Here is a 144,179-nt window from a genome sequence, read left to right as displayed (position 1 = left end):
AAAGCAGGAAACGACAGCAAAGGATAAGGGCACAGTGGAACATGAGTTTGAGCTTATTGATTTAGAGGCGGAAGATCAGACTTCAATCATGAGACAAACTATCAGGGACAAGGACTACCAAATCAAGGAGCTGGCAATAAATCTAGAAAGGGCAAAGTATGTTATATCATTCCTTGAACAGGAAAACAGTCAACTCAAAGCAAAGGAGTTGATCCTAGAAAAGGAAAAAACCAAGTTAATGCAGCAAATTGGCAAAGGTAAGGAAATCGTGACATCAAGCGATATTGAAGCATCAAAGTTGAGAGGAAAAATGAAAAGACCAAGGACAAGAGGCCTCAAGAAATCTTTTCAAGAGGAACAAGAACAAATTTTGCTTAATGAAGACCTTGACCTAGAAGAAAGTATTGCCCTAGAGTTTCATTCAGATAAATAATATTAGCTTAATAGGGTGAATGAACACTTGGAGAAGCTCCTTGGGAAGGCAAACAGAGACAATCAATTGCTCAGACACATGGCGCATCACTATCAAGCTCAAAACATGATTGCCAATGTCAAGGTAAAACAACTTGAAAATAATCTCAAGGAGGCCAAAAAACATCAAAAGGATGAAGTAAACTTGGAGATGCTTGCTGAAGCATCCATGAAGCTGTAGAAAACCTATTTTTACACCTTCCCTCCAATTTTGAGCAAATTTTGAGCATTTTGAGTTTTTTGACAAATTTTGGTCTAAGTTCAAAAATTCAGCTGCTCTGCCTCCATTGGAGGAAAGGTCTACATTTTTTAAAATCTCTTGACATCCTCTAAAAACCCATTTGCCCAGATTTTGCAGAGGTGGCTTAGTTTTGGATAAAAATGCAAAAAAGTGGCAAAAAACTAGCATTCTGGACCATTTTTTGATAGGCGTTACGCTTCTAAAGTAACCTTGGGAGAATGGATTTTTGAAGGTCTTCCCATGCTCCAAATTCATAAATTCAAAATGTTATGGAGACTAGACTTGAAGGTCTAGTTGACCATTCTCTTGGATTTTCATTTTCACTCCTGGAAGGCACCTAAAAATCAGCTCAAAGTCGCTGTTGCGCTTCTACACTTTCTGTGTTTTTTTTTTGAAAATTTTCACTATGTAAAATTTCTAGTTTTCAGTCTGACTTGGTCAAAGTCAAGATTCTCTATGTAATGGCACTAGTTACGAGGCTAGGTGATGTAGGCATGAATAAATGTACATCATAGGTTGTTTTTTATTTTTGTTAGGCCTCATAAAAGAAGAAAACTCCTAAACAAACTCTTCATGAAGTGTTTGAGTTGCACCTTCTCACTCTCACCTGTTGGTTGAGAGAATCTTGGAGTCAGTTCCTCCACCAAGGAATTCAACTCTTGAAGGTGGGAAAGTGGTCTAGGAGATTCTATAAGTATCATTTCACTTCAGGAGAAGAGGGTTGAACTTTTTGTGAAGGAGACTTGCATTGTAATCATCTTTCAGCTAATACAGATACAGGTTGGTTCGAAACGCGTCGACAAATGAGATTCCATGTGATTTTCGCCGAAATCTTTCTCTAACTTGATATGGATCACGGAAGCCTAAACTCGATTACAGATACAGGTTGCAGCTATTTTCAAGGAACTCTAGCCCAGTGAGTTCATAGTGCTTGTACTTCATTCTTTTTGTTTTCTCATGGTCCAAACATCTTTATCTACATTATATATCTTCTTTCTATGAATGCCTTGTGATAAAATACTCAGAATTCTTGTTTTTCAAGCTCTGTTATCTGGTTTTCATAGTTATGTGTTTTGTCTTCCTAAGGTAATGAAATCATGTTTATTTATGCTCATTAGTTTCTTCCTCACTATATCCTCTATAATACACTGAAAAATACTCAAATTACACCATGGCTTCTGATATCTAGCTCCTTCTTATGTTTGCTCCTGCATTCCCACAGCCTAGACCTACTTGTGGCTCCAAACCCTAAGTTCAGCAAATACTTAAAAAACCAAATTTTCACAAAAAAACAAACAAATACACATATCTAGCCTAAAATTCATTTGTTTTAAAGTCATATCACTGATAAGATACTTAGGGAGATCCCTCTCATGCTCAGTAGGGCTAGCTATTGAGTTGAAGTGGTTTGAGGTTACCCTTGTCGATTTCCTTTCAGCCTAGGAGATTGTAAGGACTAACAGGGGTGACAGATGCAAGTGTGGCTGCAGTTGTCTAAGGTTGGGTGGAGATTCCTTGTCCCAGACTCAATTTCCATGCAACCTTAAAGATAATTATATGTGTGTGTTGCTTAAATATTAATGAACTTATGATGCATTTCTGGTTGAAATGGTTTGGATTGTTTTTGGACTGTAACAATGTTGTTAATGTGATGAGCATGTGGATGTCTCTCTATTCAAAGATAGCTTTTTAGTTATGATAAATAAGATAAATAAACATATATGTCACACCTATGAAATGAACATTGTGGATAAAAAATTTGAACTAGTGTATGCATCTACAATGGAATGAAGTGTTGTGTTAAATGTTCATTACCGTAGTTCATAACATATAATTTGCAGCAAAATGTGTAAAGTTGTATACAATAAATTAACTTGAGTCATGTTTCTGAATCGGAATCCTATCTTGGGGTAAATTCTCATTCATTGATTAATAGCGCATATGTAAGTAATACAAAGATTTCATGAAACAACATAGGCAGTAGAAGGATCCAATGATAAAGATCTGGAATAAAAACTTAGAAAATTAGGCACAGAGACCCTTTTTATTAACATAAAATAAGTACATAATCGCCCGACTAGAGGGGCTTGTACATATACGTGGATGTTCCTTCATCAGGCTATAAGCCCTTGAACCTATGCAAAAGGCGTTGAGTCAACGATGGAAGGGTTATACTCCCTTTAAGTGTAACAATAGCTACAACTCATGCAAGAAAGCTTCATGAACCTTGCATTATAAGCAACCTGGATATCTTATGCTTGCATCAAGGTGTAGCTAGATTGGCCCTGAAAGTATTTTCATATCTCCATGGAGCTGCTTATAAGCTTGCTTTGAACCCTGGAACCTTTGGTGTGTGGTAGGCGAGGTGGATACCTTTCAGGAGTTCACACACAATTGATGGTAGGTAAGTGTTGCAAGAACACTTGTGCCAACATGCGTGGGATTCCCTATCTAAGAACGGGGAATGAAGAAGGGTAAAGAACTCCTTGGAGTTGGATTGGCTCAAGCTCAAGAAGGGTAGAACCATAGGGCACCTTAATAAGCCATCGACATTAGCACCAAGTAATAGTGTTCATCTAGAGGTCTGCAAGACCTCTGAGACAAAGCCATGGTTGAAATAACCAGCTCAGGGAAATTATGGTTGGGTCGAGACTTTCTCTTACGACGGTCGTAAAGATCCATGTTTGATGCATTGCTTATGGAGGCTCAAGATCCCTCAGTTGAGCCATGGCATATATTGAAGGCAAGATCAATGCGGCACAGGAGGGAAAGCCTTAAACTTATAACAAAAATTCGGTAAAACCTTATCCTTGCCCCAATCCAAACCCTAGCTGTTAAAACGCTTCATTAGCGTGGCCTGATTTTTCCTTTAACGCAATTGGATGAGGAAGTGACAACATGGCCCGAAGGTACAAACCCATAATATTACCCCAAAGGATTGTGTGGCGCAACTATGGGATCCATCGGGATGATGATAGTTGGGATGAGCTAGCTGACATGCCAGCCTGGATATCATGTGATTGGTCAGAGGTGGACCCTCTTGACAAGTTGACGACAGGCTGATGCAATGAGTGAAGGTCATTGCATTCGGCAGGGACATACATATATATATATATATATATATATATAAGCATGTAAAGTAATAGCTCTAGTTGTGAGGCCCTTATGATGAGTTGGGAAGTCAAGTAGAGTTCAGAGGAAAATATATATATTTATATGGTTTACCCCATTCCTCTAACAATATGAGAGGTTGGGTGATGTTATACATCTATTTTTACCTATGTTTGTGCTTCTCAATTTGTTTTCTTGATCCCCCAAGTGTTGGTGTAGTGTTGGGTGGTAGGAACACCATTTTGGCTGCCCACTTTTACGCTTGACAAGCAAGATGAAATGGCTTTCTACCCCCTCAATTGTTACAACATTTGTTGTTACAAAATCCATTATTACAGCGTTCGCGGTAATGGTCATCATTTCAGTATTTTCAATAGTAGCAGTTGTTATAGCATCAGCTTTTACAACATTTTCAACAGTAATGGGTGTTGCAGCATCAGCTGCTACCACTTTTTCAGCATATTTAACATTGACATGTTGTTATGGAAATTGTTGTTACAACATTCGTTGTTACAGCATTTGCTTCTTAATCCATTGTTACCTATGTTTGTGCTTCTCAATTTTTTCTTGATCCCCCACGTGCTGGTATAGTGTTGGGTGGAAGAAACACCTCTTTGTATGCCAACTTTCAAGCTTTGACAAGCAAGATGAAATGGTTTGTTGTTACAACATCTGTTGTTATAGCCTCTGTTATGGAATTTGTTGTTATAGCATCTATTGTTACAACATTTTTTGTTACAGTGCCTTCTTCTCAATCTGTTGTTACATGTGTTTTTGTTTCCCAATTTGTTTTCTTGATCCCCCAAACGTTGGTGTAGTGTTGGGTGGCAGAAACACCTCTTTGGTTGCCCACTTCCAAGCTTTGAAACGCAATATGAAATGGATTTCTGCACCCTCTATTATTACAACATCTACTTTTACAAAATTCATTGTTACAACATTCATTGTTACAGCATCCGTTGCAATGGTCATTGTTTCAATAGTTTCAACAATAGCAGTTGTTATAGCATCATCTTTTATAGTAGTTTCAACATTTTAAATAGTAATGGGTGTTACAGCATCAGTTGTTACAGTATTTTCAACAAATTTAACATTGACATGTTGTTATGGCATCTGTTGTCACATCTATTATTATAGCATTTGTTGTTACATCATTTGTTTCTCAATTTGTTAATACCTATGTTTGTGCTTCTCAAGTTGTTTCCTTGATCCCCCAAGTGTTGGTATAGTGTTTGGTGGAAAAAACACCTCTTTAGTTTCCCACTTTCAAGCTTTAACAAGCAAAAAGAAATGACTACTTGTTACAACATTCGTTGTTACAGCATTTATTGTTACAACATCTTAGTTGTACTTATTTCAAATTTTATTATCATAAGTGCACTTTGATATGACGTAATATGGTTATTGATTCATGTCATATGTTGTAATATTAGATATAGAACAGAGAAATTAATTATTGCATGAAATAAATAATAACTTTTCATTCTAAATGTTTTTTTTTTTTTTTGCAGAACAAGGATCTTCCAAAAGATCGGAATGATCCTCATCACATAGATCAAGATCATGTTAGGTCTAATGTTGATATGGAATATATACTCATGATGACACAAACACAGATGACAACGAGGTCGATGTCGATACAGAAGATGATAATGATGATGATGATGATGATAATCATGATCATGATCATGATGGTGATGATGATAATCATGATCATGATCATGATGGTGATGATGATCATGAGGCAATTTTTGGTAGCAACTAGTGACATTCATGATCATATAGACTAAATCATGGATCATTTTTGTATATTTTTATGATGTTTTCATGGTTATTATCATATGTATCATTTTCACGGCCCCTTGTACCATATTATTGAGTTGCATCTTTTTGACTTATATCATTTGGACATGACATATCATATTGAATTGTATCATTTTTTCTTACATAATTCAACATTTTTATTTATATCATTTGTACATGATGTATCATTTTGACTTATGTAGATTGTTGGGCATGCATCATTTTCACATGTTATTTTATTTCTTTTAAAGAAATGGGTATATTTCTATTAATCAAACTAGAATTTTTCCAGTGCCATTACATTCAAAAGCATCAAAATTTCCAGAGTCCTCGAAAATTACTCTAACCAGTATCTTTGGTTATGCAATAATGTTTTTTTCCAAATTTACTACATCATTCTTCTTGTAATTTCTCCAAAATACCCTATTAATACTTACATACGTACATAACACAATCTACCTATTACTAAGAAATTAATTACCTGGTTTCTTCCACATTGTTTTGGCCTAATTCCTCCATAGAGGCCTTGTCCGCTTCCTCCTGCTAGAATGGTTTTGTTGCTCTTTGTTTCCCCTGCTCCTGCCGCAACTCCTGCTGATTGGGAAACACCATAGGGAGAGCCCCTCCCTCACCAATCACCATATCCTATTCACCATTGTCACTGAGGCCAAATATTTCTTTTAACACTAAAACAACTGCAGTCTCCACCTTGACCTCAGAGTTCTCCACTTTGTAATCAAGATTTTCTATCTTGGATATGATTACCTCCACCGCCACTTGAACAATTTCAACATATTTTTCAGAAATTCCAACTGACATGTTACCAGGGTGAAATGAGAGCGGGCCTCAAAAATTATTTTCCCACCTATCCTAGAGATCATCTCCTTGATTTCTTGCTTGAACTCTCAGTTAATCTCATCTAGGGAGCCACCAGCGCCATTGTCTGACGAGGAGGCCATCTCTTCGTCTTGGAAAGAATGTATGGAGAGACATTGTGTGTGAATTATGTACAACCATCCTCTTATATCCATACTTAATTCCAAAATCATGATGGGGGGAGTCCCTTCGAGTTTAATGTTGTTCGCATTCATTGCACACCCTAAAAATAATTGTGAATTCATTGCTTCTTGTTATGGACCATAAACACACACGGTCAAACTGAGACATTCTTCCTTGACCACAAAAATATTGAATCCTTCACTGCTAACCTGCCTTAATTCTTTTTTGATGGCATCCAACTTATCTACATACTTAGCATTAATACTCATGTTTAACCGTATGTTGGATGAATGGCTCATCATTCTACTGGAGAAATCGCTCACGAGATTCTGTACTGTGAAATTAATACCAAATTTATGTAACTTGCCATTTAGATTATCCTCCTTAATTACCCTTAATCATCTCGAGATCCTCGGTTTATGAGAAATCACGTATGTGACATATAGTTGTCATGTTGCTCTCCTCCATCAACTCGCCTTGGACCAAATTGACGCCTTTGTTGGCTTGATCATCCACCAAAGTGTTGTTCTCTCTCTTGATATGATAGAACTCCAAAATTTCAAATGTATCCATGATCAATTGGATTATTGTAGAGTTTATCTTGTATTTGGGTCCTTGCAATGATTCAATTTGATACTTTTTTTAATTTTAATGAGAGAGTCTCCAAAGACACTTAATTGGAGGATTCCTTCAGTTGCAACCAGCTTGAGCCCTTTCCATAACCCTAATTCTTCCGCCTGATTGTTTGAGGAGAATCTCAAACCCCACGCAAACTTTTTTTCAACTTTTCCATCGGGGCAAAGATAACCCCTCCTGCTCCTGCCTCCCCCCATAGATCATTTTCACATGTTATTGATCTACTAGTATATGTGAATTTCACTTGTTTTAGTTATATATGATGATGATCTTATCAGCATTTACTCGTCAATTTTTATATATTGAAAGTGGTTGATGATTTGGATGCATATTTATCGTATAATGGTTTTGATTTACTACTCATGATGGATGTTGTCAAATTCACTTAAATTATAGATATTTGAATCACTTGTTTAATTATAGATGATGATCATGTTACAATAATTATTTTGTTATTTTATTTATACATTGGATGTTATAGATTTTATTTTGATGAAGATTTAATAAGTATAATGATGTTAAATTGTATGGATGTTTGTTGCCCTAAAAAATCATAATTGTTATCCTATAAAATATTTCAAATGCATTCATATGATGTATAATCATATAACTTATTTAAGAGACGTGATATATTTAACTAATTAAAATGAAATAAAACATATTAATTTAACCTTTTTCAAAACAATAATCATTTTTTGGAAGCAAAAAAATAAGCAACAATGGAAGCAAAATTGGAAGCCTCGCTAGAAGCAAAACTAGAAGCCAAATAAGAAGCCAAACTAGATGTATCTCTTGGTGCTAAACCTGAAGCTATTTCCGATGCTTGGAAGCAAAAAAAGAAGAAACAATGGAAGCAAAATTGGAAGCCACACTAGAAGAAAACTTGGAAGCCACACTAGAAGCAAAACGAGAAGCAAAATTGGACGTTAAACTGAAATCCAATTTGGAAGCAAATCCTGGTGATATTTCTGGTGCTAAATGGCACTATTAATTGATCTATTCATGGCGCTATTTACAGCGTTATTCCTAGTACTACTTACGATGTTATTTCTAGCACTACTTCGGGCAAGATTTTGGGCGCTATTTTTGGCACTATTTTTCCGTCATTATTCCAGGCGCTATTTATGATGTTATTTTTGGAGCAATTTACAATGCCAAATCTAGTGCTATGATAAATATACCTTATCACGCCCATTTTTTCATTGGGAAAAGTGTCCAATTCGTGAACTAAAAAACACTAAATTATGTCGTTATTTATGTAGGTTTTAACCCTGTACTGAAAATACCTGCAAGAAAAATCTTAAAAACAGAAAATATATAATGGTGAGAAACACAAAACAAATACACAGAGATTTTCTCCTAGATCCCAAAACTGGGACTACCAGATTTTTTTCAATATATCCCTTTCAATGTTACAACACATATATACATGTCGAAGCATTTATAAACCCCAATCAATTAACCCTGGATTATAACATAACGGTAGTTCCCTTGACCGGATCTACAAGATACCATGCGCAGAAAACCATCATGCCCCAAACCATGTGCAAAACCCATGCACAAAACCATTGGTGGGTTTGCCCACCTAATATAGGATCCAAAAAAAGAAATCCTAGGGTACTACCCCAAACCTTGTGCAGGGGGGCTACCGCCCCCCTCTAACCCCCCTGCTTCACGCGTGGGGCTAGTCGTGGAAAGAACATAATACGCACCCAACAATTTAGGCGCTATTTACATGTTCTATTGTGGTGCCATAAAAATATGAATCAACGGTATGGTAGCAAATTGGTGCTAACTACAACAAAAAAAATTAATACTTAATGCATATTTTTGTTTCAATGCAAGAACCTAAGAAAAACTTTGGGCAATGACTACAAGTTATATTCCCTATCAAGGTTGATTATATTTTTGCACAAAGATAAATCCTTGATGTAATATCAAACACTGATTAAAAGATAGGTCCTAATACTCAATGTACATCCTTAGTTAGAAAGACTCTAATTAACATCCCTATATAAGTAGGTATAGGTTCTTTAGACTCTATAGTCATTAGTGGTAGACTATATCTTATGAATAGTCCTCCCCCTTTTTTTGGCATGCCTATTGATTGTTCATTTGGTTTGTCTTGCACTCTATTTTGGAATAGAAGTTAGTAAAATGTTAGAACATGTAGAATAAATAAGTGGCTAGATAAGCATGTGATGCACTTCTCATTCTTATGATACACATTAATACATCAGTTTATGACTGTTGGTTTCATCTTCGAAGAGATATCCTTGTATTTTGATGGTTATTCACATTCTCTTGAGGCTTTTCGTCTTCCTCTCAAGTGAATAATACAAATTTACACAATCCCTAAAGATTACATTTCCAACATTGCCCCCTTCATCCAAAGGGGTGTATGTGAGTCTAAGAAAAATGTTGAAATCTGGAAGTGGTTAGCAGTCAATGGTTGAATGTGCTCTCTGAATCTGGTGGTTTAAGGAAGACCACAAACCAAATGGGTAGTAGAAGTCGAAGCCTTGTACTAAATGATGATTTAAGGTTGATCACCAACTTTAGAACTTGGTTCAAAGCAATTCCTAGAACAATTCCTAATCTAGCTAGAAGTTGATGTCTTCTACAAAATGGAAGCGCTCTTTGATGATGGCTTAAATATGACCATAAAGTGTTAAAATGGTGGTTTGAATATGACCACAAGTTGTTGTTTAGCACAAGAAGTAATTTTTCCATTGAGCAGTGGTTTAAGGAGGACCACAAAGTAAATGATGCTCATTGAAGCTAACTCTATCTCTAGCTAAAAACTCTAACTCTTGCTCTGGCTTGCTCTAGCTCTAGGATTTGGTTTTGGTTGTGGCTCATACTCTCTTGTTTCTGTTTTCTTGATGAGAATTTGAAACTTGAAGCCTGACTATCAATAAATAATATCACCCTTATTAGATATAAGGTGAGAAGTTGAAAATATCTCCACTACAAGATGTGTCAATACTTGAGAATGAATTGTGTGGTATGAACAATATATCTTCTTCATTGTTGATGACTATTTCCAAAAAGCGATTCATCCAAGGTTAGTATTTTCTCTTGCAAGGTTATTTTTATCTTGAACATGTGTTTGAATGATGATTATGTTTTCCATAATGTTCGCAAGGATGAAGATCAAAACATTGATCCTTCGTGTGGCCAACTCGATGACAATGTTGGAATTTAAGAATTTGATGTGGAAGTGCAATAGCGGCAAAAAAGCTTTTTTTAGGAAACTTGGTGCTCTGAAATTGTATTGGTTTGGAATAGTCTAGAATATGAAAGGTAACTTCCTTTTCGTATCCAAGACCGATTATGTGCTTGTTGTTGGTGACTTCTTCCCAAGGTCTAATGATGAGCTTGGAAATTGAAAGTGGAACTTTTTCATCTTCATTTAAATTTTCTTTTGAAGTGGTATCATTGAAATAATGATGTGTTGGTTGTTGAGAAGACACTTTCTCAAACTCGAAAAAATAATTGTTCTAAATAAATACTAGTTCAAAATGTTGACTCTTTTGTTGTGATTCATCTCGTTGAAGTTGTGATTCAAGTTGGAAAAACTCAATTTTGTCCTTTAAGCCTTGCAAATAGGTAAGAATATCATTAACACTGACCAGTGTATTTAATAACCCTAATAGTTCATCAATTCGAGCCATTTTCTTACAATATAAGGTTAGCAGATGAAAAGAGTTGGTTTCTCCCAAAATGCACCCATGAACTTACAAAAAAACTAACTGTGAAGAAGAGAGAACTATTCCTTGTTAATAAAAAATTCACCTATTTGGATGCTCCATATTTTTAGAGATATATATGCAACAAAAGATAAAGGTAAAGAATAAAGATGCCAAGAAGCAACCAATCTCTGCCATGAAAATGCATAGCGCAGAAAACCCCAAGGGAATGGAAAGTTAGGTTGGTTCAATAAATTGTGCAATCTCAACAGGTGAAAAGTAGAATCTCTAGTGGCCTTCATGGATTCCAAAGTTGCGGTTTTTGATAATATGTAAAATGTATAGGATGTTGTTGAGGAGAGATATTGTGCTTTTGTTTCATGGCTCTCAAATTTGAAACGCTTCCCATCATAGTGTGATCCAACAACCTAGCATTTTTTTAGAAGCACGACTTTTGATAATCCACAAAAAGTACAAGATATCGTTGAGGTGGAGAGCTCGAGCTCCCATATATGGCCTATACGTAACCTCCTATAGCGGTGGCATTATAAAAAAATTGAACCCACAATGCATGTTCGATGATATGAAGTTATTGGAGTAGGAGTCGGTGGTATTCAAGTCCCTCATCAACATCTGCAATGAGCAAGAAGCCAGTCAAGGGCATTGTTCAATATCTGCAAGGATCTATATAATGGCCTTATGGCCCTGAAACTCATTATGTGCAAATCCAAACCATGGTTTTGATTCTCTGAAGGAAGCAACCAGAATGATATTAGAATATTCCACAGTTATACGAAATCCCAAGAGTCTGGCCCACTTCTCTATCTTCTAGAAAGTCTAGTCATGTCTCTCTTCATAATAAAATTCCAAGGGAATCTATATTGGCATTGGTCTCTAAAACCATAGGTGATAAGAAGCCAACAAAATTCCATTCTCTCAGCACTGCATGTAATTTCTTAACTCTCTCTCATTCAGATAATCTATTAATAATGTAAAAAAGCATGGCCAAGAATGTAACAAATCAATCAGCCTCTATGTAAGATGACCGACAACAAGGTAAGTCGACCCAACTAGTGTGCTATGTCGAATGGCAAGGGCACTAGAATCTGAAATGGATGTCCTTGTTTGTTTTTGATTGGTTTTTTTGTCCACTTAGAGTGTTGTGTAAGATTACTTTACTTTTAGATTTATTGACTATTTGTCTGATATGGAAAAGAATATACATTTAGTCAATGTATAGTTTATGTCTTTACAATTCCTCCCTATGACCACACACTCTACAGACCCCACATATATGCACTTCCATAATACCATGCAATCCCAAAATCATTCGCCATCATATATCAATAATCTCAAGGTGCCTAGCACACTACATATGGCCCCTCGGTGAGAAACATGCCCTAGAAAATGAGATGGTGACCCAGAGAGAGTGGCTGGTCTACGAGGATAAAGGAAAATGATCATGTCATAAGGAATTCACTCAACTTGAAATTGCAATCAAATGAGGTGGTGACCTAGAGAGAGTGAGTGGTTTTTGGGGATAGAGGAAAACGATCATGTCATAAGGAATTCACTCAACGTGAAATCGCAATCAAGGGAGGGAAAAAACTTGTGTGGCAAGAATGAATCTCCCAATTGTGTAAATAGTAAAGAGGAGCACCCAACTTGAAGAAGGTTGATCTCAAAGTGGAAGAAGCGCCCAAGTTTAAAGCCACAAACCCATAGCTTTGATACCATTGTTAGAACACACAAGTGATTATATAAGCGTGTGATATATATATATATATGGCCCTTGATTTCAACTTTTAAGAGGTCGCTTGAACTCTTGATGGCTATTCACATTCTCTTGTGACTTTTCATCTTTCTCTCAAGTGAATATAACAAATTTACATAATTCTAAAGATTATGTTTCCAACAACAAATTGTTTTGTTTCTTAGGCTATAGGTGGGGGTATTGATTAATATCAAGCAACAATAGGAGACACTATCAAAGAGAATCATATTGATAGGATATGAATGATAAAAAGATTGAAAAATCTAGAAGGACGAGTCAATCTTTAAACAAAGGTTTTTTTTTGGATATGGTTTTAGAAATTCCCCAAGATTAAGAACTTGATTTACAACGACTATGTCTCAAAGGCCCTGCCAACCCCTCCAGTTTGGTCAAGGAGGTATTATTGAGATAAACAACCACAAATAAATTAGAGGTGCGGACATAGGACACATATTTCACAAAAAATGCTTCATATTCCCTTCAAATCCAAAGTACATTCAATAATATAATGCATATGAGATCCAACAGATTCTAAGATTAGAGAATATAGTTGAGAAAAACTCTCAACATAATCCAACAGCCCTCACACCAATTTCTAAAATAAACATTATTCCTAACTCCCTCCCATAATGTTTATTTTATAAATTACAATATAGAGAACACATATTACAACAACAAAATTGGTCGTTGTCTGGTTGGTCTTCATCAGCACTTCCATCCACTCTAGAATCTTGTGAACATTGCTCTTTCTTCACCACCACATCTTCAAGTTGTCACTTGACCTCCATTTAAAACATAATTGCCTTTGACCATCATTGATGAACTTTGCAAGATCAACAATATTGACATCTCGGCTTGTCGAGGCTTCCGCAATAAGAGTTGTCAAGTAATGAACCATCATATTGACCAACCACCATTTGTTGGATTTCACTTTCGGCTACCCGTCAGTTGCTAGAATGGAGGTTTGGATGTGAATGTGTTCAAAAGTCAATCAAACAAATTTACCTTACTAACACACAACAATTGATGTTCTTGAAACCGGGGCTTCCAGTTTAAAAACCACCAATCCTCTTTACAACCAGAATTAAAAGAAATAGAAAACTACTTAACAAAGATATCTCACAACACCAAAAATAATCATGAAACAATCAATTGTCATCTCTGCATAGACAAATCACCACGTCCCTCCTTGACATAAGTCAAATTTATTCTTCTAGTTCAATCTTTATCTTGGAGTTTTCCTTATTCATGGAACAATTGTTAGAGAGATCAATTCTAACAATATCTCCCTCACATGCTGACCAAATTCAATATGTATAAAATACTAACTCCAAATAATTCTCAAAACCAAGAGCATACCGATATAGCTCAAGAGAAACTCCTCCCCTGAATCAACACATCTTGTGAAAACTTTTCATTTCTACCATTTTCCTGTGTGTAAAGGTATTGAAATCATCACATCAGGTTTCTAAACAATCTCTACCTCGTTGGCAGCCTGCGCAACGCACTTAATTCAGGCGTACAACTATCTATCAGGGAACCACCAGCCTAACTCAAGTTCTAGTCAACAAGCCCTTCATACTCTGATGGCAAGTGGATGTTTGTGGATAGGCATATCAATTGGAAAATCTGTTTTGTCGTATCTATAACAATTGAATGCGTGAATCCCCAACCATTCCTCAAACTTGCAGGTTTTATATGATGGTATTTCCCTTTAAGTGCGCCTGAAAATTGGGTCGAATAAAAACATTTATTGCATTACGTATTTTCCCATTGAACCATACACGGGCTAAAGCAGAAGCAGAAGAAAAATGTATCGGCTTCAACCTTTCAGATCATGGGTAACCACCTCCATCGCTACTGAGCAACCGCAGCGGAAAACATAGATCCACCTGTAAATATAAAGCAACGAAAGCTAGCAGCCCAACTTGATAAGACAATTTCTTCACCATTTTGGTTCTAAAACACCCCATCACGTATGAAATTTGCAATTCCACAATTCACATCAGATCTAGATCTTCCTATGAATGGATTTGTTGTATCCCTTCCAGTGTGCAGTATACAACCTTGAGCCAACAAAGATAACAAAGAGACAAGAGGAATTTTAATCCCAAATTAATTCAAAAGGTACCCACATCAAATTCCCAGTCAATATTTTTGGAATTTTCCCTCATATCTGGTCATGAATGTGATTTCTTCCACCTGAAACTGCTACGATTTCTCACAGGAAAGTGATAAACACACGGATGGGCCCTCGGGCCCTCCCTTGGGGAGTCAAGTTTATATGGACTCTGATACCAACAAAGAAATTAGAGTAGACATAGGACATAGATTTCACACAAAACACTTCATATATTCTTTTCAAATTCAAAGTACATCTACTAATATAATGCATATGAGATCCAACAGATTCTAGGATTAGAAAATGTAGTTGAGAGAAGTGCATATGAGATCCAAAAGAAATTAAGATTAGAATATAGTTGAGAAAATCTCTCCACATAATCCAACAACCTTCAAACCAAGTTCTAAAATAAACATTATTCCTAACTCAACCCTGATTCAATTGGAAAAAAAAATTGGAAAATCCAAAAGGATGATTCAATCATGAAACAAACGTTGTTTTTGGGATATGGTGTTAGAAAATCGACAAGATTGAGAAATTGATTTACAACAACTTCGTCTCGAAGGCCCTGCCAACCACTCCAGTTTGTTCAAGGACGTCTAGTTGAGATAGTCAACCCTGGTTCAATCAAAACAATAGGAACATATTTACCATTGCTGCAAAAATGAACACAAAAGAAAGAACATTTTTATTGAATTCTCCAAAAAAATTGAAGTGAATAACAGTGGAAAAGCTTAAGTGATAGAGGAAAAGCTGAGTTTCAAATGGATATAAACTTTAGAACGTTCAAGTTAGGTCCCATATCAGAATAAAGCAAACCAATATTACAAGAGACGTGATATGTGGACACTAATGAGTTTAAATTGGATTACAAAAAGGAAACAAATGGTCTCAAAGTAGTAAGGGACACACCAACAAATAGGTGGGAAAAACGTTCTTTATTTAACAAAGCTATGTAAAGTTCAAGAAAATACCATAGCGAATCATATGGATCAAACAACCTACCTTCCTCCCAGGACCCTTGAAAGAGACAACAAATGAAGTGAGACCATATTGAAAGAGATAAGTTAAAGAATGTAACGTACACTCATCTACTTTAGTTATTCCCTTCAAGTACCTCATACCCTAAATACATATTTTATTTATTTGTAGGTAACTAGAATACATTCATCTTTAACTCCAAAACTACCAAGCATCGAAAAGGATTAAATCCCTCAAAGTTTCTACGCTCCAAAAAAGATTACCACTTGAAGGGGCTTGTCAACCCATGATAGATCCAGAGTTAAATATGAATCCACATTGATCCTATAACAACATATAAAATATATAACAATTGGTATTTTCCTATTGGCATGGTGCTTGTCCTCTCTATAGGCTAGTTAAGGTTATTAAGGTGATTATGCTCTCAAATGACAACTAGTTAGCAAGAGAGTTAGAGAGGGAACTAATCTTCCAAGATTAATTTATATTGGGCAACGCACCACATAAATGTCTTAACCAATAAGCAAATATATTTTATATAAAATTGATATTGAAATATTTTTTACTATGTGGTTCACAGATCCCAGAGATCGGTGACCCCTTCGTCCACATAATATTTGTAGCAGGCAAATCGACACGAAGGGATCACTTCTTGTTGGTTCTGTAACAGCGTTGGTGAAAATTCCATGTAATAAAAGTTAATAAAGGGAAAAACAATAACCACAGTTGATGGGACACTTATTCCAAGCTTAATGTTGGACAAGACATGCTAGGGGGTGTTCATTTGGTTGTTTATGGCTAAGGAATTTGGCAAAGGAAATGGCTAAGGCTTTGGAAAGGCAAAATGGAATTTTTGGCACATTTATTTATGAAAATAACGGAAATTAGGAGAAAAGGGAGGTGAAAGGTCACAGGTTGCATGTGAGTAAGAAATTGAAGGAAAATATTGGAAAATGAAGAAAAACAAGGCCTCATTCATAAAAAAGGATTTTGAGGATCAGTTGGTAACCTTTTGTCAATTGAGTTTTGGAGCTCTCTCATTATTCTCTCTCTCTCTTACACACACACTCTTGGACACTTAAGAGTTTTCTTATAGCATTGTGGCATTGGAACAAGAGAGGCAAAGAATGCAAGAGGAAGCAAAGATCAAGCAGGGAAAGGCAGGATCAAGCAGCTACAGCAGAATTCATTGCAGGTATCATTTGCATGTGTATTTTCCTTGCTAGATTTGGCATGCATGGTATTGCATGTGGTTCTTTTTTTGTTGTGGAATGGGTTTTTTTAGGTGTAACAATGTTTTTAGCCTAGCCTTGCCATTTCTGGATAGCCATGGTGTAATGGGGTTCTCATGTTTTGGTTGAGTTGGATTACTGGATGGATTCGAAGCTGAATGGGGTGGATCTCCGAATGATAGAGAACATGGCGTAGTGGTCCCTGAACCGAATTGTGGATCACAAAAAAGCCACTGGCCTAGTGACCCCTAAGCCAAACTGTGGGTTGTGGTAAAGCCAGGATTATGTTGCCTCGGTGGGCCTAGGAATCCTTGTCAGTCAATGACAAAATATACGGTAAAGCCAATAGGTGGTTTTCTCTTCGTTGGGCCTAGTAATCTCGAGTTTGGGATATGTAGTAAAGCCTGGAGAGTGGGTCTTGGTTTAGAGCCTAGTGATCTAGGTTTGGATTGCGGTAAAGCATGAGCGACTAGGAAACAAGAAAATTTCACACGGTGTAGGTGGAGAAATTCGGTGGCATCCATGCTTGTTTGGCCTAGTGATCGGGTGGAGATCACGATAAACCCTGTTATGATGTGTTCATTGTATTGGCCTAGTGATTCGGGATGGATTACGATAAACCCTGATTTCTATTGATGAGGGTGAGGTGGTTTAGCCTCGGTATGCCCTGGTTGGTTCTTTTGGTTTGAGTCTCACATTCATGCGTAGAATATGGCACAGGGGTGAATGGTTGAAGAGAGATTTGGCTCATTCATTCTATGGTCGAGTGGCACGTGGAAGGCCCATCCAGAGTTTGGTTTTTGCATCATTAATGAAAGGTTATTTCTCATTGTATATCTATGAGCATTTTGATGGATTATATGTGGTCTATATGGTTGTACTTTCATAAGTATTTATGTTGTTATTATGTTTGTTATATGTGTGTTTTATGACAGCAGATATGTGTGGCTCTCAACATGTTTTTGTGTGTAAATGAATGGATAATGTATCTATGGCCTAATAGATGATAATGCAGCAAATGACAAGAGGGAACAATGGTTCATAGCAATTCTCAAATAAGTATGAAATCCCTACACTTAATTCTATTGTTTACACCTGTAGGTTACATGTTTATGATATGGTTGACGAAATGTCTAGCATGAATAGTAGGGGTCTGATTAAGGTCTTGTTTAACTTATTGCTTTTGCATCATTGTTTCCCTGTTCTTTGACTTATCTTAATTTATCATTCCATTCTGGGCAGTGCCCTTCGCTCTGGGCCTGAAAAAGTGGCTCAAATCTCGGGGTCGTTGGAATAACACTAGCAAATTGGGTCTCTAGACGAAGGGAGGCAATCCTGTGAGAGCGACTTTGAGTTTCTGGAAGCTCTCATGCCTATAGCATGAGAGTGATTGAGGCTTTAGATGTCGAGAACATTAGTCGAACCTAGGGATAGGATGTCTGAGTGGCTCACATGTCTCCTGAGGGTTATGTTGCTAATGTGGATAGGTTGGTTGATGTGTTCTGTCGATTCCACTTCCTTAAGGTCACATAGGTGGTCGAATCCAATCATAGTAGCCTCTCGTCACATGTTTAACCGGTTGGCATGGTTACTTGGGTAGATGTGAGAGGAGGGTGTTACAAAGTGGAATCAGAGCATGGTTCACCCTTCAAATTGGATGGGTGGTGTGTGTTGGTCATGCATGCATCTCAGTTGCATGTGTGTCTCTTACACTTGCATTCCATGTGCTTGTTGCATTTGCTTGATGTTGTTCATGATGGTAGTAAGGTTATCATGGAGAATTTGATGTGAATTTTGTGGAATGCATCATCATGAGTATATCACTAGTTACATATTGTTACATGTCATTTACATGTTGATTTTATGTCACCTTCTTACATCCTTGTATGTTAGGCTACAATCTTGTAAGTTTGATTACATATATCAATCTTGTAAGTTGATTACAAGAATTGAATGCTTATGCTCGACTACATGTGTTTATGTGTATGTGTAGTTGATTTGGCATTGCTTATGCATGTTGATGGTTGCATGTGGCAATGTGTACAATGGAGTAATGGTTGTTGTCATGCATGAGGTCATAGCATGCATTGTTTATATGGCCTTGCATTGATGACTATACCCTAGCTAGAATGATGTTCATGCATTGATGCACTTACTTGTTATATGTGTATATGTTGTTATGATTATGTTATACATGTATCACATTGATTTGATGATCTTGCAAACAAGGTATCCTCCCCAAATTATGCTAAGGTACGTTGATTTATTGTGATTTGGTTTATCTAACATATTATGCATTACAGCGAAGAGACCAAATGGCTAGCAAGGTGGTAGACTACATAGAATCTCCCTATGAATCATATGGGCAACATGGTGTGGGGCACTCTTCTGATTTGGTAGACACATTGAAAAAATTGAAAGAATAGATAAGGGGTTGTAAGGCAGATAACGACCGGATCATACAGGCACAAGAGAAACAAGTAGAGGTTAATGCTATACTCTTTTAGAGTTTGTCATCCTTGCAGCGACAAGGGTCGCTTCGAATCAGCCATGGACATGAGGATAGAACTAATGGGGCATATGGTAGTAGGTCTCCGGGTAGACATAGGTCGGATAGATCTAACACAATGAGAGATGGCAGCTTATTGGATACTCCGAATAGGAGAGGTGATGTGTATAGGTACCATTCTAATCATGGCTCTGATAGACATCATGATTGTCATCGCTATCATCCTTACAGGAGGAATGATAGGGGATACTTGCCATATGATTTTAAGTAAAGCCGCCTACTTTTGATGGAGACGTGAAGAAGTCGGAAGATGCAGAGGCTTGGATACTTGGGATGAACAAATTATTTGAGTTGTATGAGCACACTGATAACATGAAGGCCAGAGTAGTGATCTTCATCTTGAAAGGTAAAGCAGACATGTGGTGGGAAGATGTTAAGCGGGTCAGAGACATCAAGACAGATGATTTGAGTTGGCAGGAGTTCAAGAAGAAGTACTTGTCAGAAAGGTACTACGAAAGTAAGGCTAAAGAATTCAATGAGCTAAAGATGGATCAATGACAGATGAAGAGTACACGACCAAGTTTCTCGAGCTATTAAGGTATGTATTGTATCTTATTGATGAGAAGGCTAAAGTTCATCGATTTTTCAGTGGTTTTCCATTGGAATTTAGAGATCGGATTGAGTATGATGAGCCTCGGTTACTTGAGGAAGTTATTGGGAAATTGAAGCATTGTTATGAACAGTCAAAGCGTAAGAATGAATCTCAACAAGGATGAAAAGTGAAAGAAAAAATTAAAGGCAAATGGCAGCCTGAAAGGACAAGGCCTCAGCATGCAAATGATAAAGAGAATGTGGTATTGGTCGGTTGGAGTGTTGGACATGTGGCAAAGAACATCTTAAGAGAGATTGTCCACAGAATCAGGGTGGTAGGCCTCAAATATATAGTGCACGGGAGGCACAGACTGTTGTGGATTTTGGGCAAAGCATTCTTCGTATCTATGCAACAGTGGAAAAAAGATAGGCAGAACACCAGGCATTTATCATTGAGGTGGACAATAAGCTTTTTGATCAAGTTATTTCTATTTTGATTGACCCTCGATTTAATTATAGCTATGTTGGTCCTGACTTGATGGATAAGTGTGGTTTGAGTAAGGAATTGCATGCAGAGTCTTGGTTAGTGCAGTTGGCTACAAGTACGAAGAAGCAAGATCATCATTGGGTAAGAGCTTGTGCATTTGATTTGAGTGGTATGCCTACTGCAACACATTTGAATGTATTATCGTTGGGATTATGCAGTATGTTGTTGGGCTTAGATTGGTTGTATCTTCATAGAACTAAGGTAGATTGTTATGAAAAATACATTGAGTGCGTTGATGACAATGGAAAACCAAGAGTCTTGCAGGGTAAGAAGAAAGCCACATCAATTAGGATTGTAACAACGATGCAAGGAAAGTGTAGCCGCAGGAAAGGATGTATGTTATTTGCAGTAGACATTTATAGTGACAAGGATAAAAAGGTTGAGAATGCAGATGTGTTGAGCAAGTACCCAGTTTTCCAACAGTTTCAGGATGTATTTCTTGAGGACATTACAGAGTTTCCACCTCACAGGGAGGTAGACTTTTCTATTGAGTTAGTGCCAGGGGCAGCTCCAACATCAAAAGAACCTTATAGGATGAGCACACCTGAGTTGGTTGAGTTGAAGTTGCAGTTGAAGGAAATGTTGGACAAGGGATACATTAGGCCAAGTGTATCACCTTGGGGCACACTGATCTTATTTGTGAAAAAGAAAGATGGAACTCTCAGATTATGCATTGACTACAGGCAGTTGAACGAAGTGACCATCAAAAACAGGTACCCTTTACCGAGGATTGATGACTTGTTCAATCCGCTGAACGGAGCAACAGTGTTCTCGAAGATCGACATGAGATCTAGATACCATCAAGTACGCATCAAAGAGGATGACATTTACAAGACAACTTTCCAGACCATATATGGGCATTATGAGTTTGTTGTAGTTCCATTTGGCTTAACTAATGCTCCAGCTACATTTATGTGCTTGATGAATAGTGTGTTGTGTCCATATTTGGATAAACTTGTTATTGTATTCATTGATGATATACTGGTATATTCTAAAAGTGAGGAAGAGCATGTCGAGCATTTAGCAGCAGTGTTGAGATTGTTGAAGGAGCATCAGTGGTATTCTAAACTCAGCAAGTGTAGTTTCTTTCAGACTAAGGTACACTACTTGGGAGATGTTGTCTCCAAAGAGGGCATTGCAGTAGATCCAGAGAAGATAAGGGCCATCATGGAGTGGGTAGCTCCTAAGAGTGTGGATGAGGTGAGATCCTTCATGGAGTTGGCAGGCATTATCGGAGGTTCATCATGAACTTCTCGCAAATTGCTTATTATATTACATCATTGCAAAGGAAATGTAAGAAGTTTGAATGGACAAAGGAGTGTGAGGCTCGCTTTGAGCAGCTTAAGCAGTTGTTGACACATGCTCTAGTGCTACAGATTGCAGATCCGGACAAAGAGTTTGTAGTATGTACAGATGCTTGCAAGAGAGGACCTGGTGGATTCATTATGCAAGATGGACAGGTGGTATGCTATGAGTCGCGGAAACTAAACGAGCACAAGCAAAACTACCCAACACATGATCTTGAGTTAGCAGCAATCATACATGCATTGAAGATGTGGAGACACTATCTTCTTGGCAAGAGGTTTGTATTTATGAGTGATCATATTGGTTTGAGATATTTGTTTGACCAGCTGAATCTGAACACCAGGCAAGCTAGATGGTTGGCCACGATCAATGAGTTTGATTTCGAGATCAGGTACATCAAAGGTAAAGATAACAGGGTGGCAGATGCTCTCAGAAGACAGGTACAAGTAAATCAGTTAGTAGTTATGAGCTCCTATGGGACAAGTCTACAGGATAGGATCTTGCAGGCAAGTCAGCAGGATGTCAGGTATATGGATATTGTGCATAGGTTGCAGCAGGGTGTTGGTACAGGTGGTAGTACAAGTACAGGTGCAGGTACAAACAATGTTTTTAAAACCGGAACCGGTGACCGGACGGGTCCACCTAATGAACCGGTTTACCGATCGGAACCGGTCTAACCAGGACTAGTTTGGTCTAAACAAACCGGTTTTAAAAAAATACATTAAATAATTAATTTTTAATGAAACAAAACTATTTTTAAGATGTAAAACCATGATTCCAAGCCAATAGAGACAAAATATGCAAAGTTTGCTCATTTATATACCATGTAAAGGTGAATATATCAAAATGGCACCGAGTACAATACATATCATCGACAAAATAGCAAAATACATAAGAAATGAGGCTCTAAATGACCTATAAAGTCCAAAAACAATGCTGCAAGCTATGAGGCCATTGGCCCACTACAAGTCTACAGTGTACACATGATCAATCATCAAGTCCATCACCACTACTAGACACAGGATCATCATCAGGAGCTACATAGACATCATCTGGTTCAGAGTCTGAGGATGCCTCAGCCTGATCTGCAACCTCAGTATCGATGCCACCAATGACAATAGAAGTGGACCTAATGGAAGCACGAGTTTGTCGACCTGCACGACTAGTGCCTTCCATTGGTTCCTTGCCTTTCCTTGATGCTGCTACTGATCTTGGTTCTGATGCCGCCACATCATCTGCCTCATCCCCCGCTAAAGCCATGTCGATATCAAAATCAGCGTCAAACACAGGATCTTCAGTCTCCTCCACCCATTCTGATGTTGGATCAATATCGTCCAACACAATGGGATCTAGATCAGGTGATTTGCTCATCATTTGGTTCCTCCTCAGTCGAAGGTTGTATTGCACAAAAACAAGATCATTTAACCGTTTTTGTTCCAAACGGTTTCTCTTCTTCGTGTGTATGTGCTCAAAAACAGACCAATTGCTCTCACAACCTGAAGCGCTGCAAGTTTGACTGAGGACTCTAATTGCAAACCTTTGCAATTGAGGACACTGGCCACCAAATGACTCCCACCAATGTGCTGCAAAGAAAAAGACATTAATTAGTAACTTAGTTTATAATTTGAATTGTAAAGATTCAAGAACTTAAATAATTTTAACTTGAAATGAAAAACAAAATGGAAATTGGAATTGCTTACCTGGTTGGTCCACATCTCTTGCCATCTTTGCCAAGTTTTTGCCAAAAGTACCACTTGCCATATTGAAAATAGTAAGCTGTCTATGTATTTCCAACTGGTCTACATGGCTAGGGACCATGTGCTCCAAGCAATCAATCAATCCAGCTCTGACCTCCCCATCATGCTGATCTCCTAGCCGATTTTTATAGTGATACCTTGGGTTCAAAAAATACCCGGCTGCATGTATAGGACGATGGAGTTGATTGTTCCATCTGTTATCAATGATCTCCCATATACGGCCATATTTAGCTAACCTATCCTTGTAAGTTGCCCGTATCTGCTCCTTTGCCTGATCCATAGCTTCATAAATGTAGCCCATGGCCAATCTTTCCCCATCCACCAACCTTAGCACCTTAACAAGGGGCTCGGTAATTTTCACAAGCTCTACAGACCTTTTCCAAAAATAAGTGTTTAACACTTTCTTTTTGGTGTCTTTTCCATCTGGTCTACGAGCCCACCGAGATTCAGACCATTCATCAGAGGAAAACATTTTCTGCAAGTTTTTATGTTGACCATTGAGACATTGCAACATGAGGAAGTGAGTTGCAAATCTCGTAATTGCAGGCCTAACAAGCTCTTTGCCTCCAGTGTGTTTCCTCATTAGGTTCAATACCCATGAGTGGTTGTAAATGTATTTTGTAATGCACTTGGCATGCTCTACAGTGTTTTTTACCCACTCCACTTTGTCTATATCCTCAAGCATGAGGTATATGCAATGTGCAGCACATGGAGTCCAAAATATGGTATTATATTTGGCCTCAACCATCTTTCCAACAAGAACATAGTTTGAGGCATTATCAGTGATGACCTGCACAACATGTTGCTCCCCAACTTGCTGAATAACGTTATCCAAAAGCTCAAATAGAAGGATTGCATCCTTTACCTTATCAGATGCATCAACTGATTTCAAAAACATGGTTCCTTGAGGGCAAGAAACAAGGAAATTAATGATAGTGTGGTTCTTTCCATCGGACCATCCATCTAACATAATGGAACAACCTGTTTTGAGCCATGAATCTTTAAAATCAACCAAATACTCATCAATGGAAGATAGCTCTTTTTGCAAAAGAGCTCCCCTCAAGTCATGCATACTAGGGTCTTTGAAGCCCTTTCCTGCAGCTATAACAGAGTCCCACATAGCTTGGTAATAAGGTGAGCGAGCAGCATTAAATGGGATATCTGAATCATACCACCATCTAGCAATGTATTGGTGAGAAGTTTCTTTGCATTGTCTTTTCCAATGTTGATCCAAAGTGGGTTGAGAACTTGGCTGGGAGGAAGTGGGATTAGAAGAGGCAATGTTGGCAGAAGATGAGAAATAACTTTGGATGTTTGTTCTCTTTGTTCCTTTTGATGGTTGGCCAATAGAAGGATGAACATAGTGAAAGGGGTCATTGGTGGAAGGGATAGAAGTGGAGTCTTGAATCTCATAATCATCATACCCACTCTCTTTCATGGCTTCAACTAATTCCCTCTTCCTTGCAATGTCATCTTGGATGGCCTTCTCCCTAGCCTTATCCTTATAAAATTTTTCAAGCTTGGAAATGTATTCTACCCTAATAGGACCTAACAGTGCATTTGGTGCATCACATGGCTTTACTTGGCCTCTTATCCCAGCCAAGTGTTGTTTCAACCTAAGAATACCCCCACCTCCAATAGATTTATGGCATAATTTGCATATCATTTTTCCATCAATTACATCACAATGAGCCCATGCACTGTCCTTTCCTTTTGGAGCCATGTTTGCTTGAAATAATAACAATTTGCAAAGAAATCTGCCATTTAAAAAAAAAAATTGCAGCTAAGCAAAATGGAAAACCAAAGATAAATGTAGGAAAATGCACATGCAAGGCTCAAGCTACAAAATTTGATAGCATAGAGCTAGAGAGTTTATAGCATACATGATAGATCATAGAAGTGAGAAGTTTATAACACATAAAAAAAAATTCATGGACAGCAGACTCAAATGAGGAATTATCAAGTGCAAATCCTTACCTGGAAATGCAAACTAGCTCCCTTAGCCTCCTCTTGAAGATCGCAACTCCACTGACAGCTACACACTATCTCCAAAATAGCTCCAACTCCAACTCCAAGATGACTACTTCAGCAAAAACTCCACACTCTCCAAGCTCACAAACAAACTCACAAACACTCCAAATCAGTTGTGTGAGACAAATGAGAGTGAGAGGGGTCTCTTATAGCTTGGAGAGGGTGTTTTTGGAGGGAAAATACCTTTACCTCCCCCCCAAAACCCCTAAATCACAAACCACCAACGCCTTTTTGCATGAATCGGTGGGCATGCCATAAACCGGCCAGTTTGATACAAACCAGCCGGTTCCGTCCTAAACCGGCCGGTTTTCACCGGTTAGGGCCCCAAAAATGGCGAAAGGCAAGGTCTGACCAGGTTTTTTGGCCGGTTTGGACCGGCCAGCTTGCTGACCGGCCGGTTTGACCGTTACCGATTTTTCAAAACGGTTTTTAAAACATTGGGTACAAGTAGTGGTACAGGTACATGTGGCAGTACAGGTACATGCACAGGTGCAAGTGTACAAGGTATGGATTATTGTCTTACAGCGGATGGATTGGTCAGATTCAAAGACATGATATATGTGTCAGATAGCAGCGAGCTAAGGAAGTTGATCTTGAGAGAGTTTTATGTGAAACCTTATTTAGGTCACCCGGGTTATCAAAAGACACTGACAGCGGTAAAGAGATATTATTATTGGTTGAATCTGAAGAGGGATGTAGTAGAGTTTGTGGCGAGATGTTTTGATTGTCAGTGAGTGAAGGCAGAGTGCAAATATTCAGGTGGACTGCTACAATTGATCGTGATTCCAAAGTGGAAATGGGAAGTCGTTTCCATGGACTTCATCACAGGGTTGCCAAAGACAGTGAAACAACATGATTCCATCATGGTTGTTGTGGACAAGTTAACAAAGGTTACACATTTCATTCCAGTGAAGTCTACATTCCCAGCTAGTGATGTGGCACAGGGATTCATCAGAGATGTGGTCAGATTGCATGGTGTCCCAAAGAAGATTATGTCATACAGGGATGTGAAGTTCACTTCCAAGTTTTGAAAGGAGTTATTTGCAGGTTTGGGCACAAAGTTGGATTTCAACACGGATTATCATCCGCAAACAGAGTGAAAAACATAAAGGGTCAACAACATATTGAAGGACATGTTGATGATGTATGTGATGCATCAGCAGCGGAAGTGGGAAGAGTATCTCCCCTTGGCAGAGTTCACATACAACAAAAATTATTAGGAGTCATTGAGGATGGGTCCTTTTGAGGCATTGTATGGGCGGAGTTGCAATACTCCCATCAGTTGGAGTGACCCAGATAATAGGGTGTTGATTGAACCAAAGATGTTGGCAGACATGGAACAGGAAATGCAAGTTATAAAGAAAAATCTAAGGGAATCACAGAATAAGAAGAAAATCTATGTAGATCATAACAGGTTGTTCAAGGAGTTCCAAGTTGGGGAACAGGTGTACTTGCGCATCAAAAGAAAAAGAGTTCCTTTCGGATTGGATCGTGTCAAACTGGCACCACTGTTTTGTGGACCCTTCAGTATCATTGAGAGGATTGGGCCATTAGCCTATCGACTTGCACTGCGTCTTACAGTGAAAGACCATGATGTTTTCCATGTATCATTGCTTCAGAATTATGTTAAGGATGTTTATCATGTGATTGACTGGTTTGTATTACAAGTGGAACCAGATGGACAATTCCAATCGGAGCTTCAGTGTATATTGTAGAAAAAGGTACTCATGCTCCGAAATTGAGCAATCGAGCAAGTTAAAGTGCAGTGGAAGCACTTTCGGCCCGATGAAGCTACATGGGAGATGGTGGATCAGATGCAGCCTATGTATCCTTCCTTATTTCTCGGTTGAGGCAAAGCAGTTTTGGTATGATGTTTTGGTATATGTCTTGATATATGTTTTGGTATATGTTGGTGATTTTGGTATGTGTACATATGTATATGGATGTAAATACCGCCATGAGCTAAGTTATAAAGCTCCAATAAGCGGTATGGGTGTCACGTCATTATGGTGTCATATTATTATGTTGTTATGTTGGTTTTCTTTTCAGCAGAGTGATCATTGTAAACACTGCATCGAGCTATGTTATAAAGCTCCATGAGCAGTATGTTTGTTTTTCAGCCATTTTGCTGAGATCTTGGTGTGGTCTAACACCAAGGATGGTGTTCCCCAAGGGGGAGGGTTCTCTAATAGCCCTAGTGAAAATTCCATGTAATAAAAGTTAATAAAGACAAAAACAATAACATGGTTGATAGGACACTTATTCCAAGCTGAATTTTGGGCAAGACATCCTAGGGGGTGTTCATTTGGTTGTTTATGGCTAAGGAAATTGGCAAAGGCAATGGCTAAGGCTTTGGAAAAGCAAAATGGCATTTTCGGCACATTTATTTATTAAAATAATAGAAATTAGGACAAAAGGGAGATGAAAAGTCACAGGTTGCATGTGAAGAGGAAATTGAAGGAAAATAATGGAAAATGAAGAAAATAGAGGCCTCATTCATAAAAAAGATTTCTAAAGATCAATTGGTAACCTTTTGGCAATTGAGTTTTGGAGCTCTCTCATTATTCTCTCTCTCTCTCTCTCACTCTTGGACACTTAGAGTTTTCTTGGAGCATTGTGGCATTGGAGCAAGAAAGGCAAAGAGGGCAAGGGGAAGCAAAGATCAAGCAAGGAAAGGCATGATCAAGCAGCTACGTAGGATTAATTGTAGTTATCATTTGCATGTGTATTTTCCTTGCTAAATTTGGCATGCGTGGTATTTCTTGTGGTTCTTTTGTTGTTGTGGCAGTGTTTTCAACCTAGCCTTGCCATTTCAGATAGCCATGGTGTGATGGGGTACTCATGTTTTGGTTGAGTTGGATTGCGGATGGATTCGAACTTGAGTGGGGTGGATCTCCGAATGATAGAGCATATGACTGAGTGGTCCTTGAACTCGACTATGGATCATGGTAAATCCACTGGCCTAGTGACCCCTGAGCCAGACTGTGGGTTGCAGTAAAGCCAAGATTGTGTTGCCTCGGTGGGCTTAGGAATCCTTGTCGGTGAATGGTAGGATATACAGTAAAGCAAAGAGGTGGTTTTCTCTCTGTTGGGCCTAGTAATCTCGAGTTTGGGATATGCGATAAAGCCTGGAGAGTGGGTCTCAGTTTAAAGCCTAATGATCCACGTTTGGATTGCAGTAAAGACTGAGAGACTAGGAGACATGAAAATTCCTCACAGTGTAGGTGGAGAAATCCGGTGACATCCATGCTTGTTTGGCCTAGTGATCGGGTGGAGATCACGGTAAACCCTGTTATGATGTGTTCACTGTGTTGGCCTAGTGATCTGGGATGGATTATGGTAAAACCTGATTTATATTGATGAGAGTGAAGTGGTTTAGCCTCGGTATGCCCTAGTTGGTTCTTTTGGTTTGAGTCTCACATTCATGCTTAGAATATGGCACGGGGGTGAATGGCTGAAGAGAGATTTGGCTCAACCATTCTATGGTTGGGTGGAACATGGAAGTCCCATCCCAGGTTTGGTTTTTGCATCATTAATGAAAGGTTATTTCTCCTTGTATTTCTATGAGCATTTTGATGGATTATATGTGGTCTATATGGTTGTACTTTCATGAGTATTTATGTTGTTATTATGTTGGTTATATGTGTGTTTTATGATAGCAAATATGTATGGCTCTCAGCATGTTTTTGCTTGTAAATGAATGGATAATGTATATATGGCCTAATAGGTGATAATGCAGCGAATGACAAAAGGGAACAATGGTTCATAGTGATTCTCAACTAAGTATGAGATCCCTACACTTAATTCGGTTGTTTACACCTGTAGGTTACATGTTGATGATATGTTTGACGAAATGCCTGGCATGGCTAGTAGGGGTCTGATTAAGGTCTTATTTAACTTATTGTTTTTGCATCATTGTTTCCTTGTTCTTTGACTGATCTCAAGCTATCATTCCATTATGGGTAGTGACTTGGGCTCTGGGCCTGAAAAAAGTGGCTCAAATCTCGAGGTCGTTGGCATAACACTAGCAAATTGGGTCTCTAGACATTGGCAAGCAAGCCTATGAGAGTGACTTTGGGTTTCTAGACGCTCTCATGCCTATAGCATGAGAGCGACTGAGACTTAAAATGTCCAGAACATCAATGGGACCTACGGATAAGGTGTCTAAGTGGCTGACATGTCTCCTGAGGGTTCTGTTGCTAATGTGGATAGGTTGGTTGATGTGTTCCGTCAATTCCACTTCGTTAAGGTCACATAGGAGGTTGAATCCAATCATAGTACTCTCTCGTTGCTTGTTTATCCAGTTGGCATGGTTACTTAGGTAAATGTGGGAGGAGGGTGTTACTGGCTCAATTATGGGCCATGACCCCGAAAGTGTCGAGAGCATTGAACCCATGACCTCTCAATAGTAAAGATATTTTAACAATAAAAACTTAACCAATTGAACTAACCCAAGGACTAATATTGAAATATTTTATAAGACTGACATAAAAATATTTTATTTCTAATCAATATTGAAATATTTTTATTATAATTAATATCTCATTTATTAAAAATGTTACATAAAAACTACATATTTACCACAAAAAAGAACTATCCACCCATATTATAATATTTTTATTATAATTAATATTTCATTTATTAAAAATGTTACATTAAAACTACATATTTACCACAAAAAGAACTATCCATCCATATTTGTTTAGGCTAAATTCCTTGAGACAAAAATAAGTAAAAAGAAAAGTGAAGGGAAGAAGCTTACTTAATAAGCCGGAGGGGTTCATGGTCCAAAAAACCCAATGAGGAAATTATTCTAGGGTAAAGTAAACCAAGAATGTATATACACATTGTAATTATACATAATCTCTTTGCTTGGTCTCAAGTTCACAAGTCTCTAAGTAAGCAACATACCCTCCTGCTCTACCCGAGTCCATAAACATATCTAACTCGGGTCTTTTTTTAATAGGAAAAATTTAACCAGAACATATTGTTTTCATGCACATTTTCCAAATATAATTCAAGGCCAATGATCCGTCCTCCCCACAAAACATGCCCTGCTCATAGTTTCTAACAGCCTAGGTATTTTCGGGGTCTCTAAATCGATCTGTGACCCCAAAATATGTACTTTCTTCTAATCAAATAAAGCACAGCAAATTCGCTCTGCCGGATTCTGATAAGGGTGGCTTGAAATGGTGCATTTTGGTTAACTTATAGTCAATAACACAACTTTTGTAGGCCCCTTTCTTGATTAATATCTCACAGCGGAGGTGGTTGTTTTTAGCAAACAAAAGTAATCATTGCTTGCAATTTCTTTTCAGTACCGCTAATGCAACATCTAATATAAGACAGGTCCTAACAAAAATCTCCCGATGCTAATGGCTATACAGCTTCAGCCATTTTTAATGATCATAGAATAAATGTAACCTCTAATAATATCATTACTAAATTAGAGACAAAAGGCATTAGAATTATCCATTTTATTTTATTATGATATGCTAAAATAATTATATAGTGTGAATACCTAATGATTAAAAACATGTGCTTCTTCGTAAGAGTTCACGGGTTCAAAACCAGACAGGGAACAATGTAAACTTTGAAACGGGAACTAAAACTGTTACCCGTTTCGTAGAGATAGCAAAAAATGACCCGATTTTCAAAAGTGGTGATGCAGAATACACGTTTTTTTTAGAACATGGTTTTTGGAACTTTAATTTTTTTCATGTTCAAGGATGAAATCAAGTTTTAGAATGGTAGTGATTTTCATGCTGATTTTAAAAAATGAGTATTCTGCATCACACTCTTTTTTTAAAAGACCTATTTTTTTACTTTTAATTTTATAGTGTGTGAAATGTGAAAAATTATTTTCTAAATTTGATAGTTTTTGAAGTCGTCATTTTATTCATATTTTCTTGTTCTCTATCTTAATTTTTTTTTTTTAGGGGGGTTTTTATTGTTTTGCGTTTTTAAATTAGAAAGTCGATAGTTTGAATTTTAGATAATCTACATATTTATACATCCTTAATTAATTTTTCAATCCACATGAAATAATTGTTTCTAAAAAACAACATTTTTTAACAATGGACATAAAAATAACCATTTTTAACATAAATATAACAAAAAAACTAAACGTTTTGATAATTTTTTGCTAGAATTAACATGTCAAAATCACAATTTTTATATAAAAATATTAACTAAAAATGGTCAAATAATAGTTTTTTTTATGAATTTCATGTCAAAAAAATAATAATAACAACTTTTTTTTTCAAAAAATAATAATTAACTTAAAAATCAATGCGAAAATCACAAATTACAAATATTGAACACATAACAACTTTGATTCATTGATTATTCTTTTCATGAAATGTCAGAGTCAAAACATTGCAAAGCTTGATTTCCAGGTATAAATTAAATTTAATCAACAATGTCACGTAATCCAAACTCTTGGTCCTCTAGAGTTTCATCATTGTCATCTTCCATAATATTTTCTAAAAGATATATATAGACACACAGAAAATGTATTTTTTCATTGTTTAAATTACATTTTTTAATGTATAAATGGATTTTAATTTTTTGAAAATTTCATGTCTCTATAATTTAATTGGGTACTTAAGTTGTGCACAATACAATTCTTCAATTGCTTTATATATTGTATACATAGTTTTTTAATCATATAAAATATATACATAGTTGAAATTTAAATGTTTAGTTAATACATACATTGGAATATTTTATTTATGGACTACATTGCTGAGCACATGGTTGACTATGGATGAAATTAGACATCTCCTAAGGGTTGTAGAATTAGCCACATCTCCCTTACACTGGGTTGTAAAATAAACTTATCAACTCAATGAACAATATAAACATTATATAAAGTAATCGAAAAAAAATATTTTTTATAATTAAAACATTTTAAGCAGTATCACTATTTTATGCTCAAATAAATTTCATTTTATACATTCAAAATTACAACATAAAAATTACAACTGCTTTCTCTTTTATATATATATATAGATTGTAATCCCAAATATTTTATTGGCATTTTGCAATGTAAAAGAAGTTTTCATGTTAAGAAATTGCGTCCTTCCGGGCTCTTGCTAGACGTCTAATTAAGATGCGTTTATACTGATATAAAATAGAAAAAAACTCAGGAAAAAGTTCGTATTTCTTAGCTCTTGCAAAATCTCTGATTAAAATGGATTAATAGTGATATATAATTAAACAAAACGTCATGAAAAGTTATAAAAAATACTTTGATGATGATCCTGGAAACGGATCATATCACTTTTACCAACTGGTTTTTAATAAAAAAATTGTTATCATCCATTAGAAAAAATTAATACTGCCAAACAATATAAGAGTTGATTATTCAACAACAAAAGCTAACATTTTACATGTGGAATAAATAAAAAATATTATGCACAGCTATTTCAAAATGGTATTACAATAATGCAATGTGGTGAAATAAATTTAAGAACTATTTCAAAAGTATTTGTTTGATAAAATACATTAGAATCATCAAAATATAGGCGCGGTTTTGTTGATACGTGTTTGTTTGGGTGTCAACTACATGAAAGGCGAGATCTCAATGGCGACAAGCTTTTCAGAAAGCTCTCCATTAATTAAGGTGCAAGTTACTTAAATCTAAATCTGGAGACTTAGATTCCATTAACGTCCCAATCGAATAGAGGCAGCTTTCCAAAACCGAGCAGAGGGGGCAGTTTTGGATAATCATTTCTGGTAAATGCATTCATTGACAACAAACATGTTGCAGAATGTGCGCATGCCTGTATGCGCAATCTATGAAATGCCCCTCCAACATAGTCAAATTGTTACTAAAACCATTCGGTGAGTCTGTTCCATCCCTTTTTTAATTCAAATTAAGAGGACATTTTACCAATCAACACATCAAAGAACGTGTCGGGTGATGATGCTGGGTGACGACTTAGAGCAACAAATCCATGCGTCCGCTGTCACAGTGTGAGTGAAATTGCAGGTGAGTGGAAAACGAAACATTTCTAACATATCTACTTTACTTGTGGCTTATAATGCTTTGGAGAATTATATAATGCTGAGGCTTAGGCTATTAAGATATATTGAGATTGTGAGTGAGAGAAGCGATATTGAGATAATGGAGGTAGCTTTCTGGATTTCTGGTTTGGCAGCTTGCGCTGTAGTTGTTGTTACAATAGTGGTGGAAGTTATCAGATTTGTATGGCGGAAGCCTCTACACATACAGAAACATTTCGAATCACAAGGAGTAGGAGGCCGACGGTATAGGGTATTTCGTGGAAATATCAAAGAGATGATGAAAATGGCGCATCAAGCGAGTTTTCAAAATATGGGCTTCTCTCATGATATTCTCTCTCGAGTTCTGCCATTCTACCACGAATGGAGTAAGTGCTATGGTGAAGTATCGCTTCTCCTTATATTTTCAAATTTCTGGTATTTTCAATGTTTAAAATTATAGTTCATTGGGTTTCTACATATTGTTTTGTCTATATAGGTAGCACTTTTCTCGTCTGGTTTGGCCCTACCGCAAGACTAACTATTGCAGACCCTGAGCTAATCAAGGAGATATTCTCATTCAAGCACGGTGATTATGAAAAAGCAGAGCCTCATCCTATTTTAAAGAACTTGGAAGGCGATGGACTTCCAAATTTGAAAGGGGAGAAATGGATGCAGCACAGAAGAATCATAAATCCTGCTTTTTCCACACAGAACTTGAAAGTAATATATTCAAATGATTTTTTTCTTAAATATGATCTGAAGCTATCCAGTTTGCTTAAACTTCTAAAATGAATATAATACCCTATGTTTCATATACTTATCTCTCTGCATAACAGGCATTGATCCCTGTCGTTGCCGGGAGTGCCACAAATATGCTAAACAAATGGAAAAGTTACACTGAAGCAGGCGTGAATGAGATAGACATTTGTGAGCAGTTTGAGAATGTTAGTGCAGATATCATAGCACGAGCAGCTTTTGGCACCAGCTACGAGGAAGGAAAATGCATCTTTCAAATGCAGTCTGAACAATTCATCTTTGCTGCAGAAGATTTACAAAATTTTTCTGCTTCGTATTTTTGGAGGTCAGATATTCCTTGACGGTTCATGAATTTGTCATATTCTGTCGCTGCAACACCACCCCCGGGCCGCCCCGCCCCGCCCGACCGGCGGCGGGTCGATTCCGGGAATCGACCCGCCGCAGAAATCAAAGACCCCTTCAGTAAAAATCGCTTGTGGCTGTGCTCATTTGCTACGGCCGAGGAAGCAGCCAAAGAATATAACGAAGCCGAGAGATATTTGAGAGGACCAAGAACGAAAACTAACTTTCTTGCTCGCCCCGTCGACCTTGTCCACGAAATAGGCCAGAGCTGCACCACCCAAAACAGCAGCGCCGCACTCGACTCCCGGACTCCCTCCTTCACTGCCACCACCGCCGGCCTTCCTGCACCTCCACTTTCCCCACCTGCTTGATTGTCTATTCATCGCAACAAGAAGTTGTTTCTCGGATGCGCTGTCACTAAACAAGAGAAACCCTGGACTCACCTTTTCATTAATCGCGAGGCGGAAATGGAGGATCAGAGTATGAGAAGGATTGCTCCTCCTCCTCGCGAGATTCAACTTCCCAATCCGATCCGTTGCGCTCACCTTTGCTCCAACCCTAGTCTTTCCCTCGATTTTGTTGAGTACGCTACCGATCTTCTTCAGCATGGGCCAATGAAGACAAATTTGTTCGGAGAGATTCTGGAGCCTCAGATGAGCAGACACAAAGGTCATGAGTCGGTGGAGGAGGGCGTACTGAAAAATGATCCCTCTTCCTCAGGGTTGGTGGACACAAAGATCTCTCCTCCTGAAATGGATAACGGGATGCCACCAATATTCGATCTGAATATTCCGGCAGCAGCACAGGAACATGATGAAGATGAGAACCGCCTCTCTCTCACTCTCTCTCTCAGATACGGTAATTAATTTCTTGTTGGAACGAAGGATTAGCAACGAGCATCCACTGGTATATTTTGTAAGAAGGCGATCCACTTTCGTTCATTGTATTAGGCCACCTTGCTGTTACAGATTTTTTTGAATTCAATCTTTTGCTAAGTGAAAATTGGCATGTGCAACTCTTTTGTATTGGAAGTAGCTATTAGTTTTCAATTTCAAGTCCAATTGTGGATGGACGCCCATGGTTTGTTGGGTTTAACTGCGCTGTCTGTTATGTAATTTTGTTTCAGTCCAACAATATTGAACTATCTTTACGTAATGGACAAATTATATTTCGTATATCCATGCTCTTTACATTACCTCTTTTGGAGTCTACAGTTTGAGGTGCTCCTAATCCAGTAATTTCATGTTAGCTACTTCGGCAATTTCTCTGGATTTAGTTTTGGTATGCACAAAATTATCATTCTGAAATTGAATCCTCATAACCTTGAAAATGCATGAAGTCACCTAGGTTTTTTATTCGGGCAAGAAATTAATGACCTATACAGTTAGTTCACAACACCTTAACAGAAATATCGAGTCACTTATTTTGTGCACTATCCGCTTATGTGGATGTCGTTGATTATGGGGCCTCAGATGATGAAGACAAAGGCTTTGAGTGGTTGAATGGGGCGTACTGAAATATATACTTACTGAAAATAGTGATTGCCATTATTCTTCGTCCCGCAGATCTGTCCTCCTCATGGAAGGGAATTCGATTTGAATGTCTATGCCGCTGCACAAAGATAACAGGATACTCATATTCCTACTATCGATTACATTCATGTTTTTCGATGCTTTAACATCAACATATTGTTTCATGGGCGCATTTTAGTATACAATCCCATGTACAATGGTCAGTGTTTTTGACTACTATAGGTATGTATTGTTATCATTTTATGTGTTGATTTCAAGACCATAAGCGTTACTAGTTTAGATAATTAGGACGAAAATATTTTAGATAATTGGGACAATTTTTTTAATGAAATGGAAAAATTATAAGAATAAAAATATAATTAGCAATTGTTTTTAAAAGTGCAAAGATATAATGAATCAATAGAAGATTTTAAAATATCAACTCGAAAAATTAAATCACTGAATGAGGTTGAAAAATAAGGACCTTAAAAAATCACAACAGAGCTGGTCTGTGAGCTTCTTGGAGAGGGTCCCATAAACCACGGGACCCTGCTAGACTTCCCTAACTTGCAATTAGTTGATTGAAATGGGTCTCAACCTTTTGAGGGGATCCGAACAATCTTGTTGCTTGTGCTATGTGTAGGATTCATGGAAGACCATTGTAAAACAAAATTGCATCCTACTTCAACCTCTAGTGCTCAGAGGTGAGAGGCTAGACCACCGACTAGATGGTCATGGAATTAAAAGAGGGTTCCCTTTTGGGATCTCTGTGAAGTTGAAAATAATTAATATTATATTGTATTAATGGATAAATGGTTACATGGTTGTAATGTAACTCTTTAATTTAGGATTAGTTCCTAGGTTGTAGGAGTTTGTTCTCACCTCTCTTTGGAGATGTATTTATTGTGTCATCGTTGGTTAATGTAACATGAGAGTGTAAGCTCCAGTTTGTAAAGACTGCAGCTTGCTCACCTTTGAGCTACTAGTTAATTCAATTGATGTTTTGCTTTCCAATTTTCTAACATCTAAGACACATATGTGAGGAAGAGTTTCATCTTGAGCATCTCCGAGGTGTCTTTTAGGAGGGATGTGTCTAAGGGTAAGGAGCCTCTCCTGCTCCTTACTCTTCTTCTCCTTGCTATGATTCTTCTCCGCTTAACTATCAACTTAACTTACCTTCTCCATCAAATTTCTTATTTGTCAAATCCATATTTAAACATAAAGGCATTGAATCACAATTAACTAAAGCTAACATAAATCCTTAATAGTTGTGATTAGTAGATTATTTTCCTCTCTTCCTTGTGAGGGGGAGGGGTGGGCGGAGGGGCCGGGAGGGCCGGGGTGGGCAGAGGGGCCGGGGAGGGGCCAGGGGAGGGGGAGGGGCCAGGGGAGGGGTGGGCTGAGGGGCGGGGGAGGGGGAGGAGCCGGGTAGGTGTGCGGGGTGGGGAGGGGTCCGGGGGGGGGGGGGGGGGGGGCACTAGTTGATGAAAGAGAAGAATATGGAACATCTTCGTCAGAATCCAGTCACTCATCTGAAGATGTGAATTGTGATGGTGTGCAAGAAAATATGAGTGATTTTGAATAATTGTTTAAGACAGATTATATAATTGATGTATGCATCATATCTTCAAATAAAATTAATGTTTTCCATATGTTGTTAAATGAGAAGTTATGAAGCATTTTTATGTTGTTGGATTATGTCTTAAGTATGATAAATTTTATTGTTTAAATATCTACAATGCAATATCAAATTAGAGATATAATGTCTGTTTTATTCAGTATACAAATAAAGACTTTTGATTTCATTGAGTGATATACTTTGTTCATAATGTCATGGTTTTTTAATTTTATAGTTGAAAAAATTTCAATTTCTTTTGTATCTAGCATGGTGTGGTTGAAAACATGTTAAATTTATACTTAGGAAAGAAAAATGATATTCTACCAGAAACATTAATGTGTTTTTTCCTTAAAAATTAACTTTGTTTGAGACATAAAAAATTGGTTTTATTAGCATTTTTTAAAAAGTTTGAAAATTGACCCTAAAAAAAAAAACGTTATTCCAGTAGCATCACTTTCGTTTTGAAGCTATATTTTGCACGAAAATTTCGTAGTAAATTTCGTAGTCACCGCCATTTTTAAAACACGTTCAAAATTGGCACCTAAAAAAAAAACATCGTTCCAGTATACACACTTTTCGTTTTTAGCACTGTTTTTTATGTTTTTTTGAGGTTTTTGGGCCAGAGTTCTCGTTTTGAGTTTATAGTTCCCGTTTCAAAGTTTACATTGTTAGGGGTAGAGTTTGTATATGTTGATAAATTAATATTAAGCCCATTGTGATACAGCGCGAGGAATAGGTATCCCCACTACAAAGGATGTCTCCACCCTTGCCAAGCCACAACTTACTACTATTATTGACTTACAGATTATCAATACTAGCTCCACCCAAATTTAATCACGTGTTTGTCATAGATTATCCATTAAGAATTATCTTTTACAGTGCTTCCAGTGCAAATAATGCAGTTTTTTTTTAATTATTGTGAAACGTGGATTCACCAATTTTTTTTTATATATACAATTTATGATTTATAGTTAAATTAGGTGATTTACCAAATTTTGGGTAACTTCATATGCATGGGAATTTCATGCCCCCATTCCATATACGTTTCCTCCCTACCTTCACATCTCCCTACCTTCACATCCTAGATCATGCACAGATATGACATGGCTGTCTTAAAACCTGTCCTCCAACTCTCCAACACTAAAATATAGTATCCTGGCCACTGTCTAATGATTCTGAACTACCTTCTGAGAATTACTCATACTCTCAGTCTGGTTAGGGATTTTGTCACTTGATCTTAATAGTCAGCCAGACCTCAAAAGATCATCATGGTGTTAAGTTTAATCATAGAGTCTGCATAAAAAATTCAAATATGAAACTAAAATCTTCTAACCAACTCTAGGTATCTCTTTACAACTCGTTTTAGTTTCCCCTCGGCATTTTCCTACAGGTTGAACTTTCACCCATCGCAAAAACAAAATCTTGCCATTCATCTTCTCACAATGTGATCTTCTGGCACCATCAAGCGAGAGTCTACTATTATTTTAAAAGTCTGCTTTGCTTAAAAAGCTTTTATTCTTTGTAATAATGATAAGTTTTTCGTGCTTTCAATTGAAGAAATCAATTTTACTTTTACAACAAAAAACGCCATTTCCCATGCCATGTTTTGCACCTTGGCAAAACTCCTTTCTTGTTTTCAAAGAAAAGAGGCATGCAGTTACAATAATGGCAGAAGTGTCCTCAGACACATAATTTTATTAATCAAAAAAACAATTACATAATTGATTTTGCAAGAGTTTACACCCGAACAACCAAACACTCTTGCAATGAGCTATTTATAAGCTCCATGTCCTAACTACCTCTAATTATGGATCACTTATTAAATAACAAGTGTCCATTTACATTAAATGATATTCAAACCAACTAGCTAACTAATCTCCTAAAATAGAGCCTAAGATACGACACATTTGGAGAGTCATATCTTGTTACAACAATATACTAATTTCTAATTGTCTCCATTAAATAATTAATCATTCTAGAATAATAATTATTAATTTAATTTTTAAATTAATAATTATTTTATTTCAATTTTATAACCTATGATAATAAATTATTTTTGGATCATCTAACATTCCCCCCTATGATCCAAAGATACATTACAACAGATACCAAGTTCATCCCTGAACTTAGTAAATTTTATTCTGCCAAGCGATTTCGTGAAAATGTCGGAGATCTGATCTTCGTAAGGACAATAAACTGGCTTGAGGACATCTTTGGCAATGAGAGATCTGATATGATGATACTTGGTGTCCACATGCTTTGTCTTTGAATGAAAAACTGGGTTCTTAGCAAGTTTGATGGCTGACTGGCTGTCAATGAATAATGATGTAGCTTCTGCCTGAGAAATGCCCAAGTCCTGCAAAATTCGGCGCAACCAAACAATTTCACATGTTGCTTCCCATGCTGAAATGTACTCTGCTTCTGCTGAAGAAGTGGCCACTGTAGCTTGTTTCTTACAACTCCAAGATACTGCTGCTGACCCCATATTCATTAAATAACCTGATGTTGATGCTCGATCATCAATACTCCCAGCAAAGTCGGCATCGGAATATCCACCAAGTACAAAATTTTTAGTCTTTGTGTAAAGAAGACCAAAATCTTTTGTTCCTTGGATATATCGAAGAACTCTTTTGGTTGCATTGCAGTGGCCGTCTCGTGGTTCCTGCATAAAACGTGAAAGAATACTGACTGCATAAGATAGATCAGGACGAGTATTTGTCAAATAAATCAAGCTGCCAATCAACTGTCTGTAAGTTGTACTGTCCACCTTTTCCCCCCCTTCAAATTTTGAAAGTTTCAAGTTTTGCTCCATGGGGGTAAGAACGGGCTTGCAATCCTGCATGCCAAAACGCTGAAGAACCTCTGCTGCATACTTACTCTGAGAAATGAAAATATGATGTGGACGTTGGAAGGCTTCAACTCCAAGATAGTAGCGAAGTAATCGCAAATCTGTCATCTTAAAACCTGCATGTAACTCCTTTTTCACCTGTGCAATATGATCATCATGGTTGCCAGTAATGATCAAATCATCTACATACATAACAAGAATTACCAGATATTTTCCCTGTTGTCGCACATACAAAGTATCATCATATTCACTTCGTTGAAAACCAACTTTCTTAAGGTATTCATCCATCTTTGCATACCAAGCTCGGGGAGCTTGTTTTAATCCATATAAAGCCTTGATCAATTTGCAGACTTTATGTTCTTGTCCTTCAACTTCAAAACCTGGTGGTTGGGTCATATACACTTCCTCCTGTAAATCTCCGTTGAGAAAAGCACTTTTCACATCCATTTGATGAACTTTCCAGCCTTTTTGAGCGGCCGATGCAAGTGTTAATCGGATGGTGTTCCATTTAGCTGTTGGAGCAAAAGTTTCTTCATAATCAATGCCTTCCTGCTGCGCAAAACCCTTTGCGACAAGTCGTGCTTTATACTTTTCAAGTTCACCCTTCTGATTATACTTAATTCTGTAAACCCATTTGCATCCTATGGGTTTAACATTTGCTGGACAATCAACAAGTTTCCAAGTGTTGTTATCAATGACTGCTTGATATTCTTCAACCATAGCCTGTTGCCATTCTTTATGTTTTACTGCTTCTTTGTATGTGGAAGGTTCAGTAAAATCATTTGCTATCAAGGCAAAATTGCCTTCACTTCTATGTGTCCTTCTGGTGCCAGTTTTATTTTGTTCATCAGGCTTTACATCTTTCAAAAGTTGAACTGCCCATTTCGGAAGTTGGTGCTCACTTGTTTGTGCTTCTGTAAAGTCCCCGTCATTATAAAGAGGATTAATATAAACTGATGTACGTCGTTCAGGTGAAGAATGTGGAGACTCACTGTCAGAAGAACTGCTGCTGCTTGGAGATGTGGATGAACTGCTAGAAGACCCAGATGATGTTGTTGATGTAGATGGACTGGACGACTCATCTTCAAAGGAAGGAAAATCAAGTTCATACCAATTTGGTGAAGTTGGTTGACTTTGCATTTTACCATTTCTTTTACTTCCTTTAGTTTCTAACTTGTGAAGAAGATTTTCAATTTCTTCAGCACTCTTACTCTCTGTTTCATAAAAAATGACATCCCTGCTCACAATGAATTTTCCATTGGTCAAAAGACGATACCCTTTCTTCTCATCAGAATAGCCAATCATTATGCATTTTAAACTTCTTGAGTCAAGCTTAGTTCGTTTTTCTTTCGGAACTAAGGCATAACACACTGAACCAAAAACTCTAAGATGTTTAACTCGAGGTTTGAAACCAAACCAAGCTTCATAAGGTGTGATTCCGTCTAAAGAAGCAGTTGGAGATCTGTTTCTTAAGTAGACAGTTGTATGAATTGCTTCTGCCCAATATGTTGGACTTAACCTCTTGAAGGTTAACATGGATCTCGCCATTCCTAACAAAGTGCGATTCATTCTTTCGACTACTCCATTTTGTTGTGGAGTGTAAACATTAGTAAGATGTCGTCTTATGCCATTTTCACTGCAATAAGTTTTGAATTCATTCGAAGTGAATTCTCCCCCATTATCTGTCCGGAGAGTACCTATCTTTTCTCTGACTTCATTTTCAACAAGTTGGCGAAAAATTTTTAACTTATCAAATGCTTCTGACTTGTTCTTCAAGAAGTAAACCCAAGTCATTCTGCTGAAATCATCAATGAATAGTAAGAAATATTTACAACCGCCAAATGAAGTTTGTAGTGGACCACAAACATCACTGTGAACTAGTTGTAGCCGCCTGTTTGCACGCCATGAACTTGTTGGAAAACTTTCTCGATTTTGTTTGCCATAAATGCAAGCTTCACATTTTGCATTTTCCCTTTTGAATGTGGGAAGTCCTTTAACCATTCCTTGTTTCTGCAATTGAGAAAGACTCTCAAAATTCAAATGTCCATATCTTACATGCCATAGTCTTATAGGTGAAATACTTGTAGTCACTGCCCCTGCAAAATCAGAATGCCTTGGAATAACTGTCCCTTTCATCTGTAACAGTTTTCCATCTTCATAACCTGTCATGACTGTTTTCAAGTTCTGTTTCACTGAATTAATCTTCACTAAACCATCTTCCATAATCACCTGATGTCCTGCTTGTCGAATCCTAACTAAAGAGAGCAAATTTTTCTTAAAACTGGGTACATACCATACATTGGAAATCATTTTTTCTCCAATGCCAGGGAGAAAAACTTTTACTGCTCCTTTGCCATAAGGAGTATGTTTTGTATCATCAGCAAGAAAAATGGAATTAAGTTGGCAATCTTGAAAATTCCAAAAAAAATCACGTCGACAAGTCATGTGCTGAGTTGCCCCGGAATCCAAGATCCAGGCATCTTCGTAGTCACTTCTAAGATAGGATGAAATTTGTGATGCTGGTGAGGAAGTAAAAACATATTCGGAGTTATCTTCATCTTGATCATTTGCAAATTGTGCTGAATGCTGCTGAAACTTGGGAATTTTATTAAGTGATGTTCGACAATCTTCAGCATAATGGCCAACTTTGTTACATCTTCGACACACAATTTGACTTAAGTCTCTTCCTCTTCCTGAAGATTGTCCTCTGCCTCTGCTTTGACTTCTATTTTGAGATTGTCCTCTACCTTGATTATTATATCCTTGTTCTTGAAAATTGCCTCTGCCTTGGTTGTTTCCTCTACCTTGAAAATTATTTCTTCCTCCTTTGTTAAAATTGTTTCCTCTGTTTTGGCTTCGACCTCGATTATGTGCTGCTTGATTCTGATTCCATCTGCCTCTTCCTCGAGAACTATCTGCTGATGACTTACTGGTGCTGGCCTCTGTGAGAAAAACATCTTCACCAACTTTCTTCTTCTTCCCAAAAGTTTTATCATGTTGACTCAACATTTCACAAAGCTCATCAAACTTTAGTTTCTCTAATTTCCCAGTTACTTGTAGAGTCTCTAAAAAATGCGTATAGGAAGAAGGAAGCCCAGCAATTACAATTGTGACCATAAAGCTATCATCAATTGCGGGAAAACCAGCATTAATAATTTCTTGCCTGATATTCTTAAGTCTTGAGAGATATTCAAGAACATCACCACCTTCAGTTAACTTTTGTTGCAACAATTTTAATTGTAGATCGACTTTCTTTGATTCAGGCTGAGTATCAAAGAGGTCTTTAAAAGTTTTCAAAGCAGTCCATGCATCTAAAGCATTTTCTATATGGACATACATTTCATCATTCACAGACGATTTAATAAGAGCTAAGGCTTTAGCATTCTTGATTTCCCATTTTGCTAGTGCAGCTACATCTGTGGGTTTATTCGGCTTAACATCTCCATCACATATTCCCTGCCATAATTCATTGTAAATGAGTGTGCTTTCGATGAGACGATGCCATGTTTTATAAGATTTGGTGCCGTCAAGTTTGTCGGAATCAGAAAACAAATTAATCAACTTAGACATTTTAGCGTTGAAGCGTCGCACCAAGAATCAGAACAGAAATGACAAGATAGTCAACACAACACACCACACAAAAAAAAACGATCTATCGGGGCTTGGCCTTGACCCTCGAATAGTCGTCAAAACAAGAGAAAATTGACTGAGCTTTGCACTTGGCTCTAGTCAATATCTCAAATTTTTACAAAGCAACTTTCAAAATTTAACTTTTACAATGGTGCTTTTGCACAATCTGGTAAAAAAAAAAGTTACCCCCCCCCCAAAGTAAAATTACTTTGAGTTACACTTATCGCCTTCAAAAAAAAAACTCCTTATTGCTCAAAAAAAATACAATTCACCTTATTACTCCACAAACAATAAATAAAAAGCCACCAGATCTCTCCAAAATACAAATTTCCTTATTTCTCCACAAAATTTACAAACAAAAGAAAAATCCTTCTCTCCAGCAAAGACTTCTTCCCTTCTTATATTTAACTTTAAACTTCCAAATAAAAAACTTTTTAAGAGGCTGAATTTTTTGTTTCAGGTTGTCCTCCACGCTAGCTTCTTGCTGGTTTAGGTTGTCTTCTGCTGGCTTCACGCTGGCTTTGCTGGCTTCCTTTGCTCGTTTCACGCTGACAAACAAAAGTGTCGGGTTACTTCATAAACATACGTCCAGGTTGTTCCTCCTTGTGTACAATAAGGGATTAGAGGATTGTAATATGCGCTTGATGGGTTTCAAAAGTAGTGTGTATACCGCCAAGCTGCACAATTGATTTTGATGGCAATAACAACAACAGTGTAACATTTGCAATCTCGCTGTATATTTTGTGTATATTCATCCGTCCCTTGATGATTCATCACCATTAGCATCAATGGGCCCTAGACCGGCAATATCTGTGAAGTGGGTATTTTCAACGACATTAATCCAGAGAGCCCACAGGTAGAGTTATTATATTCGCTCATGCAGAGCCGAAATATTTATGTTGTGTATATATCCAAGAAATTGAGTATATTCCATAATAAGTTTCTTCATACAAGAAGATCAGCTGTCACAGCACTCCACTGCAATTCAGATCAATATTCAGCCATTACGCAGCTTGGATGGGAGACATAGGAGAGATTTCGGCAGACGAATCAAAATCTGCTGCGGATGCAGAAATCCCGTGATTGATTGTCAATCCAACAAACGAATGGCTGGCAACAGGCGAATTGGCCAAAAAAAATCGTTTTCATGAATTGTTATGGCTTAGCACACGTCTGTCTTCGTTCCGTAAAGGCCTACACCGTAAGCCTCCTCTGTGACAGGCTTCAGTCAGAGATCGGTCGCATCGACTAGCTCCATTATTTCGTCAGCTGGCTGCACCTGCCCCAATCATTCGCTGAACAATTCAATGGATTTTTCCAAAAACTTGTAGAGCTAGAATCTCCTCTTCACATCACCTGCAGCATTACTGGAGCTCTGATACCACAATAATGGCAAAAGTGTCCTCAGACACATAATTTTATTAATCAAAAAAACAATTACATAATTGATTTTGCAAGAGTTTACACCCGAACAACCAAACACTCTTGCAATGAGCTATTTATAAGCTCCATGTCCTAACTACCTCTAATTATGGATCACTTATTAAATAACAAGTGTCCATTTACATTAAATGCTATTCAAACCAACTAGCTAACTAATCTCCTAAAATAGAGCCTAAGATACGACACATTTGGAGAGTCATATCTTGTTACAACAATATACTAATTTCTAATTGTCTCCATTAAATAATTAATCATTCTAGAATAATAATTATTAATTTAATTTCTTAAATTAATAATTATTTTATTTCAATTTTATAACCTATGATAATAAATTATTTTTGGATCATCTAACACTTTCTAGCCGCAACACCGACTTGGTCTAAGAAATCAGTTGTTTCATCTTGTTCGATGATTTGAGGGGATGGTATAATAGTTAACAGCTTACAAATGTAGATTCCACTGGTTGTATTGACATGCATACCATCTTTTACCAGAGCAATTTTTCTCCATCATCTGCAGAAATTTATCAGCCATGGGATTGGTTAGGGATATCACACGATCTTATGGAGAAACATCTTGAAAGGAATCCTAATTAGAAATGTAAACTAACAAACTCTTTTTCATAATCAATCATAGAATGTTGTTTTCCAGAATTACGAAGGAAAAATGCAAATAGAACTATGCACAGTAGCTTCCAATCTACATACCTTAAGTGATTAGTCACTGATACAAGAAACTTAATTCCTCCTTTCCCTCTACTAGAACTTGATCAGTATCTGCCAAGAAAAAGGTTAGGAACATTAAAGATCTGTGTATACTATGTGCTAGATGAAAATCTACACCTTAATTCATATTTGTGCGCATCTTTGAGCACATGCATGTCTCTGTATGTGTATGTTGAGAAAGAGAAAATCTAACAATTCATTCTTCCAAGACTAGATATTAGAAGACAGACGAGAGGCAGAAGAGGTGTTGAAACTTTTAGGTTTAAAATTAAAAATTATGGCTACCTAAAATGTAAAGGCTGTGTAAGCTTCACTCTCAACTCTGTGGCACAAACTTCAGAATGTTAAACTTACATAATACAGCCTTCAGATATAATATAATTTTATCTTCTAAAACACATTGTTGCAGTTTGAGCCAGTAGTAAGTAGAAGTCAACAAGAACATTGCCGGACAACCTGACAACAACATCAAAGGTTTTAACTTTTAAGGGAAGCTAAGTGTACTGGAACATGAAAGAGACAACACAAGCCAATAAAACCAAGGATCCCTGCTGATTTCTGATGTGAACAGCCTTGATTTATCTTTGATAGCAAAATCCCCAACGTAGTAGCTCACTTTACTGACCAGTAACATTCAGCAAAGATCATATAATCAAGCTTTCTTCTCTAAAAGTAGACTTCAGAAGGCCTGTCAAATTTATAAGTTTTGGTTTATAGATATAGTAAGAAAATGTTCTCTTCACCATTATAGCATTATTTATAAATTTTGACAACAAAAATTCATGAAGATTTTGTAAATAACGGTACAAATGCATATTCAGTGCTGAGGCAGTTGGTGGAAGAAAGCCATTATTATGAACTGCAAGCTCTAATGGACCAGGACAACAGTGATCAGACATCTCAAGAAACAGTTTTAGAAGAATACCCTCAACCTGAACCAATATTAGAGTGTGTATAGTACACATCTGAGTAGGAATCGGTGAGCAGCAAACCTACCTAAGAAGACACTGCCATCATGGAGGATGCGCTGTTGACAGGGCGAAGACATCATGACATGCAGGTGCTGCTCAAATCATATTCAATTGGCTGCCTGCAATAATTACAAGAAAACAATATCATTTGAATGTATGAAGCCAGACATCAGTGATAATAGCAGACAGTTCCAACAACTTTAATGACAGGATATGGAGGTTATACAAGCATCTGGAAGGAATAATGACAAGAGATCATCAAGTCACTTAAATGACAGAAGAGAGATGGTGTAAGGTTGCTCACCAAACTTCAATTGAATAGGAAGGAAGAAACATCTTCCATGGACAGACAGAAGGGAGCAGCATTATATGAGAAGAACGGCCCTTGTGGACTAGCTCAAGATTAAACTAATCTTGCCTGCAATGAGAATTGGGGAAGACAGGTGGTATGGACCTCAATATGGAGCAGGAAAATGAAGTACAGTTTCTCTCCAGACTCCATCCAATCCCAGTGAAAAATTATGCGGAAGGAAGGAACTAAGTCCACCAGGAAGGTCAATCTGCCTTCTGAAGCAACAGATTAACAGAAAAGGCAAGGCAGGGAAGGAACAGTCAAGCAATCAGTACCATCCAAAGGGATCAAGAGACAGATGACCAAAAACACCCCATTTCTTTGAAAGGGTCAAGCCCCACAGCTCTGCATTCATATCTCACCACCTTGTGATTGTAGGCGAAAGAAGTGAAGAACCTATGCATATCAGGGCAGAACAGACAGCTACATCAGCTGAGGGAAACATGGAGGCCTCCTCCAATTTCCCCCCTTCAGATCCAAAGCACAGTGCAGTAGAAGCGTATTCAGAGCATCCATTGCCTCAGAAATTAGAATGGGCCATTTAGGACATAGTGGGGGGAGTCGTCAAAGATAATACTGGTAGGATGAAAGAAGTTGGTGAGAAGGTAGCCGTTCGGGATCAGATTTTACAAAAAAAGATTGACGAGGGCAACCAAAAGTGGGAACTGTTCTTTAGGACGATGAAAGAGATGCAGGCATCAATCCAGAAGCTGAGCTCAGGCAACAAGGAGGGTTTCAAGATCAGCTTATTGCCACTGAACTCAATGTGGCAGAAAGCAAGATCATGACTGACTTTATTCTCACTAGAAATGGGGTCAACTGGTCACTCATAATGAGGAAGTGAGTCATTGACCTGAGAGACATGCCCAGCAGAAGCCCAGAAGACAGTACAACTCAGAAGTAACCGTGTTACACACAGTTTTTTGTTTGTTTGATCATGAACACTTTTAATTTTTCCATTAGTCTAAACAATATACCCTTAATCTTTTTAGCTCTAGTTTACCGGGAGAATGATCAACACCCTGCTAACATGTCCTGGCTTAAGATAGGAATCACATGGCCGTAGTGTGGATATGGACAGACTTTGACGTTTGTTTGGCTAGAAGCTGGTGGAATGTATAATATGGTGGAAAGACCATACTATACTTTTTGAAGATCAAGGATGGACCCCAGGACTAGATTGAAAATCTTCCGAGTTTCGATCTCTACTCCTGACAATGTAATTGTGTTCAAGTATTGAGGGGTTTTTGCAGTGCATCATATTAGATATCATTTTTTGAGATTCAACTGCATTAAGTAAGTCGTTCATCTATGACCATTTCCATGAGGTAGTCGTAATTGACTAATTTCTCATGATTTTTGAATAGTCCACTTAGCACTCATTGCATCGGGTGATGCTCACAAGGGTGAAGAAGTGGGATTGAAATTTGAAACTAGTGAAATGAATCACATAGCGTCAATCATCGCTTCCAGGGTTTGCACCCGGTAACCAAGACTTCCTAGGAGGTCACCCATCCTAGATCGCAGGGAGAACTCCACGGTTAAGCATGCTTGAGCCATAGGCGATCTGTGATGGGTGACCTCCCGGGAAGTCCTCGTTACCGGGTGCAAGCCCCGGAAGGTATGATTGACGCTATGTGATTCATTTCACTAGTTTCAATCCCACTTCTTCACCCCTATGAGCATCACCTGATGCAATGAGTGCTAAGTGGACTATTCAAAAATCATGAGAAATTAGTCAGTTACAACTACCTCTCATGGAAATGGTCATAGATGAATGACTTACTTAACGCAATTGAATCCCAAAAAGTGATATCTAATGTAATTGTGGTTCTACACTGATATAATCCTTATTTGTTTCCTCTTAGCCTTCGATGTGACCTTATCTTCTATTTTTGCTCAAAAGAAGGAAATTTAGTACTCAGCTCTTGGGTGGCCTCTTGAATAGTAAGAGCTTTGCTGCCAGGTAGTGGACCAAGCTCCTCACATTTTCAGGAGAAACTTCATTTATTTGGTTAGTTTTGAGAAAATGCTAGAAATACACACACAGACATATATATTGTTTTGTTTGAATAAGTAAAACATTCAAATGTGTAACCTTGAGGGTTATCTCAATCAGTTGGTACCACTGTTGCCAAGATACTGCCAGTGATCAGGCACACTATCCAGGTCCACAATTCGATTACCATGGCGTTAAGCATAATAAGTCTACACTGCATGTTTTACACTAGGTATCATCCTTAGAATGGCTGGAAGTGCACGGAAGTTTCCTGAAGATTTTTTCCAGGGAAAAAAACAGTAAAACACGTAAATTTTCTTGGGTTCTCACAAAAGTCTTTTTGAAATACACACACAAACATATACATTGTTTTGTTTGAATGAGTAAAACCATTCAAACACGTAACCCTGAGGGTTATCTCAATCAGTTGGTACCACTGTTCCCAAGACATTGCCGGTAATCAGGCACACTGTGCAGGTCCACGATTCGATCACCATCGAGTTAGGCACACCAAGTCTACACTGCATGTTTTACACTAGGTATCATCCTTAGAATGGGTGGAAGTGCACAGAAGTTTCCCGAAGATTTATTTCCAGGGAAAAAAAACCAGTAAAACACATAAATTTTCTTGGATTCTCACCATAGTTGTCTTTTTGAAATATGCATCTTGTATTTACCTTAATTTTTCATTAAAAAAATAGAAAAGGAAAAAACCCTAGAGAGGACAAGAGCTTGTGTTGTGGTCCACTAGTCCTTTTTCCACATTTACTAGTTGTACCCTCTGATTAGCTAGTGGTCACACTTCCTACCACAGGACTTCAAAGAGCCCTTAAAGACTCAAACTGAGCCCAAGGACAAAATCATTTGAACCAAATTCATAGTAACTCGATATCTAGTGAAGAACCTCCAAACAAAGTTATCATAACTGGACCGATCAACCCCAAAAATATGAAAGAAAAAAAAATGGACCCAATCAACCAAAAAACACATAAAATATTCAAATTTTGAGAAAAAAAACACATATATTCACATGCAATCACATGAATCGAAGCCATTATACACATATATGCAAAGTTTCTCATATATATAGCAAAGGTGCATATAACCAAAATTACATCAACAGGACAGCTCTAAATGGCCTCTAGAGTCCAAAAATATCATGCTACAACAAATAACTACATATCATCAAAATCATTGCCCATATTGAGATCCTCATCATCAATACCACCATCTAAGCTTTAAAATAAGAGAAAAAAGCTTAACATGCCAAATCAATGATTTTGCTCAAGTGAAAGGAACATTTTTACTAGGGTCATGACAAAGGACTTCAACAATCAATGCCACGAACATCGAGTTATATAGAAGGATTGGTACTATTGATTAAATGCTAGTTCCATACCCTAATACATGACAAAATCCAATGGAAACAATACAATCATGCCAATGCTAAAATCCTGAAAACTGTTAAGTCCGTTGAATGTTGAATGGGATCTAAAAATCCAATGAGGTTGGAACCACTGTCAAACATCCTAAAACATTTAATGGTAATGTTAACATTATCCTTTATCTTTTATTTTCATCTTGTGACCCCTCTTCCAGTGGGGGTACCTATATCTATTGCAACATTCTTAAACATCATTGTAAGCCCAAGGTCAAAAGTCAAAAGTGTTGCGAAATCAAGGGGGCCAGCACTTAGGGTGATTTCTCTTTACTTTGATAATTGCTTGTGAAGTTTATGTTGGCTTTCTTATTTCCTTATTATTTTATGTTCATCAAACAATTACCAAAACCATAAACAATGAAGATCGCAAATAAACAATGAACACAGAATGTAGGCTCCAAGCCAGGACAAAACCCCTCCAAGGGGTAAACCCAGAAAATTATTTTCTTCTTATAGAATCATATCAAATGAGGAATCCAAGACCCAAACAACAAGATCAAGACCTTCAACAAGACCCAAGTCATCCCTCCTCCCAAGCTCTTCCAGCAAGACAGAGTCAACTTAAGTCAACACCTTTCAAATCAGTTCCAACAACAAAATTTCAGCCTGCAACTTCAGAATTTTGGCCCTGCAGAGAGACTGTAACTTCAGCCCTGCAAATGCTTCAAGAACTTCGCACCTGCGAAGAGAATAGAGCAAATTCTATGGCAGAAAACTCGATTTTTTTTCCTTCTTTCTCTCTCTTGCTTCCAACTCCCTTTCTTCTTGAATTTCGCACTTCTTTTCTAGGAGATTGAACTTGCTTGAGTGATGATTCCAATGAGGTCGAACTGTTTCTATACATGCACATCCAAGAGGTCGAATTACCCTTTTCCAGGCCAACTTGAGGCAGGGCCGACTTGGTCTTGGAGACACATAAATTACATTTTTGACTCATAATTTTTTTTTCCAATTTTCTCTTCAAAGTCACAATGGGACTTGACTCTAGGACAATAAATTGACTTATGACAAATATTATTTTGACTTAATAAACCCTAGAAGCATGAAGAACATGCTTGACCTTGTTGACCAAATAATTTAAGCATGAAACCCATGCTTGAAAATAATATTTCTTTTTCCTCTTTTTTGATCTTTTACATAAAATATACAATAATATAAGTACAATAGCAATTATGAAGACTGAACCTAGTTACATATTCTAACACTCCCTCTTGACTAGGGAGGTATTCATAATCACATAATAGGTACATGGATATACTCTCAAACTGAAATGTTCTCAGAAGAAGAGTCGGATTGGTAAGTCATCTTTTAAGCATCGACATCATGACCAGCATTGTCAAATATCAACATAATGAGATGATTTGACTAACAAGCTCTAACTCTCCACAAGATTAGAACACAATCCTTGGAGGCACACATATACACAGATACCACAACCTCTCAAGGCACATACCCCATACGGATGTTCACAAGGAATGTCCTTCTAAGACTTATTCTTATCTTAGATTCCCAATCCTCAAAGAATATCATCCTCTTTGACCACTCTTATCTTGGATACCTTATTAGATCCTCAAAGAGTGTCGGTCCACGAAACTAGTTCCTAGATTGGATTTTCAATCCTCAAGGAGTACCAGTCTTAGATGCCTAGCCAATCCTTCATTCCCCATTCTCCCTTCATGGCCTTCACTAAATGTAAGGTTGTTAGTCCTGGCCTAGTGCATGACACATGAAGGAGAGAATATAAATGTCCAACACCACTCCTCAATTGAGGAGTTCTTTGCTCCTTATAAAGGAGATTTCTTGCTCCCTCTTAATCAAGGAGATTTCATCACAATTATATGCTTCATTCCTTGTTTCTTTCATCGGTTACCTATTCTTCTGTGTAGATCATAGTAGTAGCTGCAAGGGCTCCTTTCTCTTATCTTCATATGTGAGCTTCGACCTTCCTAGATGTTTGTGGAGCCAATCTCTTTTTCGATCTTTCTTTGAAACAAAGTTCCTACCATCAGCCTTTTACATCACTTTCCATCAATCATTATCTTCATCACCAATAGTATTCTGCCAAACCAATCAATGTAGAGTTAATCATTGCTTCCTTTGTCGATCAGAGAGAGAATATCATCGGATTCAACATGACCAACATGCTATCTTGTGACTTGCTACCTTTTCTGCTATTCATGGTGTGCATATTTTAGTCTTCGATATTTGTTAAGCCACGAATCAATGTTGTCTACTCAATCCATGTAATTGGAATTGAACTTAAGCCAAACAAATGTAGAGATATTATTTCAACTGTTATCCTCTCAATCTGAACTTCTGCAATATGCATACCAATTAGTTACCTAGTAATGATAGCCTTCAAGATGTCATGTTTTGCTACTAGCTCCCTCTGAGATCAACATCCCCTTGTATGGTTTATACAAGAATCCTTCTTCATGCTTTCTGCCTTCCAAGTGTCGATTGATGTATTTGAGGAGAGAATTAATCAACAAGCTTCAAAATATGATAATCAAAGTTGCATTAAGCTCTCTGAGAATCATGTGTTTCATGATCAGTCCAAACATATCGAGATCAAATATCACTTCATCAGAGGCAAAGTCCAGAGAGGTGTTATGAGATTGCAGTACATTTCCACGAAGGGGCAAGTGGCAAATATTCTCACTAAGCCTCTAGTGAAAGGGAAGTTTATGAAGTACAAAGACAAGATGGGGCTAGTGGAGAATCCCTTCCTTGCTAAGAGGGAGTGATGAAGCTTATGGTAGCTTCAGAAGGTCTTCCGCATAGGCTTGGTGTCTTAACATGTAGGAGATGATTTATTGTCTCTTTAGGTGCTTGCTTGATGGAGTAAGTGATTTATGTCTTCTCTCCTAAGTTTCACTAAGGAAAGTACAATAATTAAAGTCAATTGATTATTGTGGACCATTAAGTCAATTTCTAAGGATAAATAATAAAATTATTCAAGTGACTCTGAAATGATCTCAACCGTTGATCTCCTAGATCTTCAAGAAGGGAGATTAGGGTTAGGGATTAAAGCTTGATGAAGATTATAAAATAATCCTAAAGGAGAGGTGATGAAAGACAAGGAAAGAAAGTGATTTTCTCTAGAGCGAGTGGCTCAGTTAGACTGTAGCGCAGTGAAGGAAGAGTGTAGGTGGATTCGAGAGCGTTTCCAAGAGGCCAAATTGTTGAGATTGTGAGGCCAAATTGTTGAAGCAAGAAGGAGGTTGATTTGTTGGAGAGGACGATTAGCCAAGGTATAGAGGTTGTTCGAGGGGAAGACGCAGGGCCAAGTCGCTGGTGAGAGGTGGGCTGAAATTCTCCAAGTTGAATTTCTTCAGAGGCTAATTTCCAGTGGGCAAAAATTCCTAGGGTCAAATTCCTCCAGTGGGAGTTGAGTTAAAAGTTTTAGTCAATGCATATTTCCTTGTAATTTCTCTATAGGTCGAAAACCTGATTTTCTTGATATTAATTAATGAAGGAGAATCTCAGAATTGTTGTGGGTGTTTAGCTATTGTAATGTGCGATTGATCTCTCTCTGTTTTTATTTCCGCTGCATATAAATTTCTAGAAGTTAAAATACTAGTGATTTTATTTTTTAACAATTCAAAATTTATTTAATAAAATAGATTGTTGAGGATAAATAATTGTTGCGAAAAAATAATCTGTTTTGAAAATTGGCAGCGCATGGATGAATTTCCTTAAATAAAATTTCATTTCTGACAATTCTAGAATGACTTTCTAAACTTAGAAAGTCATGTCTAGCATCTCAAGTATGACTTTCCAAAAATAGTAAATCACCTTGCATCAATTGGTAATCAAGTATAGTTGATGGAAAATCACTTAACTTATCATTAATCAATCCTAATAGTTCAGTCTCGACTTAATCATCAGTATTATTAATGTTATTATTATTATCCTTTATGATATTATGATATTATTATTAAAAGAAGTTACAAGTCACCTTACCTTCAGCACCTCAATCACTTCGCACCTCTCTTGTTGATGACCCACATGGCACTTCATAACTATCTCTCTCTCTTGATGACACATTACACTCTCTCTTATGCACTCATTAAAAACATGGCATATTCCTCTTAAACTCATTAAAGGCATGTCATAAAAGATTACTCTTATGCTCTCTTTAATGCATAAGTTATTAAAGCATGCATTCCTCTCTTAATGGCATAAGTTACTAAGGCCTGCGTACCTCTCCTAAATGGCATAAGTTACTAAGGCATATGTTTCTCTCCTTAATGGTATGAGTTACACTCCCCTAAATGGCATATGTTAGTCTTCCTGAAGGCATGCATATTGCTCCTCCTTTATGACAAGAATCCGTTGCCCCTACTATATATGTGTCTCATGTCTTCTCACCTGACTACTACTTGTGTATTGTGAAAGAAGAATTTGAACTTGAGAGAGAGAGTTGGAGAGACTTAAAGAAAATTGTGAGAGAGAGAGAGACTTGGAGAGTAAGAGCAAAACTTGGTGAGCCAAGGTTGATTCAATGCTTTAGTGTTTCAGTGTTGATCCAGTTGAAGAGAAGGTTGATTCAGTGTTTGCATCTGTTGTTGCTACCAATGATCTTCATACTACAACTTGTTCATATTTGGGTGATCTTACTCATTCTCTTGATCTCTCATTGTACTTTATATCTTTGTTGAACAATTGATATCTAAGTGAATAAGAATTTGGTTGGGTTTTCCCCTTGTGAGTTTTGCCCTGGTCATTGGACCTAAATTCTCTATGCCTCATTTTGTTCTTGGTTGTCTTCAATTGTGGATTTGTTTTATGTTCTATCTACAATTGTTTAACTAATATTGCAGCAAAAAGAAGTTTTATGGAATAAGTAATTGTTTCAGCATAGAACATCGGAATTTCAACATGGTATCAGAGCTTTGGTGAAGACAATCCCAAGAAGATAAGAGTTATCACTCCTTTTGCAAGAATTTTACTTCAAAGAGATCTCACTTGCTGTTGAACTTTTTTGCCCAAGAACATAAGAGCTATCACTCCTTTGCAGAAATTTCATTTCAAAGAGATCTTACTTGTTGTTGCAATCTTACTTGTTGCTCCTTTGAAGACTTACTTGCTGCTGAAATCTTACTTGTTGCTCCTTTGAAGATCTATCTTCTTGTTGAAATATTACTTGTTGCTCCTTTGAAGATCTTGATGCTGAAATTTATTTGATTTGGTCAAGATGTCTTCTTCTTACTTCAAGAATGAACAGAAATTGATTGATGCCTTGAATTTTGGTCCATGGAAGACAAGATTAGACATTACTCATGAAGAACGTGATGTACTAGAATATGTGGAGGCGAGGTAACCGAACCACCAGAAAATTCAAATGTTGTTGTCAAGGCCAATTTCAAGAAAGGAGAAGCCAAGGTTAAGAAGATTATCCTTGATTCTCTTGGAGACCATCTCATCGCCTATGTCTCCAAGTTGAAGAAATCTAAGGAAATGTATGACAAGCTTATTGGAATGTATCAAGTAAACAACTTGAGTCAAATCCTTGCTTTGAAGAATCAACTCAAGGACATTAAGATGAACAAAGGAAAGACCATTCAAGCATACTTCATGAGGATATCAAAAATCAAGGATCAACTGTCAATTGTTGGTGAAATTGTATCTAATAAATAGTTGGTGTTGATTACACTTGGAGGTCTTTCTCCAACTTGGGAAACTTTTATTACTACCATCAGCAACAATGATAAGTTTCCCACATTTGATGAGCTCCTAGGAAAGTGCAGTCAAGAAGAGGCCAGAATGATTTCCAGAGGAAGAATTCCCAAGCATGAAGAGGGAGAACCTACTGCCTTTGCTATCTAAGGCAAGAAGCAGAAAGGAAAAAGAGGTCATCACTTTTCAGGAAAGCATGCTCCTAGATCCAATAGTTCCTATAAATGGAACAGGGAATTATCATAAATCCAATGCTACAATTGCCATAAGCATGGCCACTATACTCGTGACTGTTCAGAAAATAAAAGTGCACTAAGATCCAACCACAACAATCATAGCAACAATTTCATATCTGATTATAGAAGAAGAGAAGCTCCTATTGTTCGTAAAGAAATCTACCATTCTTCCAAGAGTTCAAGGAACCCAAGGTATGATAATAATGCAGCTGAAACACAATCACAGTACTTTCTCATTTCTGCTCTTTCTAGTTCCTCTCTTGCAAATTCTTGTGACAGTTGGTTGGTTGATAGTGGTGCTTCAAGACACTTTACTGGTTATAAATAAGTTCTCTCAAATCTGGTTGAGAGGGAGACGGATCTAAAAATCATTCTTGGAGATAACTCTACATATCCTATAAAGGGATCTAGTTCTATTTCTTTTCATCTAGATCAAGGTAAAAATATGTCTCTTCAGGAAGTTTTGTATATACCTGATTTGAAAAAGAATCTTGTATCTATATCTACCTTTTAAGACAAAGGAATGAAAGTTTCTTTCATAAATGGAAAATTTCTCACTTGGCCAATGAGATCTGACATGAGAGATACCTTCACTCTAGGATTGAGATTTCAAGGTCTTTGTAAAGTCAATGGAAGACCAATACATGTGTTAATTCATGACAGCAATCATCAATGTGAAATTTGGCATCGAAAGTTCGCTCATCTGCACTATAAAGCATTGCCTCATGTGAGAAAGATAGTTCCTGAAATGCCTAATATTAGAGTGGATCGTGATAGGGTCTGCCAAGGGTGTGCAAGTGGGAAGCATAAAAAGGAACCATTCTCTTCAAGCAACAGCAAAACTAGTTAGGTACTTCATCTTATACACTCTGATTTATGTGGACCTATGCATGTAACTTCTCTTGGTGGCTACTTATATTATATAATCCTTGTGGATGATTTTTTTCGCAAGACAGATTTTCTTTTTGAAAAACAAAAATCAAGTATTTAACATGTTCAAAGACTTCAAAGCTATGGTAGAAAAACAAACTCGTAAGCAAATCGAAATCTTCAGATCTGACAATGGAGGAGAGTTCACTTCAAATGATTTCATTGACTTCTGCAAAGAAGCTAGAATCAGGAAAGAGACCATTGTACCATATAACCCAAAACAAAATGGTGTGGCTGAAAGAAAGAACAGAACTATCATGGAAGTAGTCAAAGCTATGTTGCATGATCAAAAGCTACCAATGTCTCTATGGGGAAAAGTTGCTAACGTTGTTGTCTATGTCCAAAATAGATCTCCACACTGAGCCTTAAACAACAAGACTCATGAAAAAGTCTTCACTGGTGAAAAGCCTGAGGTTGGGCACTTAAGGATCTTTGGTTGCCCTCTCTACTTTCATGTGCCAAAGGAAAATAGGACCAAGTTGGAAGCTTCAAGTAAGAAAGGTACGTTTGTTGGTTATTGTGAAAATTGTAAAGCTAACAGAATATACATACCTGGTCAAAGAACTATAGAGTTTAGTAGGGATGTAACATTTGATGAAGATGAAGCTATTGGAAAGGCAAGAGACACTCCTCTTCCTCCTGTTAATGTTAATAGACAAGATGATGCCTTTGAAATTCAAGAATATCCTGAGCCTGAGCCTGAGCCTGAGCCTGATCTTGCAGATGAACCCATGGAGCCCATGGACCCCTTGGATCCTCCTCCGTGTGATCCTCCTACTAAAAAGAGACCATTATGGCTTTGTGACACTCTACAAGATGTTGATAGACATGTTGCCCCTAGAGGAACCTTCAGAGGGAGCAAGAAACCATGTCGGTTTTAGGGATATGTTGTAACCATGAGCAACATTATTCAAATTGAACCATGCACTTTTGAAGAAGCAGTTAAAGATCAAGTATGGAAAGATGCAATGTCGAAGAATATGAGTCCATCATACATAATGATGTATGGGAAGTAGTTCCAAGACCCAAAGGTAACTCTGTTGTGACTTCTAAATAGTTGTATAAAATTAAACATGGCGCAAATGGCAGTATAGAAAAATATAAAGCTAGACTTATGGTTAGAGGTTTCTCTCAGAAAGAGGGAATAGACTATGATGAGATTCTCGCACCTATTGCCTGATATACTACCATCTGATCTATTATGGCTCTAACTACTAGCCAGAGATGGACTCTTCACCAAATGGATGTGAAAACTACTTTTCTGCATCGCTTCCTCAAGGAAGGACTATTTGTGGAGCAACCACAAGGCTTTGAAGTACATGACCAGAAAACTTGCGTGTAAATTGAAGAAAGCTCTCTATGGATTGAAGCAAGCCCCAAGAGCTTGGTATGCCCGCATTGATAGCTTCTTGATGAAGCTTGGTTTTACCAGAAACAATGTTGATCCAAATCTCTACTTCAAAACAGTCTAATGTATGCCTTTGATTTTGATATTATATGTTGATGACTTATTCTTGACAGGTCGAGAACCTCTTATCCTCCCGTGTAAGAGGGAGTTAGCTTCTAAGCTTGAAACAAAAGATCTCCATTTGATGCACTTATTTATGGGCCTAGAAGTATGGCAAAGACCTGGTGAGATTTTCCTTTCTCAAGGAAAATATGTTGTCAATCTACTGTAAAGATTTGGTATGACAGAATGTAAGTCCACGAATACATCAATGGAAATGAATTTCAAGAAGTTATGTGGTGAAGTTGCAGGTCCTATTTGACAAATCCTTTGAGTATCGACAACTGATTGGGGCACTTATGTTCTTTGTGAACACTAGACCGAACATATGTTTTGTGGTCAATACTCTGAGCCTATATATGATTAAGCCATCACATACACACTGGATTGTTGCAAGCATGTGTTGAGATAACTGCATGGGACCATCAATCTTGGATTGAGATATACTGTCGAAGATGTTAGACTACATGGATACTCTGATGTTGATTGGGTTGGTAACTATGTTGACAGAAAGAGCACATCTGGATGTTACTTTAGCTTAGTATCTGCTATGATATCTTGGATGAGCAGAAAACAAAAGTTTGTAGCCCTTAGCACAACTGAAGTCGAATACATTGCTACTAGCATGGCTAACTGTGAGGCAATATCGCTAAGGAAGCTCTTTGGAAAGTTGTTTGAGCATGTACTACATACAACAGTGATTTACTATAACAATAAGAGTGGGATTTGACTTGCAGAAAATCTTGTGTTCCATGACAAGCCCAAGCACATTGAGATTAAATATCACTATCTCCGAGATATGGTGCAGAGAGGAGTAGTGAGACTCCATCATATTGTGATTGATGATCATATAGCTAACATACTTACCAAGCCTTTGCCGTAAGGGAAGTTCTTGGTATTTAGAGAGCAACTTGGATTGACAGATTTGACCCTTCCTAGTGGGGGCGGTCATGAATGATCACAAACATTGAGCTATGCTCTTCCCTCTTGTTTAAGCTCACAAGTTGGGAATGGAACCAGGAAAGCTCCTAGGGTGACGGAACTCTTGACTATAGGTTGTGTGTGATCCTTGTCATGTGTTGACAAGTGGTAATCCTCCCTACCATCAAGTCTGGGACTTGCCAAGAGTATACCCCAGTATGCATACTTCCCACAAGCAAGGCTTGTTGGGATTGCCACCCATCTAGCCAATGGGTGTGGTAAAGCTTGGTTGTGCACGATCCTTGTTATGTGTTGACAAATGGTAATCCCCCAAAGTCTATGGATGCAGGTGTTATACCACTGGACTCTTATGGTAAAACTTGGTTATGTGTGATCCTTGTCATGTGTTGACAAGTGGTAATCCCCCCAAGTCTATGTCAAGATGGGAAGATTAGTGGATATAAGGTGATAGATGAATCTCCCCTATGATGATGATTCTTCATTAGATTGAGACATCATTGTTCCAGAGCAGAGATGGACAAAGATGAGCAAAGAAAGCAAAGATCTTTGTTGCAAAAAGAAATCCCTCCCTCGCTGAGAGGGAGTATTGAAATTTGGAAACTTAGGGATGAATTTCCTTAAATAAAATCTCATTTCTAACAATTCTGGAGTGACTTTCTAAAATTAGAAAGTCATGTCTAGCATCTCAAGTATGACTTTCCAAAAATAGTAAATCACCTTGCATCAATTGGTAATCAAGAATAGTTGATAGAAAATCACTTAACTTATCAGTAATCAATCCTAATAGTTCAATCTCAACTTAATCATCAATATTATTAATATTATTAACATTAGATATCATTAATCAATCATTTATGATAATATGATATTATTATTAAAAGAAATTACAAGTCACCTTTCCTTCATCACCTCAATCACTTCGCAACTCTCTCCTTGATGACTCACATGGAACTTCGTAACTCTTTCTCTCTCTTAATGATACATTACACTCTTTATTACGCACTCATGAAAGACATGGCATATGTTGAAAAATGTGTAACTAAGTTCGGTCTTCATAAATATGAAACGTACTTTTGATTCTTGTATATTGTAAAATAAAAGAAAAATCATTATTATTATTTTGGAGCATGGGTTTCATGCTCAAGGTCTTTTATTTTAGAGGTCAAGCACCCATTGAGTGCTTCTAGGGTTTGTCCTAGGTCAAGAAGTCAAAAGAGTCATTGCCATATGTTGAAGACCCCATCGGGCACATAGTAACTTGTATATGTAAAAGTGTCAAAATACCCTTCAAGACCAAGTCAGCCTATTTTGAGGAACTTCATCCACCTTGTAAGCCTATATATAAGAGGGAACTTGACCTCTTAGAGTCACGATTCATTCTTTCATCAAGCAAGCAAAGGAAAAGAAGAAAGAGGCTAGCAAAGAAGGACAAGGGCAAGGATCAAGTGTTTGGGCTATTTCTCTCTCTCTCTTCACACATGCGAAGAAAGGAAGCTAAGGTTTCCGTTGTTGGGTTAGGGATTTGTTGTTGCAGGATCGAACTTGGAAAAGGTGCAAAAAGAAGGTCGAATTAGGTCATCCTCAAGCCCTAGAAGAAGGATAAAGTCAAGCGAAGGTCTGAAGAAGTCTTGGAAGCCCTGAATAAGATCACACGTGTGAAAGCAGCTATTGCTAGGAGGGCCAAAAATTGCAAACCTGCAGTAGAGGCCGAAATTATGTTGCTGGGGGTCGAAGTTGTGTTGCTGGAAGAGATTTGACTGGGTTTGACTTGGACAAAAGGGAGCACATCATGAAGGAGGTTGGACTTGGTCTTGGAAGGATATTGGTATTGATCTAAAGGTCTTGGAATTCGTCAATTGAAGAATCTATAAGAAGAGGAGATTTGTGAGTTTTCCTCTCAAGTGGAGAGGTTTTGGCCCTAGCTTGTAGCCTATATCCTGTGTTCTTGTGTACTGTTGATCTTATTGTTTTCGTAGTTGTTTGATGATAAGAATAACATAATAATACAAGAAGAAGCAAAAAGTAAGAAAAAGTAAAAAAGATATCACAAACAGTTATCAAGCTATAGAGAAATCATTTTATCCATTTCCCTATAGATTTTTCAACATGGTATCAGAGCTAAGGTTGGTTGAGGGCATGATGAAGATCACTACTCCCTTGAAGAAGTTTCTAAAGAAGTGTTCGATGGTAGCAAGTCATCTCAAGAAGGGCATCAAGGCATTGTGGAATCTCCTATTTTTCAAGAATGATATGACCAAGACATCTACAAAGGACGAAGGACTATTCTCAGCTCTTACTAGCACATTTGAAGATGAGAACATTTGGGTAATCGACAGTGGAGCATCAAGACATATGACTGGTGAGCACAAGCAACTAAAGACCTTATCAAGAGGAAAATCTTCTTACTTCGTTGAGCTTTGTGACAAGAAGAGGTATCCTGTAAAAGGAATTGGATCAACATAGCTGGAACTAAAGAATGGAGGAAGCATTCATCTCAACAACATCCAATTTGTTCCAAGTTTGCATAAGAATCTACTTTCTATTTCATGTCTAGAAAATAAGGGAGATAGAGTCACTTATATAGATGGAAAGATTGTAGTATGGGATAAAAATTCTAGCATCAAAAATGCAAAGATGATTGGGATTCGAGTGTTAGACTAGACAAAGCGCAGCCGAAATAAAAATAAACATACACAGCACATACAAAAAACCTCACAAAACCATAACACAGAGATTTAACGTGGTTCACCCAACCAATCTGGGCTACGTCCACCAGAACAGAGGCATCGACAATCTTATTATTCAAAGGAGATTACAACAATTCTAATTCTTCACACATACTCTCAGCTCTCCCTATTTTCTCTACACACTTTACACACACTCACACAATCCTCTACGGGGTTACATTTCTATATAGCTGGAGCATAAAACTGAATCATAAATTCCCTCACAACAAATATAGGATGCATTAACTCCTCAAAAAACACTGGAGCTAATATAGCAACTAATCCTATTGTCATCACATACATGAGATTTTTCCCAAATTTAATAAAACAGAAAATCTCAACAATCTCCACCTTGACAACAATTAGCCTGATGCCCTGTTCATTTATTATTTTTTATCTTTTCTGCAAGCCAAGAGAAGCCAAACACCAACGTAGCTTCTCTAACAAAACTGGTTTCGTGAACATGTCTGCACAGTTTTCCTTCATATGCACCTTTTCAAGAGAAACACCCCTTTCAGTGATAACCTGTCTTACAAAATGGTACTTGATAGGTATATGCTTTGATTTACTATGATAGGTTGGATTTTTAGCCAAATGAATTGCACTTTGACTATCACAAAATAGCTTGATGTTGTCCTGTAACCTGCCAAACTCACCAATCAAACCTTTCAACCAAACCGCTTCTTTGCAAGCATGCGAAGCAGCTATGTATTCTGCTTCAGTAGTGGATAAAGCAACAATATTTTGTAGCTTTGACATCCAGCTAATAGCTCCAGCTGCAAGAGTAAAGACATATCCTGAATTTGACCTTCTCTTATCCAAATCACCTGCAAAATCGGAATCAACATATCCGCAAACAAATTCACTACTTCTGTTATAAGTGATACAATAATCACTTGTGCCTCTCAAATACCGAAGCACCCATTTCACCGCTGACCAGTGTTCTTTTCCTGGATTTGCCATATACCTGCTGACAACCCCAACTGCATGTGAAATATATGATCAAGTACAAACCATCGCATACATTAAACAACCTACTACATTGGCATATGGAATTCGAGACATATATTCCTTTTCTTCATTTGTACTAGGACATAAACTTGAAGAAAGCTTAAAATGGGAAGCTAAAGGGCCTGAAACAGGCTTCACATTGTTCATACCAAACCTCAAGAGTATTTTCTCAATATACTTCTGTTGTGATAGCCACAGCTTACCATTGCTCCTGTCTCTGAAAATCTCCATGCCCAAAATTTGTCTTGCTACTCCTAGATCTTTCATATCAAATGTCCTAGCCATCTGAGCCTTTAACCTGTTGATCTTTGTTATGCTTTTGCTTGCTAAAAGCATATTGTCAACATACAACACTAAGATAATGAACATGCCATTACTTATTTCTTAAATTAAACACAATGATCATATTCACTTCTTATATAACTTTGACTCAACATGAAAGAATCAAACTTCTTGTACCATTGTCGAGGCGACTGCTTCAGACCATACAATGATTTCTTGAGCCTGCAGACAAATTTCTTGTTGCGATCTTGAACAAACCCTTCCGGTTGTCCCATGTAAATTTCCTCATCTAAATCTCCATGTAAAAATGCAGTTTTAACATCTAGTTTTTGTAATTCTAAATCAAGCAAAGCAACTAATGCTAATACAATTCGAATTGAAACAATTTTTACAACTGGTGAAATTATCTCATGAAAATCAATGCCTGCTTTCTGAGAAAAACCTTTCGCGACCAGCCTTGCTTTGTACCTGTCCTTAGAACCATCAACACCCCTTTTCAATTTGTACACCCATTTACATCCCACAGTTTCCTTGTCTTTAGGAAGTTCTACCAGATCCCATGTGTCATTCTTGTGTAATGCCATCATCTCGTCCTTCATAGCTTCTTTCCACTTTTCACTTTTAGAACCTTCTACAGCTTCCTGATAACACAAAGGTTCATCATCGTTAGCGGTTAAAGCAACTGAAGTAACATAATCATCATACTTCTAGGAGGACGTTTAATTCTCGTGGACCTCCTTAAAGATGTTTTTGGTACTTCCACCATTTGCTGATTATTATCTGTAGGAACTTCTTCATGACCAGCATCTGAATCATGTTCATGATCTACATCTGAAACTTGTTCATGACCTACATCTGAAACTTGTTCATGACTTACCTCTAAACCATGTTCATCTTGATCATCATCAATATCTGGACTGGTTTCAAATTGAATGTGTTGAAGTTTAGATACATTATCCTGTTTCACTTTATCATCTACATCTGAACTTTCAAGTGAGGATTCATTAAATTTAACATCTCTGTTAATGATTATCTTGTGAGTAGTAGGATCCCCCAATCTGTATCCCTTAGTCCCATCACCATATCCAACAAAGATATACCTTTTTGATTTAGGATCTAATTTAGAACGTTGATGTTTTGGAACTAGAGAATATGCATCACAACCAAAAACTTTCAGTTTAGAATAATCACAAGGATGACCTTTCCATACCTCTTGAGGAATTTTGCATCCTATTGCCGTTGATGGTGATCGATTTATCAGATAGCAAGCTGTAGCAACCGCTTCTGTCCACAATTCCTTCTGCAAATTGGCGTTACTCAGCATACTTCTTGCTCTCTCTAAAAGAGTCTTGTTCATGCGTTCAGCAACTCCATTTTGCTGAGGAGTATACACAGTGGTTTTATGTCTTTCGATCCCAGCTTCCTTGCAATAATTATCAAATTCATTTGAAGTAAACTCACCACCATTCTCAGTTCTTAAACATTAGATAGTTCTTCCAGTGATGTTTTCAACTAATGCTCTAAACTGTTTGAAAACTGTAAACACATCAGACTTCTTCTTTAACATGTAGACCCACACTTTTCTAGAGAAATCATCAATAAAAGATACAAAATATGACGAACCTCCATATGAGGTTGTAGGAGACGGACCCCAAACATCGGAATGGATATAATCAAGGATTCCCTTACTAGTATGTTTTCCAGTTTGAAACTTCTGCTTGCTTTGTTTCCCAAACAGACAATGTTTGCAGAAATCTAACTTAACTGACTTTAGACTAGGAAGTAACTTGCGATCAAATAAAATCTTTAATCCTCTTTCGCTCATATGGCCCAACCTTTGATGCCATAAACGAATAGAATTACTATCATTTTCAGACACTATATAAACATAATCTGACTCTGTTCTTCTTTCTAACTGAAAAAAATTTCCAACCTTCTTTGCTTTCATTACTAGTAAAATTCCTTTATAAATTTTCATTACTCCACCTTGAATAAAGGTTTTATATCCATTTGTGTCCAGTACTCCTAATGAAATGAGATTTTTCCTTAGTTCAGGTACATGTCTTACATCAGTTAAAATTTTATTTGTCCCATCAAACATTTTAAGCTGAACAGTTCCAATTCCCACAATATTGCATGTGACATCATTTCCCATGTAAACTACTCCATCATTGATTGGTTTATAAGTTTTAAACCATTCCCTATGAATACACATGTGATTTGATGCACCAGAATCTAACAGCCAATGTTGATCATGACTAGACAAATCAACTGATAACACTTCATCACTCATACCTGTCTTGGATGTCGAACCTGTATTTGTCGTGTTTGCTTCTTGATTCGTTGTTGAAGAGTCTTCTTTGGATGCCTGTTGTCTCTTCCAATAGTCCTTCTTCAAATGTCCCAATTTGCCACAAAACCAGCACTTTACCTTACTCTTCTTCCCTTTCGATTTTGAACGCGAGCCGCTGTGCTTACCGGAGCGTCTTTCTCTAGAACGACCTCTAGCCATCATTGCTTCTGATGTAGAGGTTTCAGAATTCGACCTCTTCCTTGTCTCTTCGGACAACAAAGCTCCAACAATATCATCAAATTCAAGGGTTTTTGATATACTTAGACTTATAGAAGTAACAAAATGATCCCATGACTCGGGCAACGAGCACAATAAAGTTATAGCTTTATCTTCTGATTCAAATTTTACTTCTATACTTTCTAATTGCACCATGAGAGTATTAAAGACATTCAAATGATCAGTAATAGCTATACCTTCCTTCATGCGCAGACTGTACAATTGTCGCTTCAGAAGAATCCTATTGGTCAAGGATTTTGTCATGTACAGCTTCTCAAGCTTTGTCCACAAACCAGCAGCAGTTTTCTCTGACATGATGTTAAACAAAACATCATCCGCCAAACACAGTCGAATACCGCTCAGAGCTCTTCCATCCAATTCATTCCATTCATCATCTGTCATGGGGTAAGGCTGTTTGAATCTTCCCAACAGCGTCTTCGCCACGCCTTGTTGCACAAGCAGATCATACATCTTTACTTTCTAGATTTCGAAGTTATTTTTTCCATTGAACTTCTCGATCTCAAAACGAGCACTTTGAGTTTTTGCCATGTTGTATCAATCAAACAATCTCCAATTCCAAATTAAAAACTGCCTCTGTCGTACCGTGTAATCACAATTTAAAAAAAAAAAACAAAAAATTGCAGGTTTACCAGAGGGAAAATCTGTAGGGCGCTCCTTGACAACGGAAAACCCGCGCCTAAAACACAATCCACTACCTGGCGCTCCTTTGACAGCAGATGCTCCGCGCCAGAGCAAAATCCATATAAGTGACGAAAAATTAGCGCTCTTAATCCCGTCGATTCCGCGCCAATCGGGATATTGGAGCTCTGGCGCGAGTATCAGACTCAGATCCGCGCCAATTGGCGCTTCTGTTCAAAAATAAAACGTGCCAATTCGTTCACTGCCAGAAATTGGCGCGACTGTCTCTGCTAAAACCACGCCAATCGCCAAAACTCCACCTTCAGCCGATCTGTCACACACACCAGCTCCACAACCAGAGACTTGTAGGTTATGGGCCCTCCACGCTCCGCTGCGCCGCTCTGATACCACTTGTTAGACTAAACAAAGCGCAGCTGAAATAAAAATAAACATACACAGCACATACAAAAAACCTCACAAAACCATAACACAGAGATTTAACGTGGTTCACCCAACCAATCTAGGCTACGTCCACTAGAACAGAGGCATCGGCAATCTTATTATTCAAAGGAGATTACAACAATTCTAATTCTTCACACATACTCTCAGCTCTCCCTATTTTCTCTACACACTTTACACACACTCTCACAATCCTCTACGGGATTACATTTCTATATAGCTGGAGCATAAAACTGAATCATAAATTCCCTCACAACAAATATAGGATGCATTAACTCCTCCTCAAAAAATACTGGAGCTAATATAGCAACTAATCCTATTGTTGTCACATACATGAGATTTTTCCCAAATTTAATAAAACAGAAAATCTCAACATCGAGAAGGAAGACTCTACAGATTATTGACTCCTCTATCTCAAGCTTTGGTTCACATTGAAGTAAGCCCATGTGAACTTTAGCATAGAAGATTTGGTCATTTTCACTACAAAATATTACCTACTCTAAACACAATAGTGAATGGCATCCCCGAACTCAAGAAGGATCATGAAGGAGTATGCAAGGGATGTGCATTAGGCAAAATGTCAAGAGACCATTTGGAACCAGTGCTTCAAGGTCAAAAGAAATTTTGGATCTCATTCATTCCAATGTTTGTGGTCCTATGTCTACAAAGTCTCTTGGAGGTCATCTATGTGAAAATTCGGCTAACCCGGAATCCTATTACAGCAACTGATGTTAATTCTTCTAAATGTTAATTTAATTGAACAATTTACTTGTTGTGTGCTACAACAAATATCGAATTAAATACACTACAACATTCACAAATAAAATACTGCGGAAGAAATAAAAACACTAGAAGAAATAGATGCACACACACACCCAATATGACACCGTTAGTTTTGGACTAAGTCCCTAGAAAAACCCAATGTGGGAGAATTGGTGCAGCAACTGAGGGTTTTGACATGATGCAATAGTGAAAATCTAAGTACAATCTATGGATGCTTAAACTAGCAATCCAAACAGGGAAATAATTGGCAATAATAACTAGTGAGAAAAAATTCTCACACCATAGGCGATCCAACATTGACCTCAGCTCGAAACTGAGTCGCCCCTTGCTACCTCTGCGTCAGCCTACGCAGTCATTGCGTTCCTCTAGCTCAGGACTGCATCACCTCTCACTGTCTCACCAGCTGTTATCTGGGAAATTGATTCTCCCAGCCTCTGGAACCTCTATCCTGCTTTTCGCACTGAGTCTCGACTTCTCCCCAGCAAAACAGAAATCTCCTCTATAGTGCTCTACGTTGCCTCTCTATGGCAATCGCTGCCTCTCTGCAATGTACTCGTCGAAACTGGAAAAGCTTCCTCCAGCCTCACTATCTTTGCCCCTCTCTCACTACTTCGATCTCACTGAATCACCTCCGGCAACTGAATACTGCTACTTTGGAGATCGATTTCCTAGCAAAATCAAATGCTCAACTGATTTGGTGTGTCTTCTCCAAGCCCCATCGACTTCTTATAATCCTCCATTGAGACTTCAACGACCACGATTAAATCTTAATCGATGGCTAGGATTAACTAGAAATCGATCCATGTACTTTTCTAGAACATTCTCACCATGACTTAATTAATTATGATTAATTAATCATATTTCCTAAGTTTAGATGTAGGAAATATTAAAAGTTGACTAAGATATCAAATTAAGTCGTCTCTAGGTGGAATTTCTAGAAACGATTTCTGGGTATTGGAGAATACATGTATTCTAGCCTCTCCACCAAATCTCGTGGCTAGAACACATCCGATGCTACAAAAACTAACACTCCCTCTTAGCGAGGAATGTGTTCTAGTGTTGCAACCCACTAAAACAACACCATGTCTCTGCATCATCTCCTATCACGCTGTTGATGCCTAACTGTTGCTCCCACCAACCATTGTGCAACTCTGATATGTGCTGCAATTATGCTGCTATTGACTTAACTATTGCCAACACTGCAACTCCCTCTCCATCTGTTGTTGCTGCAACTGCAACATCTGCAACTGAAAAGCATCCAAAATATTGAATCAACTGTGATCAGTATGATACATTTGTCAACCAAGTCTCTAACTGCTGCTAGTATCTGCGTTGTCACTAAGGCATCTGCATTGTTACTGACTCTGCACTATTCCAACTGCACTGCTGCCAACTCTGCATTGTGCTCCCCAGCATCTGACATGCAACTAGACTCTGCATCTGTCACTCTGGCATCTGACTGCATCTACTGCCACTAATCCATCTTGCTACTGAAATACTGTGGGCTCCCGTAGCAAGGTTCTAATTCAAGATGTGCACCTCCTCAAGAATAATGCCCATCTGTAGCACTTTGAGGCTACAATACCAAGTCACCCCACTTTACCTTTGGGGGTATGTCAGCAAACATGGCGAAGTCTTCCTGCAGCCTGGAGGACAGCCTATCAATCTCGGCATGAGTTGTCGCCTAGTCCCGTTTCTCCTCCTTGTCCTTCTTCTTGAGAGGACACTAGGTGTTGTAGTGACCAAGCTCACCACATCTGAAGCCTTGACCTTTGACAGGTCCTTTCGCTGCTCCCCTTGTCCCTGACTGGGACCCTTCGATGTGAGGGCCACATTCTCCTCCTCCTTCACTTGCTTTGACCTAGTGCTGCTATTGAAGAATCTAAGGCAAGATGACATTAATGATTCTTCTAGCTATGATAACTACCTGTTATTATGATTATCTTCTTCTTCTTATTATTATTATTATTATTATAGTGTGTTCTTCAACCATCAAACAGCTACCAAAACAAGAAGATCAACGAGACACAAGTACACACGACGTAGGCTCCAAGCCAGGGCAAAACCTCTCCTCTTGAGAGGAAAACACTTCAATCTCTTCTTATAGATTCTTTATTGACGAATACCAAGACCCTTGACCAACATTGAAGCCCTTCCAAGACCAAGATCAGCTTCTCAAGAAAGTGCTTGCTTCACTGCTTTCCAAACCCAGCAGAATCTCTTTCGGCAACACTAATTTGACCTCCAATCACAACTTTTCGGCTCTAACTACAGATCTGCATCTTCAGCCCCTAGGCAATAGCTTCTACTTCGCAACTGTGGACTAGAACCGCTTCTTCTTTGCCTCCAGCTGCCTCACTTGACCTTATTTGTCTTTTGGATCTAGAAGGGGACTTTGTTGGCCCTTCCTTCAGCTCTTTTCCACCAGATCAAACCTCCACAACGAAACCCTAGCCTGGCAGCAAAAACCCTAGCGAAAAACTGCAGAATTTCAGCCTTCTTCTTCGCACGTGTGGAGAGAGAGAGAGAAACCCAAAACACTTCTCGTTCTTCTGCCTTCTTCGCTTACCCTTTTTTTGCTTCTTCCTTTGCATGAGAGAGAGAGAGGAATGAATGTGTCCAAATGAGGTCGAACTGTCTTCTATATATAGGTCTTCCAAGGGTACAAATTCCAGCTTCTAGGACGACTTGACTGTTTGGCAAGCCGACTTGGTCTTGGAAGGCTCAGTAAAATACAAAAATAATTCTTCTTACAATTTACAAGATGCTCGATGGGGTCTTCATATTATGACAATGTCCCTAATTGACTTCTTAACCTAGGACAATCCTAGAAGCACTTTCAATTAGTGCTTGACCTATAAAAAAAAATTCTTGGACAAGAAAGCCAAGCTCAATAATAATAATAATCATTTTTCTTTCTTTTACAAAATACAAGAATCAACAGTACATTTCATATTTATGAAGACCGAACCTAGTTACGCTTTCTTCAACACTCTCTCTTAACCAGGGAGGTATTCATAAATGGTACATGGCTATTCTTAATATTGAAGAGATCTCATAAGAAGAGTCGGACTAGTAATCCATCTCTATAGCATCATTACAACCAACATTGTCACATAGCAAGGTCTTGACTAACAGCTCTATCTCTCAATAGATTAGAGCACAATGTTGGCGAGACAAATGATTATAGACACCTTCATCATTGTCTCTCAAGGTACATACCCACCCGGGTGTTCACCGAGTATGACCTTCTAGGACTATTCTTATCTTGGGTCCCCAGCCCTTAAGGAATATCGGTCCTCTTGCCTACTCTTATCTTGGATGTCCTACCACATCCTGAAAGAGTATCAGATGCTAGATGATTACTCAATCCTCCATTCTTTCTTCCAAAATGAAGACAAGAATGATGTATCTATCTCTCCCTCTCAACTAGGGAAGATATGTCAACCAATTCAAGCTTGTTTCTAAAATACACAAGCTTTATTAGGAAGAGATTTTGTCAAAATATCACCAGTTTGATCATCGGTGGGGATATACTCCAACTTCACTAGACCATCTTGTACCAACTTTCGAATGTAGTGGTACTTGTTGTTTATGTGCTTCGTCTTTCCATGAAATACCGGGTCCTCAAACAGTCTAATACAATTGGTATTATCACAATGTATTATGGTAGGATCCAATAGTCCTGCAAACAGATCAGATAACATCTTCCTTAACCAGACCACTTCCCTGCTCACTTCACAGGCTGCAATGTACTCGGCCTCAGCACTACTCAAATCCATTGTCCCTTGCTTTTTGCTCATCTAAGAGACCATGGAGGATCCCAAGCTAAAACATCCTCCTGTAGTGCTTCTTCCATCCTTCTCGCTTCCTCCCCAATCGGAATCAATAAATCCTTCAAGATGAACATCTTTTCCTTTTTCATACTTCAGGCAGTAATGGATGGTTCCCTGCAGATATCTCATTATATGCTTGGCAGCTATCCAATGATCATGTCTAGGCTCCATTTGAGTTTAACTGAGAACATGTAATACAAAACATATGTCTGGGCAAGTATTCACCAAATACATGAGGGAGCCAATCAGTTGTTTGTACTTAGTAGGATCCACTGGACTGGATTCAGAATTCCTTAACATTTTCAAGTTTGTGATCATCGGAGTTGTCATGGGTTTGCATTCCATCATATCAAACCTTTTCAATAGCTCGATCACATACTTTCCTTGTCCCAAGAAGATTTCATTCGGTTACTGCCAAACTTCCAGTGCCAGATAATAATGCATAAGTCCTAGATCCTTCAAATCGAATTCGGCTGCCAACATTTTCTTACATTCTTGAATTCTTTCTTCATTACCAGTTAATAGAAGATCATTTACATATAGAAGGATGATGATGCGTTCATCATTCTCTACTTTGATGTATAGATTGGGATCTGTCGTGCTTTTTTTGAAACCCAACCTTTGCAAGTTTGCATCCATTCTAGCATATCATGCCCTAGGGGCTTGCTTGAGGCCATAAGTGCCTTCTTCAATCTGCAAACATGAGTTTCTCTATCCTTTACCTCGAATCTCAATGGTTGCTCTATGTAGACTTCTTCATCTATGGTACCATTCAAGAATGTTGTTTTGACATCCATTCGATGTACCTTCGATCCCATTGATGCTGCCAGAGATATCAGAGATCATATCGTAGTATACCTTGTTGTGAGAGCAAAGGTCTCTTCATAGTCAATGCCTTCTTCCTGAGAGAAGCCTCGAGCCACGAATCTAGCCTTGAATTTATCTATGATTCCATCTGCAGCATGCTTGATCCTATAAAGCCACTAGTTACCACTGATTTGTTTTCTGGCCTTGGGACAATTTCCCAGACTCCATTCTTCATAATAGATTGATATTCCTCATTCATTGCATTCTTCCATTCTTGGTGTTTGGTTGCTTCTTCGAAAGTGGAAGGTTCATTTTCAATGAGCTTCGACATGTATGCTACATATCCTAAGTATCTTTTTGGTTTCTTGCTCTCCCTGAATCTTCCTCTTGCTGTGTGACCTTCTGCTTCTTGAAGTGTAGAAGTTAACCAGTTAGGTCTCTTTCTTCTTTTAGGGAGGGAGATTGGTTCACTAGGACTTTCTTCTTCATGATGAAAGACTTCTTCTTCCTTATTAGCTTCTTCCTCAAACATAAGAAGATCCTCCTCATTAGAATCAGATGAGAGATCTTTAGATTTCTTGAAGGCAATGATCTCATCAAAATTACATCTCTACTTACTTCTATTTAATGTCCTTCCTTTATGTAGATCCTATAAGCCTTGGAAGAGTTGCTATATCCAACAAATATTCCTTTCTTACTTGCAGGATCTAGCTTCTTTCTTTTGTCATTAGGAATGTGAATATATACAGGACACCCAAATATCCGGAGATGATCAATATTTGGTCTCTTCCCAGTGAAGACTTCTTCTGGAGTTATATTGCCAAGTGACGGGTGAGGACTTCTATTCTGAATGTATACTGCAATCTTCGTTGCTTCTCCCCATAGGAATTTCTGTAGATCTTGATCATGGAGCATAGCCTTGACACTTTCTTCTATAGCTCTATTCTTTCGTTTAGCTACTCCATTCTGCTCGGGAGTGTATGGAACTATAAGCTCCCTCTTAATCCCAGCCTCCTTACAAAAGGCAATGAGTTCTTTGGAAGTATACTCGCCTCCATTGTCTGGCCTTAGAATCTTTATCTTTCTTTTTGTAAGATTTTCTACCACTGCCTTGAATTCTTGAAATTTTATGAACAATTCGTCCTTGGATTTAAGTAAATAAACCCAAGTTTTCCTTAAATGATCATCAATGAAAGTAACATAATATAGATGACCTCCAAGTGATTTAGACATGGGACCACATACATCAGAGTGGATGAGATCTAGAATCTCTTGAGCTCTAGATGTACTATTTGCAAATGGTTTCTTTGCATTCTTTCCCAGAGCACAGCCTTTGCAAACTCCTTCATGGTCTTCTTTGAGATTTGGTATCCCAATTACAATGGAGTTTAGGGTTGGCAAGATCTTGTAATGAAGATGGTCCAATCTTCTATGCCAAAGTTCACACGGACTTATCTCAATGTGGACAAGTGCTTGATTTAGAGGAGATGAGAGTCTGTAGAGTCTTCCTTCTCGAACTCCAATGGTTCTAGCTTTTTCAATGCTAGAATCTTTAGCCCAAACCACTACTTTACCATCTATAAAAGCAACTCTATCTCATTTTTCTTCTAATGATGAAACAGAAATAATATTTTTGCACAAACTTGGAACAAATAGAATGTTGTTTAGATGAATGTTGCGTCCTCCTTCCAGCGCAATTGATGTAGATCCAATGCCTTCTACCGGATAGCTCTTATTGTCACCAAGCTCCATAGAATATGATGACTTCCCTTTGGATAAGGTTTTGAGTTGCTTGTGATATCCAGTCATGTGTCTTGAAGCTCCACTATCTATCACCCATATATTTTCATCTTGAAATGTTCCAGTGAGGGTTGAGAACAATCCTTCATTCTTTGAAGATTCGAGATCTTTGGAAGAGAAGAGACTATTCCATACTACCTTGAAACTTTGCTTGATGAGACTTGCTAATGATGAACACTTTTCTCCAAGCTTCTTCATAATAGAGTTGACCTTCTTCATGCCTTGTGCAAACCATAGCTCTGATACCATGTTGAAGAATCTAAGGCAAGATGACATTAATGATTCTTCTAACTATGATAACCGCTTGTGATGTCTTTTTATCTAAGTTACCAGGATTCGGATATGGATACGGATACGGATCCGGATCCGGATCCGCTAGTTATTTGAAAATTTAAGATCCGGATACAGCAAGGATACGTCACATACAATATATATATATATATTTAAAAAACACGTTAGAGCTAAAAAATCAAATACTCCATGAAACCATCAAACATTTTTAGAACATTTAATGATAAAATCATAAATATGAAGATTAAAACATTGAAATGATGCATCATCCCTCATACAAAGTAACAAAAAGGATCATGATTCATAATATCATAAATGATAATAGTAAATGCATTTACATATCCTCAAATGGATCTATATCTTTTGCATATTGCAACTCTACATCATGAATAGATGATGGGGGTCCTGGAATGTAGGAAGTTGCATCAGTAGGCTGGACTGGTGGTGGAACAATATCCTCAAGTAGGTTGAGGTGAGTCATGGCATTCAATGTCAGGTTGAAGTCAGAGATCTCAGGCTCCACATCCCACATCCTGCTCGGACCTTTTTTATACTCTGGTTCAACATGTGATAGAAGACAGAGGTTGGAATGAACATAAACAAAGTCCTCAACCTTTGTCGCTCCCAACTTGTTTCGCTTCACTGAATGGATGAAGCCATATGTACTCCAATTCCTCTCAGCTGATGAGGAACTAGCAACCTGTGATAACAACCTAGTGGCTAGAGTAGAGATATGAATGCTATCCCCACCATGGAAGCCCACCAAGTAATAGGATCAAGATGTCCTTGATCATCCATAGCTACTGGATCTGAAAAGCTACCAGTAGACTATATAAACCCTCCAAATTCTTGGCGGACTTCCATTGTAACTCCCATATCTCTATAAATTTTCTTCAAGGCTGTCTTGTATCCTTGTACCACTTCAGAATCTTTGTTTGGCGCTGTTCTACGAGGTAAAGACAAAATTTTAGAATGATAGTATTTAGGGTGCAATGCATATGCCAGAAGGTGTAATGGCGTGGTCATTTTGCTCCACCTTTCTGTAACTATGTCCTTCACTAAATAATAGAATGTTTCATGAGGGTCATTTTCACTTGCCCTGATAATTTCCCTTATCCTCTCCAACATATTATCAATGTTTTCATAAACTTCCCCCAAGCAAGGTGTATCTTTATCAAATGCCCTGATCAAGGTCAAGATTGGTTCAGTGAACCGTAGAAGATATTGAACCTTGTCCCACCATGCATCATCAAGAATGATGGACTTGATCTTTTGCCCTCTATCAGAAGTGGAAGTCCTCCATGATTTCCAAAGAGGGTCAATGACCATTGCTTGTAGTGCTTGTCTCACCTCCACGAGTCTCTTTATGACAAGAGTGTGGGAGGCAAAATGTAAAGACCATCTACTGAACTTCGAAAATAACCAGATCTAGATACGGTAATAACCAAAACAGAACAGAAATACAGTAAATACGGTAATAACCAAAACAGAACAGAAATACAGTAACTGTAAGGAATTTCGAACACCTACCTGAACGGTTGCCTGCTCCGAAGTAGTTGATGACGTCGCGGTTATTTTGATCCGATTACCGGGAAACCAATTCCTCCCAACCAATCCAGTAAGCTTCTCACCGAAGCTCACTGCCCCCGTGCCTAGAACCTCAGATCAATGTAAAGCTCCCTCTGGTTTAAACTCCTGATTTCCTGGTTCTCCTCCTCTCCACTCTCCAGTTTTCTGTCCCCCCTTCTCAGCCAATCTCGGTGATTTTATAGTCAGGGCTAAGCGGTGGCCGCCCTGTACACCGACTCCACCGCTTACTCTCGCGGTGACAGCTTCCTCCAGCTGTGAGTCATCCTCCCGTACAGAAGTTTCTGCTTTGCTTTATGTTTAGATCTTTTATGCGATGGTTTATATTTATAAGGTTGAAGGTAATATAACATTTGATCATCATATACATATTAATATTTATATGACATACTTTATACTACTTGATTATATTGATATGTACCTTATATATATATATATACTTTGTTTTATTTATATATATATTTTTTTTTCTAATATATAAAGTTTATTTATGTTTGCTTTAATATAACTTTAAAACTTTAGTTTAATTAATTAATTATTGATACCATACTAAATCTTTATTCTATTTTATAATTATCATTTTTATTCCTTTATTATTATATTTTAGTATTATTATTTTTTATACAGGGGCACATAATATGTGCAATTAAAGATGGGTCGTTACACAAAACGAGTTTCAGCAACCTACAAGTTTCAAAAGGCCAAATCTCAAATGAGAAACCATATATAAATTTGTAATTAAAATAAGAATTTCTAATACCAATGGTATTGATTAAAAAAATTACCTTTAGTAGCTCCAACTTTGCAAAACCCCGATAAATGGCTGGGACATTGAATGATTTGTTATGAACATTTGGATTTCTTTTGATGCTACATATATTTCATTAATCCATTCAATCTCACCAATCTTGGCAAGCATAAGGTTCAATGAATGGACTGCACATGGAGTCCAAAAGATGTGATCATATCGACCCTCCACAATCAAACCTGCAGCTTTACAAACCTGTGCATTGTCCGTAATGACTTGGACAACATTATGTGGCCCCACACTTTCTATTGCATCAATAAGAATTGTGAATATGAAAAATGCATCTTTCTCTATTCCACTGCAATCAACAGCCTTCAAAAACATTGCCCCTTGGGGGCATACTGCAACAACATTAATTAATGGGCGGTTTCTTTGGTCTCTCCATCCATCAAAAATGATGGACACCCCTGTTTCTACCCATGTATCCCGGATTGCCTGTAGCTGTCTAATCACGGATTGTCTCTCTGACACCAACAAGGTAGTGCGGACCTTTTCATATCCAGGGCTTTTGTACCCTTTTGACGCTTCATTAACTGCCTTAATCATTTGTTGCCAGTAAGGGGAACGCACCAAATTGAATGCTAGCCCATATGCATAGATGCAACGAGCTACATGTTCATCAGCAATGTCTCTACCTTGATTATTGAAACACGCTTCAAGAGGGCCTAGAGTGGCCATTTTATTAGATGTAGCAGCAGGCCTAGATGGCAATGGAGGCCTAGTTGTAGAACTTTGCACAGGGTGTTTTCCCTTAGCAAGTTTCCTATCAGCAGCTTCTTGCAAAGATGCATAAAATTTCATTTTTCCAGGACTCAAACCTTGGCCAGGTTTGCCATTTGCATCTTTTGGCCTGGTGCATACCTGCACCCCTGTGTTAGTTTGACCGGTGAGATGGGCCTTCACTCTAGTATATGAGCCAACTTTTTATATCTTGGCATTCATTGCACTTCCATTTAAATGAACCACCTCCGGGATTTTTTCCAATAATCTCCACATACTACCATAGAGGAGATTTTGGGTCTGTTTTGATGATTTCCCCTTCACTATGCTCATGTTGTGAATCTTGTGATGGTTCCATTATGATAATGGTATAGACTCTATTGGTTACTTGCAACTGCATATAAAAGTCAAATTATAATATATTATCAATAAACAATTAAAAATAAATTGTAAATACATTAAAAAAAAAAAAAAAAAAAATTTAAATACATTTTAAAATTTTAAATAGCATGATGGCTTAGGACATTGAATGAAGGCTTGAGACATTGAATAGAGTTAAAGTAGTAATTTAAAATTACCACTAGACAATTAAAAAATTTTAATTAGTATTTAAAATTTAAATTTTACTATAATCTATGACTCGTAAACTGTAAAACTAAATACTAAATACAGTAAAAAGTAAATACTAAATAATAAAACTAAATACTAAATGCTAAATACAGTAATACTAAATACTAAATACTGAATACAGTAAAACTAAATACTAAATAGTAAATTTATACACTACACTACACTATATATTAATATAACACTACACTATATAACTGTTAACAAGAAATGAATATTAAAAATTTAATTACCTTGTTAAACCCTTGGCGTTTTTAAATTTTGTGCGGGCATGAATAGTGTTGCCTGACTGCCTGACTGTGTGCGGGCGTGCATAGTGCTGCTGAATGCTGCGTGCTACGTGCAGGGGGGCCAACAAGGTGTGCGTGCTACGTGCAGGGGGGCCAGCAGCCTGAACAGAGGCGTGAACGGTGTTGCGTGTTGCGTGCAGTGGGGCCGGCGATGAGCCCGCAACAAAAAAGCATGTGCAGGAGGGTCTGGCGGTGAGCCCGCAACAAAAAAGCGTGTGCAGGAGGGGCCGGCGGTGAGCCCGGAACGAATAACTGTGTGCAGGAGGGGCCGACTGCTGAATGGCGACAAAAGAAAAGCGGACAAAGCAAAGCAGAGTCCCGACAAAGGAAATGTTATAATATATATGGGGACCACAATATCTAAACCTAAAGCGAAAAACAAAACCTAAAAAATTTTTGCCTTTTCTAACTTTTTCGGCTACCCTATCACCGCTTCCGGAAGCCACCAACAGGATTCGTATCCTGTAAAGGTTGTCCGTTTCCAAAAATCATTTATTTAAAAAATACGTATTTTAACCGTATTTTTGGAGTATCCGTATCTGGATCCGGTTCAGATCCGTGGATTCGACAATACTCCTCCTGCCTGTGCCGGATCAGGTAACTTAGCTTTTTATTATTATGATTATCTTCTTCTTATTATTATTATACTGTGTTCTTAAATCAAACAGCTACCAAAACAAGAAGATCAACGAGACACAAGTACACAAGATGTAGGCTCCAAGCCAGGGCAAAACATCTCCTCTTGAGAGGAAAACTCTTGAATCTATTCTTATAGATTCTTTATTAACGAATACCAGGACCCTTGACCAACACTGAAGCCCTTCCAAGACCAAGATCAGCTTCTCAAGAACGTGATTGCTTCACTGCTTTCCAAACCCAGCAGAATCTCTTCCGGCAACACTACTTCAACCTCCAGCCACAGCTTTTCGGCCCTAACTGCAGATCTGCAACTTCGGCCCCCCAACAACAGCTTCTACTTCGCACGTGTGGACTAGAACTGCTTCTTCTTTGCCTCCAACTGCCTCGCTTGACCTTATTTGTGTTCTGGATCTAGAAGGGGACTTTGTTGGCCCTTCCTTCAGGGTCTTTTCCACCAGATTGAACCTCCACAACGAAACCCTAGTGAAAAACTGCAGAATTTCTGCCGCCTTCTTCACACGTGTGGAGAGAAAGAGAGAGAGAAACCCAAAACACTTATTCTCCTTCTTCTACCTTCTTCGCTTGCCCTTTTCCGCTTCTTCCTTCGCATGAGAGAGAGAGGAATGAATGTGTCCAAATGACGTCGAACTGTCTTCTATATATAGGTCTTCCAGGGATACAAATTCCAGCGTCTAGGCCGACTTGGTCTTGAAAGGCTCAGTAATATACAAAAATAATTCTTTTAAAATTTACAAGATGCCCAATCGGGTCTTCATATTATGACAATGTCCCTAATTGACTTCTTGACCTAGGACAATCTATGAAGCACTTTATAATAATAATAATCATTTTTCTTTCTTTTACAAAATACAAGAATCAAAAGTACATTTCATATTTATGAAGACCAAACCTAGTTACACTTTCTTCAACAGTTGTTGCCACTGATGGAGCTCTTCACTAAGTCTCGCCTCAACTCCTCCTGCTACAAATCGGCCCACATCCTATCCCACTTTGGTAAAGTTTCTCTGCCCAAAATGCTTTGGATGAATACCTACCACTCCTCGGAGATACTATTGAGTGCCAATCATACTAGCTCTGTGGCTTGAGGTGTTGCTCCAACAGCTGACAGCTGATCCCGGATCCCCTGAATCTTGGTGACGTAGGGGCTTATGCTTTCCCCCTTCTGCATCTTGGTGCATCTCATCTTTTCCTCCAAGTGCATCTTCTGCTTGGAAGTGACTTGGTATAGCGTGGAAAGTGTATCCCACATCTCCTTGGTCGTTCCTTGGCTCGCTATGTGTGATACAATGTGATCTCGAAGACCGTCAAGAATCAACCTCTTTGCCCTCGCCATCTCCTCTCGATATTCCTTCAATTGATCTGCATACATGGGGATAGATACTACTGCATCTATGAATGGCTTCAAGCCATATTCATCCAGAAGGAAGGACATCCTTGCCTTCCAAATGACGTAGTTGGAAGCACCGTCCAACCTGTCCTGATCTCGTAGTCCGACTGCAGCCATCTCAATAAAATAAGTCGAAATCCTCTTCTATTCTGCTTAGCTACTGCTAGGCTCTATACACTCTCTGCTGGAGTGAGTAAATCTACTCACAACCACTGTTGATCTGCAAGAGAAAATTGAACTTCTGAAGCTAGAAGTCCCTTGAGGAAAATTTCCCTCAATGTGTGCTCTTTCTTCCTCCTGACACTATTTTGCACTAGCAACTGCTACAAAATACTATGTCTAGCTAGAGATCTACTCTGCAAGGAAAATACTAGTTGCTCCCTCTACCTCTAGTAATCCTAGAACTGGAGAAATCCGATTTCTCTGTCGCTCTCTTAGATGAATCGATTCTTCCTCAAGAAATTGACCCTCCTGGCCAAGAAATTGCGCTGCCTCTAAGGGTTTTGAACTGCTGCTTATGCAGAGCTACGAAATTCCTCTTCCCTTCTGCTACTGAGCTCTCCGGCTTACAATCTGTGCTCTGATACCATGTGAAAATCCGGTTAACCCCAAATCCTATTGCAGCAACTGATGTTAATTCTTCTAATTGTTAATTTAATTGAACAATTTACTTGTTGTGCGCTATGGCAAATATCGAATTAAATACACTGCAACCTTCACAAATAAAATATTGCGGAAGAAATAAAAACGTTGGAAGAAATAGATGCACACACACAATATGAAACCGTTATTTTTAGACTAAGTCCCCGGAAAAACCCAATGTGGGAAAACTGGTGCAACAACTAAGGGTTTTGATATTATGCAGTAGTCTAAGTAAAATCTATGGATGCTTAAACTAGCAATCCAAACAGAGAAATAACTGGTAATAATAACTAGTGAGAAAAATTTCTCACTCCACAGGCAATCCAACACTGACCTCAACTCGAAACTGAGTCGTCACTTGCTACCTCTACGCAGTCTCTGCCTCAGCCTACGCAATCACTATGTCCCTCTAGCTCGGAACTACGTCACCTCTCACTATCTCGTCAGCTACTATCTAGGAAACTGATTCTCCCGACCTCTAGAACCTTTATCCAACTTCTGGCACTGAGTCTCGACTTCTCCCCAGCAAAACGGAAATATCCTCTAGAGGTCTCTGCACTACCTCTCTACAATGTACTCGCCGGAACTGGAAAAGATTCCTTCGGCTTCACTATCTCTACCCCTCTCTCACTGCGTCGATCTCACTGAATCACCTCTGGCAACTGAATGCTACTACTTTGGAGATCGATTTCCCAACAAAATCGAATGTTCAACTAGTTTGGTGTGTCTTCTCCAAGCCCCATCGACTTCTTATAATCTTCCGTTGAGACTTCAACGGCCACGCTTAAATCTTAATCGATGGCTAGGATTAACTAGAAATCAATCCATGTACTTTTCTAGAACATTCTCACCATAACTTAATTAATTTTGATTAATTAATCATATTTCCTAAGTTTAGAGTTAGGAAATATTAAAAACTAACTAATAAATCTAATTAAGTCGTCTCTAGGTGGAATTTCCATAAACGATTTATGGGTATTAGAAGATACATGTATTCTAGCCTCTCCACCAAATCTCGTGGCTAGAACAAATCTGATGCTACAAAAACTAACAATCTATATTATGTGACATTCATTGATGACCATTCAAGAAAAACTTGGGCTTATTGGCTGAAATCCAAGGATGAAGTATTCATCAAATTTCAAGGATTCAAAGCTAAAGTGGAGAACCTTACAGAAAGAAGAATAAAGATTCTAAGGTCCGATAATGGAGGAGAATATACTTCAAAGGAAATCATAGCTTTCTGTAACGAGTCTAGGATTAAGAGGGAGCTGATAGTCCCATAGAATCCTGAACAAAATGGAATTACAGAACGAAAGAATCAATCTATTGAAGAAAGTGTAAGAGCCATGTTACATGCTTAAGATTTACCAAAATTTCTATGGGGAGAAGCAACAAATACTACTATATATATTCAAAATCGAAGTCCTCAAAGATCACTAGATAACATGACTCCTGAAGAAGCATTCACTAGGAAGAAACCAAGAGTGGACCATCTCCGAATATTTTGCTATCCTATCTATATTCACATACCAAAGGACATGAGAAAGAAGTTGGATCCTACAAGCATGAAGGGAACATTTGTTGGCTATAGCATTACTTCTAAGGCATATAGAATCTACATAAAGGAAGGACGTCGAATAGAAGTTAGTCGAGATGTGATATTTGATGAAATCAAGAAGTATTGCATTTAAGAAATCAAAGGATCTCTCGATGGACTCTGATGATGAAGGACTTCCTATATTTGAAGAGGAAGGTGTGAAAATTTCTAAACTGAAAATTCTACTGCAGCAACTTATTTATTTCACCTACTTATTATTCACAATAAGTTATTTACGAAATCCCTTCAGCAAATATTAAAATAAATTCTACTGCAGTTATCACACAATTACCCAGAGAAAAAATACATGCACAAGAACCAATCACATCTACACAGGGTTCTTGGACAATTGTCCCCGAAAAAACCCAATGTGGGAAAACCGATGCAGCAAATGAGGGCTTTATTAATCTTCAACAGCAATTGTTTTTATAAGGAATGATTTTACAGAGAAACTGAAATAAAACATCTGAGACTTTCCCTTTGAGACTTTCTGACACTTTGGAGACCCTGCTCCCACTCCTGCGTCAATCTGCGTGGCTCAGCGTGAATCTGAGTGGCTCTACGTCCCTCTGCGTCAGCCTGCGTGAGGGTTGTGTCTCTCCTCTGGACTATGTCTCTCTCTGCGTTGTCTCCCACTATCCCTGCATCACCTCCTCCTCAGCCACTGCCTGCTACTGATGCCCTCCTCTTCCTCCACCCTGCAACTCTCAATCTGAAATCAATCTCCTCTCTTGAGAATCGATTTTCCTTGAAATATTGAGTATCTATCAGTGTGTCTCCAAATGATCCTCAAGTCTTCTCTTATACTTTTCATGTTGATGAATCAACGACCGAGATTAAGTCTCTAATCAACAGCTAAGATTAAAACAGACTTGATCCTCGTCCCTTAGAAGCTTCTCACCTTTATCTTTATTAATACCCATTAATATTTTTATTTCCCTAAGTTTAGACTTAGGAACCCATTAAAAATATTAATTATTTTAATAACTCCTCAACCAGGTGGAATTTCTCAAAACGATTTTTGTGTCTTGGAGATCTCATGCGCCTTAGCCTCTCCTCCAAATTTCAAGGCTAGAGCACATCTGATGCTACCAAAAATCAACAGAAGATACCCAGGAAGAAGAAGAATCAAATCATGAAGTTGAAGGTCCCGGTGAACCCATGAAACATGTGGTCATCCTCGAAAGTAGAAAGAGACCTAATTGGTTGAAATATACTATTTTAGATGCAGGGAGACATGAAGCAGCCAAAGGCACATTCAGGGAAAGTAAGAAGCCCAAAAGATATTCAAGGTATGCAGCCTACATGATAAAGTTAATAGAAGTTGAACCATCCACCTTTGAAGAGGTTGTCAAACATCAAGAATGGAAAGATGCCATGAATGAAGAATATCAATCCATAATGAAAAATGGAGTTTGGGAGATCGTACCTAGACCCGAAGACAAATATGTGGTAACTTCTAGGTGGCTCTATAAGATTAAACATGCAACAAATGGAAGTACTGATAAGTATAAGGCAAGATTTGTGGCTAGGGGCTTCTCTCAATAGGAAGGCGTCGACTATGAACTGGCATTTGCACCTATAGCAAGGTATACAATTATACGTTCGTTGGTCTCTTTGGCAGCATCGATGGGATGGAACATCCATCAAATAGATGTCAAGACTGCATTCTTGAATGGCACGATTGATGAAGAAGTCTATATAGAGCAACCCTTGGGATTTGAAGTCAAAGATAAAGAGGCTTATGTTTACAGGTTGAAGAGGGCATTACATGGCCTTAAGCAAGCACCAAGGGCATGGTATGCAAGGATGGATGCATACCTACAAAGATTGGGCTTCACAAAGAGTTATGTTGATCTAAATCTCTATATCAAGGTTGTGAAGGATGAGCCTGTAATCATTCTTTTGTATGTGGATGATCTCCTCATGACACGTGTGGAAGGTTGAATCCAAGATTGCAAGAAACAACTAGCAGCGGAATTCAACATGAAGAATCTAGGGTTGATGCACTATTAGTTGGGACTCGAAATTTTGTAGGAACCTGATGAGATTTATCTAGATCAAGGAAAGTATGTGATCAAGACATTCAAGAGGTTTGACATGATGGATTGCAAACCTACGACTACTCCCATGATCACAAACTTGAAGAGGCTAAGAAGTTGAGTCAATCCCTGTGGATACGACCAAGTATAGACAATTGATTAGCTCGCTGATGTACTTGGTGAATACTCGACCAAGCATATGTTTTGCAGTAAATATCCTCAGTCAATTCCAAGTAGATCCCAAGCATGATCATTGGATAGCAACGAAACATATACTGAGATATCTAATCCACTCTTGCCTAAAGTATGACGAGGAATGATGTCCACCTGATTGGATATACATATTCCTACTAGGGAGGCAATGAGCAAGATGGAAGAAGCAATATTGGAGGATGCTTTAGTTTGGGATCCTCCATGGTCTCTTGGATGAGCAGAAAGCAAGAATCAGTTGCTTTGAGTAGTGTTGAGACTGAATATATTGCAACCTGTGAAGTAAGCAGAGAAGTTGTCTGGTTAAGGAAGTTGTTGTCCAATTTGTTTGCAGGACCAATGGACCCTGTTGACCACTCCACGTCAACTATCCCATAGCTATACATCTTTTCACGCATGGATTGCCATCATGTCTGAGCACTCAGATGATCCACAAATTCATATCAGCTATATGTACACTGGAGTTTTGTAAACCCATTCTGCATTTTGTAATGTAAATGATCCTAGTAAGACAAATGTGTGTAACAACCTAGGTAAATTTATTTTTCTAAAGATGATTTCTATCATAGGAGGTTTTTAGTCTCACTAATTCATGTGTGTTTCTAAACACGGATGATCGGCAGAGCTTTTCCCTCCAGCCTCACCCCAAAGCTAGGGTGGGTTTTGTCATCGGGATTTTAAATGAGTCCTAGTGTTATTTATCGAGTCTCTGTAAAAGTGATTTGGGAATAATTCTAACTATTTGATTAGATTATTTTATTACAAGTCACTTAGTCTAATAGATCATATTTTGTGTTGCAGAAATGGGTAATTATTAAGGGTCTATAACGAATGGGTGTTCCCTATTCATGGGTTAGAAATGTAATATTTCATATAAAAAATATTTAGTGCATGGTCCCTCATAGGTAGACACCATGGCTAAATATTAGAGAGTTGGAAAAATTCATCATCCCCTCATGAGTCAATTAATTGAAATTTCTGGCTAAAATAAATTAAATGTTAAAGCCAGAAATTTAATTAATTTAGGTCATAGGAAAAATTAAATTCTCCAACATTTAAAATTCGTGGGCTTTAAAGTTTTAAATTTTTGGAGGTCCCCTGGCCAAGGGTTGAAAATTTCAAAATATTTTGAACCCTTGGGCCATAGTAGTTAAGTCAAAGTCAACTTTTTGCAGCAACTAACTCAAAATAATCATTTTTGAGTTAATTAAAAGTGAAATTCAAATGTCCTCAAAAAGTAACTTTACTTTAACGTTGATGATTAAAAGATCATTTGATCTTCATCAACGATTGAGATTGCTTTGACGGGGATCAAGCCAACTAGCCGTTGGAGAATTTTCCTATAAATGAAAAGCCTCTCTCCATTATTTGCATCCAATTTTTGAATCGTGTACTTGCTCTAAGAAAGCTCTTATAACTTTTTTCTGGGTAATAAAACGCAAAGACTTTGGGGTTTCAGATCATGGTGTTCCTCTTTCAGATTTATGTGGTAATATTGTTCTTAATACTTTGCCGCTTTTATTTGCATTTGCTGGTTAATAGCCTTTGAGGGTTGATCTGTGTACAGGTATCTTGCACAAATTTCTAGGTTTTTTAGAATATCATTTTAATTTGATAGAAGTAGCAGGTATCTCTATTTCTTGATAATTGTATGATCATTTTTTAAATCTCTATTAATCTAACAAGCAGATTTAAGTGTGCAAAAGTTATCATTTAGAATTTGGGCATTTGGGGAAGTCCTTAGCTGAACCAACTGACTCTCAGTTTACAGAATCTAAAAGAGCCCACTATGAAGTCATTCTATAGAATATTTTACTTGCAGAGTTTTTCTTGGGCTTGTGCCTCTTTAAAATTTCAAATTTATTTATAAATATTGCGCAAAAATTTGTTTAAATCTGGCTAATAGAAGGCTTAGATCTGCAGATCTGTTAGATTTGTAGAATATTATTGTAGATTTGTAAATATCAACTTTTTTAATTCATTGTGGTTTTGGGTATTTCATATTTTTGTATATACATGCTTTGGGGTTTTTTCTATCTTTTATTTGTACAGGAATATATCTGAAAATTGCAGGTGATTTTTGTGGATTCCGAAGAAAGATCTAAGCCCCAGAGGGCATCTCCATTTTGTTTGCAGGATGAAGATAAATTTCAAGAAGATCGTGGGCAAATTTTTTTTAGGGCCTTGAGGCCCTATGCTGGCCATCTCTAGCCTCTTTCTCGGCCTCCCCTCTTTCACCAAAATTCTCTCACTAATTTTTCCTAAAAATTTCCCAAAAAAAAATTTAACAAAGTTTTTCACAAAAAAAAATTCTGAGTTGAGGATTTTCAGTGATTCAAACAGCGTATCTTCAGGTGTCTTCAAGCCCCTAAGGGATGACTGGTGCACACTCTCTAACTTTTCCTCATTTCATTTTGAAAGCAAGGTTAACACTGGCATAGATTTGCAATTAGCTGGAGTTTAGCAACATATTTCATTTACATTTTTATTGTTGTATAATTGCATAAATAGAGGTTAGCTTCAGTAACTTTTGCAAACAAATTTCTGAAAGCTGTTTTACTATTGTTCATTAGTTTATTTCTGAGTTTTTAGATCAAATGCATCAATAGGTCATAAAGAATCAGACTCAAAAAATTTCTTAATTTAGCAGCAGATTTAATTTGCAATTTCACTGTTGTATAATTGCAGAAATAAAAGTTAGCTTTAGTAACTTTTGCAAACAAATTTTTGCAAATTGTTTTACTATTGTTCAGTAGTTTATTTTTGAGTTTTTTAGATCAAATACATCAATAGATCGGAAAGAGTTAAACTCGGAAATTTTCTAAATTGTAGTTATCAGTTTATCATTTAAAATTTTATGTTGTTATACATAGAAAATTATGAATATTGCATGGTTACAAAACTGTTGTTTTAGAATATATTGTTGGTTTTAACATTTGATGTAAGATCAGATTACTAAACTGATATTTCATTAATGAGATCTGAGTTTAAAACATTTAGTTTAATTTCTTAAGTTCATTTGTTTTTTACATGCTTATGCAAGTATGACTAATCTAGTTTTACTTATGCATCTAATGATCTTGGTTGAGTATTTCATACAAATAAATGTTTTGAATTTAAAGGTGTTTTATTCCAGCATTTTACATTTCAGTCCATTGTGCATTTCAATAATTATTTGTGTAAATTTTACATTTTGCAGTGCTGGTATAAGTACCTGCTTTCACATTTAGATCACCACCTTTCTAAGCCTTAAGTAACATTTAAGATATATTTCAGAAATAATTTTAGGCTCTCATTTAACTAAAATTAACCAAGTCTTTGCATTTCACATAGTTTTAATTTTGCATTTGCATATGAGATAGTCAAGTCTTTTCAGTGGCAGTTTTTCATCCTTTACTTGAGCCTTATTTTCTTCGCAAGATAGTTGACTCCACAAGGCACTGGTATTACTTTCTTCAAATCATTTTGAATCCTTAAAATCTTGCGTAATCTAAAACAAGTATTGGTTGCTTAGTTGTGTCTCCCAGGTTGGTTGGTTCCGAACTAATCTTTCCTTTTTCCATTTCCATAGTGTCTACCCCCCTTAGTCTGCTATTGGGAGACAACTCAAACGGACTGATTGGGAATCAAAGTGACAGCCCCCAATCTGAGTCGTTGTCACGGTGCCTAGACATTCTGTGCGACAACAGACCCAATAGTGACACTGATCCAGGTGGATAGTGGTGGCCACCCGCCAAGTCCACTTGGACCCCCACCATTGTTTCTTTCAGCTTTTCAGTTTCCTTAATTGTAGCACAGTTTACTATTTTTAGCAATTTTTCGAGTCCTGAACTTTCGGAGCCGTTTTGAAGCCCTAAACGATGTTTTTTGGAAAATCTGGGAGCAACATGGGTCCATAGACCGATGTTACTCTTCCCAAAGTTGTAGTTCTCGGATAGATCTTTCTAACGAGATATTGTGCATGTCAAACGGAGATCATATGCCAAAGTTATGACCCCGGGACTTTGATGTACCAATTTACCCAAACGGGGCCCACAGTTTGGCGTTTCATCTTCTAGGGTTAGATTTTTGGATGTTTAGGGTTTTCCATTGTTTATCAACAATAAATAAGCCTTCGAGCCTCATTGTAACACAGTTTAGAGGCATGTAGCCTCCACATCTCTTCTCATAGATAAGCTACCATCGCCCTAGCTAGTTTATTTCCATTTCTGTTTGTAAGCATATTTCAGTATTTTACAGTAATGAAATGAAGTATTATTTCTATTGCATCTCTATATGTATGGTTATATCTGTAATTTGTTGCGTTCTTGTTTAAATCCAGATCATATACATTGTGATAACACCAACTATATAAGGTTGCTTGAAGGCCCAGTGTTTCATGGAAAGACAAAGCATATCAACAAAAAGTATCACTACATTCGAAGTTGGTGCAAGATGGTGTGTTGCAGCTACGGTATATCTCCACTAATGAATAAGTCACTGACATCTTGACAAAATCTCTTCCTAATAAGAGGCTTGTGTACTTGAGAGACAAGCTTGCACTAATTGATATATCCTCCCTAGTTGAGAGGGAGAGATAGACACACATTCTTGTCTCCACTTTGGGAAGAAAGAATGGAGGATTGGGTAAGCATCTAGCATTCGATACTCTTTGAGGATGAGGTAGGGCATCCTAGATAAGTGTAGTCGTAATCCAAGATAAGAATAGTCCTAGAAAGACATACCCTATGAACACCCGGGTGGGATATGTGCCTTGAGAGAGAATGATGATGGTGTCTATAAATCACTGGTCTTGCCAGCATTGTGCTCTGAACTTGTGGAGAGATAGAGTTGTTAGTCAAGGCCTTGCTATTTGACAGTGTTAGTTGATATGATGCTAAACATATGGGTTACCAATCTGACTCTTCTTATGAGATCTCTTGAGATTGAGAATGTCTATGTACCATTTACGAATACCTCCCTAGTTAAGAGGGAGTGTTGAAAAATGTGTAACTAGGTTTGGTCTTCATAAATATGAAATGTACTTTTGATTCTTGTATATTGTAAAATAAATAAATAATCATTATTATTATTTTGGAGCATGGGTTTGACGCTCAAGTTCTTTTATTTTTTAGGTCAAGCATCGATTGAGTGCTTCTAGGGTTTGTCCTAGGTCAAAAAGTCAAAAATGTCATTGTCATATGTTGAAGACCCCATCAGGCACATCGTAACTTGTAAAAAGAATTATTTTTGTATTTAAAAGTGTCAAAATAGTAAAATACCCTTCAAGACCAAGTCGGCCTGCCAGCTAAGAACTTGGCCTATTTTGAGTAACTTTGTCCACCTTGGAAGCTTGTATATAGGAGGGAACTCAACCTCCTAGAGACACAATTCATTCTCTCATCAAGCAAGCAAAGGAGAAGAAGAAAGAGGCTAGCAAAGAAGGGCAAGGACAAGTATCAAGTGTTTGGGCTATTTTCTCTCTCTCTTCACACGTGTGAAGGAAGGAAGCTAGGGTTTTTGTTGTTGGGTTAGGGTTTTGTTGTTGCAGGATCAAACTTGGAAAAGGTGCAGAAAGAAGGTCGAATTAGGTCATCCTCAAGCCCTACAAGGAGAAAGTCAATCGAAGGTCTAAAGAAGTCTCGGAAGCCCTAAATAAATCACAGGTGTGGAAGCAGTCGCTGCTAGGAGGGCCGAAAATTTCAAACCTGTAAAAGAGGCCAAAATTTTGTTGTTAGGGGTCGAAGTTGCGTTGTTGGAAGAGATTTGACTAGGTTTGACTTGGACAAAAGGGAGCACATCATCAAGGAGGTTGGACTTCATCTTGGAAGGGTATTAGTCTCGGTCTAGAGGTCTTGGAATTCGTCAATTGAAGAATCTATAAGAAGAGGAGATTTGTGGGTTTTCCTCTCAAGTAGAGAGGTTTTGGCCCTGGCTTGCAGCTGATATCCTGTGTTCTTGTGTATTGTTGATCTTATTGTTTTGGTAGTTGTTTGATGATAAGAATAACATAATAATACAAGAAGAAGCTAATAAGTAAGAAAAAGTAAAAAAAATATCACAAACAATTATCAAGCTAAAGAGAAATCATTTTGTCCATTGCCTTATAGATTCCACAATAGCATATTCCTCTTACACTCATTAAAGGCATGTCATAAAAGATTCCTCTTACGCTCTCTTTAATGCATAAGTTACTAGGCATGTGTTTCTCTCTTAATTGCATAAGTTACTAAGGCATGTGTACCTCTCCTTAATGGCATAAGTTACTAAGGCATGTGTTTCTCTCCTTAATGGCACGAGTTACACTCCCCTAAATGGCATATGTTACTCTTCCTCAAGGCATGTGTATTGCTCCTCCTTTATGACAAGAATTCATTGCCCCTCCTATATATGTGTCTCTCATGTCTTCTCACTTGACTACTACTTGTGTATTGTGAAAGAAGAATTCAAACTTGAGAGAAAGAGCTGGAGAGACTTAAAGAATATTGTGAGAGAGAGATTTTGAGAGACAAAGCAAAAGTTGGTGAGCCAAGGTTGATTTAGTGCTTCAGTGTTTCAGTGTTGATTCAGTTGAAGGGAAGGTTGATTCAGTGTTTGCATTTGCTGCTGCTACCAATGATCTTCATACTACAGCTTTTTCATATTTGGGTGATCTTACTCATTCACTTGATCTCTCATTGTACTTTGTATCTCTGTTGAACAATTGATATTTAATAGAAGAAGAATCTGGTTGAGTTTTCCGCTTGTGGGTTTTGCCCTGGTCATTGGAGCTAAATTCTCTATGTCTCATTTTGTTCTTGGTTGTCTTCTATTGTGCATTTGGTTTATGTTCTATCTACAATTGTTTAACTAATATTGCAGCAGAAAGAAGTTTTTTGGAATAAGTAATTGTTTCAGCATAGAACATCAGAATTTCAACGATCTGGGTTGGTATTAGGAGATTTAACACATGCCTCATGTAGTGCTTTTCTCCAACCAGCACTGATGTACTTGATTGATTTACCAAGTAAGATCAAACATCCATTGCCTCTACCCAGAATTCCTATGATAACCCTGCAACACTAAGAATACTTCTCACCTTTTCTATCAGCGTCATGTTCATTCTTTTGACAACCTCATTAGGTGTGTATCACTATTGAGTAATATTATACCTTATTATTCCACACTTCTTACAAAATTCCTCAAACTCATTTCTACAAAACTCTCAACCATTATTTGTCCTTGACAACTTTATTTTCTTCTCTATCTTGTTCAATATAAGATCCTTATGTTGAAATAAGTAACTAGGTTCGGTCTTCATAATGATATGTGTCATCATGATTTTATGTCATTTATGTAAAGAAGAAAATAAAATTATTTTGTAATGCTGGAGTCATGGGTTTCATGCTCAAGGAATTTTATTTTATAGATGGAGCTCCCATCGTAAGCTATTAGGTTTGAACATCAAGTCATAAAGCCCAATGAGTCAATGTCATGTATTGAAAGCTTATGTGGGCATGTTATATATTGTAAAAAAGAAATTTGTTTGAGTCATTAACCTTCCAAGACCTTGTCACAAGTACCTCTTCAAGTCGGCCTTCCAAAAGAGCTAGAGACCATTCTAGAAGAACATGACGGCCTACTCCCTTTCACAAGTCAGCCTATTTCATGAAGCAGATCACCATATATAGAAGGGACTCGGCCTCACTTGGAAGACCATTCAATCAAGCATCAAAGATATTGAAGGAAGTGTGAGAAACACAAAATAATAAGCTCATCACCAAGCGAAGAAAGGAGGATCATAATCGAGTTAGTTCTGATCTGTTTTGGGCCAATATACTTCACACGTGCGAGGAGAATTGGTGTGATATTATTGTTTATGGTTTGGTAGTTGTTTGATGAAGAAGAACACTATAATAATCTAAGTCAAAGAAGAACCTAATCTAAAGAAGTAAAAAGTATTCACAGGCAGTTATCATCAAAGAGAAATCACCTAATTCCTATGCCCTAGATTTCTCAACACCTTAAACTCTTTAAATTTACTAAAAATATCAGGTTTATTTCGAAGGAAATAGATCCATGTGTTCCTCGAGAAACCATCTATGGATGAAACATAGTACACAAATTTACCTAGTGATGGAACAAGTATAGGTCAAAACACATCACCATGTATCAACTCCAAGATTCATTTTGCTCTCGTAGCACTAGACGGGAATCTTCCCTGACTTTGTTTACCATATATACAATGGTCACATAAATCAAAATCTAATGAATAATCAAATATATCATCAACCATAACTTTACCATGTAATACTCAAAGGCGCTTCTCTCCAATATGTCCAAGTCTTTGATGTCATAGAATTGTTAGGGTCCTATCTTATTCATTGCTACCCTCAAGAAGAACATAATTGTTATACCTATCATTAATAGTGCTTCCCAATTGCTTGTACGAAGTTCCAATTTGATCCTTCCACATTCTATGATCCTGGCTATCAATTCATCTACTAGGAAAACATCACCTCCATTGTACTTTTCATATTCACAAAACCACTCCTGCTGAGGAATCGTATGAAATGAAGCACTGTTATAATTGGCAATTAGGGCCAAACTCCATGTGGGTCATCTTATTTGTGGCAACTGATATTTTTTTTTGATTCCTCTCATCAAGAGGTGTAGGATTGATCTAAAGATCATCCGATTCTGATAAGTATTCATGGAGATATGAATTTATTTGTGTTATGGGACAATTCGTCAAGGTCGTCCAGCAACCAAATAACCCCCACTTGTGCTCAATGTTTTAGTATAAAAGGAGGTGGCTTGATAGTCATTTACACACACTTCACTCTTGATTTCTCTCCACTTGTTTTGGGTTTTAGTGGCAAGAGAAATCTAAGAGGATGAAGCCCTAGACGCAAGAGGAAAGAAGATTTTTGGCCGCAGTCAAGAAGGGGTATATACGATGTCCTAAATAGACGTATGATGAGCTAACCGCAGTCCAGACTAGGAGTTGAAGCCGTTGTCTAAGTTGTGCACTAATCCGCAATCAAGGAAGGGCTAACGCTGCCCTAAACGCAGTCTTAAAGGAAGGGTTATAGCCGCAACTTTGGAGGAGCCATAGCTGATGTAAAATGTGCCCTAGCCGCAGGTATTATCACAGAAAAAGAAGACTCTTCCTCTGTCCCAAAAGAAGGCTCTTCAAACACAGCAAGGACACTTCCATACGCTGTCAAAGGAAGCCTCAAAAGAGCCCTAGCCACCGTCTTCTATACATAGCTAGACCCAAACCTAAACACAGTCATCTTAGCTAGTTGTTAGGTCGAGTTCTTGAGGGCTAAACGTTGATGCTCTGTGCATGTTTTAAGGATCAAATGTTGTTGTGCTAGGCCGCAGGCCATAGCACCACAGTTGGGCTTGCATAGGGTGGTAAAGGGTTGTCATATGCCCTAAGGCAGCAACGTAGCAAAGGAGGAGTTCACTTAAAGCATGCCACAGTGTTTCAAGGGTTGTTTGGGGTCTGTTGGAGAAGTCTAAGGCCACAGCTATATGCCCTAACCAGACAGTCTCAAACAGTCAACAGCAAACAAGGTTGGAGCATCAAGGATCAATTTGATGTTGTTGCCTATGTGTGAGGATTGGTAGGACTGTCTCGATGGCCTAAACAGTCCATGATGAAGGTTGTCCCATCTACCATCCAATGCAGCAAATAGAGACCCTAAACAGTGAACTAATGCACTCCATGATAAGATGAGACAACAAGGTGCAGCATGATGTTGGATGCTACTACATAATGATGGGCATTATGATGAAGTGTAGTGTACCATGTTGTGTGCAGCCCTTGGTAACAAAGTGCAGCATAGTGATAATAAATGCTACAATGAGATGCAGCATCATGGGCACAGTGAGGTAGCACTGGTGGGTGCAGCGTGATGATAAAGTACAGCTTGATGACGCAGCACGGGGAGGTGCAGCATAATGATAAGGTGCAGCAGTATGATGTGTGCAGCATGGTAGTGAGGTCCAGCACAGTGAGGAGCAACATGATGATGGAGTCACCTTGGATCAGTGGAAGCAATATGCCTTCTACTCAGCATAGATCAGCTACCTCATATGCTATCTTCTTAGAGAAGATCTCTGCTCTTATTTAGATAAGTCAAAAGGTTGACTTCTGATGTATATGTACTATCTCTCTGTTGAACTATTGAAGAACATATAAGAAGAATTGATCAAAGGTTTCCCCACATTGGGGTTTGTCCCTGGCTAGCACCACATCTTGTGTCCTCTTGTCTTAGCTTCTCTTCTGCGATTTATGTTTATGTTCTATCTGCAATTTACTATTATGCTGATGTGATTGCTAATTTGGAAAAAATATTGAGCTAATTGGAAAAATTGAAATAAATTGCTCTAAGCATAAAACATACCAAAACTCAACAAGCACCCAATTCAATCAACCAAACATCATGATCTAAATGTGTGCTTGTAGACGCCACCTAAACATCACCTCCTTCCATGGAGGTTTTCGAATCTGTGGAAAGAGCACCATCAAATCCCTTACTTTTATCAACTTTCATAGACATGTCATCTTCCTTATAATGCCCAACTTTATTGCATTTCCAACATTACCTTATAGCTTGTCCTAAAGATTTAGATCTACCTATACATTTAGATCTACCCTTAGAAGACTTATAAGGAAAACATCCATGGTCACACCCTCCATGGATTTTCTCCTCATTCTTCTAATGACAAAGATGTAACTATATCCTCAAACTTCAATGTGGATTGAGCAGTACTACCAATTGCTACAACCAAATTATCCTAAGAGTCTAGCAAAGAACATAACAAGGTAAAACACTTATCTTCTTCCTCCATATTGATATAAACATAGACAAGTTGACTTACCAAAGTATTAAAGGAATTTAGATGCTCCAACTCTAAACTCTGCAACTACTTAGATGAATTACTGAAAACTAGGCAACTTAAAACTGAAACCAAATTTACTTTCACCAAGACACAGAGTTTCTTAACAATTTATAAGCAGTGAAAAATAATCGAGAGATAAAAACACAATCACACAAATTGATGTTGAATGGTGTTGCCATTGATGCAAACATCAGTAATTGAACGCTCTAAATATTTGTCTGATTTGTCATCAATTGGAAGCTCTGGTAGTGAAGCCCCTGGAAACCCTAGAAGCTCTGCATCTGTTGAGGATTTTGAAGATGCAAACCAATGAATTTGCCTTTGAAATCATCCTTGTTGGATTCTTTTTGTCAAGCTGATTCCAGTGGTATGTAGCACGCCCCGAGAGCCCTCACGGTTTGTGAGTTATGCCTATTTGAAGATGAAAGACCCAACCTATGGGCATAAACCCCAAAGGGTGATGATGTGATAGCATCTCTTTGGCCAAGACTCATGTTCAAACAATAAGGCTCTTCTCCAAAGATTAAAATAATCTTATTTATGGTAAAAGATTATTTTGGAGGGTTCTCAAAATTATTTTATAAATCAAAAATTTAAAAAGGGGTTTTGGGTTCCAATTTTTGGCTCCAAACCACATTTAAATTGAATTTAGTTTTTGAAAATACCTCCAACGGATCATCTATAGGAGGCCTCCTTCAATCCAAAAGAAATTCTATAAAAGGAGTTACATCTCTCCTCAAAGGTCAACTAACTCAACGCATATTCTTTGAGTTTGTGATCTAGAAATCTTCAGCCCTGTGGAGAAGAAGAAAAATCTAATGATAGGCCTGAAATCTCTGAACAGCAAAGGATTGGAGTAACATTTGTTCATTTTCTGAAATCGTTGGTCTGCTTGCAGGAGAAAGATTGAAGTTTTTTGTGACTATCTTTTCTGCGGATTCGGCCATCTTGAGGCATCAACTCTGTGATAGGTTCTTTCTACGAATTGTTTGAATGAAACAGCGAAGTTCCTAGGCATTCGACCCTCCACCTGAAGGTGAATTTGCTCAAGTTCAAGGGTTTAAACTTGTAAAAATCCAGGTTCAAATTATAGACCTAAAACAATCAGTGGATAAGGTTCGTTTGATTAAGAATCCACAAATATATTTTGAGGCTCTCTCTATGACAATTCGTTGTAGCAAAGATCTGAATAATCTTTTGTGCATCAAAAGAAAACCAGCGTGTGACCTGAAACAAGCAAACACGTCTAGAAAGAGCTCAATAGCCTTAATCTGTGGTCTTAATAGCTTACCTATATGGCAGGCTTGAGCCAGTTCCAAACGCCTTTTAAATTAACAGCATGCATGTGTTTCAAGGAAATTGAAGAAAGCTTGAATTATTGTCACAAATACAAAGGACCGGGAAGAAGATTTGACTAGTAATCAATCCCTGCAGACTTGAATGCATATCCTATAATGGCAATAACTCAGTAAAGGTGGGTTTCAGTTTCTTACGCATAGGACCTCATCTCTGCATAGATCTGGTTCTGGGATTACAGTGGCATATTTGTGATTGGCATATCTACGGCCTCCCATTTGAAAACATCTTTATATATCTTGGAGTGGAGTCTCGCCCTAGAATCTGAAGTCTTCAAGGAATTCATATACATATGCCTGCAGAGGAAGAATTAAGCCAACTCATACTTTGTCTTACAGTCTTGTAGCAGTAGCACCTATTTGAAGATCCATTCTATTGGCGAAAATTCTGGTACCTTTTCAAATCCTTAAACCATTGCAGTTACTCAACACAGGTATGAAAGTAATGTTGTGCCCTAGAATTAATGCATGAAGTATGATTCAGTCTTCTTTGTCCTGGTGATAAACTACTGATGCCATAAGTATACAAGGGTATTCTTTTTACCATCAGTGGTTGTTGTGAAGATTGTGTTGTCTCATCACCTCTTTCCGGTAGTAAGAGTTCAGTTGGGGTTTTGTCTGCAATAAGTTTTCTTTGCAAGTGAATGACTTAGACATATGGCAGTATGACACAGTAACCCTATGTAACAACAATCCTGGTATGACTGTAATGGTGACAATACTAAATGGCAGAACCTTATGACAGTAATTTTATGTTACAATAAGTGACTTTGGCATATGACTGTAACTTGAAGACATGGCAGAGTATCCTATGTTGCAATAACAGTGAAATAATGAGACAATGATAACTCAGTGAGCTTGATGAATAATTGTGACAATGGTAATGTTATAACTTGACAAATAATAATTGTAACAATGACAGTGATGATATTTGTGGCAGTTGAGCTCCAAAGATTTTATGCTACAAGGATTGGATTTTCTCATAGAGACATTGTTGTGATCATGTGATGTAACAATGTTGTGAATGGCAAAGGATAAGCTAGGGTTTGATTACCTAAGATATTGTTGTACAGTGATATGATATATACCTGATGCCATACTGCTAGGGTTTGTAGAAAATCGACAAAGTTATGATTTGTATTGCCACTGTTGCTAGGGTTTCAGTGATCATATGTTAATTTCAGTTAACAATGGTATGTTCTATGCTTAGCACAATTACTTCAATGTTCCTTTAGCAGCCCAATGACAATTTCCAATTTAGATTTCCAATAGCAATCACATTAACCATTAATCACATTGACAGTAAAAGTAGATAGAACATGAAACAAAATGCAGAAGACAAGCCAAGACAAGAGGACACTAGATTTGGTGGATGCCAGGGAAAAACCCCAATGTGGGGAAAACCCTTTGATCAATTCTTCTTATTATTATATCAAAATGTTCAGCACAGAGAGAGAGTACAAAAGTCAAATTGACTTGCCAAATTCAAAGTCAAAACAGCCCTGTCAAAATCTGCAGTCAACTGCAGTCAAATCAGCCCTAACCAGAAAGTCAAAGATGGTCAACGCAGTTGTCAAACTTGCCTCCTTGAGCTCGGTCAACCACAGTCAAACTCGGCCTTCCTTGTTGGTCAAAATCAGCCCAAAACAATCTAGTCAAATTTGGTCAAAGGAGAGAGAAAAACTGTTGTAATTTTCTGCGGTCAAAATTGCAGTCAACCCTGAAGTAAGCATTGGTCAAACTGCCCAGATTCTCTCGATTTCTCTGCCCAGAAATGCAGCCTTGAAAGACACAAACAATCCTCCAAAAATCGCAGTCAAAGTTGGTGAAAGAACCCCTGGTCAATGCTGGTCAAACTTGGTCTGCGTCCTGAAATTTTCGGCCCTGCAACTCAGCCCAGAGATTTGCCCTTCTTGTGCCACATGTGTGAGAGAGAGAGAATGCCCAATGTTGTACAAGCCAATGAGAGAATGAGGGAGAATGTGTGACTGATGATGACGCCAAATGAGGTGAGGGGTCACTTGTATTTATACAAGTCGTTGTGGGTGAAGAGTCATGTCCATTGGCCTTCATGAGCCTACATGAATATGTAGCCGACCTGAACAATTTGCACATGTGTGGACATAAATTTAAAATCACACTTATGCTTGTCCAAATGAAACGATCTTTATATCAATTTTGGTCTTCTTGAAAAGAGGAGATTAATGCAATCATCATCTCCATCAATTGAGTTGTCCCAAGGTGGAATATGGCCCTAGTTGCCAATTTTAACACTTCCTCTCAACTAGGGAGAATTCCACCTACCAATCATCGATCATCATGCCATCCTGTCATCATATACCATCTTTGTATCCCATCTCATCTCTGCTCTACTTAACACTAATATGAATAATGAAGAAGAATTGATCGAAAGTGAGTAACAAAACCTTACCACTCTCCACTGACAAATGTCAGTCTTGATCCCCGATCAAGTTGTTGAACACCATGCATCCTAGACATAGGGAGTACGACAGTACACGATGCTTCCATCAATAGTGCTATGGTCCCTATCCACATTTCATGATTCATTGGCCAGATGAGAGGTACTTCCCATGAATCCCGGACTATATGGGTAGGATGTACACTGAGGCATCAGCAGGAGAAGGTGAACCACTCATCCTGCTCATATGCCATAGGAGAAGGTGAACCACTCATCCTATGCATATGTCAATCGTAGGGGAAGGTGAACCACTCACCCAGTGCACAGCGCACCAATAGGGGAAGGTGAGCTACTCACCCTATGGTCGCTCATAGCTCCAAGAAGTACCCCAAGCCCCTAGGAGCTACCAGAGCTCAATGTCCAACTCACGCAGGACCCTCAAGGAAGGGTCTTTCCACGACTCCAAGTCTTTCTCGGAAGGCTAAGAATTTGACCTTCCCTAAGGGCTTTGTGAGGATGTCTACGACCTACTCATCAATCCTGATGTGTTGGAGCTTTATTGCTCCCCGTTGTACCATATCCTGAATAAAGTGGTACTTGATATCAATGTGCTTAGAGCGGTCGTGGAACACAGGATTCTCTAAAAGACAAATCCCACTTTGGTTGTCGCAAAAGATCACAGTGGTATCCAGCACGTGCTCAAATATCTCACTAAAGAGTTTTCTCAACCAAACAGCTTCACAACAGGCCATACTAGTTGCAATGTATTCGGCCTCAACAGTGCTTAGAGCAACCGATTTTTGCTTCCTTTTCATCCAAGAAATTGAAGCAGACCCTAATGAGAAGCAACACCCAGACGTGCTCTTACGATCCACCACACTACCAGCCCATTTAGCATCATTATATCCATGTAGCCTCAAATTCTCGGCAGTGTATCTCATTCCATAGTTGATAGTGCCACAGAGATATCTCAAGAGATTCTTAGCAGCAATCCAATGTATGTGATGAGGCTCGACCATAAATCAACTCAACGTATTCACAGTGAAGCATATGTCAAGACAAGAGTTTATCAAGAACATCAGGGCCCCCACAAGTTGTCTATATTCGGAAGGGTTTGCCAATTTGAGCCTAGCAGCACTTCCACATAGCTTCTTGAAGTTGAGTTCCATCGGAGTAGACACATACTTGCAATCTACCATCCCACATCTCTCGAGCAGCTTCACAATGTCTCACCTAGCTTTTGCCAGACCTCCAGGCCTAGGAAGTAGAGCATCAGACCTAGGCCCTTCATTTCGAGCTCAGAAGCCAACTCCCTCTTGCATTGATAAATGAGAGGGTCTGCACCTATCAGAAAGAGATCATCCACATAAAGGACCAAAATGAGAGGCATGTCCTTTTTTACCTTGAAGTATAAGTTAGGATCAATATCACTCCTCGTAAATCCCAGCTTCATAAGATAGTTATCAATCCTCTCATACCAAGCCCTAAGGGCTTGCTTCAACCCATAGAGGGCTTTCTTCAACCTGCATACGTGTCCTGCAATCTTGTACTTCAAACCCTTGAGGTTGTTACAAATAGACTTCTTCCTTAAGCGAGCCATGCAAGAAAGCAGTCTTAACATCCATTTGATGTAGGTTCCATCCTTGAGAGGCAGCGAGAGCAATAATCGATATGATAGTAGTATATCTGGCAATCGGTGCAAATATCTCGTCACAGTGCACTCCTTCCTTTTGAGAGAAGCCTCGAGCAACGAACCTGACCTTATATTTTTCAACACTCCCATCAACTCCATGTTTAATTTTGTATAGCCATTTTGAGGTGACCACGGACTTGTCCTTTGGTCTAGGCACCACATTCCAGACATCATTTTTCATGATAGATTCATATTCCTCATTCATCGCATCCTTCCAGTAATCATAGTAGTTAAGTACCCTTGATACATGTTAGGCTTCTTGCTTTCACGGAGTGTCCCTCTTGGAGCAATATGTCTCTCAGCGTCTTCGAGAGTATCTTTGAGCCACAAAGGTATTTCCTTGAGGTAGAGGGATCACGAGGTGGTGGATTAATGGGATCCATCGGGCCTTCAACATCAAGCATAGGTTTTGTTACCGCTCAAACTAGCAGGGGACCTAAGGGGGATCCCTAAAGAGTAAATGCTAGAACAAGGGCAACAAATGGAGACTTAGCCCACTGTCACCTCAGCTAAGGCTCCATTATATTTACAGACTTTCACCGATGGGAGGAGACCTGGTATATTATGGAGTCACCGATGAAGGATAAGTCAATGAAAGGATGTGGAGTGACACAAATAATCCCTTTCCCGGAAGAGTTAGAAAGATGGAGCTTGCTTGCTTTCTAAGCAAGGTACAATGTCTTCTAGGGAAAGGAAGGGAGGATTTGAGGGTTAGGTTTATGGGATATGACTTGTGAAGGAATTTCCCAATCCCTAAAATCCTTATTGAAATTGGTATCCCGAATGGTTCTTGAAGAATTGTATTTTCAAAGCAACGGGGCCACACGGGACCAAGTGGACCCAGTCTAGAGTAGGGGAGAAGAGTATGGCAACCAATGATGTCCCTAACCTAGGCAAGGTATGGAAATGGATCAAAGAAATAATATCCACTTAAAGGTTTGAATTGATCCAATAAGGTACTAACCTTTGGGGATACTAGGGCAAAGTTTAATTCTAAAGCTAGGGCTTGGCTTTTCTCACAACTCCACCATCCAAATGGCCTCAAATTTGGAGGAGATCTTGAGGAAACACCAGCGCAAGAGACCCTACGATATCGAACTTTTTGGATGGGTGGTTTGCCGGGAAAATGACGCCCTAGGTGACCCAACTTGGCTAGACCTGGGAAAAGGTGAAAAGATTTGATTTTAGGTGACCACCCCTTGGTAGATCAGTGCCTTAGTCTTAGGAGAATGGAGTCTATGATGAATATGAGTGAGGATCTTTGATTCCCAGTCAAGGAGGCCTCAAGGCTACTTCGCTAGCCTTCTAGGTCAAAGAGAAGCAATCTTGCAGCTTTTATACTTCGATGTGCAAAAGATGATGGCTTATCAAGATAAATAAAGTATATCCAACCATCCACAATTTGACAATAGAGAAGCTCCAAGACAAGATAAACCAAATCCACACATCAAAATTCATCCATAAAGCTCCAATTCATCCACTAAGAAAATGTGTGAAATTCTCAAGAGAGAGAAGAGATTCAATCCAAAGTGATGATGAGCAAATGAACTCATCTCACTTGTATTTATACACTAATGAGGAGTTTGTATTAGCCTCCTTGGCCTAGATAAGCCCCAAAAATAAAAATAATGTTCTAATAGTTCAACATTTGGTGACAAGCCCACCAAACTAGCTCATAGCTGAAAGAAAAAAGCCTCTCAAGAGGTCAAATAATAATCTATGCATGGCGTAAGGCCCTCTAAGAGGCCTAATGAGGTCCATGGGTGCCATAATGAAGAGTAGGACCTTCAAAAGTGATGGACAAGGGGTGGCCCCCTGTTCTCCAAACAATAAACCTGTGGTGCTCCCAATCAGTGTGGGGGCACAAAAATAACCTCTTCGGTCTCCAAATGAGTCGAAGATGCCTGTAGATCGTTTGCAAGGGCTCTGATAATGGCGTAGGGGATGCCACATCATCCTACAAGTCATGGGTTAGCTGCCAAGTGCATGGTACATCTGTCGGGTCGGCTAGGCAAAGGTGAACCAAGTGCATCTTCCTCGTCCAATAAGAGTATCTCGAACATCTCTAACCATCCTTAGGGATCCATGGAATGTTGTCTACTGCTGTGGAGGCCCATGGCTCTCGACACACGCCCTAAGTTGCACGAAACGGGGAAACGGAAACGAGTTTCCGAAACGGGAAGCGAAACGAAACGCGACCTTCCCAAATTTTGGAAACGGGGAAACGCGAATATATATAATAATATATATATATATATATTAAAAATATTTAAAAATTATTATTATATATATGTGCAATCATAAAGCATGAATGATACATTTACATTATATGATTATAATTTATTACATTTAAACATTAAGATTAAATTTACATCACATTTACTTATGAGTCATGAATGATCACATAATGAAAATAAAAATATAGGAAAATACAAAATCAGCCTTTATTTATATTAGTATATGAGGCTGCAAGTACAATAAAGACTATAAGGCTGCAAGAACTATAGAGACAAGTCACAAAAGACTAATCCTCATCATAACAATCCTCATCAAAAATAGAAGCAGCACAATGCTCAACAGTGGATGGTAGTGCTGAAGAAGATGATGCACCAATTCCACTATCAGATTCGGCCTCAATATTCAGGGCAGCAAGAGAGAGATCCAAATCAGGATTTTCTGCATCCACATCCCATTCTTTAGAAGGACCACTGTTGTATTCTGGACCCCTACGAGATGCAAGGCGAAGGTTGGAGTGCACATAAACAAGATCCTCTGCTTTCTGTGAGCCCAACCTATTGCGCTTCACAGAATGAATAAAACCATAAGTGCTCCAATTCCTTTCTGCTGATGAAGAGCTTGCCACTTGTGAAAGAATACGAATGGCAAGGTTTTGCAAATGTACACCATTTGCTCCATGACAAATCCACCACCTAACTGGATTCATGGTGCTTCTCTCCTCCAAAGTTGATATATCTGCATAATCATCTATTCCTGCAGCAAAACTGGCAAATTCCTCCTTTACCTCCCTATGTAGATGAGAAGGAAACATTCTCATAAGGGCTTTTTTCACCCTAGTAGCCACCTCTCTATCCTTATGGGGTGCCTTCCTCTTCCCATTGCTTTTAGCAATAAGCTCCTCATCATAAAATTTGGGGTTCAAAGCATGTGCTAAAGTGTGATGAGAGAATGAGACAAACTGCTCTTTTATAACTTTAGAATAGGTTTCTAGAACATCTCGGAAACCTAAAAAAAAATTAAAAACAAATTAAAAATATATATATATATATATATATTAAAAAACAACACATAAATTTGGGGAAACGTGGCTCGTACGGCCTGGAAACGCGTTTCCGGCCGTACTGCCACGTTTCCGTTTCGGGGAACGTGGCAGTACGGCCGGAAACGCGTTTCCAGGCCGTATAGTACGCGTTTCCGGGTTTCGTTTCGTTTCCCGGGAGGAAACAACCCCTAGGGCCACGTTTCCTGCAACTTAGCGCCCTACATGTGCCAATGTAGCCCTCTGGAGGATTAGGACCCCGTATAGGGAGACCAAACCTAAGATGAAGACAATTTGCGTTCCTGCATAAGATCCAATGCGTCCCTTAGCCTTCCAGTACAACAAATCATTAGAGAAATTGAGTAAATGAGCTTACCAATCCTGGACCATAGGTGGGGACTTCATAATGGCCTACCCTTCCATATTGGGCTTCGGGATGTGTCAATGTCTCCTAAACTCCAAATGGGGTTAACCTAATATCCTACTAGGTGGTTTCTACTTCTGAAGGGGATAATATATTCAAGATACATCCTTCAAAAGGTGGTGGCATGTGATAGATAGGTGAGTGAGGTAGGGGACGAGAAGGGGCAGCCCTAAGCCACATGCTGAGGTACAAGGGTACTTAATAAAAGGGAAGTCAATACTTGGGTTTATAATGTATAGGAGGGAGCAATCATGGTACATGAAGTGCCCCGGCCTTGATTTTTCCACCCTTCTTTATATGCCTTTTGCCTTTTTATGATTTTCTTTGATTAACAACCCAGGTCTCAAAGGGTAAGAGCATGATGCATAAGATATAGCAGTGAATACCCCCCTTTAATAGTAGGGAAGTTAATTGCCCACCAGGTGTTAGGACAATCATGGGTTCCTATATGATGAGGGAGGTTCATAGAACGCGTAGGAACCAGGGTGATGGCCATGATGATGGCGTAGAGCTCATATATTGTTGTTTCCCACGTGCTAAATGTGTTTGTCCCGATCATCTTTTGCCTTGAGTTAGGTTCAATAGGGGCATCACTCAAGTTGTCACTATCCTATTCCCTCCCATTTCGCCTACCTATCAACAAAATCTGGTTGGTACATTTTCCTGTTGAATGTGGCCAAACATGCTTCTATCTTTCTTTTGAGTTGCATCAACCTCTTGGGCATCATTCCAAGCCTGACCCAAGGTGAGGGCAAGGGGAAGGGACGAGCTAACCCTATGTGGACCTAGTGGATAAATGTGGACCCAAGTGGGAGAAATGATGAATGGGGTAATAATGAGTGGAAAAGGGGTAATATAAGTGGATAAGGGAGTAGGACCACACAACCAAAATCGAGGTTTCCAGTGAAATAACATCCCTAAAGCCAAATGGTCAGTAAAAGAGATCCCACAGGACTGGAATCCAAATTTAACCTCCAAAAGGGGTCTAAGGGACAGAAGCACGGACCCAGCCCATTCTTTCCGCCGAATCCCCTCATTAATCCATGCCCAGAAGTGTCCATGATAAGGAAACTACAATACTCAATTACCAAATGACAAGGCATACCTTTAGGTTCGGGAGGCCCACCTTCAAACATACGATCATGGCCAATGGGCAAGGGACCACATGGATGGCTCAGGTGGTGGAGAAATGGCACAATGAGCTAGCTGGTGGCTGCAAGGGGTTGTTGGTTGTTGGTTGAAGACCATCTTGGAGAAAAAACTTCTCTTAAGGATATCACCCGCAAAATGGTGGGTAACAGGTTCATCTATAGGAGGTTCATCTTGTTTTTCTACAACATCATCATTATTATCCTTCCTTGGAATGGGGACATCTTGAGCCTTCCCAAGGGTAGTATCTTCATCGAAAGTGACATCATGGCTAATTTCCACATCTTTTTGTCCAGGCACATAGATTTTACATGCCTTTGAATTTTCACTATATCCCACAAATATACATTTCTTCCTAAATGCTTCTAACTTATTTCTTTTCTCTTTAGGCACATGAAAATACACGAGACAACCAAATATTCTAAAATGAGAAACATCAGGTTTCTTACAAATGAAAACTTCTTTGGGTGTCTTGAAATCTAGTGCTTGATGTGAGCTCCTATTTTCAACATACACGACAGTGTTGATAGCTTCTCCCCATAAGAACTTCAGTAGACCTTGGTCATGGAGCATAGCATGGGTGGCTTCCATGATTGTTCGATTCTTCCTTTCAGCAAGACCATTTTGCTCAGGAGTGTATGGAACAGTTGTCTCCCTCTTAAGGTCAGCCTCTCTACAAAAGTCATTGAATTCATTTGTTTCATATGCAGTTCCATTGTTGGTCCTCAATATTTTGATCTTCTTCCCTGTTTGATTTTCTACCAAGGATTTGAAAGAATGGAACCATTTGAACACTTCATCCTTCTTTAAGAAATAGATCCATGTTTTGCGAGAGAAGTCATCCACAAAAATTGCATAGTATAAGTATACTCCCAATGAAGTTATGGGCAACATACCAGATAGGTAAGAACAAACCAATTGAAGAATATCGGAAGTTTGACTTTCACTTGAAAGGAATGGTCCCCTTGTAAGTTTCTCAGTTGCACAACCCTGACAAACTCCTTCAAGGTTCATGTTGAACTCAGGAATACCTGTGACCATCTTCTTTACTCCAGGTGATGATCCGGATTTAGACAAGAATGCAACAAATTACAGAGATAACCATAAATACAGAGATGCAAGAGAAATAATATTTCATTTCATTAATGTAGAATACTGAAATATGCTTACGAACAGAATGGAAATAAGACTAGCTCGGGCGATGGTAGCTTATCTCTAAGAAGAGATGTGGCGGCTACATGCCTCTGAACTATGTTACAATGAGGCTCGAAAGCCTATTTATTGTTGAGAAACAATGGAAAACCCTAAACATCCAAAAACTTAACCCTAGGAGATGAAGCGCCAAACTATGGGTCCCGTTTGGGTAAATTGGTACATCAATTTCCCGGGGTCGTAATTTTGGCATACGATCTTTGTTTGATGCGCACAATACCACGTTAGAAAGATCTATCCGAGGAAACATCGTTTAGGGCCTCAAAACGGCTCCGAAAGTTCAGGACCCAAAAAACTGCCAAAAATAGTAAATTGTGCTACAAATAAGGAAACTGAAAAACTGAAAGAAACAATGGTGGGGGTCCAAGTGGAATAGGCGAGTGGCCACCAATATCCACCTGGATCATTCCTCCCCCCTTAGGAAGCAATGGTCCCCATTGCATTGAGTTCCTCCATGAGATGAGGAAACTTCTGCTGAACTTGGTCCCTGGTGAGCCACTTGCCCTGGTGAAGGAGTTGGCCTGCTTTGACAACTCAATATAGTTGGATCCTTTGCTGTTGGGTGTTCTTGATCTGTGTGTCCATGATCCGATCAGTTGTGGCTTGCTCCATGCAATCTGGATTTAACTATGTAGGTGTGAGTTGTTCTGCAATGTTTGATGTGTCCAACAATGGTGGGAAGTATGATCGAAGACAGTGCACATTGAACACTGGGTGCAGACCAAGGAATGGGGGAATGTTGAACTCAAATGTGTTGTCTCCCACCGCCTTGGTAATGGTGTAAGGACCATATCGAAGTGGTCTGAGTTTCCGATAGGCTCCGGTAAGGCGTTCCTTCTGCAAATGCAACCAGACTTTGTCACCCACCTGAAACTTGTGTGGCACCCAATGTTGATCATGTCGCTGCTTGTACTTGGCATTTGATTTCTCCAAAATGTCATGGACCTACTGGTGGATATGTTGGATGTGCTCAATGAAGTTGTTTTCCTTATCGGCTTCCGACTGGACATGAGTTGAATCTGCCTGAGTAGCTACAAATGGTATGGCCACATCAATGGGACATAGTGGCTGGAATCCCAAGCCCACCTGAAAAGGGTTGTGGCCAGTTGAGCTGTGGAGAGCCCGATTATAGCTGTGCTGGACATAGGGGAGGCTCTCATCCCATGTGTGTGGATGCTTTGAGTTGTATATGCGCAGAATGTGTACAATCATCCTGTTGACGACCCTGTCTGGCCATCAATTTGGGGATCGAAAGCCGTTAAATTAGTGAGCTTGGTGTCCAGCATCGACCAGAGACTGGACCAAAATCTATTGAAGAACCTGTTGTCCCGATCTGAGATGATAGACTGTGGGATCCCAAAGTGTACCCACACTCGTTCAAAGAAGAGTTTAGCAGTGACTTTTGCTGTGATATTCTTCTTGCAGGCCGCCATAATGGCCATCTTCAAGAATCTGTCGACGGCCACAAAAACACAGTCGTTGCCATGCTTAGTAGAAGGAAGGCCCGACATGTAATCCATGGAGATGGATTCCCAAGGTTGACTAGGGGTAGGCAGCGGAGTATAGAGGCCTTGCTTCTTGATGGTCGGTTTGGCAATGGCGCAGGCAGTGCAGGATCTGATGTGCTTCCCGACATCTTGTCGAAGATTCGGCCAATAGAAATACTTTTGCAGTACTGCCACTGTTTTCTCGACCCCGAAATGCCAAGTGACCCGATTGTAGTGTGCTTCCCAAATCATCTTGGCTCGCTCACTTGAAGGAACACAAAGGTGTCCCAAGTGGCATAACAGGGCATCTTGGAGGTGAAAATCTGGAACTTGCTGACCCTCCAAGAGCATCTAGTATGTGTGGCCAAATTCTGGGTCGCTTTTGTAGAGAAGTGGCCAATCAAAAGTCTCGTGCCCACAAGAGTTGACCACGGTGGTTAATGCCATGATCAGTGGTCGGCTGAGGCAGTCTGCAACATTATTGGTGCTACCCTTCTGATACTTGATATTCAAATGGCACTGTTGCAGGTATGTGGACCACTTCTAATGGCAATCATTCTGCAACTTCCCTTGCGTCTGTATGAATTGCAAGGGTCGATGGTCTATGTGGATGACCGTTTCCTTCCCCAAAATGTAATGCTTTCATTGTCGGCAAGCCTGCATAATGGAATACATCTCTTTGTCATAAGTGGCATACTTCCGGATTGTGTCTGAAAATGTCTCACTGTGATATGCCACTAGATGCCCGTGTTGAGTAAGGACTGCCCCAATAGCATAGTCAGAGGCATCTGTCTCGATCTCAAATGGTTGTTGCAAGTCTGGTAATGCAAGCACTGGTGCCGAGCAGAGGCGATGTTTCAACTCTGTGAATGCCTTTTGTTGAGATTCAGACCAAAAGAATTTTGCTTTCGCTCCTCCCTTGGTGACTTGACTCAAGGGCCAAGTGATATGAGAGAATCCCAACACGAACCTGCGGTAGAAATTGGCAAGACCTAGAAAGCTACGGAGCTCTGTCAGAGTGGTTGGGGTTGGCCAATCCCGAATGACTTGGATCTTGGCTGGATCCACATGCACCCCTTGTTCATCAATAATGTATCCCAGATATTGAACCTGGGTCATGCCAAAAGTGCATTTCTCCAAATTGGCACACAGCTTGTGTTGTCGCAGTGTTTGGAGAACCAGTCGGATGTGGTGGAGGTGCTCTTCCCAACTCTGGCTGAAGATCAGGATGTCATTCACAAATGAGTTGGTGAATGGCCGCAAGATGTCATCCATTAGCCTCATGAAGGTTGCAGGAGCATTCGTCAACCCAAAAGGCATAACCAACCATTCAAAAAGACCCTCCTTGGCTTTGAAGGCATCGAAGGGTTCGATTGATACCTGGTGATATCCAGACTTCAAGTCGATCTTGCTGAAACATTTTGCCCCCTTGAGTTAGTCCAGAAGGTCATCAATCCGTGGGATTGGATACCTATTCCGGACAGTGATCTTGTTCAGCGCCCGGTAGTCAAGACTCAATACAGAGTCTCCAAGTCCCATCCTTCTTTTGTACCAACACAATCGGGCTCCCACAGAGTGATGAACTCAGCCGAATGTGACCTTTCTGCAGCAGCTCCTGAATCTGCCTCTTGATTTCGTCGTTCTCCAGAACAGATCGCCGATAGATTGGTCCATTGGGCAACAGCGCACCAGGGGTCAGATCGATGGAGTGCTTGACTTGACAGTGCAGAGGCACCCCCGCGGGGGAGGTGAAGATGTCCTCGTACTCCTCCACGACCTTGTCCATCTGTTGTTGTCGTGCGGAGGGGCCCTGTCTAGAGGTCGTGGCCACCGTCTTCTTCTTTCCCTAAGGGCATATCATCAAGAAAACAAATTTCCCGGTTTTGGAAATGAGCTTACTACATTGTTTTGCAGTAACCAAAGAGATGGCGATAGGCAGTGCTACCTCCGGTATCCTGTACAACTTATTTCCCAAAGTAACAATAACAGTGCAAGGCCTTGACTCATACACAACATGTCGCTTCCACAAGTATGGTTGGCCTAATAATACATCACAAACATCAAGGGGAGCAATGTCACATAATACCTCATCCATGAAGGGCTTGATGTTGTATGGAAGGCGGCACTGCTGGCTCACGCGAAGATCTCATCCTTGGTGAAGCCACCCGATAATGTACAGTTGTGGATGTGTTGTGGTCAGTAAGCCTAGCCGCTTCACGACCTCTGCTGAAATGAGGTTCTTTTGGCTCTCGTTGTCAACAATGAACTGTAGAGGGGAACCCTTTACCCACATCTGGGAGTGGAAGAGGCGCTCCTCCTCCTCTGGATCTTCGGGTTCCTCCTTCTGGATCTTCGTGGTGGCAACGGTGGCGTTGGGCTCCACATCGATAATCTGCTTCCCTTTGTCATTCCCCTTGTCAGGTTCTGACTTAGAGTCGGAACATGCATCTGATTCCGAAGCCTTTAGCTCAGCCACCAATGACTGCTTGGCCCGACACTCACTTGTGTTGTGAGTGGAGCTCTTATGGAACTCGCACCACTTTCCCGTGTCCTTCTTCGGCTTCGTGGTGTTGTTCTGTGCTTGCGGCTTTGGCAGGTTGTCCTAGGTCGCCCCGCCTTGGCTTTGTCCTTTGTTCTGTGCTTTGGGGGCACCTTTTCCTTGCTTCGGATTCGCAAATCCAAAGTCTCGCTTCTTCTGTTTAAACTTCTGCTCGATCTTGACAGTGTATCGGTACGTCGTGCCGAGAGAGGAGATGTCAAGGAACTCCATCTCGTCCTGGATGTACCTGTGTAGGCAACCGCGGTACTTGAGTACCAAATGTTTCTCAAAATCCTTGATACCCAACTTCGTGCCAAAGGTATGAAAAACATTCGTAAACTCTGGCACATCTTGGTCCCTTCCCTGCCGCAGCGTGGTCCACTTTATGTATTTATCATCATAGTTTCCGACAGGGTAGTACTACTCCTTGATGGCATCCCAGAATGAATTTCAAGTGGGTGCAGCTAAAAACAGTGAGGTCGTGCTTTCATCCTTCTGCTCGCAGTAAGTTTCCCACCAGTTCTTGATGTGGGGGGCGGCTTTGAGAAGAGCAAAAGTAATCTTTTCCCAGTTGGAAAAATCATGAACAAAAAAATATCCTTCTAGCAGATTTAACCATTTATCTACGACGTCGGCATCTTTTTGGCCCTCAAATATGGTAATGTCAAATTTTACTTGTATCTTAAAAGGAGTAGAGCCTCTAGAATGGCTGTTGGATGTGGATGCGCCACCAACGGTAACCTTTGAAGGATCTGGGCAAAGTTATCCATCATCGCGTTCCTTTATTTCTCGAGGGCCTCCTCGAGCAATATTTTGATAGGATCCCCTGCCCCCCTCGTCTTTCTTTTCTTCTGCCATGGGAGGCTGTCAAGGTTTGCGGGGTTGATCTTGCAAAGATTCAACCAGATCGAGCCCTAACTTCTTATATCCCGACCTCGTTGGGGACATGCAAAGAAAAACAGAGAACGAGCAGACCGCTCTAATACCACTGATCCGGATTTAAACAGGAACGCAACAAATTACATAGATAACCATAAATACAGAGATGCAGGAGAAATAATACTTATTTCATTAATGTAAAATACTGAAATATGCTTACAAATAGAATGGAAATAAGACTAGCTCGAGCGATGGTAGCTTATCTCTGAGAAGAGATGTGGCGGCTACATGCCTCTGAACTGTGTTACAATGAGGCTCGAAGGCCTATTTATTGTTGAGAAACAATGGAAAACCCTAAACATCCAAAAACCTAACTCTAGGAGATGAAGCACCAAACTATGGGCCCCGTTTGGGTAAATTGGTACATCAACTACCCGAGGTCGTAACTTTGGCATACGATCTCCGTTTTATAAGCACAATACCTCGTTAGAAAGATCTATCCGAGGACTAAAACTTTTAAGTGACCAACATTGGTCTATAACATGTTGGTCCCAGTTTTCCCAAAAAACGTCGTTTAGGGCCTCAAAACGGCTCCGAAAGTTCAGGACCCGAAAAACTACCAAAAATAGTAAATTGTGCTACAAATAAGGAAACTGAAAAACTGAAAGAAACAATGGTGGGGGTCCAAGTGGAATAGGCGGGTGGCCACCAATATCCACCTGGATCAGGTGAGGCTTTGTAATGAAGGTGAGCAAATCTTCAGTGCCATAATTCAGATTGAAGAGAGGTATCGCAAGTCAAAGCTCCCAAAGGACTTTCTCTAACTTGATAGAGACCTTCAACCCTAAATCCAAGTGTAAAAGCATCTTTAGGGTTTCTTTGCCAAATACATACCTTTCCATCAACGAATGCTACCTTGAAGCCCTTATCTTCCATCGTAGAAATAGACACCAAGTTCTTATTCAAATCGGGCACATACAACACTTCTGGTAGATGAATGGTTTGACCTTGATTCAAGTGAAGACTAACAGTACCTATTCCTTTCACGGGATAGGTGGCATTATCTCCAAGTATGATTTCCAAATTAGTCTTCCTTTCAACCAAATTTGGGAGGGCCTCCTTGTACCCAGTGAAGTGCCTTGAGGCTCCACTATCAATCAACCAATGATCCAAAGTATCCGGGGGAGAGGCAGTGGATAAAGTGAAAATAAGATAAAATTCTTTTGTTTTCCTACAACATTACTTTCCTCATACCTAGAATTTCTTGTTCTTTTGGGAGATCGACCATTTCCATCTCGAACAGCGAGAGCATTCCTCTTTCCTTTATTGTTTAACCTGTTGTTCCTTTGATTGCCATTGCCTTTATAGTTGTTGTGGTTGTTGTCATCATCCCTTGGAGTATCCTTCTTGTGAGGACCATCTCTAGCATAATGGCCAAACATGTTGCAATTGTAGCACCTTCCTTTTCTTCCTTCTTTTCTTCCTTGCTTGAATCCTTGACCCTATTTTCTTGGAGCAGCATTATTCTTCCTCTTAGCATGAGAGGAGAAAACATTAGATTCATTTCCATTTGAAGGCTTGTCTCTCTCCATCATCCTCGTCTCTTCTTGAGTGCATCTAGCCAATAATTCATCAAAACTAGGAATTCTATAGCGATGAGAGTGAGCTCCCCCCTGTTAGAAACAACTTCTCCAATAGACAGAAGGTCATTCTTGATTTTTGTAATCCTCATGAAGTAGGATTGGATAGATTCCCCTTTATCCATCTTGATGTCCTTCAACTTGTTCTTGAGAAAGAGGATTTGATTTGCATTGTTAACTATGAACATCCCAACTAGATTATCATACATCTCCTTAGATGTTACTAAATCAGAAATATAAACAACCAAATGCTTTTGAAGCGAGTCCATAATAATTATTTTAGCTTTGACCTCACCTTTCTTGTATTTTGTCTTTGCAGCAGCAGGTGCATTTGAAGGAGGCTCCACCACTCTTCCCTTCACATAGTCCATGGCATCATGCTCTTCCAAAGTCAAGTCCAAAGTCATCTTCCATGCATGATAGTTAGATTTGTCCTTGAGCTTATCCTCAGATTTGAAGTAAGATGTAGAAGCCATTGAAGCTAGATCAATAGTCTTGACCAACCGATTTCTCTTAGTGATTGCTTTTCTCTCTCTTGCTTGGGCTTTGTCTTCACTTGTGCTCTGATACCATGTTAATTTTAGTTAACAATGGTATGTTCTATGCTTAGCACAATTACTTCAATGTTCCTTTAGCAGCCCAATGACAATTTCCAATAGCAATCACGTTAACCATTAATCGCATTGACAGTAAAAGGAAATAGAACATGAAGCAAAATGCAAAAGACAAGGCAAGACAAGATGACACCAAATTTAGCAGATGCCAAGGGAAAACCCCAATGTGGGGAAAACCCTTTGATTAATTCTTCTTATTATTATATCAAAATGTTCAACAGAGTGAAAGAGTACAAAAGTCAAATTGACTTGCCAAATTCAAAGTCAAAACAACCCTGTCAGAATCGGCAGTCAAATCAACCCTAACTAGAAAGTCAGAAATGGTCAACGTAGCTGTCAAACTTGCCTCCTTGAGCTCGATCAACCACAGTCAAACTCAACCTTTCTTGTTAGTCAAAATCAGCCAAAAACAATCCAGTCAAAGGAGAGAGAAAAACTGTTGTAATTTTTTGTGATCAAAATTGCAGTCAACCCTGAAGTCAACGCTGGTCAAACAGCCTAGATTCTCTCAATTTCTATGCCTAGAAATATGGTCTAGGAAGACAGAAACAATCCCCCAAAAATCGCAGTCAAAGCTGGTCAAAGAACCCCTAGTCAACGTTGGTCAAACTTGGTCTGCTTCCTGAAATTTTTGGCCCTGCAACTCAGCCCATAAATTTGTCCTTGTGCCACACATGTCAGAGAGAGAATGCCCAATGTTGTACAAACCAATGAGAGAAGGAGAGAGAATGTGTAAGTGATGATGATGCCAAATGCGATGAGAGGTCACTTGTATTTATAGAAGTCATTGTGGGTGAAGAGTCATGTCCATTGGGCTTCATGAACCTACATGATGATGTGACTGACCTGAACAATTTACACGTGTGGGCATAAATTCAAAATAACACTTATGCTTGTCTAAATGAGATGATCTTTATATCAATTTTGGTCCTCTTGAAAAGAGGATTTTAATGCAATCATCATCTCCATCAATTGAGTTGTCCCAAGGTGGAATATGGCCCTAGTTTCCAATTTTAACATCATACAACATTGATATTTCCAGCAGCATTGTAATATTGCTTTGGGATTGACAACAATATTGTACCAATTGAACAATGCAGTCGAATAGGAACAAGGCAACATTATTGTAGCTAGGGTTTGATTCTTTATTCAATACAATGAGACAGTGATCACCATGACAGTAACCCCTGCAGATCTTGATGATCATAATCTTGTAATATAACTATGGTGCATGATATGATAGTGATTATGTTGATCCATTTGACAATGACCTGAAGTGACCTTGATGCAAGTTATATATAGTGAACTTGGCAATAACCTTTGTATCTCCTTGACAGTGATGGTGTATCTCTTTGACAATGATGCCTAGATAGTACAGCATCATGATTAAGAATATGACAGCAATGTCTGGCAGTGAGTTGGATGTGGCAATCACCTTGACAGTGACAGTAAGATAGTTGTGACTGCGTGTGGCAGTAGCTTGAAGTGTTCAATGGCAACAGCTTGAAGTGTGCAGTGGCAGTGAGAGTGACAAGTAATAGTTTCAACAGCAGAAGATGAAGTACAACATTGACATTGACAGCTAGAGTTTGACGTGCAGATTGAACAATAGCAAATTTGATTATTGCAATTTCTTTGTATTGATTTTGAGCACAGGTGGATCCAGTCTAAAAATTGTGAAATGTATTTCGTCGGCTAATCAGGGTGGAAGGGTGGAGCTAGGGCAGGTTGGAGCCTACACAGGGCATTGGAGTGTCCATCCAGTTGCAGCTGATAAACAAGGTGTTGGAGCATCCTTCAAGTTGAAGCTTGTAAACCATTGGAGCGTCCTCCTAGTTGCAATTGGTAAATAAGTCATTGAAGCGTTGTTAAAATTGGAAACTAGGGCCAAATTCCACCTTGGGACAACGCATATGATGGAGATGATTATTGCATTGGATTCCTCTTTTCGAGAAGTCCAAGTTTGAAATAAAGATCATCCCATTCGGACAAGTAGAAGTGTGATTTTGAATTTATTCTCTCACATGTACAAATTGTTCAGGTCAGCCTCAACTTAATGTAGGCTCAAGAAGCCCAATAGATGTGTCTCTTCACCCACAACAAAGTGTTTAAATAGAAGAGACCTCACACCTCATTTGGACATCATTCACTCACACATTCTTCTCTCTCTTCATTAGATTGGTCCGTTCAGCTTGGGCATCTTCTCTCTCTCTCTCTCTCACACGTGCAACTAGGAGACCTGTTTTTCTGGGCTAAAACAAAACCGAAATTTCATATGGTTGACCAACGTGGACCGAGGTTGTTTTGACCGAATTTGACTACATTTTTTGAGGCAGAATTTCGCTCGAGGCAGCATTGATTGGCACAGAAATCAAGGTGTTTCGGAGTGTTTGACCAGCGTTGACCGCTGGGTTTTTTTACTACAGGGCTGACTATGTTTGACCGAGTTTGACCAATGTTTGAGGGACTGTTTTGGGTTGACTTTGACCCTTGATGGAGGCTAAATTAATCTTCCTTTGACCGAGCTTCAAAGGAGGTGACTTGCTATTGATTTGACCAGTGTTGACTTTCTGGTTAGGGTTGAAGTTTGACTGTAGTTGACTGCAAAATTTGAAAGGGCTGATTTGACTTTGTATTGGGCTAGTCTATTTGACTTTTACTCTCTCTCTGCTGAATTATTGAATAATAATAAGAATATTTGATCAAAGGGTTCTCCCCACATTGGGGTTTTCCGTGGCATCTGCCACATCTGGTATCCTCGTCTTTTGCATTTATTTTTATGTTCTATCTGCATTTATTGTCAATGTGATTAATGGTTGATGCGATTGCTACTAGAAATAATTGGAAATTGTTATTGGGCTACTAAGGAACATCGAAGTAAATTGTGCTAAGCATAGAACATACCATTGTTATCTAAAATTAACATGGTATCAGAGCTCAAGTGAAGACACAGCCCAAGCAAGAGTGAGGAAAGCAATCACTAAGAGAAAAGAAACAAGCTAGATGCATCTAGGAAGAAAGGAATATTTGTGGGCTATAGTGAAACTTCGAAGGCGTATAAAATTTATGTGTTTGGTCAAAGAGAAGTGGAAATAAGTCATGATGTCACTTTCGATGAAGATTCTACCCTTGGGAAAGTCTGATATCTTCCTATCCCTAGGAAGGACAATGATGATGATGCAAGAAAGGAAGATGAATCTCTAACAGATGATCTGATGCCCGATGTTGAAGGTCTGATGGATCCCATTGATCCACCTCCTAGTGAGCCCTCTACTTCAAGAAAAAGACCTTTGTGGCTCAAAGATACTCTTGAAGATGCTGAGAGACATGTTGCACCAATGGGGACATTTCGTGAAAGCAAGAAACCGATCAGGTACCAAAGGTACTTAGCTGCTATGTGTACCATAGTTCAATCTAAGCCATGTACATTTGACGAAGCCGTGAAGCACCAAGTTTGGAAGGATGCGATGAACGAGGAATATGAATCGATCATGAAGAATGATGTCTCGGATGTGGTTCCTAAACCCAAGGACAAGTCAGTGGTCACTTCAAAATGGCTTTACAAAATCAAACATGGAGCTGATGGGAGTGCTAAAAATTTCAAGGCCAAGTTTGTTGCTCGAGGCTTCTCTCAAAAGGAAAGAATAGACTATGATGAGATATTTGCACCGGTTGCCCGATATGCCACTATCTGTTCGATCATAGCCCTTGCTGCCTCTCAAGGATGGAGCCTACACCAAATGGATGGCAAAGCTACTTTCTTGCATGGCTCGCTTAAGGAGGAAGTCTATGTAGAGCAACCTAAGGGTTTGGAAGTTCAACACCGTAAGACACATGTATGCAAGTTGAAGAAATCCCTCTATGCATTGAAGCAAGCTCCTAGGGCTTGGTATGAAAGGATTGATAGCTATATTATGAAGTTGGGGTTTACAAGGAGCGATGCTAACCCGAACCTATACTTCAAGGTTGAAAAGGATAGGCCTCTCATTTTGGTCCTTTATGTGGATGATCGCTTTCTGATAGATGATGACCCTCTCATTTATCAATGCAAGAGGGAGTTGGCTTCTGAATTCGAGATGAAGGACCTACGATTGATGCACTCTTTCCTAGGGTTGGAGGTCTGGCAAAAGACAGGTGAGATCTTCCTTTCTCAAGGAAAATACATTGTGAAGCTACTTGAGAGGTGTGGGATTGTGGATTGCAAATCCGTGTCTACTCCGATGGAACTCAACTTCATGAAGCTATGTGGAAGTGTTGTTGGGCCTGGATTAGCGAACCCTTCTGAGTATCGACAACTTGGGGGGCCCTGATGTTCTTGGTAAACTCACGTCCTAACATATGCTTCGCTTTGAACACGTTGAGTCAATTTATGGTCGAGCCTCATCACATTCATTGGATTGCTGCTAAGAATCTCTTGAGATATCTCCAAGGCACAATCCACTATGGACTGAGATACACTGCTAGGAATTTGAAGCTACATGGATATACTGATGCTGATTGGGTTGGCAATATGGTGGATCATAAAAACACGTTTGGGTGTTCCTTCTCTTTGGGGTCTACTTCAATATCTTGGATGAGCCGGAAGCAAAAATTGGTTACTTTAAGCACCGCCGAGGTCGAATACATTGCTGCGAGCATGGCCTGTTGTGAAGTTGTTTGGTTGAGGAAGCTCTTCAGTGAGCTATTCGAGCACATGCTGGATACCATCGTGATCTTTTGTGAAAACCAGAGTGGGATTCGCCTTTCAGAGAATCCCATGTTCCACGACCGCTCCAAGCATATTGATATCAGGTACCACTTTATCCGGGATATGGTACAACGGGGAGCAATAAGGCTCCAACACATCAGGGCGGATGAGCAGGTCGCAGATATTCTCACAAAGCTCTTAGGGAAGGTCAAATTCTTAACATTGAAAGAGAGACTTGGAGTCATGGAAAGACCCTCCTATGAGGGTCTCGCATGAGTTGGACATTGAGCTCTAGGAGCTCCTGGGAGCTTGGGGTACTTCTTGAAGCTATGAGTGACCATAGGGTGAGTGGTTCACCTTCCCCTAGTGGTGCGCTATGTACAAGGTGAGTGGTTGACCTTCCCCTGTGATACCCCATGATGATTGACATGTGTGTAGAGTGAGTGGTTCACCTTGCCCTACGATTGCAAACACATGTATGTAGGGTGAGTGGTTCACCTTCCCCTACAATTGACATATGCATAGGATGAGTGGTTCACCTTCTCCTATGGCATATGAGTAGGACAAGTGGTTCACCTTCTCCTGTCGATGCCCTCGCATGCATCCTACCCATGGAGTCCTACAGATGGATTGACAGGTGGAATTCTCCCTAGTTGAGAGGGAGTGTTAAAATTGGCAACTAGGGCCAAATTCCACCTTGGGACAGCTCATATGATGGAGATGATTATTGCATTGGATTCCTCTTTTCGAGAGGTCCAAGTTTGATATAAAGATCATCTCATTCAGACAAGCAAAAGTGTGATTTTGAATTTATTCTCTCACATGTACAAATTGTTCAAGTCAGCCTCAGCTTAATGTAAGCTCAAGAAGCCCAATAGATGTGTCTCTTCACCCACAACAAAGTGTATAAATAGAAGAGACCTCACACCTCATTTGGACATCATTCACTCACACATTCTTCTCTCTCTTCATCAGATTGGTTCGTTCAGCTTGGGCATCTTCTCTCTCTCACACACACATGCAGCGAGGACTGTTTTTCTGGGCTAAAACAGAACATTTCAGACTGTTGACCAAGGTTTTTTTTATCAAATTTGACTGCATTTTTGGAGGCAGAATTTCGTTCTCTTGAGGCCGCATTTATTGGCACGGAAATCGAGGTATCTGGAAGTGTTTGACCAGCATTGACCACAGGGCTAACTGTTGTTTGACCGAGATTGACCAGTGTTTGAGGGACTATTTTGGGTTGACTTTGACCCTTGATGGAGGCTGAATTAATCTGCCTTTGACCGAGCTTCAAAGAAGGTGACTTGCTGTTGATTTGACCAGCGTTGACTTTCTGGTTAGGGCTGAAGTTTGACTGCAGTTGACTGCAAAATTTGACAGGGCTGATTTGACTTTGTATTGGGCTAGTCTATTTGACTTTTGTACTCTCTCTCTCTACTAAACTATTGAATAATAATAAGAAGATTTGATCAAAGGGTTTTCCCCACATTGGGGTTTTTCCCTGGCATCCGCCACATCTGGTGTCCTCTTGTCTTGGCTTGTCTTCTGCATTTGTTTTTATGTTCTATCTGCATTTACTATCAATGTGATTAATGGTTGATGTGATTGCTACTGGAAATAATTGGAAATTGTTATTGCGCTGCTAATGAACATCGAAGTAAATTGTGCTAAGCATAGAACGTACATTGTTATCTAAAATTAACAAGCGTCCTACAGGTTGAAGCCAATAAATCAGGGAGTTGGAGCCTCCTTTAGTTGGAGATGAAAATATTGATGTACATTTTATTGAAAGACAAATATTCAGAAGCGTTCGGTGGTTTTTGTCCCGGAGGGGTTTCCACCTAAAAAACTTTGTCTACTGTCTTTATTGTTGTGCATTGTTGAATGGTGTTGATGAATGTTTACGTTTATCTACTGCTAATAACAATTAATGCTCTATTAAGTTAAAAATATTCTAATTGATAAGAAATAGTGATTCACCCCCCTCCCAGTATTTCAACAATTGACATGCTTGTTTACCCAGGAAACCCAAAAGGGAAAACTTGCAGTCTTTGTTGTGGTATTTTATCGAGAGCAATTGGATCTATTACAAAGCAATTTGTCTCTGAGAAACATTATGCTTCTTCTCACTAATATCAGCTGATACAATTGATCCCGACTTGCCTTGATCATTGCTTGATCTCCGCCCTCTATCACACAATTGTTCCCCTGTTAAAGCCTTGACTCGTCCTTGTAATCCCTGAACCTTGCTCCTTGATCTTTGCGCATCAGAAGCTCATATTCCTTTGCGCACTAGGTCCCTATTTCCTAGCATACTAGATCCCTATTTCCTTGTGCAAATCAGCCCCTATTTTGTAGCACAAATCCTCCTAAATCCTTGCGCGCTTATGGTCTGTTATTTGTTAGGACACAAGCTCTTAAAACTGCACTCAATTGATGCTCAATTTTGCACTCTCCACAATCAAAGATGATCTCACAAACTTGTGTCAATTATGTGCCTTCGTCCTCCTCTTTATAGACCCAATTTGAGAATGCAAGGAAGGCCCAGTTCAATTTTAGATCGAATTTTGATAGCGATTTAACTGAGTGATACTCTTTCCCTCTCCAATCAACAGTTGGAGTCTTAACTTGTTCTTCCTTCAATCAAGACTAAAGACTAACTCACTCTAACTGAACTTGTAACTGCCACCTCATTCTGTAGTCAAACTGATGAGGACTCAACTTAATTGAAGCTCCAACTCTACGCATGCTATCTCGTAATCATTCCAGTAAACTAGAAACAAGCTCATCCTAACTTAAGGCTAACTCATGAGTTCACACTCATGCTAGAGAAAGACAAATTGAGGTCTTCACTGGCTAAGTCACAAACCAGAAGACCTTTACTCGCTACATTTTCAACACTCCCCCTTAGCGAGGAAGGTACTTCTAGAAGAACCTCCTCCACCTGAATTTGTCTCCAACACCACCACGTTATCCGCTATTGTTGAGTTGCTCCCTCTGAACTAGAAAACTTCCCTGTTTCCTACTACGAAATCTATCTAAAGACCTGTTCCTTCCCACCATGCTCCTAGGATCCTGATCCTGAGCATCTAACAATGTCATATCATACCAGCTGAGGCTCCTGGCAGTACCTGAAAAATCACTCTTCCTTGCCACCTGCTCCGTCAAGCCCAAGGCTAAATAGGAAAAAATTAAGGCGAGCTCATTCCAAAAGTGTAACAAGAGAAACAGTTTGACATTAGTCTCAAGTGGTCAGTATAGAGCATGTTCAAGTCGCAAGTCATAGGAGGCACCAATACACATTCAATAAAGAGCGTGTTCAAGGCACCTATACACAAAATCCTGCAAAGAGGCATTAGATTTGCAAGTGTAAGGGTTTCTTATGAGAGAGAGAGCACAATGAAATGCGCGTGAGAGGAGTAAAATGCAACAAACAACTCTGAGTGTGACATGTCTAAACGAGCTAAAGACCAAAGCGTGACAAATCTGAGCGAGCAAAATACTAGAGCCTTACAAGTCTGAGTGAATAGAACACTAAGGAAACGCTTGGGGTTAGGAATACTTGACTCTAATACCATGTCAAGCCAAGGAGTAACACTTGAATTGATATTAATGCATTAATGTGAACAGAATTATATAACATGGAGGTGTGACCTTTGGGATTCATCTTCCAAGGTCACTTCGATTTCTAACTATTCATTTTCCTTTATTTACATATTTACAATTTATTCACCCAATATTTGGGGATTAGATGTCTAACACTTTATACTTTGGGTTGGTCAAGACCCTAGCAAAGGAAAGGTTCAAAATAGTAGGATAGAATCCTAGATTGTTGAAGAACCATTGGTTGGAACAATGATTAATTCCAAGACTACAACAAATTCAGACTTGCAAAAGGCATGTACAATTAAGGCGCGGAAGGAGAAGATTATTGTTGGTGAGAACAATTTCCTCACAAAAGGGACTGTTAGTGTTTGGGTTTCTCTGAAAGTTCTTACACCATGGTAGGGGTGTGCTTCATGTGATGTTGGGGTGTGTGGTGAACACTTCTTGTATCTTGGCCCCTTGTATCATAAGCTATATTGGATAATTGACAGTTGGAGAGCTTACCATAAATGGATGCTTGTCCTCAAGATACATGTTAGAGGTGGCACGCTTCTTGTGGACGTAATTATCTTATGTCCCAGTTGGCATCTTTTACATGGATGCATGTTGAGGAGGATGGGTGCTTGGCATAGGAGCTTAAGCTATTTTGTGAAGGAGCACTAAACATGACAAGGAAGGGCGCTTGGCCCTAGGAGCATCAGAACCACATGGCACAGAAGTGGAGGTAGAGCACTTAGCTTAAGGGAGTCTTACTTGGAAGACATTGCACTAGAGGTTGCTTGTGGACCCAATTATACACACGTGGAGGAGGAAGAATGAGCTTGGTACCTTGCCTTGGAGAGCATGCAGCGTTGTGATGAGGAGAGCTTGACATGTGGAGGCGTTGCTAGGAGAGTGCTCCACCTGAGAGATGGTGGCAGACGCTACACTTGTGGACATAGCCTAGTACATTAGAGGTCATTGTGGACCTGGTCCACTTCTCTATTGTTGGCCTCCCTCACCTCTCTTATATAAAAGAAGGAGAAAGCCTTTGTCACAATGAACTATTCAAGAAAGTACTAGTAATCTTGATGTACTTGTATTGAAGTCTTTCTGCCTGTGTGATACAAGAGCTGGAAGACTCAAGGTTTGTGCAAAGTAAACCCTAGATATGACTTGGAGCACCATGGCTTGTCTTGAATGCTTGGTGTGAGCTAAACCTAGGGTTTGTGTGATGAAACCCTAGAGCAAGATTTGTAGCACTCAGATGCAAGGGGACTTCGTGTAATGCACACTTGGTAAGTCCCCTTTATAGCTTGTGGAATGCAATGGTGGACTTGTTGATGTTGACGCTAGCTTGTTGTGGAGCCTTTGGTGTGGCTAAATATCTTGGTGGGATGCCTTGCCAGACTTTTGTATCATCAGTTAGGGCTTGTTGCTGATGGTGGATGCCCTTGACAGGGTCTGGAAGCATTGAAAAGTCCTTGCTTGGGCAAGCTACAGGGACTTGTTGTATCAGCTTGAGATGAGCTAAGGTATAGTAATTTATCTTCATTTCTGTAATATATGAAGTGTACTATATCTGTCCTAAATTTATGTGTTCCAGCACTGAAACTCGGATTTTGGTTTCTCATTGTTATGAGTAGTTTCATGGCTGTTTTAATGAACTGACTTGTTGAGACAACCAGACTGAAATGTTGTGTGTTTTAGCATGCCTAGAAGAAACTAGAAATCAGATTTAGTCCTGTTACAAATCTGTTCTTATTGAAGTGATTTTCAGATCTGTGTTGGTTGAGCTTTTGCCCTGAGCACTTGATATTCATCTCTTCCTTCAAGTATATTCTCAGTGTCTATCTTCTTTAGCTTGCCTAGTGAAAAAGTTGGATAAATTGAAGTATTTGCTGTTGTAATAAATATTTCAGATTCAACCATAATGCCAAAAAGTTTTATGAAATGGATCTAGGGAACTTCAAGTAAATGAGATGAAATTTTTTAAGTGTTTTGTTTTGTGCAGATTTTAAAAATTTCCACAGAGCAAACTCTATAATTTGCATTAGGCATAATTCAATCTTCAAGGCAACCTTGTGTCCCATTGTACAACAGGTATTTGATTTTCTTCTTTATTCAGCCTTCATGTATTCTTGTTCATGTTATGTGCTGAGGAATGTTTAATATAAGTATCACCTGGCACTTGTCTAATGAAAATAATATCATGGAAATAGAATGATGGCAATTCCTCTTCACTCCAGCTCTGATGTTGAATTATTGATTTGCCAAATGTTTAAAATTGGCAACATCGATTGCATGGAGACTCCTCTTCTTACTGTACCTGCAAAAGGAATTCTCTAAAATAGTATTTCTTGTCGTTGTCTTTTATCTCCAAATAAAATTCCAGCATCGAATTGTTTGTTTAATTCTCTTTTCCTAGTTTAAAACCCCCAGTTTGGCAAAATGTCAAATAGAGAAAAACCTAAGATGGGTTATTCTTGAAATTTGTCATCCAGGAGAAAAAAGATCTGGTTGTCTTTAAAACTAAAAAACTCAATGTTATTAAATGCAGAACTTGGAACTTAGAAAAAAGAGGAGAAAAGAACAGGAAGCATTCGAGCCAAATACCACTATTAACCATCGACATCATATGACAGGAGGAGAAAAACTAACCTGTTTTTGACAAAGTTGATACAATTGTGAACTGGCAAGGCAAGCACCCATAGAAGGTCACTCCAAGTGGAGGTTCCATGATATTAGTCGGAATACAACAATACTGCTTCTGCATCAAACTCCTCGAAAGCTGCTTTGTTACATCATTCACACTTCAACGAGCACTCCCCTCTGGCATACCTAGCTGTTTTTCTGAACTTCCCTGGAGACAATATATTACTTATTTCACACATACAAACCAGCTGTCCCAGGTTTCCAACTTCCAGCAGTGCAACTTATTTAGCATTGCAATTTGCAACTACTTGTTTAAACTCAGATGCTTGGCTGTGTTGCTCTGTTACTCTGGTAAAAGGCGACCACACATTATCAAGTAATTCAGTAGCTTAAGAGATTCCAAAAGTCCACTTCCCCTGGCTATGCTGTGTTTCAATATACTGTAAGAGACCGTGTCAGGACCACAACCATCAATTGCCATGTTAAGTAAAAGCTTGGACACTTGCTGTTCTTTACCTTCCTTGCATAGACCATATAACAATATATTGTACACTAGCATTTGCACCAGATGTTGCAAAGGAAACGCCGTAAGGCATAAATTGAAGAACACAAATACAACAAAAGAATACTTTGATAAAGAATAAAAATATATTGAACGCTCAAATCAATGCCCCATTAACTGAAACCAGTTAGTAGACATATCTATCAACATTAGGATTATACACAATGCTCAAGAAATTTCCCATATACAAACAGCACCTTCCACAACAACCTTTTGTCACATTCACATTTTAAAAAATGCCTTGGAACGTGATTGGAATCTCCCATATTGTCTTTTTAATTATGCAGATAAATCTTCCATATTGCTATTTTCATCATGAATATTGTTAGTTCATTGTTGTAAAGTGTTAGTGTGTTAAATTCAATACTGTAAGTTTGACAAGCGAAAAAAATTCCTCAATTAGCATAATATGCATTTTTTTCTCACCATGTATTTTTCAGTCATGCATTACAAAACTTCCATCAAAGAGCACAAGTAACAGATTAACATGTATTTTCCCTTCATTATTTTCATCACAGAGCCAAGAAATCTACGCCTTATCTATAAAGTAACAAAAACATTTTGAAATAAGTTTAATATTTCAAGCCAGTGTCTAACCTATAAAGTAACAAAAACTTTTTGAAATAAATTTAATAGTTTAAGCAATTGACTACCTAATTTAATAATTGAAAAATTCTCAAAGATGAATTATACTCCATAATAAGAGAGCCAACATTGGAGCCCATACTTTCACTAAAAGAAAAAGAAACACAACCACTTGTTAAGAAGAAATTCAAGTAATAATAATAAAACAAAAATAATAAACATTAAAGGATAAAATGGTATTTCCAACGCACAGGTATAAATATACATGCTCTATGTCCATTGTTAGAGTAAATGGGTGTGGAGAAAGGGCAAGAAGCATGTTCAATTTGTTTCTAAATGAGTGGTTATCTAAGCTCGTAAACATAATAAAAAAGATATTTATTACAACAACTTCTATATGATTATTCTTTTTGAAACATAGTTAAAACCGTAAATTAACAATTTCAGAAACCTACACATGTTAGAAACAATCAGATAAGCCATGATGATTGAGTTTCCCGTTACTTAAAGTCTTTGTTGATTGAGTCCACTGAATGAGCCAAGTTCATGTTAGCTTTGGTTGAGTTGATGTAAAAATGTGTAGTGGAGTTGATATCAACTAAGGTCTAGTTGTAGAATCACCAAACTGAGTTGAAGTTGGCTTAGCTAGACATACAAGGTTAAACCAGCTGACCAATAAAGTTTGTCATAACTATAAACAGAGATTTATTCAAGCTTAGCAACAATTACTATCATCATCGGCTAATGTTTAAATACTAAATTGCAAAATGCAGTTAATGCCAAATAATGTATACATTTTTTAGGGCATTGGGCAGTAGCAACACCAGAGCTATGTTGTGGGTTTTGTTTTGGGAAAATTCGTATTGTGGAATTTGGGTTTTGCATGAGTATTGTTGTTTCCAGAGAAAACGATGTTGTACATAATGGTGGAGAGATGTTGTGCAATTGTTTCAGGTTCCGTAATTTGATGATATGCACAGAATGGGTAATGCCATGAGGCCCTAAATGTTTTTGGTCAAATGAGGAGAGTGTTTCTAAGCCAAACAACTTCAGCTTTGGCACCATTGTCAAGGCCTGCGTTGGGTAATGCCATGAGGCCCTAAATGTTTTTGGTGAAATGAGGAGAGTGTTTTTAAGCCAAATAACTTCACCTTTGGCACCATTCTGGAACATCTAAAAGCTCTGAACAGCTTACCCGCCTGGTACTTAGTATGTTGTACAGGCCTGGAACTTATATTTGTGTCAACAAATGAGTATGTGGTTGAACCCACAGGTGTCTTCATCGACAAAAAGAAAGCAGCTGCTCACTTGAAGGTTTGAATATTACCATTCCACAATTCAATTATAATTGATTTTTTCCTTCAAAGGTTATCCGACATGCTACTAATTAAAAATACAATGTAGGTAAAAGTTGAGAAATGATATTTGAGGTAACTAAGGAGTTGTCACATGTAATGCCACTCCCTTTCTACATGAGCAAGGAGATTTGGCAATAGCATGTCCGCTTTGGCTCTTTCTCAATTTATAAAATTGACACTGTTGACTAATATCAGCATAACCAACCCTATTCTAAGTTGAAACTTCTTTCAAATTGAGCATTCACCTCATGAAAGGTTACCTTAAAATTGCTCCATAGTTGTGACTATTCGAAATTGACAAGGTGATTAAAAAATAACATGTTTGTTTTAAGTTAATGGTTTCAATCATGAATCCATTGTGAAATTTCTCGCATTTTAGCTTCTAATTGTTCAATAATGAACCCATTGTGCATTGTTCCAATTGTAGAAAATTCTAGCCCTAAGTGATTCTTTCCCTTATGATCTCAATCAAACAAATCAATTATTGAATTTAATTAATGTAGAAATTAATTTCGGACCATAGCAACAATCATACAATAGCTGGAAAAGTAAAAAGGATGCATAAAACAGTTTTTTTTTCTAAGTAAGACTAATTCAATTAAAAAAGGCAAAAATATAATTACACCGAGGCCCCGCCTCAAACTCTGTTTCTAGCTTTCATCGAAACAGTTGATACTGCCCCAGATTGGGGAAACCAGCATGAAATTGCAAAACAGTTACGATATAACCCTGAACTGACATCAACAGACACCATAATACGACCTTGTGACACAGAAAAAAGGTGCAACTCAGCAACACTGGACATGACAGCAAACCAACAAAACTACTGAACTGCTAAACATACGCAAAAATATCAAGCAACTGGACCAAACCGTGATCTGCCTGAGGCCGATTTGGTTCATGGGTGGCTGCATTTGCCAGAGGACATCAGTTGTTTTGCTACTCCTCCAGAGTTTCCTCGACCACGGGACACACATACTGTTCCCAATCGTCTTCCTTTTTCTCCACATCGCTCTTCTCAGCATCGCCTGTAGGCCCCTCCATCTGTTGGGTGCCTCTTGATCTGCCAGCACACCCCACCGTTAAAGCCACGACTGCAGAGCAGCCACCCGCCCGTTGAAAGTCGTCTACATGCTCATTGTCACCATGCATTCTGCTATGCCTGATTCCCTGGCTATCATCCTTTGAATTTTTCTCCTGACTCCTCTCATATCCTGGGCTCTCATCCCCTGAGAATGCTCCTTAGAGCTTGTCACTTGATCACTGTCCAGCATTTCTTCTTCAGTGAAGACAACGGTCACCTTGGCAGTGATAGTAGGTTTATTTAGACGGCTATGGAGCCTGAAATGGGTAGTGTGAGAGGCAGAGCCAGGACTCTGCTGGGAAATAACAGAATGGAGCCCAAAATCTCTGAGCAGATCCCTTGACTCCATCCCACGCCCCCGCCTACTGCGCGCGTAGGAATAGTGTCTGAGCTGAGGTCTGGGTTGAGGCTCATCTTCCTGGTCCTGAGGAGGGGAAGGGGGAGCCGAGCTCTGCGCAGTATGAGGTCTCGCTCTGCCTCCCCGAGAACCTCCAAATCGACTCCTCATTCGATGCCTTACCATCCTGGTGAGGACTGAGAGCAGATCAACGGGATATTCAGTTGGGGAGGGGGATTGATTACAGAAACAGGGCCTCTGAGCAGGATTTACAGGGCAAAGCATGGAGTGGGAGAAATGGTGGCCATTTCCAAAATCGATGCAACTAAGGTGCCAACAACGTTTTCATGTAGCTGTTCTGCTACCTGCGAGCTTTGCCTACAGCGGACAATAGCTACGAATCGGGGGACGAACAATGGGAACAGGAGGCGCCATTCTGATATCTACTGTATCCATATCTCGGCCTGATGGGCCATTTATTTCCATCTGCATGCTGGTCAGATTTCGACTGCAGTGAGCCTGGATCCGGGCCCAATTCATCACCTGGCTGGTCCTTGCGCCAGCGTTTCTAAGTGAGCCCATTAATGCTCTTTGAGAACACCCGCATCCGGGTCATAAAACAGTTTTTGCATAAAATGGTTTTTGGAAATGTTTGAGACCACTCAGAGCAATGATGGCACTGCACAAAGGAAGTTTAATGCTTAGCCAGGTGGATGGGATTAAAACAAAATTGAAAAGGCCAACTTGCAGTCCGAAAAGGGTCAAGCCCTAAAAGAGACCTGAACCTCAGATCAGACTATGGTGGAGGGACGAAAGGCCTAAGAAGGTTTGCTAGATTTTTGTAAAGGCAGAGCCTTTATAAACCAATTGTATAAAATGGTTTTTGGAAATGTTTGAGACCACTCAAAGCAATGATGGGACTGCACAAAGGAATTTTGTGCAAGGAGGCTATCACATCAACCCAGGAACTTGCGTGAAAAGCAATTATATTCCTCCTCCCTGACAGTGACTATTGAGAAAGTTCCTAGAAAGTTACTATCACTATTCAAAGGAATAAGAAACTTTACTCTGTTCTTTCTTGGGTTCAAAGAAAACTGAAGAGTAACCATGACTGTCAAAAAGCAATAAATTAGATGTCACAAGATTAAAGCTAAAGAAAGACAGAAGAATACTAATATGGAATGGAATTTCAACAAAGGGACATGCCATTTTGGAAACATACCCTATAACATGACATAGGTCACAATCAAAAGCTGAAGATGGTCCATGAACCAAAATAGATTTTATATTTTTTATGGCATAACAGGGCCAAAGAAGATTGGTAAGCTAGATACTCTCACTATTCAAAGGAATTAAAATGTTTAGATATTTGTTTTCACATATTCTAATATGATCCCACTGTAGCAGAGTGAGGTACAAATGTTGGAGAATTCCTAAAACAATCGAGATTTTTTCAATTTTAGGACTCGAACTCAGATAGTCAGATTGCTGCCACTCCTCCTTCCATATTTCCCTGCAGATTTGATTGAATGAGGCCTTCAAGCATCAATGTACCATTACAAGGCACCATGGCCCGTTGGCAGAGAAAGTAAGTTGTGAGCTGAATTGTTATCAGGTCACGGAAAATCATCACAACAATACTTTGCCCTAGATTCTCTAACACCATGAATTCCATCTGATCCTTTTGTGAAAATATTGCAATAGTTGATTGCAGTTTGTCCATTTTTAAGCTCAACGAAGAGTAATATATGTGGATGTTTAGATCCCTTTTGATTTCCTGTTTGTCGTGGGGCCACTTCTCACAGCTGATTAAATCGAAATAAACATTACCTCGGTTATTACAAGTTTCAAATGTGAATTCAAACATGGCTACAAGGCTGCTTTGAAGGAGGTTTGGTCTGATGTGGATCTCACATTAGAACTTGGCAAAAGAAAACTCTTCACTCTGTGTGTCTGCATTCGTTGACATGGGATATTGACTTGTAACCTGTGTGTCCCCCTGTGCCTCGATAATCAAAATAGATTCAGCACGTTGGGGAGAATAACTTGGAGATGTGTCCATTTCCAGATCCGATGCTTCATATTCTGAGTGATAATAGCTCTCAGATATCTCTGAAGTATTAACGTCTCCCATTGTTTTGTATCTGCGAAGCAAGTGCAATGGAGAAGATCCATGGATTGGAGTTGTTTCCCCACTTTGAAACCCAGAAGACAACACTGAGCTGCTTGCGATTCCAGAAGAAGAATGCTCTGGCTTTCTATGTCGTTTCATTTTTTTCTTAGCAGTTTTATGCCATTTCTGTAAGGCAATGGCTGTCTGTTCTTCAAATATAGCCTTCTTCATGTGAGAACCCATCTGCACAGGAACATCTCATCAGTTTTGAGAGCACTACCCTAAGGTTTAATCACAGCAGGATTATTTGAACAGTCCTGAAGCTCACTATCACAAAATCAATTCGCCTAAAGAAAAATTCTGCCAATCTTTCAACACAGTCACTGTGTCTTTTTCTCTTGTTTTCTTTTGACATGGGTGAGACTACTAACATAAATTTATTGAACAAACAAAAGAAAGCTCTAGAGTGGTCCTGTTTTTCTAACCAATTTTTTTTAGGGTTGCCTGAAGCCGACAACAGAGTGAATAATCTGTTCTGCCAAAAATAAAAATAAAAATTGAAACTTCCTAGTTCTTATTTTTCCCTAATAAATTTGTCTGCTGTGAGTTCAACTAATTCTCAAGTGACAACTTATCTCTTATTTTATAAATACTAGTAAGTTATTTGAGCATCACGCACTGTACAGCTTGGCTGCATCTATCCTCTGTACAAAGTAAACAAGATAAATCGACTGGTAGTGAAGACTTGACCAATGCAATTCTCCCAATTTATATTCATATTATTCAGCCTGTTCTGGAGTCTGAATTTCAGTTGATCCTCTCAACAACCCGAATTTGATGGTATCTTCGATGAACATGAAAAGACTCACCTGTGTTACAAGTGCATAAAGTGGAAGTGTGATGTAGCTACATAGAAACTGCACAGCAACCCTAATCACAGACACAAGCAGCCCAATGGAGTCCTCATCAGATGCAAAAAATGGTTACTATCAGTGTTCTCCATAGACAGCATTGCAGTCTGCTAGTACTAATCCAAAGCAGCAATAACCTAATTAAAACGATTACTTGCTTGCTTAGAATGTGCTCTCTTCATGTTTAAGGCAAGATAAAGATTTTGTAAACAAAATATGTATAATAGTCTACGGGTTTGAATGCTCAACATACTTTCTTTTTCCTCGAAAACTTTATGGGGAAACTCAAAAAGTGATCACATACTTACCCAATGATGATTCTGATTATGATTAAAACAAAATTGTCATGAAAACAAGATCTCAGGCCAAATTCGTACTGCAAGCATAAAGTCAAATTTAAATAAGATGCAGAGATGTAGTAGAAATGAAATTCTAATGCTGTATAAACTGAAATTGATTTAGGGTGCTTGAGACTATATTTTTTTAAGTATTGAATTAATAGTGCATATAAATTTCATCAAATTCAGCCAACTTATAATTCAAGGCTTTGATTTCTAAATTTGACTCTGGTTCATTAACATGGTGATGCCGTGTCTCAAGTTTCAACCACTAAACTGCATCCCAACAAATGCAAGACTGCAAAATGTTACTATCATTAGCATAATAAACCCAATGACTCTACACACAACAATTTATTCTTTACTGAATGAACATATTGCTTACCCATATCCAAAAAAAGAATGCAAGCTGGAAAGCATTCTGCAGAACAGAAGTAACAATCAATCCATTGCTATTCCCATGAATATTCAGAGAATTCAGAAATATAGTTTGTCAATGAGAATTTAGCATGCACATCATTTGATACCTGGAAGAGAGTGAAATGGATCAAGAAAAGGACAAGTTGAGGGCGACCAAACCAAAATAGTTCATTCGTTGGCTGAACTACCGGAGTTCCTTTCAGTACATAAAGCCTATCTTGAATTTCTAAAGCCATCTCTGTTATTATAACTTGTAGCTTTGTTCCAATCAACAAAATTATCTGCACATTTTGGAAGATCAAATGGAAATAAGTTTTGAAGAATTCAATCAGAAAAACGTCCAAGATCATTGGTTCACATGATCAATGTACCCTCTCCTATGAGTAATATTATTATGCACTTACAATTAAGGGAATAAACGAGATCCAGAAAAATGTTTATGCCCTTACCATTAAGGGAATAAACGAGATCCAGAAAAATGTATACCACCCTGCTCAGAGGAATACATCCCATCAGAAGGAGAAAGTTAGTTTAAACAATTGTGGACATCTAGAATGAAGACTTGACTTTGGAAGCAGGGTAGAGTACTGAAGATTTACCATTCACATTAAGAAGCAAAAAGATTATAGCAAAAGCCCACAAAGGAGGACTGCAGATAATGCATCAAGGGTGTGTGTTAGTTAAAAGTCAAGAACAGGTTTTCGAAAAAAACAGGGGGATGACAAACCAAGGTCAGACAAGGGAAATACTGTATACATAATTCTGTCTGAGACCAAAGCTGTTGTGAACACGGAAAAACGTTACTAACCTGATTCCAACTACGCTTTTGAAGTCATCATCCAAAGATCTCTTGATATATTTCTGAAAATCAAACTTGCTATTTGGAGCCAAGTGAGCCTGTACGTACATTTTGAAGTAATTAATACTTTAGAACAAATCAGATGCCTTACATGAATGAAGTTGGGTTTGAAATAAACAAGATGAGAAGGAAAAGACGATTTAAAGTGATCAAAACTTACAACGATGAAGCCATGGCGCAAGGTCACGTAATCAATTTTAGTTACAGACGGACAGAATTGACGAAAGAAGCATACCTGCAAATCTAAGGAAAGCTAATGTTAAATCAGATATGGATATTTCTCAATTAATGCAAATAGGGATACAGATATTTCTCAATTAATGCAAATAGGAAACAAAGATATATCCCTTGAAGATTTGTAATTGTGAATAACTTACCATCCATTTAAGAATCAGTGTTCGGCTCCAGAAACACGGAAAAATGTTACTAACCTGATTCCAACTACGCTTTTGAAGTCATCATCCAAAGATCTCTTGATATATTTCTGAAAATCAAACTTGCTATTTGGAGCCAAGTGAGCCTGTACGTACATTTTGAAGTAATTAATACTTTAGAACAAATCAGATGCCTTACATGAATGAAGTTGGGTTTGAAATAAACAAGATGAGAAGGAAAAGACGATTTAAAGTGATCAAAACTTACAACGATGAAGCCATGGCGCAAGGTCACGTAATCAATTTTAGTTACAGACGGACAGAATTGACGAAAGAAGCATACCTGCAAATCTAAGGAAAGCTAATGTTAAATCAGATATGGATATTTCTCAATTAATGCAAATAGGGATACGGATATTTCTCAATTAATGCAAATAGGAAACAAAGATATATCCCTTGAAGATTTCGAATTGTGAATAACTTACCATCCATTTAAGAATCAGTGTTCGGCTCCAGAAACTCATATGGCGCTTTACAAATGAAGTTTCATGGGTTAATCTGAATCTTGCAGGATCTGTTTGGACCAAAAAGGAAACAAATCCCTCAAAACCCATACGGTATTTTTCACACCCTCAAAAGCTTATCCAATCGCCCAAGTTTCATGTTGTGCCCTCTAAATATTTTAGTTTTGAAATCGAGAACTTTACCCAATCAGCCTATAACACAGTATATCCCAATTAGAATTTGCACAGTTGCCAAACTGGCTTGGGTTATTTCTTTTAAGTTTTCAACCTGAAAGTATCCAGATGCTGGAATAAATACTCTTCTAGACAAACCCAGTTAGAAGAACCAAAAGAACTCACCATGTGAAAACTCATACTGCTGTTCTCAGCGCTTTCCAGCGCTCTAGGCATCAATAGGATTTACAGATCTCATTGTTAACAGAGGATTTAAAAGCATGCAGATATCAAAACAATAAGATCTACTGCAGAAATTAAACTGAATAATATATATGGAGAAAACAATTTGTCTCCCCTTCCACTTACTTTTGCTCTTGCTAGGGCGACAGTTAAGACACTATATAACACATGGAGAACTGCCAACAAAAAGATGAAGATGTGGAGCTGGTTCATGCCAGTCGGGGAGACAAGAGGATAGTTACCCTTCAAACAAAGAATGACAAATTATCAAATAAGTCCAACTTAGGATAAACATTTGAAATATATATTGAAATCCTATTTCAAAATGGTCTAAGTAACCCTAATTGCATGAAAAAAATCACTCAGAGAATCACAGGGCCTGGATAGTTATGCCATATGCAGTAAGACTAAGAGTAGGGTGTGGTATATACATGTGCGGAGCTACAATAGTTGCTATCCTCACCAGCACCAGCTAAGACACGCCTCCATGGGATCTTCTGTTCAGAGGACATGGATTCCCATAAACGTTTTCGGCCGTGCTCCTCCCCATTATCTACTTTCATGCTTTCAACAGCAGTGCTTTCGACGGCAGTATCATTTGTCTTACACGGAAGCATAGTATCACCTACTTTTTTGGATATACAAATCATAGAAATGGGCTTCGCTCCAACTGTCAGTAGAAGTGAGATGAAACCAAGAAGCATCAATTCTGCAGCCCAAAATGACAAATTTCAGAAATATTTTCTCAGAGCACCAGAAATCTCATTCACAAATTCTAAGCTAAAAGAGATAAATCTGTTTGCATGAAATATTAGTTTGAAATCCAACTACAAAATGTCAAAAAAATCTACCAATACAATCAAAACAGATCATTTCAGACATATAGTCAGCCCATGTGACCACCTCATGATAATTCATCAGGAAGCTCTACCCAGGAAACAGGATTTCTGGTAAAACATCAGAACTCCATAGAGCAAACCATTTTCAGATATATTTTCTCATACAAGATGATTAGCAAGAAATCTCATGCAAGATAGACTGCAACAAGCATATCTGCATCAATCACATGGGGAATGTTAGTGGTTTGAAACATCTGTTACCTGCTTTCAGTTTTTCAAGTGCTTCATACAGGGCGTTCTTCTTTTTCCTCTTCAACCACTGTCAATATAGTGACAGAAGGAGACTTTATCAGTACAGAATGCATATTGTATTCAAAACTTGTGTTCCCAAAAAAAAAAATGATCAGCTCTTACTTCTAATCACTAATCATATATGAGCACATTAAAATTAGGCTCTACCAGTGTGGTTTGTTGCTGAATACAAAGCCCAAATTTTAGGAAATCCTCATTAGCCAAAACAAAATGAGTGCAGAGCCGAAGTAAGATGCATTAAATTAAATAAACAGTCTACTGCTGAGACTGAAACAAAACCTTACGTTGCTAACATGATGAATACCCTGTTCAAGCAATAAGGAGATGACTACAAATCCCAAGCAAGCAACTGCTACTGCCCATGTAGGAGTTTCGGCTAAAGAACGATCACTACTGCTGCCCCCTCCTGCCATATTCTTCTTTTCACAGGATTGATAACTGTTTCCCTTTGAAATTTTCAGTATTTTATTCCATTTTGATCTTGAATTTCATAGTTTACATAACACTCTATAACAGAGCGAGCCAGCCAAAGTTACTTAATCAAATTCTATTGAATTTGAACATTATTCAATATTTTATTCTATTTAAACCTTGAATCTCATCATTCACAACCCGGCAATCACCAATTAATCAAATCCCACTGAATTTAATAATGGCAAACAGCAATATCTTGTCCCCAATTTCTAGATCTTGAATTGAAGCACAGGCACTATCGGAGCAGGATCCCCAGCTAGCCTCCATATAATGTTGTCGCTGTGATCCAAGTCAATGCAAGTATGGGAAAAGGCCATTATCTACTTTCATGCTTTCAACAGCAGTGCTTTCGACGGCAGTATCATTTGTCTTACACGGAAGCATAGTATCACCTACTTTTTTGGATATACAAATCATAGAAATGGGCTTCGCTCCAACTGTCAGTAGAAGTGAGATGAAACCAAGAAGCATCAATTCTGCAGCCCAAAATGACAAATTTCAGAAATATTTTCTCAGAGCACCAGAAATCTCATTCACAAATTCTAAGCTAAAAGAGATAAATCTGTTTGCATGAAATATTAGTTTGAAATCCAACTACAAAATGTCAAAAAAATCTACCAATACAATCAAAACAGATCATTTCAGACATATTGTCAGCCCATGTGACCACCTCATGATAATTCATCAGGAAGCTCTACCCAGGAAACAGGATTTCTGGTAAAACATCAGAACTCCATAGAGCAAACCATTTTCAGATATATTTTCTCATACAAGATGATTAGCAAGAAATCTCATGCAAGATAGACTGCAACAAGCATATCTGCATCAATCACATGGGGAATGTTAGTGGTTTGAAACATCTGTTACCTGCTTTCAGTTTTTCAAGTGCTTCATACAGGGCGTTCTTCTTTTTCCTCTTCAACCACTGTCAATATAGTGACAGAAGGAGACTTTATCAGTACAGAATGCATATTGTATTCAAAACTTGTGTTCCCAAAAAAAAAAATGATCAGCTCTTACTTCTAATCACTAATCATATATGAGCACATTAAAATTAGGCTCTACCAGTGTGGTTTGTTGCTGAATACAAAGCCCAAATTTTAGGAAATCCTCACTAGCCAAAACAAAATGAGTGCAGAGCCGAAGTAAGATGCATTAAATTAAATAAACAGTCTACTGCTGAGACTGAAACAAAACCTTACGTTGCTAACATGATGAATACCCTGTTCAAGCAATAAGGAGATGACTACAAATCCCAAGCAAACAACTGCTACTGCCCATGTAGGAGTTTCGGCTAAAGAACGATCACTGCTGCTGCCCCCTCCTGCCATATTCTTCTTTTCACAGGATTGATAACTGTTTCCCTTTGAAATTTTCAGTATTTTATTCCATTTTGATCTTGAATTTCATAGTTTACATAACACTCTATAACAGAGCGAGCCAGCCGAAGTTACTTAATCAAATTCTATTGAATTTGAACATTATTCAATATTTTATTCTATTTAAACCTTGAATCTCATCATTCACAACCCGGCAATCACCAATTAATCAAATCCCACTGAATTTAATAATGGCAAACAGCAATATCTTGTCCCCAATTTCTAGATCTTGAATTGAAGCACAGGCACTATCGGAGCAGGATCCCCAGCTAGCCTCTATATAATGTTGTCGCTGTGATCCAAGTCAATGCAAGTATGGGAAAAGGCCATGCCAGGTCGACTCATCTGCACCGTGTGGTTACAAATAATTGTTTCGTTTTCACTCATCTGCACTCTCTGGCTTGATTATCATTTAGGTAAATTAGGTTTGGAAAACTGCAGTCCATTGAATCTCACTATCCTCGCCAGCTAGCAGAATTGGAATTTGACAGGTTTGGAACTCCATTAGATCTTATTGTTTAGTATTTGCCATTTATACGCAACAACGACACCTTGAAACCAAAGCTACAAGATACTCAAATTCAAATAGATCATACAGATTAATATTGACAACTGCTATTCCAGAAGTTCTATATACAGTTTATCACATTTAGTGTCCAACATTAAACACCCGACTTTCTGGTATCAGGCTCAGAAGAAATTTATTAAAACAATAAATGGTTTACCTATCAATCACAGGGTGTAGAATAGCTTGCAGGAGGATAATGTTCAATCAAACTAAACCTCAACTTTTGCACACATCTTTGAGGTCATTGTGAGAATTCTAATGAACAAGCAATCTCAAATTATTTCAACTAGAATAGTAGAAAGTAAGGAAGGCTTTATAATTTCAACTGCCAAATTAAACATAGGAAACCCAGAAGGATAATGTGAAAGTTGAGCATTGTGTAGATAGTAGGCTGTGTTGCTCTGTTACTCTGGTAAAAGGCGACCACACATTATCAAGTAATTCAGTAGCTTAAGAGATTCCAAAAGTCCACTTCCCCTGGCTATGCTGTGTTTCAATATACTGTAAGAGACCGTGTCAGGACCACAACCATCAATTGCCATGTTAAGTAAAAGCTTGGACACTTGCTGTTCTTTACCTTCCTTGCATAGACCATATAACAATATATTGTACAAAATAATACTTGGTCGATATCCATTCTCTAACATTTCATCATATAGTTCAAGGGCTTTGTTTACGCTGCCTACCTTGCAATGCCCGTACATTATGGAACCATAAGTAAAAACATCAGGAGTCCAACCCTTGGTATGCATATCACGAACCATCATTTCTGATGTTGACATTTGCCCTGCCCTACAAAAAGCATGGATTAATATATTGTAAGAAATTTGATCAGGGGTACATCCTTTGTTGGACATCACACTGAAAAGCCTGTATGCTTCCTGCAAGTTTCCTTTCTTGCACAGGCTATCCAACAATATATTGTAGGTAACAACACTAGGAAGGCACCCTTGTTTTGGCATACAATTCAGCAATTGAAAGGCTTCGCAGAGCGTTCCAACCCTACAATGATAATATATCAAAGAAGTATAAGTCACTACATTGGGAGTACAGCCTTCAACATGCATTTTACCTAGAAGTTCTCTTATCGTTCTAAAATTATTACCGTCCTTGCATAGTGCAGAGATCATTATGTTATAAGAAACTGTATCAGGAGAACAGCCTCTATATGACAGCTCATTAAAAAGTTGAAATGCCTGCTGCAACTTCCCCTCCTTGCACAAACCATTTAGCAATGTATTGTATGTAACCAAATTAGGTCGGTAACCCTTGCACTCCATATTTGTCAGAAGTGCACAAGCCTCTTCTGACTTGTATTTTTGACATAAGCCATTGAAAAAAATATTACAGGTAACAATATCAAGAACATAACCCTTGCGCAGCAAATCTTGCAGCAACTTATGGGCCTCTGCAACTTGGCCTACCTTACAGAGTCCTCCTATTAGTGCAGTGTAAGTATATATATCAGGATAAAAGCCCTTGTTGGAAATAACATCCATTAATTGGCAGGCTTCTAAAAACTTCATAGCATTACAAAGAGCATGAAGAATAATGTTGTAAGTGACCAAGTCCGGAGAACAATCATGCTTAACCATCATATCAAGAACCCTACTGGCCTCCTTAATGTTTCCTTTCTTGCAGAGACCATTAATTAATGTAGTAAATGTTACAACATTAGGATTACAGCCCTCAGATGCCATCTCATCCAAAACACTGTAAGCTTCCTCCCACCTACCTTCTTCACTAAAACCATAGACCAGAGCAGTGTAAGTGTACACATTTGGAGAACAACCATTTCCCTTCATAGAGCAAAAAATCTTTATAGCACTTGAAGTTTTTCCTGCCCTGCATAGACCTAGTATCAACGGATTGTAACTAAAGACATTTGGAGAAAACCCCTTCCCAAGCAAAGTCCTCAGGAGGTGGTAAGCCTCTTCAATTTTGCCCACTCTGCAAAGACCCATCATAAGATTATTGACAGTTCGTACTGCAGGGAGAAAATTTACCTCCAACATGTCTTCAAAGACGTCCAATGCAGCCTCCAGGTTCCCTTCCTTTAACAAAGCTTTCAAAAGCGCCTTGTACGTATACTTATAAGGATGATTTCCTTTCTGAGTAATCTCTTTCATAAATTTCAAGGCACTGTCCAACTTTCCCAACCTGATGCAACCAGTTAAAAGTAATTTGTAAGTCAAAGCGTTTGGGGATGCCCCGAAATGATGCATCTCTTGTAGAATAGCCTCAACAGTTTCAAAATTTACATTACTGGACCTCAGAAAAGAACTTAAAAAATTGTTGTATGCATGTACAGTATGTTGACATCCAGAACATGGCATAAGTTTCAGATGCTCTAAACCTTCTTCCACTATTCTGGCCTGGGCACACCCGGCTACTACTGTCCAAGAAGTTGTAACGGCAGGGTTGGTTCCAATTTGTTCTTTTTCTATTGCCCCCTGATTCTGAGGCCGTTCCTCGCCCATTAAAAGTGCATCTGAATGAGCTAGCTTGTTAACACACATATTTGTTTTCTGAATGGCAGTCATCACCACTGGAGGCATCGCAGCAGTGATTGAATTCCCCACTTCTTTCGATATAGTTCCTAACATTTTATGCCTGGGTGTTCCAAACATAACCGTACTTTTTGAGTTGTTTTCGTTTCGTTTGCAGGCCATAGCTTTTCTATTTGATAACAGAAAGAAACCAACTCCAAGATGTCAAAAAAATGACTTTTTTACAAGGAACTCTGCACCTACCCAGGTTTGCATACAGCATTACCATTTTCTTTCACATTACATACCCAGATAGTTAATCTTGTTTGCAGTCTGTATGTACTTCCTAGCCACATGATATCTCCATCATTGCAGCATATCAAATATTTAAAATTGCTTCAGCTACTGACCTGGATGCCTTGATTTGGGCAGCTCTGGTTGCAATCCAGCTTCTACCACCAAACATGGTAAAATATGTATAGCCATTGCCTTGATAGCGAAGATTTATCTGCACAGAGCTGCCCACTAGGGATTGCAACTCCAACAGAACGAAATGTGCAGCATTCAACCGAATGCAAATATTTGTAATCCCAAACTGTCAACACCAGACTGTGGCCTCCCTCCCCACCAAGGGAAATCAGACACATTCAAATTTGAGTTTCAGAACGATTAAGCGGAAAACCACACGAAAGATGCTCAGATATTGCAATTTGTTCGAGTAAAAGCGATCTTGGGGGTTTTGGGTTTTAGGACAGGCAGATAAGTGTGCCCTTTTTCTAAGGTTTTTAATTATAATGTTGATGTGAACAAACATCAGGAAACTAAATCCCTACACCAAGAAAACTATGACGTACATCTCAGGAAGTACTGATAAAGAGAAATGCAGCTCTTATTTTGTTGGAGGTTAGTAAAGTAATTGTTTATATATCTAGGGGAGAGTTTGTATCCAGATCCATTTGAAGAGTGTTTAACAGCTAAGTTAGGAGGAGCAGAGATCATTTTTCAAAAGTAAATATATTTATAATCGAGTATTGTGAAAATTTTATAATTAAAAAATATATATTTAAAAATTACTATAATAAAAATTTATTTAAAATATTTATTTGATTTAGTTTAGATTAAAAATCAATGGCTATTGTTTTTTTTTAAGTTTATTAAAAATTATTATAATAAAAAATTATTTAAAATATTTATTTGATTTATTTTAGATTAAAAATCAATGGCTATTTTTTTTTAAGTTTAT

General features: G+C 38.7%; 3 protein-coding genes, 1 long non-coding RNA gene and 1 pseudogene across 7 annotated transcripts; 1 reads left to right on the top strand and 4 right to left on the bottom strand.

Moving 5' to 3' along the window:
* The first annotated feature begins 33,961 nt into the window (after positions 1-33,961).
* LOC149219690 (cytochrome P450 734A1-like) lies at positions 33,962-36,072 on the top strand. Its single transcript, XM_089382649.1, has 2 exons — positions 33,962-34,532; positions 34,649-36,072. The coding sequence occupies exons 1-2, from the start codon at positions 34,257-34,259 to the stop codon at positions 34,907-34,909; spliced, it is 537 nt and encodes a 178-aa protein (XP_089238775.1). The 5' UTR covers positions 33,962-34,256; the 3' UTR covers positions 34,910-36,072.
* A 10,231-nt stretch (positions 36,073-46,303) lies between these two features.
* Positions 46,304-128,807, bottom strand: LOC149219689 (uncharacterized). Of its 3 annotated transcripts, none has more exons than XR_016249250.1 (5): positions 127,021-128,807; positions 47,682-47,775; positions 47,040-47,141; positions 46,668-46,736; positions 46,304-46,473 (listed from the first exon to the last, which is right to left on the bottom strand). It is a non-coding gene; the product is annotated as an uncharacterized LOC149219689 (long non-coding RNA). The 3 variants fall into 3 exon arrangements; XR_016249249.1 differs by lacking the exon at positions 127,021-128,807 and adding an exon at positions 98,890-99,332; XR_016249251.1 differs by lacking the exons at positions 47,040-47,141; positions 127,021-128,807 and adding an exon at positions 98,890-99,327.
* Positions 128,808-132,289: 3,482 nt separating this feature from the next.
* On the bottom strand, positions 132,290-140,538 carry LOC149219687 (MLO-like protein 9; annotated as a pseudogene). The gene is made up of 15 exons (XR_016249603.1): positions 139,703-140,538; positions 139,368-139,425; positions 138,794-138,976; positions 136,441-136,586; positions 136,224-136,298; positions 136,013-136,101; positions 135,742-135,824; positions 135,531-135,619; positions 135,322-135,371; positions 135,172-135,212; positions 134,830-135,003; positions 134,688-134,723; positions 134,273-134,340; positions 133,923-133,983; positions 132,290-133,296 (listed from the first exon to the last, which is right to left on the bottom strand). The product of XR_016249603.1 is annotated as an MLO-like protein 9 (transcript).
* On the bottom strand, positions 136,890-138,795 carry LOC149219688 (MLO protein homolog 1-like). The gene is made up of 4 exons (XM_089384453.1): positions 138,311-138,795; positions 137,976-138,033; positions 137,307-137,584; positions 136,890-137,118 (listed from the first exon to the last, which is right to left on the bottom strand). Exons 1-4 carry the CDS (start codon positions 138,437-138,439, stop codon positions 136,906-136,908), a joined length of 678 nt encoding a protein of 225 aa, XP_089240579.1. The 5' UTR covers positions 138,440-138,795; the 3' UTR covers positions 136,890-136,905.
* A 192-nt stretch (positions 140,539-140,730) lies between the features above and the next one.
* Positions 140,731-143,650, bottom strand: LOC149219686 (uncharacterized). Its single transcript, XM_089384452.1, has one exon. It carries the CDS (start codon positions 143,117-143,119, stop codon positions 140,852-140,854), a length of 2,268 nt encoding a protein of 755 aa, XP_089240578.1. The 5' UTR covers positions 143,120-143,650; the 3' UTR covers positions 140,731-140,851.
* Between the last annotated feature and the right edge of the window lie 529 nt (positions 143,651-144,179).

This window comes from Pinus tabuliformis, chromosome Q (genome assembly GCF_031772625.1).
Source record: "Pinus tabuliformis cultivar Carrire ecotype Pingquan chromosome Q, CPIR1, whole genome shotgun sequence".
In the NCBI taxonomy this organism is placed as follows: Eukaryota; Viridiplantae; Streptophyta; class Pinopsida; order Pinales; family Pinaceae; genus Pinus; species Pinus tabuliformis.
This window is presented reverse-complemented; position numbering and strand designations above follow the sequence as displayed.

Coding starts and splice junctions, on each gene's coding strand:
- LOC149219690 (XM_089382649.1), top strand. CDS start 34,257: ATGTTTAAAATTATAGTTCATTGGGTTTCTACATATTGTTTTGTCTAT. Junction 34,533..34,648: donor TTTCCACACAGAACTTGAAA/GTAATATATTCA, acceptor TCTGCATAACAG/GCATTGATCCCTGTCGTTGC.
- LOC149219688 (XM_089384453.1), bottom strand. CDS start 138,439: ATGGCAGGAGGGGGCAGCAGTAGTGATCGTTCTTTAGCCGAAACTCCT. Junction 138,034..138,310: donor GTATTCATCATGTTAGCAAC/GTAAGGTTTTGT, acceptor CTATATTGACAG/TGGTTGAAGAGGAAAAAGAA. Junction 137,585..137,975: donor ACTTGAAAAACTGAAAGCAG/GTAACAGATGTT, acceptor TTTGGGCTGCAG/AATTGATGCTTCTTGGTTTC.
- LOC149219686 (XM_089384452.1), bottom strand. CDS start 143,119: ATGGCCTGCAAACGAAACGAAAACAACTCAAAAAGTACGGTTATGTTT.